The 144,179-nt window shown below is 41.0% G+C and overlaps 4 protein-coding genes across 8 annotated transcripts in view; 1 reads left to right on the plus strand and 3 right to left on the minus strand.

Moving 5' to 3' along the window:
* Positions 1-3,854: 3,854 nt before the first annotated feature.
* PLAG1 (PLAG1 zinc finger) lies at positions 3,855-54,706 on the minus strand. 5 transcript variants are annotated; one of them, XM_035317381.1, is made up of 6 exons: positions 54,515-54,706; positions 28,465-28,639; positions 26,187-26,408; positions 14,805-14,904; positions 10,783-11,141; positions 3,855-10,208 (listed from the first exon to the last, which is right to left on the minus strand). In XM_035317381.1, exons 5-6 carry the CDS (start codon positions 11,022-11,024, stop codon positions 8,945-8,947), a joined length of 1,506 nt encoding a protein of 501 aa, XP_035173272.1. In that variant the 5' UTR covers positions 11,025-11,141; positions 14,805-14,904; positions 26,187-26,408; positions 28,465-28,639; positions 54,515-54,706; the 3' UTR covers positions 3,855-8,944. The 5 variants fall into 5 exon arrangements, with proteins under 5 accessions (XP_035173272.1, XP_035173271.1, XP_035173270.1 ...); XM_035317380.1 differs by having other exon boundaries at positions 26,187-28,639; XM_035317379.1 differs by lacking the exons at positions 26,187-26,408; positions 28,465-28,639.
* A 214-nt stretch (positions 54,707-54,920) lies between these two features.
* Positions 54,921-59,448, plus strand: CHCHD7 (coiled-coil-helix-coiled-coil-helix domain containing 7). The gene is made up of 4 exons (XM_035317385.1): positions 54,921-55,053; positions 57,634-57,707; positions 58,289-58,387; positions 59,214-59,448. The coding sequence occupies exons 2-4, from the start codon at positions 57,654-57,656 to the stop codon at positions 59,313-59,315; spliced, it is 255 nt and encodes an 84-aa protein (XP_035173276.1). The 5' UTR covers positions 54,921-55,053; positions 57,634-57,653; the 3' UTR covers positions 59,316-59,448.
* A 20,702-nt stretch (positions 59,449-80,150) lies between these two features.
* On the minus strand, positions 80,151-93,295 carry LOC118161754 (epidermal retinol dehydrogenase 2-like). Its single transcript, XM_035317384.1, has 7 exons — positions 93,241-93,295; positions 89,992-90,335; positions 85,088-85,219; positions 83,991-84,090; positions 82,800-82,944; positions 82,405-82,530; positions 80,151-81,864 (listed from the first exon to the last, which is right to left on the minus strand). Exons 2-7 carry the CDS (start codon positions 90,310-90,312, stop codon positions 81,771-81,773), a joined length of 918 nt encoding a protein of 305 aa, XP_035173275.1. The 5' UTR covers positions 90,313-90,335; positions 93,241-93,295; the 3' UTR covers positions 80,151-81,770.
* Positions 93,296-133,269: 39,974 nt separating this feature from the next.
* Positions 133,270-144,179, minus strand: part of LOC118161659 (epidermal retinol dehydrogenase 2-like) — a 14,992-nt gene continuing 4,082 nt past the window's right edge. Inside the window, exons 3-6 of the mRNA XM_035317214.1 lie at positions 141,324-141,569; positions 136,195-136,288; positions 134,368-134,520; positions 133,270-133,394 (exon numbers count right to left, since the gene is read on the minus strand). Of these exons, the coding sequence (XP_035173105.1) occupies positions 133,270-133,394; positions 134,368-134,520; positions 136,195-136,288; positions 141,324-141,569 (618 nt within the window). The remainder of the gene's footprint in view (positions 133,395-134,367; positions 134,521-136,194; positions 136,289-141,323; positions 141,570-144,179) is intronic.

Raw genomic sequence — 144,179 nt, forward strand, 5'->3', positions numbered from 1 at the left:
TGACAAACTGCCTTCCCGGGTCATGGGGAGACAAGAAAGAGCAGTGGTGGTAATTGAGGCTTGTAGCTTAGGGACTAGCAAACAGCCTCAGTGCTCAATGAGCAAAATGAGTCACCCACAGCAAAGGGCCTAGGGGATAACGTTAGTGCTATTCACCCCTTGGTAATAGCTGCTTTCCCAGGCACAGCAGATTTAATGGTGGTGCTTAGGATCAGTGTCTTGAATTCAAGGGATGAACGCTGCTCATGTGCCGTATGAAAGGGTCAGTCTCCCCCAGCAGCTCACACAGCCCCCTGACCACAGGTAATGCCCAGCTCCATGGCTGGAATAAACACCCGGCCACAGCAAACACAGCGGCTCTGCAACCCCCACATCATCAGAGAGCTGCACAGAGGGGCAGAGGCAGGAGGAGCAGCTAAATCCAACGGCTCTGAATCGACGGGCTCCTACTCCGGTGGGCCACAGCGAATCGTCAGCGGCTGCCAGAAGTTAAAGGGCATAAAACTTGCCTGATTAAAAAGGTTCATACAGTTTAAGCAAGCACATATTCTGTGCTTCATGTTAGTGAATAAGCAGAAGCTTCTTGCAAAAATACTGCTGAATAGAAATATGCCTAAGCCGAACAAAGCACACAAGCTATCGGGCACCAATGTAGTACTTTACTGGCACAACACTCCAGGCACTGAAAAAGGAGACAATTCTTAGGTGAGGACAGACTTCAGTGAATTGAGGGGTTTAGTCTAGGCTTACTTGTCATTAGTGTTTGATATCCCTACATTAGAGCTTTAAATTGCTCATTTATGGCAAGCCCCCTTAACCATATAGAGCCTACATTTTTTCTTCTTTAGTGTAAGCACTTGTGAGGGAACTTACGGATTTGCCCATGACCATGTGTGTAACAATTTAATAAAAAGGCAAAAAGCCAGATGTGAGCTTAATTTCAAAGGCACAGCCTGCACAACTTTTCTACTGAAGTTGTATCTAATGCTACACAAGGATAGCTGACAAACACCTTCCTCACGAGAGTCTGTGTGCCCTGCAGATAAATTGCTGTCTCTCATAGATTAATCAAGTATTTGGTAGAAACTCTTCCAACTTGCCTGGGAAACCAAGTGCCGTGCTAACTAGGAGATACCTTTACAAACTGCACGATTCACTTTGGACTTGAAAAACAGAGAAGCTTAAACTTTTTGAAGCAAAACAGAACAAAATAAAACTAATTTCTCAACTTTTCCAGGTTTGATTGGCTACCCCCCCACACATGCATACACATACATACATACATGTACACACACACACACGTTTGTGTGCGTATACGTATAAATACAACAGTTTAAGCAATATGCTGATTTTCAGAAACTGTCACTATTCTGGTACTCTGCATTATTTTATACCCATCAAGCAGGGATCTGGCTGATTTATATGAAAATGACACTAAACCATTCTTCTTTGTACAGCGTAGTTCAGTGTGACAGAGAAAATCAGTGCCATGGGCAAAGCATCAATTCAAATGATTTTCAAACCAACCACAGCATGCGTTATAATCCTGTTTTCAGAGAGCTCAGCTGTTAGCTGATGTCTTTGCAATCCGCTGTGAGGCAAACAAGCATTGTAGCTGGTGATTTTATGACACAAACATCCCTGAAGGAGACAAAGCTGCGGAATGACAACGACAATGAAGAACACAACTGTTAATTATGTTTTTAAAATATTTATCAGAAAATGTTGATTTCTTGAAGACACGCAGGCCATTACAACAACAAAAAAAACATGTATACATATAAAATACTGCACAAGATGTTACACATTGTATTTATTATTAGCTGGAGAAGTTTGTAGTGAATTACCTGGGATAGAGCACGTGAGCAGGAACTTGTTACTTCATACTACTGTGGTCTGCCATTCTCAGCATCACTTATCTCCGCTGTTGTTCCAAAAATTGTAACAAAACATTGCTGTTTTTGTGCCAGAGGCCCTACCCAGTAACGATAAGCAGCAGCTAATCCCCTACTACACATCTCAAACTTTTAAGCACAGACTAAATTTTGTAATCAAGCTTATCTTGCTGACTGACTTGCTGCCTGTTTGCGATGGCAAACCCTTGCTGTGCCAACTACAGCAAGTGCCACTTTGGAAAACTTAATTTCTATCTGACTTAATACAATGCTTTGATTTGAAAAGCAGAGAAGCCAACAGCATGTGGCTGCTCAGTTCCTGCTAGGATTGAGAAAAAAAAAGAAAAAGAAAGAAAGAAACAAACAAACAAAAAAGTGAAGGGGGAGACTAGCACAGTCTTTCTCTTCCACTCCTGGAGGACAGAGAGACCAGACATACAGGGCGTACTGAAGGGCCATTTTTCTGTACGTGAGGCTTGGAAAAAGGTGGTTACAGGAGAGAAAGAAGGGATGGATGGCTGTGTCAGCTCTGGTGATCTTTCTGAATGTCCCTTTCAACAAAGCATAATTCTTTTTCTTGCCAAAGGAAGAAGCAGGGTAAGAAAATAACTCACAGAGCTTGAAAGCCCCTCAGCACTAACGTAAAATCCTTAACTTCCACCATTTTGTCTAGCACATCTCACTTATCAGTGTTTTTAGAGGGTGTCAGTTTGGAAGGAGGACATGTTAATCCAGGGGTGGTGGCTGACACCATCTACAACAGTGAGACAACTGGGTGGTTTTCTCTCTGGGGGAGTGGTGGGGTTTTGAAGAGTATTAAATGCTTCAGTGGCCTACTATGGATCACGTCTTCACCTTCTTTCTACACCTTTCTAACAAATCTGGATAATACACAGTTGAAGACAGGAGCCTCCTCATCCTGCAGCTGTACAGCTTTTGATTCTCAACATAACACAGCCAATCCTCCCAAGCAAGTTAGAAACCTGTGACACAGAAGTCATAAGTCAGTTCAGATGAAACAGGTAGGGATCACAAGGAAGAAGAAACGTCTGTGAAGGATAAAGCCAACGACTCTGTAAGGATCATTTCTCTCAGATGGGGGTGCAGGAGGAAATCTAAAAATTAAAGAATCGGAAGAGAGAGGAACCCAAGAGCAGGAAAACACAGACAATGCTGAGGATACTTCCGATAATACATTCTGAAAAGCAATGAAATGTGAATTTGAAACAGGCACATAGCAAATGCTAGTCGTTTACTTTCCTGGCAAACAGTCCATGCTAGGGAAACAGCTATATGGAAAAAGAACAGAGGCAACTTTCTGCAATTGTGGGTAGGCTGCTTGTCTGGTTTCATGGTACCTCTTCCCCCAGTGCATTAGTCAGGCTTCTCAGTGAGGCTTCCACAGCAAGGTCACGGGCAGACAGGAGGTCTGTGGGATCAAAACAATGAAGTTTCTCCTGGAAGCATTTCAGGGAGACAATATGTGGGAGACAACCCACATATTGTGCTGGTAATACATGCCACACCCTTACAGTTTACCGTATAAACTGTAACAATCAAAGCAAATTACTTGCATTAATCCAAAGTGATGGAGAATCACTTGCCTGCTTCTCCCACGAGCAGTCCCACCATGAAAACCCCAAACTCACCTTCTGGTTTCCGACAGCATTTCAAAGCGCAATTTGATGGCAAACAGTAGTTTCCTTCAAGTCAGATCTGCCTTGTCACAGACACAGTAGCATCATCCAGCCTGCTCCTTGGTGAAATCATGAAACGCAGATATTTATGCTTTAAGATTTTCTGAAAAACTGACATTTTACCAGTCATAAATCAGAAATAGTTATACCTTCGCTAGATCAGAATAAGTACACCCAGCAAAAATGGATGTATTTAAAATTACTTACTGTAATCCCAAACATGCAGACCGAGATTATCTATTGAAATGCCAGGCATAAGGTATTCATTAACTAAAACCATTCTGTAATTTTATTGATATATTTTGTGGAGTTCACATATTTTTGTACAGCAAACATAACACTGTAGGCCACAAGAAGCTGCAGCACTATTGTTTAATAGCAGCAAGGTATATTTTATAATCAGGGTATGTGGACAATAAATAGTCTGTTTCTTTGGATGTGAATGTTTAAAATGAAGTTCTGCTGCAGCTTCATAATGTGATTGCTATTTTACAGAGCTTATACACAAAAATATATATGCAATCTTTTTGTCTATATTTTATACAAATACAACAGTAGTTTGTGAATACATTTTAAAGTACATATACATGATAAGCAACTCGATTTCCCATATCACAGGATAGCAAATTTTAAATGCAAGAAACATATACAAATTCAGTCTGGAATGCAGGGTTTTCTGTGTTCTTTTTTTTCTATATTTTTTGACTCAAAACTTTTATCATTAAAACATTTTAGCATACAAGTCCAAACAATTTTTCCACTAGCTAAAAAATATAATTTCAGCAATCTGAGTCAGGTTTGGGTGTGCCATCATTCCCCAATATACTTTTTTTTCCCCAGTTTTTGTCTAAATTCAAAGGCTTTTAGTAATATACAGTGTGTTCTTCACTCCACACCATACAAAAAGCCCACATTTAATTTTAATTGTCATCTATTTTTGTGAACAAGAGCTGGGCTTGTCAGCGTTTAAATTTGCATGTCCAAAATTTTACTTTTGCAAGTGCATATGAATACATTGTGGTGTTGTACAAAGTTCATTAATGACAAATTAAGTCACAGTATAAAAATATATCATACAACTATAGGTCTAGTATAGTCCTTTTTTCTATGGGTAAAAATACATCTGAATGAGACAGGGAGGTTTGTAGCACCATGAGAGGAGTTGTATCCCAAGTTACATTAGCAGCATGATCCAATATAACAATATTGCAGGAGTGTTTCTGAGGAGATAAACATTCACTCTGGTTCAACTGTACCACTGAAGCTTATACTGAAAAGTGTTTACATATGATTAGCAATAGTTCTGTGTCGCTTCCAGGGCTAGATAACTGTTATCAAAAGACACTGCCTTCCAACAAAGTAAGACACCCTCATTACATAAAAAGCTTTGGGACTATCCAAACACATTTTGAGCTACTGTGGCGTTATCTGCATGTTGAGTGTCATGCTAAGTAGGCTAGGGTTTGAATTGTACACTGGGAAGATGCAGGATGGGCAGCTAAGTCTATACTGTTTACTACATAGCAGGTAAGTACATTTATTTCAGAGGCGTATCTAGAGACCGAGAAGAATACAGGGTAAGCTGCTAAACCAGTGTATGAGACAGACATAACGAAGGATGCAATCCTGCTCCCCTTGACGTTACGGACGCAGGATCAGGCCCTAAGTTAACTTCAGACAGCAGCATAGCGTTGATAGCATAGGATAAAAAAAATCTGCATCAAATACTGTGTGTTAAGTATTTCTGCAATAGTTTACCATCCAGGACTCCAGAGGACACAGTTTACAATTGGTGAGGACAAACTCCTAATTTTTTTTTTTTTGACTGGTATTCAAAATGGCAGTAGAAGACAGTGTAGTTTGAAACATGTAAACCTAGTAAAAACCATTGTAAAACCCTTAAGAAAGACACACTGGTTCTGTGCAATATAGCAAATTGATAAGAAAACACTGTAAAAATGTACCTGTTTAAAATTACAATGTCTACCATTTTGTACACAAAGCATTATACCAAAGGCCTACATATATGTAATCTAATGGCACTTGAAACAAATTATAATAAAAGGTTTTATAATAAAAAGCATAACCTGTAAGAAACTTTCTTAAAAGGTTTAGGTTTTTCTTTTGAAAGTGCTATATCTTGTAATATGTGTAACATAGAGGTTGACCAAGCTTTATTTTAAAAAATATTGGCCTATAATACATGTTTAGCTCACTAGGCAAATGATCCTGAAAATATGTACTCTTAACATTCATTATTAGCTTAATAAAGCAATCAGCTCTGGCTCATGTTTCAGTCAGTATATGGTTTTTAAAAACCGCTACTGCCAAATTAACAATAAATCACTCTATTCCACAATTTACTACTAAATAAAGCACAAGCAACAAGTACACAAAAATATATATATTAAAGAAAAAAAAAAAAAAGACCTTACTAGAAGTTTAGAAGTTGCACAAAGAGTGGTGCATGATCAGCCAGCCCTCCCCCCTCCCTCGAAGCATCAATTTGAAACCTAGAAAACAGGGTTTAAAAACTGACATTTTAGTAGTGGCCAATAACGACTCTGCCTAAACATTACTCGAAAGCACTAAGGTGTTAATATTGCTTACACTGTCAAACCTGCTTCCACGTAATCATACATCCTCGTTCAGCGGCACGCTAACTTGGCCGACTGAAGCCCTGACTGAATGAGGTTCAATATCTTGTCTGAGGTCCCTACTTCTCGAGTGAAATGTACGTCTACCTCTGAAGTGAAATGTCAACCCCTGCTCAGGAAATTAAGGCACTAACCAAGTGGTAAGGACTCCGGCTAAGTACTAAGAACTGGGTGTTGGCTGAGTGTTTGTTGTGATGTGTTTTTTTTTTTTTTTTTTTTTTTTTTTAATCAAGTCTATAATCAGAAACTGAGACTGATAAGCAGGTGGCACTGCCTCTTGTTGCATGTTAGATGTGCCACATCAAATCCCTTCCGCAACTAGTCTGGCAGAGCTTCTGGCAGCGGCAGGTGAGATTAAATTTACTGGCGACTCCTGAACGAGCAAATTCCTCCATGCCATACCCAAAACTCCAGCTTTGAAGCTCCTGGTGCCTGCACATTCCCTGCCCAGGAGGAAGAGCGCTGCCCATCAATTCTGCAGCCGCTGCCAGAGCTGCCTGTGAGATGCTGAGCGCTCGCAGGTTCCCTCTGCCAAGGGGAAGCTCCACGCAGGGCAGAACCACCAGAGGAATGAAGTCCATTGATCTTCACTCCTAATTGGTTTAAAAGACCGAGAGTAAAGCCAACGTCTCCCTATATGCATTGTGGTTGCTATTTTAAACCAGAATTACATTCTGTTGCATTCACCTTGTGCTCTGTTCACCTGTGTTTTTCTTTCCTTTATAAAGGTGACGAAAAAAAAAAAAAAGCAATATTGAACAAATCATTCAACTAAAGATGTAAGTAAGCAAGCGATCTGTTTCATAGAAACCAGAGGAAGCAGTCATGAAGCAGAGCTAAAAGCCCACTTTGAGATAACATGCTCCTAAACCCAAAATCTAGGAGTAGTTTGTAGAATTTCAAAAGGTATTTTCCTTATTAATACATCCTTATTTTAATGCCTTTGGAACACAAACACATTTATAAAAATGTTATCTTTCAGTAATAAAATTTAAATACACATATGTATAAAATAGTAAAACTACACCTGCATATTGCTCCTAGAATTAAAAAAAAAAGTAGGAGCTACTGATAAAACATCCGGAGCATGAGCTCCTTAAATGGGAGCAACTTTTGTTTCTGTGAAGTATATTTAGTTTAACCACTTAAAACCTTGTATGAATCCTCATTATTGTTTGAGAGATACTAATGTATTTTATTTCTATTTTTTAATTCCTTGTACAAAAATGACAAGGAAAAGCGAGTTATTGTTGAATTACAGCAAATCTAGTTTGCTTTCATGCATCACAGGTTTTTTTTTTTTTCTTTTTTTTTTTTTTTTCCTCTTTTGGTTATTAGGGGTTGGGGAATAGAATATATTGCATTAGGTAAAAGTGGTGTAAGCAATATGCTTTTACTTCACTCCTAAGAGTCCTGTCTTTAAATCTTGGCAGTGGGCAAAAAGTCCCTAACCAAGTACCCAGGTGTAGAAAGTATGATTAACATCTAACTTGTTGCTTAGGAGGACATAACACACCATGTAACACAACTGAAAAGTTCATTCCAATAAAAAAAAAAATTAAAAACTGGTATTTGCAAATTTACATTCACTCTCTGACTGCACACTAATATTGAACAGAAAATAGATACACACTTTCTGGCTGGACTCAATCCACCCTTTGGCGGTGGCGGCTGGGAGAAGACCGATGCCTACAAATGTGAATACGCTATTGGAAGATTCCTATGCAGTACTCTTTCTATGCTACTAAAGAGAAAAAACAGCAAGTTAAGAATTAAAACAAAAACTGCAACAAAATATTCTGCATTACTAAATTACAACACTTTTATATTTCAAGATCAGCCATTAATTTTGCCTGTTTTCCTCTACCAGAGTCATGAAAGCACAACACAGTTCCAAATTCAACTTGAAACTTTCGTCATTTAGGCAAGCAGAGATTCTCTGTTGAAATTCTGTTCAGCCATGATTTTACAAAATTAAACTATATTTTTTCTTCCAATATTCATAACAGGCCACCACAATTTAAGCCAGAAAATGGCAAAATTTGTAACACCTTTTATAATGACTTCAATACAAGTCAAAACGTTATATATATGTACATGTGTATATATGAACTTCTATATATACACATACAAGTTTTCATAAAAAATCTGAATTCTATATTTATTTAAAAATTTAGAATTGTCATTATAGAACAGATCAGATGTCACCATTTGGGAACAGTTTTTTTTTTTTTTTTTTTGGAAAGGGACTGAGGATTTTTTTTTCCCAAATCTTTAGAAATCTTTGCAATACATGTTTGAACTAGATTCTTTGCAAATGCTGTAATATATAAAAGGTAAAAATGGTAGTTCCACCACTGACATCAATAAAACAGAGTGGCTGGTATGGTTGAAAAAGTTTTTAAAAAGGGATGCATGTTGAAAGGTTGCTTGGGATGACTTTCTAGTGAACATTTTAAATGTGTCAATTGGCAGTGAAAATGAAAACAATACAATGAGACTTAAAAAAAAAAAAAAAAGTAAACACAGCTGAGAATAAACACTTTCAAAACATTAAAAAATTTCTTACTGGCTTCATGAGATTGGTACTGTACAAAAGCAGAGAATTTATAATGTCTTATAGTAGGCACTAAGTTAAAAATGGTCACCTAAGGCATTTCTACAAATAGACAGTAACAAGCCAGCTTTGTACATCCTATTGGAAAGCTTGATGAAATCGTGGTAGGGTGGTGGTTGTGCTTAGACTGCTCGTGAAAGCTGCTGACAATGAGTGCAGAGACCCAAGGCCTATACTATTGCTAGGATCTTGTGGATCCTGTGTTTGTGGTGGAAGTTGAGTCATAGAAGAATGTGCCTCCTCCTGCGTATAACTCATTCCGAGGTTTCCCACTGAAACAGAAGGATTATAGGGAGGGCCATTTACAGGTATGAAGTTGAACAGCTGAGAAAAGTCCAATGACGGGGTGTTTAGAGGTTCACTAATAGGAACAGAGCCCTTGGAAAGGGAAACCTCCCCAGACCCATCATCTAGTGGCCCTACTTGTGGATCCAGCCCTAGTTTTGATGAAGATGCTTGAGAATCCTGGGATGAAGAAGGCATACCACTTTGCAACTCCATTAAGTAACTTTCGATTTCCCCTTTCAATGGCTGTTCCTTTTCAGGCATAGAAACTGCGTATGAGGTAGAACTGAGCGGATATTTCAACGATAGCTGGTGAGAAGGGTGGACAGACTCCATATCTATTGGACAAGGCATTCCCAATGGTAATGATGTGGCAACCATTTGGTGTGCAGATGCAGAACTCTGCATGGACTGAATCTGAGTGTTGTAGAGATTTAATTGCAAAGTGTTTGTAAATGGCTTTGATGTCAGTTCACTGGAAGGTAAAGACATCACTGGAAGCAGCTCATCCTTAATAGGCACAGAAACGTTGCAGGTAAAGGGATCTAGAAGGTCCATTGGCTCTGTTTTGACCTTCAAAAGTTCTTGGTTGTGACTTTTCTTCATGTGGCGCGTTAGGTGATCCTTCCGCCCAAATCTCTGTGCACAGTACTGACAGAGGAAGTCCTTTCTTCCAGTGTGCACTACCATGTGTCTACGGACATCCTTCCGGGTGTAGAACCGACGATCACAGTGTTCACACTGGTGTTTTTTCTCCTTCACTCCACCCGATGACTTGCCTGCATGAGTTTTTAGGTGCTCCAGCAGCACTCCTGTGCTTTCAAAAGTCTGCAAACATACCTTACAGGTGAGGTCACCGCTTGTTGCTGCATGCAAAGCCAGGTGACGTTTGAACCCAAGCTTGGTATTGTAGTTCTTTCCACATTCTTCACACTTAAAGGCCTCTTTGTTGGGATTGTGTGTATGTAGGTGATTCTTTAGGTGATCTTTTCGGTGAAACATTTTCTCACAATAATTACACTTGTGGGTTTTCTCAGGAGAATGAGTAGCCATATGCCTTTAAACACAGATATATTCTGTAAGTAATTATTTTGATCAAAAAACACACGTGCTCATTTTTTAATGGCAGCTAAATACTACACTAAGGTTGCTTTGCAACAGAACCTTTTAACTGAAAGCATGACACTACAAAGACAGTTTGACAAATTAAAATATAGCAAAACACGAGCCATTTCTCTTAAATTGACACTTTAGTTTTGGTGGGTTTTAGCTACTGTAACAGGGGTATAAGGGCAAGTATGAAAGTACTTGTGTAAAAGTCCATAGCCAAAAAATTTCAGTCCATACTCTTTTCTTGTGACAATTCCTTATACAAATGAAAATTCTATTCTCATTAAGAAAACAAACAAACATAAAACAAAAACAGAAAACAAATTAAGAAACAAAATCAAAGACATTAGCTTGCAAACTTATGTAATTTAGATTTCTAGAAACAATCCAATGGCTACTTTTAATTAACACATCCTCTCTGCAATCAGCTGAAGGCGTACACAAATATATACTTTTACACGGCTTAACACGGCCAACATAAAATAGATAATATAATCTGAAAGATAAATAGAGTTTAATACCTTAGTAATTTGTACTTAGAAACAAAGGCCTTGGTGCAGTCTTGTTGTGTGCACTTGTAGGGCCTCTCTCCTGTGTGAGAGTATGAGTGAACCTTTAATTTCTCAACACTGTTAAAGGCCTTGTCACACAGTTGGCAAGGAAAGTTTTTTCTTGGTTTGGTTTCACCACGCTTACGTTTCCCTGAAGGGACTTTCTGGGTATCTCTTACTTCTGACAAATCACCAGGAATGACAGTGGCCATCGCAGCCTAAACCAGGCCTTCTTGTTGGACACTTGGGAATTGCCCAACTCCACTAAATGATTTAGCTTTAGATGGCTTCTCAAGTTTCATGTGGTCGTAAAAGAAAGCAAAAGGGGACTGGAAAAAAAAAATAAGAAACAACTAGTTTGTAACTAAACTTAAATTTTGAAGTTTACTTGCTATGTGATGCTTCTGAATAAAACTTAAAAATAAAATTAGGTTCAGCTGGTCTAATGTAATACCTGCAGGTTTCTTTACACTATTTGCTGCAACTCTTAAAATGCATTGCTCAGGATGAACAGATCCACATATGCCCTGAAATTACACCTCACAACTTTCCCCTCAGGCATTGACGGAGAACAGCAAAGTTACTGTCAGGTTTCAGGAGGCATCAGACAAAGAACTCACTTCAGAACATATGAAGATGGCTTTTGGCAGCTTCAGGTTTCAAAGGAATTAAAGCTGTGCCTGTGGTGTTTGTACGGACATACACACACATGCACGCACACATGCACATACACAGTTATCAAAATGAAAATCTGCACGTCTTGAAATGCAACTGGGTGTTTGAAAATCGATGTGAAAAGCAGCGTTTTGACAGCCTGGGGTGGGGGGGTGGGGTGCAAAGCTCATATTCTCTGATATACCGGCTCATTTTGGTTACTGTCTGTGCGCTTATTCCAGCAAAACACACATTTCCAATAATTTGTAATGCCAAGTGAAGTTCTCCTCTGCTAAGGGAGGCTCAATGTGTTAATAACAGAAACCTCACAGATTAGGCTTTTTATCAGCCCGGCACGGGAAACCCACTTCCTCCTCACACCACCCTGCAAGGCACGAGGGTTTTAAGCATTGAGGTTAGCTTGGGATGAAGGCTCCTGGTCCTCCGAGAGGACCCCAGCCCTTGTTGGGGTACTGCACACTGTGAACTAAACCGGCAGCCTTCAGCTCCAGGAGGTGGGTGATGCTCACATCTGAGTCGTTGCCAAGAGTGGCTTTAAACTTGCAGTCTGGTAACATATAGTAGCAACTGGGCGCCTGTGATTACAGGGTACTCAACAATCCTCCATTGTCAGAAGCCGCTGACAGCTTTTATTTGATCGCTGGAGCACAATTGCTACTTTAGATACCCAAACCGGTGCTATCCATGATGGAAAGGGTCAAACACAAGGTCGGCAGGGGCAGAGAGGAGGATGGCGGAAGGGCAGGACCCAATGCAAGCAGCGGGCAGGGCCGAAAAGCCCCCAGCTTTGGCCTTTCTCTGACAGAAGCAGCAATCCCCCCCCACCCTGGTGTCACAGCCCTGCAGCTGCCACCCGCCACGGCCTCCGCTGGCACAGCTGTGCGAGAGGAGGCCGGGCCGGGCCCGATGGCACCAAGGCCAGGGGCAGAGGCAGGGCTGGGGGCTCGGTGGCCGGCCACCCCCCTGTCCCCTGGCAGCAGGGCTGGGGAAGCCGGCAGCTGCTGGGACAGGTGGAGCAGGGCGGCCAGGAGTCAGGCAGGGAGCACCAGGCAGCAGCTGCTCCGGCCTCGTGCCACCTCCCCAGTAAGCAAAACAAACACATCCCAGCTGGCAGCCAGGGGAGGCTCGGTAGCTCGGAGGTCCCTGCCACAGCCCCAGCGTGGCGCTGGAAGAAAGCGGGGAGGAAGGAAAGCCTGTGTTTATGTCAGGACGCGGCAGGACAGGACATGAGGGGTGGGGTGACAGGAGGGGATGTGCCTCTTTAATATCTGCATGTGCATTTTTACGAATGCTTCAGATTCGAGATTTCCATTTGAAACGCATATACAGAGTATGTCTTTGTCTATGCCTCTTCCTCCCTCCTCCCCGTAACTCCTCTCTTGTCTTTGTAAGAGGAGAGAAACACTGGCAGAGCAAGATGGAAACCTGCTACCTTTCAACCCTATAGTCTTTGAATAGCAGATTAAGCTATACTATACTCTTAAAGCAAGAAGTTTCGTAAGACCACCTTTCCTCCCCCAAATTTTACACGGAACCACTAGCCTCTTTCAAGATACCCAGCAACAGAAAAGGTGTTTCTTTAAGGACTCTTATTATTTCAGATTTGTCTCTGGCCTATTCCCACTCACGGGACAAAGCTTGGGGACAACAATTCCGTGAGTGGGAATGTGCACAGGTCTTCAAAGAATCAGCTTAATTTCAGTTTCTGTCTCATAAGTGATATTCTAGTTTATAAGTGAAAAAAGTTAGTTGTTTGGAGACTTGAGACCAAAGTACTTCTGCAACAAAAGTATATGAAGACCAATTCCAAAGACTTCAGTGGAGCTGCCAATGTAACCAAGAGGAAAATCTCATTCACATCAAAGTTGTGATAAGTTTATAGGTTGAAAGATTTTTCAATACACATTTTAATGAGGAACTGGTAATAAAATTTATTGTGCCTTCCATAAACAAATACACCAGTCTTCTATGCACATTGGCCTGAAGATAGAATGAAATCTCGTTTTAGCCTGTTCTTTCCGGACAACTCAAGTTCTGAGGGATAAAAAAAAAAATCCAGCCGCCTCTATGTTTACATACAGCATACCCATGCCTTGTGGGCACCTACGAGACTTGGTTCCCAGAGTGTCCTGAAACACCTACTGCCTCAGTGTGGGGAGGCACTGCTACCACCCGCCCTGCCTCCAGCCAAATCCCCACCCAGGCTGAGGTACAGGCAGTGTTAGTGGCAAAAAGCGAAGGAACTACCTCTACTGCTTGCTGTATGAGAGCGTGATTAATTTGACCATGCTGCGTCACAGCAGCAAGTGGCTTCCATGCCAAGCAGATGACAAGAGGAGAAGCAGGCACAGCTGGTGGGATGCAGGGAAGGCGAGATACTGGGTTGAGACAGGACAGTGGACAACCGTACGGGGGTGGGCAGACAGTTGTGGAGAGCACTGCATGGGGGTAGGAACATCTAAGGACAAGAGGACAGGGTAGTCTGGTAACACTGAGGGGCAGGTGGGGAGCTGAACATGCGTCACGCTGGAGAGACACAGCATACCAGGCCATGCAGAAGGGTGATGCGCAGGGTCTGATGCGAAGGCAAAAGCAGTGTTTGTTGTGGAACAGCATACGGAGTTTAATTGTTAATTTAAACAACACTCCTGTTCTAAATGCGAGGATCACATCTCAGGCTTGAGGCCATCCTATATTCAGGCCAATATTACGTTACTTTCATCTTCTCCAAAATTTCAGGTGATCTAGTTGCTGTACCAGGTGCAACTCAGCACATTCATATGGATGACGAATTCAAGTTTTGTTTCTTTATGATCAAAACTAATTAAGCTGACTTTGAACTGTGTTTAAGTGTCCTTAAAATGCATTACTAGAACAAATATAGTATGGATTCAATCTTTGGCAATGACTGTTTTATTAAAAAAAACATGTAAGTACTATTATAATTTCTCAACAGATGAGGCAAGTAAGAACTTCACTATTGATTTCTGAATAGCAAATAACCACTTTTTTTTTTTTTTTCTTGTGGATATATAGACTGAGCAATGGAGATAAAACTTAAAAAAACACTGATCCTCAAATATTACACTTTCCAAAGACCAGCTGAAAGAATTTTATGAGTAATATTGCCTGTCTGTGTCTCAACATAATATCACTTAAAATCCTCATTCTTATTGGTGCTTTCACAACTGCAGGATGAGTGATTATATGCAGTATCAAATATAACAAACACATTACACAAAAGCTCATATATAATACTATTTTTAAAGAAGCATATACTTAAAACAGGAATAAAGCAGCCTCTGTTCAATGCACACCTGATGTTTGCCCACTAAAGTCCTCAGATTTTGGTCTTAACCAGTTCCGCTGACTCTTCTTGGAGGAAACCAGAATCCAGTACTTCCCATTTTTACTGGTCTGAAAAACAAAAGGAAGAACGGACTAGACTCTAGTGAAACCAGTATATTCAGAAAGTCTGGGATGTGGTAAGACCGGGGGTTGAAAAGGATCAGAAAGGAAAAGTTAAAAGGGATAGAGCCAACCCATGCACAGAACAATAAGAACTGTTAATTATAAACTTTATGAATCAATTGATCTTGCATTATCAGTAGCAATTAATGCACTTCAATTTCCAGTATACTTACATCATTTCAACTAACTCTACACTGGACAGTAAAAAAATAAAAAATAAAATTAGACAAAAGCAGAGGAGTTTTCAATAAAGTTAAAACAAACCAAGAAATCCACAGACCACAAATAATTTAGAAATAGCAGTGAAACATGTAAAACGCTGGGCCCAGACTTGAGTTTCTTACTCAGAAAGGACTGAATAAGAGAAGATTTCTGGATTAGGCCCAACTTTACTAGAACCTAATGCCTTCATTCTGCTTAATTATACAGGAAATAGCAGCTTAAAAGGTGACCTGCAAAGGAAAATAAAATTAATTTTAAAAAATAATAAAGCATCCTAATGATGTACGCGCTACAGGTAAATCCCACTAGAGGGCAAGTCTAGGTGTGCCTGAGCAAATCCAGAGGGCCTTTCTGGAATTTCCCTTACATCTCCCTTTTCCCTGCCACCATCCTTTTTAAAATTGCAGTACATCTTCCTTTTCTTGCCAGAAGGCCTCCTGGATGACACAGGTATATACTGAAAATGTGCTCAATGCCTAATTTTAGCGGAGATGTTTATTCCCTCCAACTCTTCCAGGTATGCAAGGGCAAAGCCCTGTATAGTGCACGTACCCTATGTGACCTATTCGGCTGAAGATATCCGGTAGGAGCCCTGGAATAACACAACATTGCCCCCCACACAGTTTCCCCATCTCATTTTCCATTCTCTCTGTTCAAGTTTTCTTTATTTTGATACCAAATTCAGCTTTGCACAGCCCCAGCTTCCTCTGCTGTTAAGCACAAATGTAAGCAAACTGGCATGCTCGAACACCTATCAAAGGCAGAACTGCTTCACAGCAACCCACTGAAGCTTTCTGGCAGCTGTGCAGCATTAACGGGGGGCTTTTTACATACAGGCAGGTGGTAGAAACTGCTCCAGTACCCGAACCAAAACTGGAAGCTTTGTTTTCAACTAATGAGAAAGGGGAGACGCATTTCTCACCGCCTCTTTCAGAGGTCCCTGGATCACTCTGTTTTGGGGAGAAAATGCTGATGACTCCTTGCTCCCTCTCCTAGCAAGACCATTATAGATTAGTTACCCTGTGATGCCTATCTCAACATATCCCACTGCCACAGCAGAAAGGAAGTGCTTTGTTATCCAAATGTTTCTCCTAAAGTAGATCACAATAAGCAGACAGCATTTCAGACAGCCACAAAAATTTAATGAATTAAGTCCTAAGGGACTTAGTCCCTTCACTATTGGTATTTACAGACTATTTCCAGTTAAAAGAAAAAAAAAAAAAGTAAAATAATATAATGCTCTCTCAACTGTATTCAACATTTTTCGCTTAAATGCTTGTGGTACTGAATTCTTACATTGAAGGAGCTATAGCAAAAAGTAGATGGCCTTAGGGACAAGCCATCAGAGGCATGAGAAGACTATCCTATCAAGGGAAACTGGAGCAATGGGAGCAAGTAAATAAGGAAGGTAAATGCCAGACGTACTTAAAATACTGAACGGAATGAAGGAGTAAAGTCAGGTACTCATTCATTACCTCACAAATATAGTCAAATTGCAATGCAGTGGATCCAGATGAGGGCAATGCAGGATCTCAACTTCTACAAGACCATTATTAAGTCAAGGTGTTCAACAAAATACATACAAAATAGGAGACATTTGAATGAATGGCAAGAAGATCTGCCACATTTGATGAGATTAAATGAAAACACGAGATAAAAAAACTATGCTTCATGGCAGCAAGTCAGTTACTGGATAAAGGACTTTCTCTTACACACAGAATACCACAGTTGTCCATTATAATGCTGATTTTTAGGACTACCTTCTTCAGAAGCTTTTGATGCTAGAAAATCTCTGAGGCGGAATACTGGACAAAGACGTATCATTCTTCTTGTAACTGCTTATAGTGTTACTAAGTTTTCCTCTCAACCAGCTGAGTTAGGAACAATTTTTAATGAACATTAAAGCTCAAATTATTCTTCACGTGAAGCAGAGAAGCATCACAATGCAAAATGTATTGTTACATGAACAAACATACCAGAAACCCACATGGGAATTTGTACCAAAATAGACTTCTATAATTTATCAGATTATAATTCTTAGAAATTATCAGATTTCTAGTATCCATGAGACGTTAATTTTGCCAACCCTACAAACATTCAGATAGTTGCCAGTTAGACAGTATTTGAATTTACCAGCTCTAAGGAGTCAAGGGGAAAAAAAAGCCCCCAAACACTAAACTAAATCACTTATTCCTGCTTTTGATAATAAGAAGAGGGACATTTGTTTTTCCAAAATTCACAGGTCATCTTTAAGAATCTGAAAAAATAGCTGCACTTGGAAATGTTTTAAAACATGATTTGTATATGTAAACTAAAAGGATAATGAAGACATTAAACAAACACAACCAATAATCCTCCCCCAGCTTGCATTTCTTACATTTGTTGAGAGCGTCCAAACACAATAAAGGAAAATGTCAGTGTCGTGGTTATTTTCTTTCAAAATAAGGGAGTTATAATGAGAGCACAGTATTGAGAACACAGTATCTGTCAGCAAGTGTCATTGCGTTTTGAATACAGAGCAGTGCATCAAGTTTCGATTCTTGAAATTCACCAGTTTATAAAGCAGAACAAAGGTCTCAGAAACATTAGTCGTAATAATGACAGAATTAAATATTCAACAGCATTACAGAGTCATCCTGGGTTTTAAATATTTATTTAAGGAAACAAAATGAAAAGTGGTTACTTACCCTATGGAAACTGTGATTCTTTAAGAAGTGCTGTCCGCACAGATCCCAGGTGAGCAAGTACTCACGTGAACAGGACCAAGTTCTCTGAAGACAATAATGTCCATCCAGGCTGTGCCTGTGAACCCTCATGACTGCTACCGTCAGTGGTGTAAGGCAAGGGACTCCCAAACTGTGCTGTGCACATCCTTACAACACCCAAAGTGGTGTGCAGCCAAGAGCATCTCCACACTCTGCTTTCCACTCACGCTGTGGGCTAAGAGCCGTTTTGTACACACTGCCACCAACATGCTCCTTTGAAAAGTGGCCACCTCCAGCTTCAGCATCTGCTCCTGGGTGGAAAGAGTGTCTGCTGCAGCCCTGCCAGCCCCAGTCTTGTGCGCCTGTCTCAGGAGTTTGAATGCTGGATGAGAGGGGGCTGGCAAGGTTGGCGGTGGCTGATGAAGGAGTCAGGCCCTAGGCTTGGCAGGGAGAGGGAAATACCTGGGCGGAGGTCGGTGGCCTGGCTGGGAGTGTGGCATGAGGGCAAGAAAGCTGAAACACAGACAGACATCCCAGTTTGGGAAGATGGAAGATGAATACAAGTAGCCAAGACAGGTGATGCTGCTGCTAAGGATGGTAATGGAGAAAACCATTACCAAGTTTGGGATGATCCAGTCTGACCTCCCTCAGATTTGTTAATAAGGAGTAAAAAGATTCCTTCAGAGTGAAGGAGAGATCGCTTGTGGTGCCTCTGTGGAGAACATGTCTGGAAGAACTGCAATTACTGTAGCATAAGAAGCCACTTTTCTTTATCAATAAGTACTGGAAGAGGAGCAAAAATACTGACTGAGGAAATCTGCTCTGGCACACAGAGCAGTCAGGTGATGCCAGTGGCAAGGGATAGCAGGGGGAGCAGAGCTGAGGAAGCATCCAGCAGTTGATGCAGCCGCTTCCTTTAGTGCAGAAGAGCCAAGACAGCAGTCAGACAGCACCTCCACTACCGAGCAGCAGAACTGAACTACAGAACTCCTCGCTAGGTCTGCCTGTCTCAGCCAGGGCCATCAAAACCATGCAAATGTTGTTAGAGCTCCTGAAGATGAAGGAATCTACTGCTGGGTTAAGGCAACTGAAGAAGGATCACCACTTAGCCTCCTCACGCTTTTCTTGTTCTGTGGGCTTGCACACATGCCTGTCATTAGGCAGTTCAGCTTGTGGAGGTGTGGATTTAACCCTCCTTCCATCAAACTCCTCTGCTAGGCCACAGAAGGGGCTGTGGGCACCAGTGGCAAAGTGCTCCAGGACAGCACGCTGGGACCAGCAGGCCTGCAAGGCTCCGCCATCCTTCCTGGATCAAGGGTCACCATGCCTACTGCACACTTGCGCTGACCTCAGGCCAAGCGGTAGGTCTCAGTCTATCTGACCTGGTAGAAAAATGCTTGACTTTTGCAGCAGGAGAGCCATCATAAAGCAGATGGAGCTTGCAGGTCAGCTTCCAGCCTGGGTCTTCCAGGGGGTACCTCTTACTGAGAATGATCTTTTGGTAAGGGAGGGTCTCAGCTGGAAAGTTGATCCCACCAACAGGAACAGTCAGGCACATATGAAAAATCCACGCTTAACTGGCAAAGATGCTGAAGTATTGATGACTTCAGGGGTGCCTTTCTCAGTACTGAATTAAAGTCAGTCTTCTGACAGATGCAAGGGTCTATGACACTCTTTGTTCTTGGCAGGTGATCTGATACACATTCATTTGAACAGTATGTCACTTTTTAAAGGAAACAGTCAGTAAAGGTGAACAGCCTGTTCACCTTTGACACCCATGTTTAGAAGGACAATCCTGTCATTGGTAGTAAGATTCTCCACAGTTTGCTCTAGTGAGACTGATAACCAAAAAGTGCTTTAACCAGGGAGCTTACCGAGGCCAGGAGAGGCTCACTTCTGCATTTCCACAAAATGATACTTCATTTAATTTTCTGCTTGCTTTATTGTGTAATTTGGAAGAGATTCGAAGAGCAAACAACATGTACGCACATGCTTCACCCCTAAGCAAAGAAGACACCTGGCACGACCGTCAATAAACACGGCACTGCCAAATGGCAGGAGGGACAGCTTTCAAACCCCCAGAGCCCTGCCTTCAGCCGTCATGGCCTTTTGTACGGGAGGCAGCGAGAGGAAGAGAGCCAACAGGTACATTACCTTGTAGTAACAGAGAACTGGTTGAGGTTTTTACAGCTGCTGTTCTTTCACAAGCCTACGGAAAGAAGTGAAAAGTCCAAGGGATCCAAACAGAGGCCCTCAGGGTTGGCGAGATGGCATTGACAGGTGGGTCTTGATGCCATCAAACTTGGCATTTTACAGTTCTGGACAACAGATATCTTAAATAATTGTTCAAAGACGTAGACACTGGCCCTATTGTACAACAGCATTTCATGTACAAGGTGCATGCACACATACGCGAACTAATCACAAAAGAACTGATAAGTCTGTTTTTTAATATATATATACAAGTCCATATTTATCTTATCTTGAACTTCTCCTTACAGCAGGAAGCCAAATTCAGAAGAACCCTTTTCCACAGATTCAAATTCTAGTCTACCGTACGCATGGTCCTTCGTGGTGGGACAGCAGTGAGAGCAGGCACGGGCTGCGGTAAGACAAAACAAAACCCAAGCATGCACCAGGAGAATTGATCATTAAAGCTACTGCAGGAAAATGAAATGATGTGGGCAAAATAACGAAAATATCTATTCAAGTGAACTTGCGTATAAGCATGAGAATGACTTAGAGATAACAACACAGAAAACTTCACCCCCAGGGAAACAGCCTAACAGCTAAAACTTATTAACATGAGCACTGAATTAACATGAGCACTGAAACTAACACCAGGCAACCATCGCAGTCTATTGTTAGTGACAGCACACTGCTAATACCTAGTATGTGTGCAACAAAGATCATGCTGCAAAGTGTACTATGCACAAGGCAGAAAAATACAATAATTAAGATACTTCATCAAATTCAAAACTTTAACAAAGTCTTTTTTTTTTCCCCTTGAAACATATCCACAAAACAGAGAAACTTGCTGACACTGCATAAAATTGAGTGGGGATAAACAACCATATCCTTTCAAACTAGTGTGAAAGATGGGTAGGCAAGAGGAACAAATGTGCTCACTAAGATGCCCAGACCCACTTCGTGTTTCTGTGAATAAACAAACAGATCCCACTAGTAAACATTTGTTAAATATACATTTTTTTTTAAAACTTAATAAAGGAAACATCTGGGGGAAAAAATCTAAATTGCTGTGGAACAATGGCCACTATATATAGATAGCATTCATCTAGATTTGACTACTCCATACAACACTTTTTTCATGATCATGAAACAATCTGCAACTCTTAAAAAGCAGTATTACAGTCACGAAATATGGACAATCAGTTTTTTAATTTTAGAAAATAACTCATAACATGCTAGAAAGAGTATTATATAACTTTTTTTCAGAATACATAAAAAATCCTATCATGCCTTTTTTTTTTTTTCTTCTTAAGTTTCTGGAAAAGTAGAAAACAAATTCACCAAAGTTTATTTTATCATGACTTAATAGTCTGTAATTTAAAAACAAAACAAAACAGAATTTCAGAATGCTAACCAGCATCTCTTTGTGGGCTTTCCATATTTTAAATTACTTAGGTCCACTTTAAATCTTGAGAGCTCAGTTTTGGTTACTAAATGTTCCAAAGGATTCCAAAGAGCTGCCTAGAGTTTAACCCATCTGATGCTTGTGGTTTTATGGGCTTTTTAAGAATCTCCATGGCACTGCACAGAAGTTTCTCTAAAAAATTTGGAAAGACTGTGATACAAACAATGTTGATGCTGTAATTATTTTTAGAATGTTTAAAACCTGCAAAAGTACATTTATGTGTTTTGGAGTTAAAACACACACACACAAAAAAACACACACCAAAAACTACCAGAAAGGATCTACATTCATGATGCTGATGATGCTTATGTGAAAGCAAACATTGATTACTACATAATCTGCATATAGGAATATGGCGTTATTACAATAAACCCTAACCCAATGCAAATCCTGCATACGTACAAGCAAACACAGATAGGAAATGTGCCTATGAGATCCTACACTAATACGATTAAGAATTAACCGATGCCCATAAGAAACATTATTTTCCTTTGTCTCAAGAGTAAAACAAGACATTCTTAGATATAAGAAGATGAGAGTAAGTGTGTGGGACAGATTAACGGTACATCTAGCCCAGTATTCTGTCTCCAGTAATAGCCAAAAGAACAGAACAGGTCACAACTGTGTGACAATTCTTACCAATACTCTTCTGACCTGCAACTATTTTCATGTCAGGGGCCTCCTGAACCATTATATAGTTTCTGTTCATTTAGCAACTTTCAGCACATCATTCTTCCAAGCAACAGGTCAGGCTCCCCTTAGAAACCACATCCCTTTCTAATATCCACAGCATACTCTGGAAAAGTCGTCCCACAGGTCTCTCCGCTACCAGTTTTATGGAGAACCTTTTGAAGGCTTGGAAGCAGCCTTATCCCTTAGCTTTGTATGCTCTTTTTCTTGTCCTACTGTTCTTCACAGCTGGCTGCCTTCTTCATAGTAAACTTGCTCACCCACTTGCTCATCCCCTAACTTACACCATTTACGAATGTGATGAACAGCACAGATCTCTGCGACATCTAAGTGGGACGCTCCTTTAATTGAGAATTGACTTTTTACTTCTACCCTTTGATCCTACCTTTAATACGTCATTTATCTGTGCAAACACCTAAAGACACTCCCTCTTGCATTATAGCTCCTTAGTTGCCTTAAAAAGCCTTTGATATAGTTTACTTGGGAGTTTTGAACCAGAACATCTTTAATTCTCGATGACACCTCCAAAGAACTCCAAGAGGACCCTAAAACAGGGCTCTCTTGACTCTTCCCAAATGATCACACCTACCCAGGTGGCCACCAATTCTATGCTTTATTGTAGCTTCTATCAGAATTGACTGATGGAAATTTCAGATTAACCTGCCGCAGGCCTGCCTGTCTCGGACCATCGCCCAAACTCTTTTACCTCCTTACGTTTCATAACTTTTTCTAAACCTGCATACTTTAGGATATACCATTTAAACAACATAATTAGGCTGCAGAGCACAACTAGATAGACAGAAATTCAAAAGCTTTACTTTTCTGAGAGTCATCTGCCCTGAATCATAATACAAGGTGTTTTTAACAGTTTCAATAATCTGTCAAGTAAAAGGGTTCCTGGTACTGTGGTCTGCCAGGTGGAATTCACAATGACATTGGTGAACTGAAAATAAACTCCACTCACATCTATTACCATACAGCATAATCTTGTGCAGCTAGTGATCCCGGCTCAGCCAGAGAGAGACAGACCAAACTGGAACAGCACAGAAAAAAGCAGCCACCAGTCACGCTTCTTTGTGCTGTGCTCATCATTTAAGCTGAAAATGTAGAACTTACCAAAGAGCTCAGCAATTTCACTTGAAGGTCTGCTATGCAGACAGCACAAAGGAACTGGCTGTACTGGAGAAATTAACAGGGTGCCAGAAGGCAGGGACAGGTTTTAAATAGCAAAGTCTGTAAAATAAGCATGGGCTAGAAAGTCAGAAAACATTGGACTACAACAATCCAACCAGTGATTCATCGTTTGAGCTTGGAGAAATCCTCTACCCCACCACATTTTTTGCCTGCTGAGGGAAAAAACACCCATCTCACTAACACAAGCTCAAGAGGGGCAAGGTGGTGGGAGGAAGTGTTTGAAAAATTGCAATACCAGAAGCTGAACACAGAAGTTGAAGTGACTGCAACAGGGAAAGACCATGCACAGGAGAGTTAGATTTGCCTCACAAGATTAGATTAGGTGGTTGGGAAGCTCACACATGGGACAGACAACAACTGACAGAGAAATAAAGTGACTGAGAGAAAGGGTAGTCTCCCCCCAGTACCTATGCCAGATCCTGAATTTATGTGGTGTCTTATGCACCAGCCCAAAGAACACAGCAGAAACCCAGTCCTGTCCTTACTCACACAGCCTGAACAACACTGGCTGGGGCTCAAACAGGGCCTAGCACTGCCTTTTTTTTTGTTTGTTTGTTTTTAATAACCTCAGATTTCTGTATGATTTATTGGTGCTATTTCAATTAAAACAAAATCTCCTCTGCTTCTTATCCCAGCCCCCAAAGTAAAGGAGTGCAAAAAAGAGTGCCCAATTCCTAAGCAGCTGCTAATCCTCCAATACACCCGACAGTCAAAGAACTGCTGCTCTGAAAAGATCTGGAAAGAAAGTACCTTCGCAGATCACCATATCCTTACATTAAACAACAAGCATCACATATAGGCAAGATGGCCTTTGCTACTATTGCTATAACTCTGATGCACGGTGACTGTATCATACAACCTTATGAGCTAAAACACAAAAGCCTGAGGAAAGAATAAGTAAAGATGCAGAATACTTAAGGTAGAAACAAGACATACATTGAGAGATTCGATAGGTTCTGCTGCTTGACATCTCAGGTGATGGTCTATTGCCACACGTACATGAATGACTTAAAAGAGCACGGAGCAAGGGACAATATGCAGCAACAAAGCAAATCCCTCTTCAAACTGGTCAGTTGTCTGCATCAAAGCTGTTGTCAGTGAGCCTTTTGCAACCTGTGCAGCACAGGCACTGCGGGTATTTTTGATTCAGTTCATACATACCAGCTTCATCTACGCAATGCTGTTAGCATACACATAACCAGCCTGTTCTGCTTATGCAGAACCCACAGAGGGCTTGTACGCTGCTGTGTTAATAGAGCATCCTTGCTAATGAGGTAAGAACATAGCCCTGCATTTCTTCCCATTTCCCATTCAGCGTGCTGAGCAGTTCGTTCTCAGTGCTCTGCTGCAGTTGGTCATGCAACATACTTTGGGGTGCATACCTGAATCTCTAAGAATTGAGATGTGACACCAGATTGCTGAACAATTAAAAGCACTCATGCATCATTTAGACCTAGATGACTGAGCACAGCAGAGGGAGATGAAGCCAGGCAGTTAGTATCTGGAGCAGCCACCTGGAGAGCAAATTTTGGAATCAGGAGACTGGCAGCAACTGCTAGTTTCAGGCAGCAAAGGCAGAACTTCCCAAAAAGTCCATACAGAGCCTGCCCTGGAGCTACAAAACTAATCTGGGAGCTCCTATCAGTCTGATGAAATGTCATCAGCATGTAGTCACCAAACAGTTTTACCATTAATCATCAGATAATCAGCTCGTTACTGGCAGGGCAACCAAGCCAGGAAGGCTCACAGCAGCGTGAGGAGGTTGCTCCTCGGCACGTCAATGCGCAGGAGGTCACGTACAGCTCTGAAGGGATAGGGCTCCTCGCTGGCGCAGAAGCAGGTGGCGAAAGACAGACCTCTTCCCTACTCTGTCCCCATCTCTGCCTCCCAAACACACAGACTTAGGACTTCATCAAGACTGCGTATTCCCTCACAGTCCTGCCAGACACAGTTTATCGCACTAAGCATTCACCAGTACTAATATTAGGTGGTCTATGATGAAAAATCTGCATCCTGCAAAGTAATTTTTGCTCTCCACAATCCAAGACACCGGTGTAGTCGAGTTCTCTATTTTTTTAAAGCAACTTAGTTCAGGTTCCCTGGTTTCTGAGCCTACGTGAAGTGACAGTAGAAATGCACACACATGACTTTGCCTTGAACAGCTGCAGACTGCCAGCAGGGCAGGCTTCCAGAAAGGTGGAAGGAAGACGGTGACAAAAAGGATGGAATAAAAACAGTCTTATGACTGTATGGTATGCAGCAATGTTTCATGCACGTTATGGGAAAAAATCCCGGAGGGCAGATGGAAACATGAAGTGGAGATGCTTTCGTGAGTCCCAGAGTACATTCCTCTAACGAGCTGTCCAACAAGCCGCCTGAGCTCCTTTCCTGCTGGGGGAAAGTAGCCGTAAACTAGTGAAAAATTTGCAATCAAAAAAGTATGTTTTACTTTAATTTTATTTTTAATATGTTGTGAGGGGATGAACTTTACATTAGTCGTGTATTCAATTCATGTTTCAGACAGGTGTTCAGAAAAGGGATTTATTTACTGATTTAGCTGATGGTACTTTTTGAATAATAAAGACCTTATAAACAGTAGGTTGTGCAAGGAGTGAGATCCCAAATACTGTCAGGAAACATTTCTAATTAACTCAGCTAGCATAGTGGTCTCATTATGGAACATCACCTATGTTTTGCTGGGTGCTGGAGGTAGATGTGAAATGCTTGACCAGTGTTTTGCTGCAACTGTTTAGGTTTAGCACCTTTGTATTGCCTGTTTCTTGTCCCCTTCCAGAACTGCACAATCCATTTCAATCTTCAGGGAGTTCTCCAGGAAACCCTCCTTCCACCATTCTGCCTTTGCAACCTCCTGCTGAGCTGACAATTTCAAGGTTCAGATCCACCTTTCATTTATCTTCTGAAATCTGATGGCTATCTTTTAGCTAATAATTCCCCTCTTCATGCGGGCTGCAGCTTTTTATGTGCTAAGAGAAATCAGAAAAAAAATAAAGATGTTACCACTCACTTACTACAAGCTACATCAATAATGCTAACTAGTTTCTTCCCTCTCGACCACATCCAAACTCTTTTCCCCCAGCTTTTCTTTTCACCGTGTTCCCTTCAAAACTGCAGGATGCTTTCCAAATTACTTCCACATACTACACACGCTGTTGTAGGTTTTTCTGGGGCATATGGAATGGGGTAAGTTGGTTGCTATTGTTTCAAAACTTGAAACGTTCAGGCACTGCTGGATAGGCATTTGAATATAAAGTTTTTGTCTGTTTGTTTTGTTTTGGAAAAAAGACAGTATGCATTATACTTGTAACTGTACAAATGTGCAACTAACTGTCCTCATGTTGACGTGTATTACTCCCTGGCAAATTCCTGGGAGGTGCAAGGGCTTCATTTATAAAGACAACAGGCAAAGAGGGATAATGCACTACAAGGTTACCTGCTAACAAGATAAATGAACATTTCCTAGAAGGAAAAAGAAAAGGAACTCCTTTACCTTGCAATATTTGTGTCAAACCTCCCTCCCACACACTCTTTTTGTGGCTCCTAGAAGTTACTGTAAAGCACACTGCAAAATTAAGAAAAATCCGTACTAGTTGTTACGTTTACACAAGCCCACTATGCTAAATAAAGTGTTAGAAAAGCAAACCAGTTTGAAATTCCTCGGGCGCTTCACCCTCAGCACGCTAATGAAACTCAGCGACAGCGTAGCTTTAGATTTGAGGCTGCATTAAGATTTATAAACACTCTGAGCATGACTAAGGTCTGGAGCAGGGGGGCAGCATAACCAAAGCTGGGGAAGGCTGTGATTAGTGAGGAGGAAATGAGAGGAGATCAAATCAGCTGAGGAAGGAGGCAGAGAAGTGCAACTCGTGTTTGGGACTTGGCATAGCAAAGAAAAGAATTGTTAAAGCTTTACCATCGGCCTGAGGAGGAGGATGCCATTTCAACAGACTGGGGGGAAGGAGCAAGAGAAAGAAAACCACATGATATGAAAAATGCACAAGCATCAAAAAGCGTGATCAAGAGCTTTTGTATTTGTGAGGTCTCGTACCGAAGAGAGAAAACTAATAATCCCCATGTCACCAGCACAGATTGTCACGGATGACACTGAATAGGAGGAGGTCAAACCCACCCTTAACACTGAAGGGCAGCTCGCATAGGCAGGGGCGAGGGGCGCAGACAGGAGGAGGCAACACGAGTCCCATGTAACACCATCCATCCTCTGCGTCTGTGCCCCCCCAAACACACGCTCCCCTCCAGCCCCCCACTCCTCTCTCATTCCACCCACACGAGGGGTCAGGATGCTGGGGGACACCGAGGCAAGCTGTGCCGTGACTCAGCTGGCATGGCTTTGCTCCTCGCCACGTCTAACTTTGTGCCTTACCCACACAGCCAGGCTCCCCAGGGAAAGCAGGGAGAGGGCAGCGTGCTCCTGGCTATGTCAGCACTGACTGCAGGGTCACCCCTCTGGTCCTTCTACACCCCTCCAGGCTACAACCAGGGCAAGGTAGCTACAGGACGGAGACCTGGGCAAGAGAGACCTTCATGCCACTCCTCCTGGGATGGGGCTCTTACGCAGAAGGTTGAGAGCGTAGGTAACGGGGGAAGGAGGAGATTGGAGGTACAAGGAAGCTGAGACAGCAAAGCTTCCAACGAGTCCTTCAGCAAACCAGGACTCACAACTAGGCAAGGTTAGCTGAGGGAATGAGCTGAATTTACTGGGTTTGACGTGCAAGAATTTGGGGGATGGCGTGGATCTGTTATTCTCTGGCTGAGGTGGTAAGAGCAAAGAAGACACGCAGGGATCAGAGCTGCAGCACAGAAGTTCGGAGGTGGCCGGTGAGAGCACATACGTGTGGATGAGGAGCCCGCAGCTTATAAACACACATGCCTGATCCGAGCTGGAGAACCGCCAAGCTGAACGGCAAGGGGAAGGCCGCTACCTGCGCCAGGACGCTCCAACCCAGAAAAAGCAGTTTAAACCCTGCTGCGAAATTATTGTGCAATTGGGCATGCAATACTTACTGGATCGGTTTCCTCCTCCAGCCTCTGCAGGATCCTGTAGCTGTTTCTGGAGTATTGTTCGCATCTGATGAGTCACAGTGCTTCCAGCAGGCCCAGGCCGGGCCGGACAGTGTGGCATAGGTGAGGCTACTGACCTTTATTTGCTGGGCTTTTACCTGGTTGCCTCGGGCCTCTGCTGTGGCACTGTGCACCATCCGGGGAAAAAAATAAATAAATCACTCCTGGACTTGGTGGCAACATCGCCGGCAAAACCCCAGCCTGGGGAATTTCAGAGGGCACTCATCCTTTGTCTTCTGATGCATCCTTTGTGGTCTTTTGCATTGAAGCATCCCTGAGGCCAGATCCAGGTGTGCCCTCTGGCTTTCACTTACATGGGCAGTGACCTGTACCTGTCCATCCTGCAATGATTCTCCTCTGAGTAAGGTCAGACACGCAGGGACGGGAAGCCACACAATTCCAGAGCCTTTGCAGACCCTTTGTAACCAGTAACTCACCACAAGCAACCTGTTTACAACCATTATCATAGAGAAGAGCCAACAACACGTATGGAGCATTTACATCCAGTCTGGATGATGCTGGAGTGACGGAGGACAGGGAGCCAGGTGGGAAGAAATAGAGTGCAGAGAACGAACTGGTTCATTATAAGCCAGTAACTCGAAGAAACCTCAGAGAGGAAACTCACTCACTGCTACGTGCATTTACTGCGCTAGTAGGCCTTTTTGATACAACTTTGAGAATAAGTTCAGCACACACACGACACTGACAGGAACTACTGTGGTCAAGGTAACATCCTACTGCAGACAAAACCACAGTAAATTGTTAATTATTTCCCAGTGATCAGGAGTCCAGACATTCTTTCTCACTACCTCTGTTTTAAGGTTTACAAAGGGACGGTTCTGCATTTTATTTGCTTGACTGAATCCTGTTTCCATACTTCAGAAAGCAAAACAGAAGGAAAAAGAAAAAACAGTAAATTTTTCATGCAGTTTCTGTTTGTTAGGTCAAATCTTTATTGAACATACAGAAGAATATCATGCAGAAGGGAAAGCAAAACAAAAACAGCAATGAAAACCCACCCCCCTCCCCCAGATCATTCCTCTTCCTCTGACTTTAACAGCCTACTCTAATAGGTAACAGAAACGGGTTCAGGCACCTGCACTAACTGTTTTCAAGTGGGTCTTCTCAAGCCACCGAGATGCCAAAAGAACAGGTCAGGTGGACACACATTTCAGATCTGGTAAGCCCTGGTCCCATTTCTCTGATACCCCTCTGCATCTTTGAGCAAAGGGAGCTCAGATGTACTGCTTATCAGCTGGTGCATTTTTATTAGCCTCCAATCCTTGCTTAAATAAAGAAACATAACCACTTGATCATCTACCTCTGACGAGTATTCCCTTCCCATGCAACCTGACCTGCCAATTCCTACCCACAGGGCTCCTGCAGCTTCCCCACCACAGCTCTACCATCCTCCTGCAAGGATTTCACCTCGAAAATGGCAAAACCTGAGCTTCATCTCCAGGCTGCAAAAGCCTGTAGGCCACCAAGCGTTCAAGTTTTCTATTAGATATACAGGCTGCTTTTTTGTTTACAAAGGCTTGGATGTTGAGACGACACCACCACAAACAAAATGGGTATTTATTTACAGATATCACTAGCGATTTACAAGAAAATGTAATAAATGGGTCGCACACGAATCTGAAGATGTCTGAGCAGCTGAAGTGCTAGGTGGCTAACTGGGTATTTCAGCCATCTCAGTTAACTTCAGTATTGCATCAAATGCTCTACGAGAGCAACAGATCACTAATGCCAAGTTAGTCATTTTCAGTAACAGTTCTCATGGAATTTTTTCCTTCTAAATAATCAAAACAATTGGTCATTGGACCTTATAAGGAAGAGTGCCATACCAAACAGAATTTCATAAAATACAGCTCGTTTAACTTCGTGGTTCCCCCTCCAGCACATCTGCAGCACCTGAATTTTGGGACTGTATTTTATGTTTTAAACAAGAAGATAATACTATTAAAATAATTAACAGTAGACTAACTTGGTCACATAGTTTCAACTGTTCTTATGACAATATGAAACATCCAATAACACCACAGCATAGCAATTTTCAAACTTGTAAATACAAATACTTTATTTTTAACAGCAAAGTATTAGCCTGCGAGACGCACTGCCAGAAGGCAACAGTCAGGCAGACAACACTTATCTCTAACTGGATCATCCAGAATTGTAACACGATTTTAAGAGGGCTTCAGAAAAAATAATAGCAACCCTCTTTTTCCAGGACGGGATCCAAACCAGCAGAGAGTTAAGAGAGGATTTGCTCCTCTGTATCTTATGGTTATACCACCCCCTGAAGCATCTGATAGCTGCTAATATCAAGACAAAACACAGGACTAGACAGAACAGTAGTCAGAATTCCTGTTGTGTCAGATCTAGAGAGGATAACACCTTTGTGAACTCCAAGCAGCAGCCTCCCATCGCTCCAGAGCGTCTCTTGAAGCATGCAGTTGAGCTCGCCTCGAGTCTAGCAAAGTATATGTTTTAAGACCTCGGGCACTGGGACACCTGCCAAGTCACAACAAATATGTATACACAATCTAATCTACTTAAATTTTGAGTGGAAACTCTGTGCCCTTTAGATATATCCCTCAAGGCTACGAATAGCTTACTTGTTGGACAGGATGAAGTTTCCCTGTGTAAGTAATAAACGAGCTCGTCTGGCATCTAACCACGCCTCCCGGCTCCTTCCAAAATCAAAGATCGAGGAAGGAGGAGGGATGGGGATGAAGGTGAGGAGATAGATGAGGAGATAGGGGCGAAAGCAGAGTAAGGAAGAGGAAACAGACAAATTATAGGTGGATTAAGAACAACAAGGCTCCCTTAACAGAACAATTATAAGGAAGCAATCGCTTCCCTCCCCTTTATTTGGCAGATGACAAGTTGGTTAAAAAACAAAACAAAAACGAAACAGGGAATACTGCGAACGGGGGGAGGAGGCGGGAAGGGGGGGACTAAAGAGTGAAGTGAAGCAAAGCAGAGGCAAGGCAGCAAGGTTTAACTGCAAGGCAATGCTCACTGTCCAACAGATCTGAACACAGAGAGGATTATTCACAGCCTTGGTATGGTCACCTTTTCTCAGGAAAAAGTGTCCAGAAAGCAAGCCAATGAAATCCTCGGGAGCCTGTGCTGGCTTCTGCAGCTAAAAATAAAATTAACAAGAGAATAATCAAAAGAGTTTAGTGTACAGATGGATGCAAATGAGCAGGGGCACATCGCGCCAGCACAAAGCGGTAGTTAAGTAACTGTGGTGCTTTCTAAAATGAGCTAATACTACTGTTTTTCTTTAGAAGCAGGTGACCATTGTGTTTGAAATTTCATACAGCACTTGTTTTTATGACCTATGAACCCTCTGCTAAGAAAAGCTAAACAACTGGATAAATTTTAAATAAGGGATCTTTGCATTTGGACGCTCCAAGAAAATTTTCACCGGCAGCCTCGCTTCCTACCACTGACCAATCTCTTATATAATAACTATTAATCCTTTAAAAACCTCGGTCTAATTGCACACAACAGTGGAAGGGCTTATCTGAAGTAAACCCGGTGCGATACACACTACTTGTTTTAGCAGGATTTCTTCTACTCTTGACAGATAACGTCACAACTCCGCGTTTCCCAGTGCAACCGCCCTGCTTACACAAATCCGAGTAGCAGAGGGCAGGTGAGGGAGATGTGGAGGCTCACGCCCATGTCACTGATGTTTGTAAATGCACAAAACCACAATCTTTAGGAAAAAAGAAGTGGTGCACTCGTGAACATGAGGCGTGGGTTCGTGACAGCAAGCGCTGGGTAATCCAGTCTGACAGCACGGCACCCACTCAAGCTTTTCGTCAGCGGCAACACACGAGAAAGCAACACACAGAGACTTGGCTGTAGAAATTGAGTTTCTTTCCTGCCTCCTATCAGATCGCAGAAATCTGCCGGAGTAATGAAAGGTATGCATCCCCTTCTCCTGCACAGAGAGCTGGAAGCTCGTCTGACTAAACCACGCGTGCTACGTATCATCGACCACACACAAGATGCTCGTTCCAGACCCGTGGTGATGGCAATCGTCCTCCTCACCACCAGCTGCTGAAGGGATGGGTACGCAGCGGCCAAAGGGAGGAAGGGTTGTGTGAAGGAATGGCTAAGGAAAGCAGCTCAACGCTGGAGAAAAAAAAAAAAAAAAAAGGTAGAAAGGCCTGATGATCTCTGTGTGTCCCTTTCTGGGATCAGCTGTGTCCTTACAGCAGGGAGGTGCTTTTGGAGGGGCCTGTATCCCAAACGGGAGCTAAGAACATCAGACGTTTGTGTTTCAGCTGCACTGTTGCATCAGTTGTCACCAGAACTTTGGGGTTTGTACCCAAAAGGCTGTGCTTGCATGGATGAGGGCTGCTACTTCACTTCAAGCGCAGGGCTGTGGGAACCAGCACTGAGACACCTCACTTTTTTTTTTTTTTCCTTTCTTTTTAATTTTCTAAAAACAGAACAGCGAAGAATCACTCAGCGTGGGTATAGATACAGTACAGATAATTGCTGGCAGTTAACCTCAAGGCCTGATTCCTCATCAGATTTGATATCTGACTTGGCAAGCAGCTTCAGCAGTTACGTTCTCCTCTCTGGAGCGGTCCCAGAAGCCAAGCAGCTCTCTCCAGAATTAGGTAACTGCGCGCAACGAGCGCCCTGTTTACCGGGCCAGCCGCAGGCAGAGGACACGGTGCCCAGCCCCTGCCCCAGGCCGGCCAGACACAAGCCACCTCCTGGCTGCGGGCCGGGGCAAGGCAGCGCCCGGCCGGAGGGACCGCGCGTGGATCCGAGCGCAGGGGGATGGCGGAGCAGCACGGTGCCTGCAGCTCGGCGGGGAGGACGAGTGGCACTGGATGGCTAAACCCATGTCACCAGGGACACGAGCACTTCCCTGAATGAACCCGGCCTGCCAAATACCCACAGCAACTTCTAACTACAAGAAGCAGCAATGGCAACTGTTTCAACTGGCTACTCCCACGACAGAGAAAATAAGATAGAGGTTCACAGCCCACAGCTCACAACCAGAGGCTGCTGCCAACATCTGAGAGCAACACTGGGCCTCCTGGAAGGTGAGTCAATGAAACTAATCCAAGTATCTGGTACACAGACGTAGCACCACCTCTGATACTTCAGCACTATCTTCTGATTTAACAGGAAGCAACATTTCCACGTGATGAGATGGGAGAGTCTCAGAACTGCGTCGAGTCCAGAAAGACTTTATTTTTTTGGCCTCAATTCAATATTGAGGAAAGGTGGAAAAAAGTTATCAGGCCATACTATACCTGACGATAGCGTGGCCTCCTGCTCGGAGCATGTTTTGAAAGAAAGAATGAAAACACGAAGGTAAAGAGAAAATAGAATAAAAGGTAACATGATTTTTAAAAGCTGAACAATGTCAAACATCCAACTTTCCTTCAACATGACAAAACACTCGTTATACAAAGGAAGCACAACAGTTGTAGTCTAACTCAGTCAGTCAGCTGATATACCACCACCTGAGCAGCGGTTTGCTGAGCTGAGAAGAGAGGGGTTAGTTCCAGGATCGCGAGGCAGGAAAAGCAGCAGATCAAGAGGAGACGACAACAGATTTCTCTCTGAAAAGTAGAAGGATGTTATTTATGGAGTCCTGCCAAGACTGGTTGTCAGTCTTTTTTGATTCAACATTTTCATTTCTATACGTACTTTTTTATGCCTGTATGTGAGCACTACCAACATTAGTGGAAAATGCAAACTGAGGTACCAGAAATTTAGTACAGACTGAAACAACCCATAAGAAAAAGTGCGACAAATCTTAAGGACAGCTGCGACAGAAAGGGGATGAAAAGTTGCAACAAAGGAGAACTTTATGCACTTAGAGACTAGTGACTTCTGCTGAAAAGTGAGGAATCATTACTTGGAAGTAGCAGAGAAGGATAATGTCTGTGTATGACCATCCTATAAGCAGCTACTAAAAGTCACTAAAGAGAGCTGTTGCAGAAGTAAGAAAATAAAATGATTCAAAAAGCACCTGTATTTCCAGTGCAGAAGGGGACATACAGACATTATCATCAAAATCTTGTTAGGAACACGATGTACAAATCTGGTAATACAGATTCACAAAAGATTTATTTGGAGTAGCACCACAAAACATCTGACAAAAAAAAAAAAAAATCACAAAAGGTCTTAATAATTACACCAAAGACAATCAGAAGGGTTGGCATAAAAAATAAATATAAACTTATCATAAGTTTAGGCTGGAAATTGCAAGGGTTCCTAGCCAACAAAACACTGCTTCTCAGTTTACTTGTCAAAAGATGGAGGAAGACATAACTAGTTTGCAGGTGGACCAACACAGGGTCACAGACAGACATGGTTCCTGGGACAGCCAGCCGCTCACCCCAGCCAGGGCGACTTGGTCCAGTCCCGCATCCCTGAACTCCCAGCAGAGCACAATGACAGACCCCACGGGCCAGGCCACGGGCCCAGCACCAGCCAACAGCAGACCATGAGAAAAGGCAAGCACATGGTATTTTGGGGAAGTATCACCATTTGTGATTTAGGGAATTCCTGAGCTAGGTATATTTAATAGCTCCCCGAGCACTTCTTTCCCACTCTTTTGGCAGTCCCTTTTTTGTGCCCACATGAACTTTTTTACTCACAACATCCCATGGCAAGGATCTCCACAGCTTCATTTCACATTTTATTAAAAACTGCTTTCTTTTAGCTTGTTCTGAACCAACCTCCCACTATTTTTCTTACTTCTCAATAATTTTGCTCCTCCTTCATCTCATCTACGTCATTCATGATTCCCTTATGGTCTGTGATTTGAAACCTCTACTGCATTCTCCCTTTTGTAGTCTCTTACCAGGCTGAAAAAGTCCAAGTCTCCTTAGATCTTTCTTGTGTGGAAGCTGTTTCACTACTTTGTTCATATTTAACACCTTTTCCTGTATTTTCTCCATTATACATCTACCTCCTGTATGGTATTCAAGAGGGACACACTGTGGATTGCTGCCTGTTTTATGGTACATGGTCTTCACATGCTTCTGCCATGGAATGTCTTGCAGCAGGGTGTTCAGACACTTGAGAGGCTCAAAAGGTCACAGGAAAAAGTTAATGGAAAAAGTCTAATAAGGGTTAGTAAATATAAAAAAAAAAAACACGCCACATCTGGCCTTTGACCAGCAAATTACTGGAGACCAGAATACTCTGGGAAAGCTACAGTGACATGCTTGTTCCTGTGCCTGTCACTACACGCTTGGTTTTGCCACTGTCAGATACAAAATGCTGGGTTTGATACACACACCGGCATAATCATTCTTACTAAACAGAATTGATCAGCATTTACTGAGCTGATTAAAAGCAGGATTTTTCATCTCAGGTCTGCCTTAACCGGGCTGGTAAGATCTGAGATAACGGTTCTCTGTCAAGCCCTGATTTGAAAGCACGACAATTCCTCTGTTAATTCACACAAGAATTGACAGTGCTGTCAGTAGGTGCACGCACTAACTCCAATCCAGCATATTTTACTATTGGCAGAATTAGGAGTATCACATTTCACTATGCTGCCAAACACTTGCCATCATAACACAAACTTCTCTACGTAAGACAACAGACTGCTTTGCCAAACTGCCATTGTTTGGGCTGAAGTTTTACAAGTTAGTGTCTGCTTCAGTATTTTGTTTCTTTACATTTTATTCATTCAAAACAGTACAGATGTTTAAAAAAAAATCTAAGGAAAAAAAGTTTTGCCTTCAGCAAAAAGTTCTGGCAGATTTTTCCTACTTATCCTTCTAGAGTTTTGAACCCCTGTCCTTTCAGATGGAGACTTGAAATCTAACATGAATAGTGGTCAAGCTGTCATTCCTGTGACTTCTGCCCAAAACTGGCCAGATGGATTACTTTTTTTTTTCTTGATTACTTTTTCCACAACCTCTTTAGTCATTCAGAAACCAACCTTTTGAGTCAGATAACTGAACACTGTCCTAGAGAACTCAGAACCTACCAGAGATCTCTGTCATTTAAATTTAACACTCCAGAAGAGGTCATTAATTTTCCAGGTCCTTGGCATGGGTCTCCAAGGAGTGATTTGCAGAAATATTTAATGTCTGCAGTTGCAGTGGAAGGCAGCGAAAGCTGTGTTCTCAAAAGTTTATGAAGACAATAGTTTTGAAAAACTAGGCCTAGTAATCTCAAAACAGGTTCTTCTGAAAAATGCCACAGAAACTTGATTCTTAATAAACAACCCTCAGGAAAACCACAAGAGCCGTTTACTTTATTTTCATGCTGGATTTTACCCTGGCCACGCACTGCAGGCTGCCTTGTTTTGGTATCGAAGTGCCTAAGGTGCAGGTCCCACGGTGTAACACCTCTCTCCATCATGAGAGCCAGAAACGATGTACCCCCGCGTAGGTACGTCACAAGGGTACGGGCTGGGGCTGCAGGGCAGGGTTTCTCCAAGTATCCAGGGCCTGCGGCAAAACATCAAATGTGCTAGGGAGCATACCAGAACTCTGCATAAATATGTTCCATTGTCAAGATCCATGTATAAGTTTCCAGCCAGCAAACTGGCTTGTGAACTCCCATCTGCGGGATATATACAGCTCTGAGAACGAGCATCCCGCTGGGTACGTGCCTTCAGTGATCCAGGGCCTGAAACGCAGGGCAGCCCCGGAGCGCACATGGCAGTGACTGAGAGGAACATAACTTGGCCTTGTGTAAACGGGGGGCAGAAGATTTTACTGCTTGATTTAAAAACAGGAGTGTCACCCACCATCGCTAAAGTGACACACAAACTTAAACAGTGTGCATATATGCAACTGCCAGTACTTTAACTGCTTCCCCCCCGCTTTCCTTTCCACACTTCTCAGCTCAGCTCTGTAAGCCTGACAGGGGAAGGACAGATGCCTGCTGTGTTTTCCTTTTCAGCCTCTAGTACACTGAATCCTAAAAATGGATGCTATTTTTTTTTTTTTAAGCACGAGAACAAAGCAACACAACTCCTAAAGCCTCCTTTAGTTCTATTTATTCGTGCACGGTCATCGGTGCTTAGAAACAAACATTCTTCCTGTCCACCGCTCTCCTGTGAAAGCCCACAGTATCTATAGTTACTGGAGAAGAGTGCTTCAGTTATCTAGGCTCCGCTCCTTCCCATGCTTTACTTTCAAGCTTGTCCCAGAAGGCTTCCTTTCTCAGAGGATACCAGAACCACAGTTTCGCTCTTTCTAAAGGCAGCAACTGAAATTCTCTCTCGTCACTGGGAAGCTCATCGCTTCTTAAAAGAATCAGATACTGCGATCACATCTGAGACCAAAGATCTAGAGCCGCTTCTGATCGATTTAACAGCTTTCAGCCAACCCAGTGCCAGGAACCCAGTGGTGCAAGAAAAGTTGAGAGACTGCAACTCTGCCCCTAAGAAATGCTGCTGCAGAGCACAGGCTGAGAACAAAACAACAAACCAAAACGAAACGACAGCTACCAACTTCCCCCAGACCATTTTTTCCTACTTAGTTGTAGGTCTTCCTGTCAAAGGAAAGCATATAGGGTAGGTGGCACACACCACCACAGTAACTCTGCAAAATTCTCACCAGGACAGAAATAGCATCAGGAAGAGCACCTCAACTTCCTTCAGAGTGTCCATGGTTTTCTAACAGCCCTAAAAAGCCAACACCACAACAACTCCCCTCTAGAGCATGGAGTGACATGAGGGTGCAAGGGGAGAAGGACTGTACCAAGCAAGATGCTTTCCTACCCTTCTTAAGCCACACCTGCTAACAAAAGGCAATCTCACACAAATATGAGACACTATGGGCTGATTTTGCTGGGCTGTTCCCCCTTGGCCACTCGAAAATCAAATTTTCTAAAGAAGATTCTGTATTTTTAGACAGAGGTAGCTTAAAACCATTCCTCCTTATGAGAGAGGGTGCTTCCCCCTCGTTAATGGGGCAGCGGAAATTTGTGCCCCAGAAATTTGGGCATAATTCTGAAAGGAGCAAACAAACAAGCCTAAATCCAGTTCACGCAAATATCCTCCCAGAAGCACCGTTTATATGATTCTTCCAGCGGTGCACAAGGTGCTCTGAACAAACAGAGCACACTGCAGGACACAGGGAAGCAGCCCAGTGCAAGCCGTGCACTGCAGCGGAGTCCTTCCGCTGCGGGCGAGGTCAGAGCCCAGGGAACTGCTGTTGTACACGACACAGGACAGCAGAACCCATGGCCTGAAACTCTGCTGGGAGATGGGCACTGCTGGGGGCTCATCAAGGAGAACAGACAAGAATCCTCTGACGCACACACGTCATGGGATGCATTTCAGAGGACTGATGCGTATTGCAGGTACATCCTTGGTCACAATCTGCTAGTGTTTTATCTATGAGCTCCTCACCATTAGACAAATATCCTTCGGTTTCCTAGTGCTCCTCTGTCACAGAGCACCATCCAACTAAGCAGGGAAGAAATAAGAACACAAACATTTTTCTTTTGCAAAGACTGAGTAACATGTGACAGAAAAATGATGAAAGCAGAGTAGAAAAGCAATTTGGTACAGAAAAGTACTACATTAAAAATAGCAAGGAAAGATTCAGAAGAGTCTGAATCAAAACAAGTTAAAAAACAACAATTGAAGAATGCCTATAAATCAAGGATTTCAAAATACTAAACAATATGAGACTTCATTATGAAGAAAAATAAACAGAGAGAGACAAAAGAACCAGATCAGTAAGATGTTTTGTAGTGCTATTAAAACAACAGTCCACCTTGAGAAGGTAGTTTTCAGATGCATTGACAACTTCAAACAATTTTTGCTCTACATTTTTTATCACAAATATAAATCAAAACTGTTGTTCAGGAACACTCACGCAAACTTGAGACAAATGTGAAATAAGAGTAACAATAGAGGAAACAAGTCACTTCTAGACAGGCAAAGAGAGAAAGCAGAAACCCCGAAAACCTGAAGCAGGCAAAGAAACAATCAGTTTGCTCCTTTTGAAGGCAGTGGGATGCAGTGATGATGGCTAGGAACACACCCTGGTACTCCTTTACTATAAGGAATTTACCATTAAGGCTTGACCTCTTGCCTGCCTCATTGTTTCAAATACAAAAACTCCTCTTTGGTAAATACATTCTCGTCTGTAAAACATAATTATGGTCTGAAAGTTGATGCTAAAAATAACTCTAAGGAGCTTCGCATTCATGTCTTCTTGATTTCTGTATCAATTTACTTGATTGCAACAGTCAAGTGTACGCCCTCTGGTCCTCAAGACTGAAATGAGTTCTTAGGAGGTTCAGTCCTTCAGAGGTGTTTGACAGGGTGACAGTTTTGCATTTACATCTGTAAATAATAGTTTAAACATTTATATGTGACTGTAAGCACATATCTATAAAGGACAAAGCATTCACAAATGTTTAGTAACTTTCTTATGAAAAGCAAGCATCTGAGTTAAAAAAATTAGATTAGGGAAATTTGAAAAAAATAAAAAAGAATACATGTTCCACTAATCCATACTGGCATGCCAGGAAAACTTAAAGACAATTTGGAACGAACTTCACAAATTCTTACAATTAGGAAATACATGAGGAATAACATCATGAATAAGTCTTCAAATTAGCAAGTGACCAAGAAGTATACAGTTTGCCAATTTCAGTTCAAATCAAAATACTTCATGATACAAGCATATTTTTAGTACTTTTACAAATAAATGATTTCTTTGGAATAAGATTCTTCACTCACTAACATTTTCGTTTTTTCCTGCAGTGTCAGAAACAGCCATTTCAAGATGACTTTCATGAATCTGCAGATTTAAAGGGACAATAGATAGGCAACCTCACACAAAGTCGGTGCCTCAGGAAAAAAAAAAAAAAAAAAAAAAAGGACAAAATTCTTTTAAACAGGAATCTTGAAAAAGGCATTTTTCTTCAGTCTAAAGACTGCCTGAAATGACCACGGGGCTAACCTGATGACACATCTATTTACTATATTTTCTTATGCCCGTTATTCAGTTGTTGGCAGTAAGACAACTTTCATTTAGCAATAGCTTGGACCCCTCGTAAGGGAATGTGTACATAGTAGCTCTCTAATCTTGCTGCCCAGCTGCTAAGACAGTCACATGAGTCACTTGCTGCCTTTAGAGCAACACACACCACTTGCTGAATTTAGAGACAGTCTCTGTTTCTGCACTGGCCATACATATAAACGGAGCAATACCTATCCTAATCACACACCGAGATATCTAGGTGTTGGCTTTTCTTTTTTGTTTGTTTTGGTTTTAAATGTGAAAGTGGCGAGCCAAAGCACAGTTTTTACTAATGCAGTTAACAACCCAGCTCGACGAAACGATTTGGGAGCTGCTTTTGCAGCAATCGTTTCCACACAAGTTAGGCGAACTCCAGGAATCGGTTCGAAGGTAGGCAACTTCATCTAATTGCTGAGCGAAAATACAGCCGTAGTGGAATGAGGGACTATCTGCCAGGATGATTAAGTATACAGCTGCAGAACAAAACAATTTACAACAATTCCTTCCTTATCAGTTTTTCAAACTGTGGCTGTTTGGAACACCATCTTATTCAACAGTGTACTTAAAAACACTTTACAAAAAGACAGGCATAGCAACTTCCATGCAGCAACACCAACCTCCTCGTTGCAAACACTATAATCGCCAAGATAATCTGCACACACTGCATAGGAAGTATTTTCACGTACAAATAGCAGACAGCCCAACAACAAAGCACAGTTAGTTCCTTGGGCTGTCATTGCTTTCTCAGTGTAGGCCCTATAATGTTTCATTTACCCCGTACCACCTACTACCTTCCTTCCCATATTCTCCCCATCTCTCATCCTGGCACTGCAGTTTGCAGGTGGCTGTGTACGAAGCGATCAGCAACACGAGGCATTATGCTATGGCTGTATGTGTTCGCACACCACTCGTGTAACAAGCACAGAACCGTACTGCAAGTTACAGAGCTCATCTCAGCAAACAAGGACTCTCTTAAATTACATAAGATTACCCCCATCTCTGGTGCAAAATGTAACGGCCCTACTTGCAAAAGGTGTTTCAGTGTGCCTAAAGAAGCGGCACGTCAAACCCTACCTAACTCTATTAGTTTCAAGCATGGCCAGGCTCATCTCAAAACATTCTTTACAGACATCTTGCCACTAGGAAATCACAGTAGGTAACGTCCCAGCTCACCAGTCAAGCAGCAGCACATTTTCAAGTTAAATAATCTGACAGATAACATCAAATTGAGCTCCATAACTAGCCAGAACAGAGTATCAAGTAGTAATAACTAAATATTTCTCTCATGTTGTACCATTCTGAATTAGCATTAGCAAAAAGAAAATGAAAATGGTTATTACTAAGCTGTTTCAGCAAATTATGCACTGTAATTTATCTAAGCACAAGCAAATTCCTCGTCTTAATATCTAGTAACTAAAAAAATCCTGGTCACTGATGCGCACACAGTGGCAGTCAACCTACAGTCAAATTTCAGTCTCACACACTTATCTACTGTTCTTCCCAGTAACATCGAGCAGCTCTGAAGTGAAAAGATAAGACAGAACTTACTTTTCAGATGTACTTTGTGTGCTTTACAGACCCTTCTGCAAAGTCAGTATTGCTGTCTCCCACCTTTGTGAGACTCTCTACACAGAGACAGTATAGACTTATAAAAACTGAATGAGGAAAATGCCGCTTCAGGAAACAAAGTGTCAGAGGAACATGGAGCAAGATTAGCAACAGAAACGGGTAATTCCAATGAATTTCCCAGTCTCCAGTCCATCTAGTATAAATTCTCATGAGTCTTTAACTTCCATGTAATCAGTAGAGCATTCCTTTCAGGTATTTCGCTACCACAATCTAATATTCTACATTAAAACTAGGAATTGTTAATGCCCCTACACTGAGAAAAGGGGTTTGCATTCACCATTTTTAATCATCAATTTGTCTCAAACAGCCAGAATGCTTTAAAACAGGCCAAAGCACACTGACATGTAAAACAATTCTTGGAAAAAAGGCTCCAGTTTGATAACACGCTTTGCACATACTATTAAAGAAGTCTCTCTCCTGAAGAATTCGAGTTTATGGGTATATTTCTGTGATAACCTGAAACCTCTCAGACTGGCTCTACTAAGAGACAGCTGCCTGGTATAAAAACATTCCCTACCGAATGATGTATGATGGCTTACTGGATTAGCATGTTAAAAGCATAATCTCTTTTGACACAGCTATTTTTAAGCTGTTAAAAAAAAAAAAAAAAAAAAAAAAAAAAAGATAAAATATTAATTCTGTTTTCCAGCAAACATAACTTTTGATCTGCTGTGTCAGAGGTGTTATGCATAATAATCACAGCAGGAGTACAAGGCTATTTGTGTTCGCTTGGAGGAAAAAAGACGAGCACAATTCTGTGCAAATAATAATAATAAAATCACAGAGCAGAATTCAATTAAAAGCAAATACACCAGAGGGAAACAGTAATTCTGACAAAGCAAAATACTTTTATTCTTAGGAACACTCCACAGCACTAGAAAGTGAAGTCCAAAGCCACGTAACATTTACATTCAAGTTTTGTAATACACACTCTCAACACTGGACTAAAATGCCAGGTGTTACCAAAGTCAGTACCATATCATTATATTTCACATTTAATTCTGAACTCTAAGACACAAACCCAATAAGCTCACTAACCTTAGAAAGCACATCATCATACCCTGTCTGAACGTAGTAGAAGAGCTCTGTGCTTGTACAGCTCCCAGAAATAGTCATGGCAGGGTTCTGAGTACCTCTGCCTGTGTAGGTGTCTAACCTTTTTACCTCAAAAAAGGTTATGGATGTATACAACTTGTTTTCATCAAGTTCTGATGGTTTTGTTACAGACAACTACATTCCTCTAAATGAATATGTTATTTTTATTAATTTACTACTATAATATACATTTCCTTTCTGAGGGTTTCAAACTATTGATAAATGAATCCCAACATCTAAATGTTACTTTCTTGGTTGAAAAACATCATCAGATTAGTATAGCAGTTATTTTCCTTTGCTTTCAAGACAGTTCAATGCTTTTCCAATGTTTTTATTGAAAGGATTTTTGTCCTTTTCAAAGCACTCTAACTTCACATGTGGTTACATTTAATTGACCTTTCAAGTCAACAGAGTTGTAAAAATTATCCCGAAGTGTCCAATTTTGATACTGCAGGAAAAAGATACTGAAAATGCTAGTGAGTGAAGGATCTTATTCCAGAGAATTCATTTATCTGTAAAAGCAGTTCTCTGTTCATACTACAGAAAGAGACCATTCCTTCACTGCAGGTCTGCTCCTCCCCAGCTCAGGACATTGCAGTGCCATCATTAGGCAGCGTCCCCTGCTGAGAAGCACATGACTCCACTGTTCTACAATATACCCTGAATGACCACCAGTTGCTGAATGATGCTAAAAAAAATACTGACTTTAACCTATAAAACACTGAACAGTTTGATACTTGGCAACCTGAAAGATCACCCCCTTTCACAAAGGCCATCTGAAACAGTCTCAAATGCATGTTGTAATACAACAACAATAATAATAAAAAAAAGTGGGGAAATAACATTTGCTCCCCAAGAAGCATTTCAACTTCATCATAAATCTCTTGCTCTGAGACAGGCTTACACAGACTATGCAGTTACCACTGTACTTTTACAAATGACATAGCTAGTATTTGACAGATGGAAATCTGAGATATTTGGAGATAATGAACTGGAGGCTGAATAGCTTGGAGGTAGTAGTGAAGAAGTACTGCTAGCATTCAACCGGATTTTAAGCTTTGCCAGAGGAACCTGGGACATGCGTTTTTATGGACTTTTTGTTCAACTTCATTTGTTTTGATTTATAGCAAAGCACTGCTGAGGAGGCCAAGGAACCATGCAAATAAATGTGGTCAGAATCGGAAGGAAAAAAGTCTACCTCTTCCATCTTCAAGTTTCGTAGTTCAGAACTTGTCACTTAATAACTTTGCCAGCTGCTGTAATATACTTCTCAAAAAAGTATCCAGAAACAAACTTCTTAAACAACTGAAGAATGCAACAGGTGAAGGAAAAAAAATAAGAACAAATTTCTGTCTCCACGGAACCAGTCGAAATACCCACGGCAAGGAGGCAGAATACCTGTTCTTACGTTTTGACTACATATTCTCTCAGATGTACCCTCACCATGAAATCCTATCCTGAATTTATAAAGTTGTTAAATAACACATTATCTCCATCCCCTAGACCTCTTAGATCTCCTCCAAAGGCCTAAGTTACGAGAAGTTTGGACATATGCACGTACAGATGCCATTCGGAGCACTGTCAGCATCAGAAATGGCCAACTTTATTTGTATTTGGGGAAGAATTAATGCATCAGTTAAGCCCCATCTTCTCCAAGCTGCAGGTCTTACTAACTCAATGAAACAAGTATGACTTAAATACCAATACACGTAACAGCTACAGAGCACTTGCAACTTGGTAGCAGATTTCTGCCTACCTTTACACTTTTTTTCTTAAGCTATTTACATAAAGCCTTGATGATAAAACCACCACCACCAAATATCAAATTGCTGCCTTCATGATGAAGGACAGAAGCTTAGCAGAAAGGGTTATTTTAGCTTCAAGCTCAGTTTAGCAACTAAAACTATAACAGGAAGAGCCTCCAAGGTTTAGGACGTCCCCAAAGTCTTGGAGGGTTTGCTCAGAGAAGAGACATTCTACGGCTTGATTCCTGATGAAAACATTGCCCACATTTGAAAAAAAAAAAAAAAATCACTGTACGCAAGTATTTATTCAGACAAAACCTTTAGGGTCCACCTAAGGAAGGACTGTGGAGTTCGTCTCATGATAACAGAATGTATCACGAGTTTCAAGGTTGCAATGGAACTGCGTAAGTGAAACCAGGAATTCTCACGATCCATATTTAAAGAGACTGAGGGCCAGTGAGTGGTTTAAGTCATCAGAGCCCTTCCGTGACCACACCTCCCTTCTCACTCAAGGCTGGAGGAAAGATTTGGTCTCCTACATTCAGAGCTTTTATGAGGCTACCTACAGAAGAAATAGAGAACAACAACACATTCAACCTCCCCAGATGGAAGCACCTTTCTGCCTCAATCAACTGGACCAGTGATCAGTGCAGTTAAAAGCTTCTTAAATGCACTCTCCTTTCAGTACAAATATTTAAGTGTAATGAAGAGTATGAAGTTTGTTCTACATGAGGCACAGATAAAAACTGTACTAGAAACAAAAATTAATACTCCAGATGGACTTAAGTTACTTGTTCTCAAATATTCTGAAGTGGCCATGTTCTCAAAGGTAAAATGATGTTATACTACAGGGGATACCTCTAAACCCAGTATTTTTTGAGCAAACTGATTCCACAGTTTACCATTTCTGAAACTACAGTCTACATTTCTGTTTGCCCTCTGTGACTGATGCTAAGAGTGTGTTTGATACTGTTCACCACTTATTTGATCAGTGCTACAAGGCTGCAAAACCTGACATCTTTTCCTCATGGCTTAGTTTAACCTTCATCCGGTCTGGGGCTATTCCCACCCCCCAAATACCACTACCACTGCGTTTTCCACGTTACTCTACACCCTGCTTTTTACACTTGTAGCATCACCAGCACAAGTCAGTTCCCAGCACTCCTCAGCACAATTTCTGCAGTACAAAAATGATCAGTATCAACCCTTAATGGGACACAGATTCAATCTGAAAGAATGAAAGAGATTAAAACAAGTTGAAGAAGTGCTGGGTTTTGAAACCAAAAGGAGAGGGAACACTTGTGTAGGTAAGACAAAATCTCTTTAAAAAATTACAACTGGGAAAACATTACATTTTACAAGTAATGAGAAATTAAACTATTTTGATATAAATATTTCATATATGCTTTTTAAAGCAATTTCAACACATATTAAAACCAGCCTGAATAATTAGGATAATTAATATATTATGATTCTCAGTAACTTTTTAAGTAACAAATAATGTAACTGTTGTTTAGGAATAGAGCTGATTTCATTGTACTGGTATGCTTATAACCATACTTAAACACCATTTAAAATAGCATGTAGCAACACCATCCTTTGACATATGCAATAATATTTTTATTACTTTTTCTGAAACTGATTAAAATATAGCCATAAGCTATATGTTTGTGCTGGGGTATAATTAGAAGTGGTTTAGTCTAAACACAATCCCAGTATTCAGAAGAATTAAAGAAAACTGTCAAGTCACAGAGAAAAAAAAAAAAAAAAAAAAAAAAAAAGTCTGCAGATCCCCATTAACTGGCATCTATTGTGATCAGCTATGTCCAGGCTCTTCCCTAAGCTACGTGGTTGACAGTTTCTTAGTGTCCTAGATGAAACAAATTATGCTTGCATTGACCACAATAACTTCCAGAGAACAAAATAAGCTTGAACAATGCCTACGTTCAGCTTTTAAGCAAAGTACAAAACCCCACAGGAATTTTACATTGGTTTTATTTCAGCTGAATCCTCATTCTGCTTAAAATACTTGCGAGGGCAAGAGCACCAGTAACTGATAACAGGTAGTTAACACCATAAATTTACACCTCTGCAGTGTATCATCGTATGAAAAACATAAGGATAGCTGTAGGCAATTTCTACTTTTACATATTTATTATCTATGCCTCCACGTGATAGATACTGTATTCTTGTTCCGCCTTGAACGTAGGCAGCTGGACTAAATGCACAATTAGTATACATGAGAATTCCACACGTGACAGTAAGAGTTTGAAGAAACTTAACGTTTACAAACTTGTAAATGTTTTATTACTAACTATACAGGCTTGATTGAAATTTAATAGTAAGCTGCCAGAATTTTTCCTTCTGCCTTTTCTTTTTTGTAATAAGATCACTGGTTTCTTTTCAAAAATGTCTCTTTTCAAAAAAAATCCTATATTACAACTGATTCGAAAGACATGACATTCTTCCTAACCAGCCAGATGTTTCCTTCAAATATGTATATATATATTACATATATGTAACATTCGTGATAAATACATATACCACACAATAAACAGTTTTATTAGAAGTGACAAGCACTTGGTACAGTAAAATCTAATTTGCATACACAGGGTTTTTCTCCTGTTCAAACATTTAGTGTAATGAGATCTCATTAATTCAGAATCAGATGGCTTGCAGGGCTTTTTAAAGTACTCATGCCCTGGTAAATCTGATACCCTGTAGTATACAAATACATACTCAATAAGTGAAGAGGGAAGATAAGCTTTCTGACTTTTTCCTTGCTGTTTGATTACTTGGCAATTCACAGTGACTGTGCACAAGACAAAAACCAACCCTCTACATCTCATTTCATGAGGAATACTTTAGATTTGGCAGTCTCAGAAGTGTAATGTGACCACGACCATAAACAGAAGCTTTCAGGGTGAAAGTCAGCAATACACAGTGCTGGGCTACCAGGTAAATTACCTGTACGATAAGAGTAAGGTACAGTCTCTGTGCAAGCTGCACAGCTAAATGGCATGAAATAAAAGTATTCTTTACAGAAGTATGGAGGAGATTATTATAAGTTATCCTAACTTTGGTAAAAAACAACTTTGACAAATAATTCCCTTTAAACACTTTCTAATCTGATTTCTAGGGATATTCTCCTCTGAGAGGGGAATTTAGCACATTAAGTGCAAAAGAAGCTTACAGCAATACAGTTTACTGTAACAGACACTTTTTTGCATTTTTCCAAGTTTCATTACATAATTATTTCTTAATTGCATTTGATGGAATTCCAGATTTTACTTTCCTGATTCCCAGTTGACTTCTCAAAACTGATTTGAGCTGTTTTACTTTGGAGTTTTGAGTTACTGTTCTGTGCATTATAGCCACACTTGTCTATATTGATTTGTTTTATCTGTCTCATTTTTTGGTTTTATACTAGTTTGGTCCTGGATTTTTTAGCTTTATTTTTCCATTTTCTTTCCTTTAAACAAATAAAATAAAATTATGCACATCAGGGCACATTCTACTCTCTTCATGCCCTTGCAAGTCTATCAGAACTGTCAGGGTTGGGCATGTGTAAATTTGTCCATCATTTTGGCCATGCATTTGGATGTATTTGACAAGGTACCTACGCACTGAACAGACAGGGAGGTAGGAAAGGAACAGAAGTTATTACAAAGAAGGCTGTAATAGAAATCGATTTATTCCTTCAACATAAGAATAACTGCATAAGCTTTCCCACTCTTAACTGTCAGCTATGTACATATGCTGTCATCTCAAATCACTGCTATGCACTGTGGTTAACTTTAATGCCATGATCCTACAATAACTGTTTACAAGACACACAGGGTCCATTTAAATACTAACAATTTTTATATATTCTATGAGAAGGCCCCATCATTTATAACTACTTTTAAAAGCATGTAGTATCTCGTTAATTTTTTAAAAAATGTAATTCTCTTAATTTCTGCTAATTCAGCCCTATGAGATAAGACAGTAACAAGTGAACAGTGATGCTGAAGTAGACAAGAAATACTTTAACAAGCCTGTCCAAATAAAACTCAGCTTGCAGTAATGGTGATCAGCTTTATTCAGTATTAGGTTTTCATAACCTGCATACAATTAGAATTTTTCACATCTCATGTTTGGTGGGCAACTTTTCCCTGAAAATTCATTAGTATTGCAGTCTGCTCAATTTCAGGCAACGGGCCACTATGTCCCTTGAAAAATTCAAAATAAAATATAGGAAGCTGCATAAGTGATTCTGCTGAGAGATAATCAATATGTTTTACATTCCAGTTACAAGTTTGTGCAATTTAAAAAAATCAATATAAATTTAATTAAATTCTAGATGCGATTTTTTGATTAGCAAGAAAGATACACAATTCCTTATGATCAAAATGCTCAGAAAAAAAAATGTAAAAAATCCCTGATACCTCAGAAACTTAAACATTTTACATTTGATCAATACAAAATGTTACTGTGCTTTCTTACTTGAATTATTTTTAAATAGTTTTTTAAGGCTACCTAAACATTTGGTAATTGGATAAAGATGCTCAGCAGTTCAGTGGATAGATGCTGCACCTTTCTTTCAAAAGCACTGCAAGCTAAATCCTCCCTAGCTGCAGATATTTGGAGTACCTCTCCTTGAAAGCAAGTGCTCTGTCCCTTCGGTGGAGGTGGCTGCTAGCTCCTTTTAACTCTACACTGCCTTTGAGAATGGCCTCAGTGCTGTAACATACTTCACATTTTCCAGAATATTTTCCCTTGGTAAACAGATAAACTTGTTGAAGAACCTCCCCAAAGGTATTTGCCTGCTCACAAAAACTAGTTTTAAATACACAAAATGTAAAAACTTTGTTTTAGACTCTGAAACAAAACCTCCCTTTTAACAAAACAACCTCAAACAGTTACAAACAGTGGTTTATTTAGTGCATGAGTAGTGCCCTCTTTAACCCATTAATTTTAAAACATATGCACTGCCCTGAAAGGAGGAGACTTAAGGGCACCATTTTGACTGACTAACTGCAGAGATGGACGACCATTAGAAGTGGCTGTGCTTTGGATGCAGTGGCTTTTTGAATGTAAGAAACTCCTGCAAAGTTTCTTAATTTAAATCTCAAAGTTCTACATTGGAAAAGTCACTTTTCAGGATTACTAACTGAAATGTACACACGAAGAAACACACTTGAACTAAGCATTCAAGAACAGTTTAATGCAGGTCAATTTAAATTCCTCTATTTGCTGTACTGTTGTAGAACACTGCAATTATTAACTTTTAAACATTATTGAATAGGATTGAGAAATATCTAAAAAGGATTTTAATACATTTAGAACTCCACAGTTTACCTGCAAGAACTAGGGTAACTTTACCAACAACAGCCCATAGTATTTGTTTCTTTAGGTGTTTTAATTTTAGAAAATATTGAAAAATTTTACTAAATCATGTATAGAACCAAAACAACATATAATAGAGAAGATTATCTTAACTCTTAGAAGTAAGGAAGCTTTGAAAGTTACTTCTATTTTTATTAAACACCACATCATCCCTGTAAGAAGAATTCAGTTTTCTTCAAAAATAAAGTGATTAAGTTTGTAAAAAACAATCCTAAACAACATTTAGCTTCTGCTATTGTCATCATCATCTGGATTATACCTTAAAATTAAGCCCATTTAGAAGAGTATCAAGTTCTGTGAGAACACCCTTCCTCCTCCCTATGTCCTGAGTTTTGCACCATGGCTGGACATACTGGATTTACTTTGTAATGCATAGCTCTAAGTCAAGAGAGAGACTCCACAACATGTGTCTTTCATATTGTTATGATCAGTGCCTATACCTTTTTTTCAGCACTACTAAATTAATGATTTAGAAGCTCTTAGGCAGGTAAAAAGGTTGTAACATATTAAATATTTTGTACTGATTGTCACAGATGCAGTATTTGAAGAGTTCTTACACACAGTTCTCAGCACCACTAACTAGTTTAATAAAGTCAGTTCTGTAAATCTACCCATCTACCTACCTACCCTGGTACATTAAGGAGGAAAAAAAAAAAAAAAAAGAAAAAAAGAAAAACAAAGAACCACACAACAACAGATGATGTACTGTTATTAATTTATTAACTTTCTATCAATTTTAGAATACTGTTCCTTCGGTCAATAAAAAGAAGAGACCAGTATAAGAAATATTTGGAAAGGAACTTTGAAGTAGGAATTCTCACTAACTGTAAAAAAGATCTCCAAACCATGAAAGACAGCTCTAGAAAAATGCTCAATTTCATTTCTTTATACAAACTGATTAATCTTTCCTCCTTAATGAACTTCTTTTCTAGCCTAAGAGTAGCTGATGTGATTTAATTTTCACAACTGTGACTCAGTGGAAAACTTTGAGATTTCTTCCAAAATCTCTAACCACAAGACTATCCTAGTCAACAACTACTGTACTACAGCTTCTTTGGCCACACTTGCAGAAAAGGTAGAGATCATTTGTGAACAGACACTATTAAACACAGAGAGCTACCACAACTGATACTCAAATTCCAGAAGTTCAAAGAAAGCACTTGCTGGAGTAGCCTCCCTGCAAGTTTAGTGCTCCATCTTCCCTCTCTAGAACCCCATACCTGCATTCAGCTCTTCATCTAGAAGTAAATACAAAGACTGCAAAAACAAAGGGTGTGTAAGGGAAGCATTGAAACTCCTCATAAAGCTATCAAATTGCCAAGTTAAGAGGCGATGTTAATTTTTTAATAGGATATTTTACTGAAAATTGAAATCCATAGGAGGTAATTTGAACAAGCAGAGCATTTCACATCACTACAGTTAAACACTTCCAAGTTAAAAATTCAGCAAAAAACTGTACCAGGCAAAACCCATGCTAAAAGCACGCATGCACACACACATGCACACGCATACCATGAAACTAGACCTCAGTTAGGATGAGATTTCTCTTTTTTAAACAAAGCCAGAGGCACTTCTTCCGAGTGATGTTATAATTACACAGGTAAGGTGTACTTGTAAAAAGCTCCTAGTTCGGCCAATTAAAACTTACAGTTATTTTCACTACTTTCAAAACCTTTTGGAACTGCTCAGAAGAGTTAGGTGTAGAACAAGCTCTACAACACATTTCAACAAACTCAGGTGTCCCCAGCAAAACTGCATTTATTTGCAGTAGAAATAATGCACCCCACAACTTTTACAAAATGCCTGTGACATCGCACTGTACACATAGGTCTCCTCCCAGGGAAGTCATAGCTAGCAGAACAGCACTAGGTTTTAACATAACAACCTGAGACCATTTCATTTCTGCAACACCCTTTCCAAAAAAACGCTCTCCAAAACACAGCATTTTAATTAACACACCAAGAAAACTCCCCTGAAGACTTGCTACGCACAAAAGAATTTCTGCAATCCAAACGAATCTGCACATTTCCCCCTGTTATCTATGATTAATTTCTCAGACCAGGGCTGATTTGAGACCTTTGCATTAAAAAAAAAATAAAAACAACGAACCACCCCTCTGCTAGAGGCAGAGGTACTGCAGAGGTGATGATAACCATAGGAAAAGAGAAGCTGTCTCTTTAAAATGCCCTGATCCCACGTGGAACCAACATCAGCAGCACTTTCGCATTAACTTCAATGTGAGGCAAGATGAGGCATCATTATTTTATATAAATAAAACGAGGAGACTGCAGAATACATTCTTTGTAGGACACAAACAGGTGAACTGGACATGCCAGGGAAATCAGCAGCCACCCGCAGAAGAGGTGCCCTGCCTCTGAGCCCTCTGAGCTTTCCCTATGGAGCATTACCTCAACCCCATACTACTCTGAAGAATCCAGTTTAAAGAGAGGAGGGAGCCACCACGAAAACTGGAAATTCAAAGGCAACGAAAATGCACTTTATAAACCGGAAAGGTTTACTCTTTGCCTCACACATCCTAATTAGATCAGGAAAGTGACACTACAAAGGCTTTACATTCCGGTCCGAAAAAAAAAAAAAAAAAAAAAAAAAAGGAAAGGAAAAAAAAAAAGAAAAAAGACAGAGGAAAAGAAAGGAGCCCCCATCTCCAAAACTCCCCCAAACACACAAAAAGCATTAAAAAAGGAAGTTATAAAGCAGCATATAGAGCATTTATCTTATCTAGGATCACTGCACATTACCCCAAAGTTATGCACTTTCTGCACTATCATCTCCCCCTACCTCTCTCTCCTGAAAGGGATTTTCACGTTTTCTCATTGTCGGTGGCGAGTTATAAGAGGCTTTTGCCTTCCCAAAGAATTCATCAACAAAAAAAAAATAATAAATATTAACTCCTTGCTCCCTGAAACCTTAAAACGGTCTCGGGAAGGCAGGGGTTTTATTCTGTTCCCTTGAGGAAGAAAAGGGGGAGCAGCCCCGATTTTTAGGTATTTTTTGGCATTTTTTTATGATTTTTATTTTGTTATATGCCTCAGTTCTCCCTCCATTTTGGTTGTTTATGATACTGACAACAAGCTGTCCCTGCTCTCTCTCTCTCTCTCTCCGGATCTCTCCTGCTTTCAGTTAGCAAACCCCCCTCCCCAATGCAACGCGACTCAGCACTTACTTGGGTTCACACTTTTCTCTAAACACACACCGATGGGGAAGGGGAAGGCTTCTGGGCCACTCGGAGGGGGAGAGCAGGCAAATTCGTTTCTTTATTACGAGAAAAAAAACTTTTGTCCAAAAAACGACGGGGAAGGGGGGTCGAGCGCCCCAAAGTCCCTCCGGATCCCCCCCAAAGCCGCGGCCGCCGGGTCCGGGGGACACCCTCCGGGTAGCCGGGTCCGCGGGGGAAATTTCTGTGCGAAATTCGGCCGGTTTGAGGCGGGGGGCGAATTTATATTAATTTTTTCCCTCATTTTTCGGCACCGCGGGCTCTTAATGTCTTCCGCTCCCTCTTCGCCGCTGTCACTGCCTTCGCGGCACAGGCTGCGGAGAGCCCGGGAGGGGAAAGGGGGGCGGCCGCGCAGCTCCTGCCCCTGTCCCCCCCCCGCCCCTGCCCCCTGCCCCGGCCCCGGGGGTCGGCGGCGGGCACCCCGCGCCCTCCTTGCCCGTCCCCCGGGCAGCCCGCCGCCTCGCCCCGCTCCCTCGCCGAGCAACAGAGCGCCGCGGGGAGGGAGGGAGGGGAGGGAGGGGAGGAGTGGAGGAAAAAAGTCCGGAGAGAGGTTTTCGCTGAAAATCATCTCTTTCTCCCGGCCCGGGGAGGAGGCAGGGAAGGAGGGAGGGAGGCAGGGAGGGAAGGAGGGAGGGAGAGAGAGAGGGGGGCAGCGCTCGCCTCCCCTGCCCCTGCTCCCCGCTCCGCCGGGGGGGTCCGGCGCGGGCCGCCGGGGGCTGCGGGGGCCGGGGGGCGCGGGATGGAAGGGAGGGATGGGCAGCACCAACTTTTCCTCGCCGCTCGCCGCTCCTCTCTCCTCTCCCCCCCTCCCGCTCCTCCTCCCCCTTCATAATTTAAATAACCCTGATATTTCCCTGCTAAACCCCGGCGCCTGCCCCCCAAACCCGCAGCAGACTCACCGCGGGAGCCTCAGCATCCCCTCTGCGCCCCGTTTCCACCCTTTACAGTGTTCTCCGATTTTTCTGAAATTTTTTCCCCATATTTCGGGCTGGACGCGGCGGGCCTGGAAATTGTTTGCTTTCCCGTCCTTCCAGCAGCCATTGTAGTGTATGCGCTGCGGTGCAGCCCAGCCTGCCGCACACGCCGCGCCCACACCGCCCGCCGCCCACACGCACCGCGGGTTGGACGCCTCCCCCCGTCACTCAGCGCCGCGGCCGCGCCCCGCCGCCGGCGCCTGCGGCCCGCGCCGCCCGCCCCGTTGGTGGAAGGAGGCGCCGCTCAAGGCCGGGGCGGGCCCGTCGCCGCCGCCATTGGCCGCCCGGCCCTGCCGCTCAGCGCCGCCGGGGCGTGGGCGGCGGCGGCGCTGGGCCGGGGGGAGCCGCGAGGCCGGGAGCGGGGTAGGCTGCGCCCGTACTTAAGCGGGCTGCCCGAGCCGCTGACGTCTTTCGAATTGGAGAGGGGGCTGCCCCCCTCCCGCCGCGGGCTCCCGCGGAGCGAGGTGAGTGCCGAGCCGCGCTCCTGCGCCGCGTCCTTCCCGTCCCCTCCGTCCCTTCTCCCCGTGCCCGGCGGCGGCGGCAGGTGGGGCTGAGGGGAGCCCGCGCGCCCGGCCGTGGGGCGACGGCCGTTAGCCGCGCGAGGCGGCCGTTGGCGGGCCGGGGGGGGCTCCCCCTCAGCGCCCGAGGGGGGACGGGGCGCCGCTGCCCCCCGCACCCGGCCTGCTGACGGGGACCGTGTGGGGCACCCGGACCTGCCCCCCTCGTCCCGTCCCGGTGTGGCAGCCGGGAGAGCCGGGGGGGGGGGGGGTTCGTGCGGGCCGCTCTCTGGGGCTTGGGGGTTAATAAAGCGTCGCGACGTGGTCGGTGACCCTCTGTGTGCATCTGTTATTAAACCTACGAAACGCGCACGCACACGCACAATAAGTCACTTTTCGGCGGGGGGAGCCCGTGGAAAAAAACATATCCCGGTGGTTTATGAACTGAAAAAGCCCCCCGGGGAAAGCAGTGCTAGCAGCAAGCGTGTTTCTCTCCGCACGGTTTGTAACCGCTAACGTGCTAAATAAAGCGTGTTTAGGGGCTGCGGCTGCCGGCGAGCCCCCGGTTGTGGCCGGGTTCGGACCCGTGAGCCGAAAGCAGGCACACGGTACGGGTAAGAACCGGGGGAAGGGCTGCTTCCTGCCGACCTGCTGCTCGGCCCGCCGGCTGCGCTCACGGGGACCGCCTGCCCTTCCCGGCTGATAGAGCTCCAAGCCCTGAAGCTCTGCGGAGAGAGGGACTGTCAGACCCTCTCGTAGTACTGTCCTTTTCCAGGCGTTATTTGTCCGCTCACGGCCAGGCAGCTTTGTGGCAGCCTGAGCTGCCTGCCCGTGAAGGCTGTGTGTAACGTGCAGTGTGCATCGCGCCTTAGTCTGGGGGTGTCTGTGGGCTCCGGCACTGTGATCCAAGTGGAGATACTAACAGCTGTTTGTACGATGAACAGTGGTGATGGTATGTCCTGTGGTGGCTGTTCTTTCAAGAGGGGGAATCTGAAGTTTGTCTGATACCGTACACCTTAAGACATGCTTGCTTTTGTAGTACTTGCACTTCTATTATCAATGTAACGCAGAGTTGTGACTTAGACACATGCAAACATCTAAAAACTTTGTCTGTAGTACTGACTTGGGTGAAGTATCGTGGTGTGCTTCTCTTCTGCTCTTCCTTATCCTTCTCAAAAACTGGTATTTTGCTATTGTTCTGCATGTGTGTGTTTCCATTTTAGAAGCTCCTTGTCAGAATCCTCTTGCACCCACAAAAAAGCAAACTAGCCTAGCCTGTAAACTTAACTTGTCCAGTGGATAGTTCTTTAAGGAAAGCAGAAGGTTTTCCTGATGCTGTTTTTTTTAAAAGGCCTGTGTGCAGAAAGCTCTCATGCGGCATGTAGAAAATAATGCAAGCGCCTGGTGAGTATAGCTTCACAAGAGGTGACATCTAAGGCTTATTTACTTGGAATAGCTTACTCTTAGCCAAGAACAACCTTCATCTAAAATACTCTGAGCTACTGAGAGCAATATTTAACTTTTTGGATGCTGATACCAAGTAGTACTGGCTTTTTTTACTGCAGACCTGCAGGTATCAGTTTCCAGTGTGAACAGCAAGAAGTTTAAGTTCGGACTTTGCAGCAGTGTCTTTAGGCAAATTAAACCAAGGTCAAGTGAGGATGCTGTTCCAGAGTCTCTCTAATCAACTGTACTTCAGTTTCCTGTAAAGATTTCTTCTTGAGTCCTGCATTTCTGCTTCCATCGTCTTAAATAGTCATCTGGTCAAGGTTAATTCATATTTTTGGCCAGAACTAGTCTGTTTTGAAGAAAAAACCACACAACTGCATCTGTGCCAGAGGCAATGTATGTGAAGCAGTCAAGGGGGTGTGAGGGTCTGCTGCTCTATATGATGTCCTCATCATGGATAAGTGTAGATTATTGGCATTGAAATTTCTCAAGCTTAAAATTCTTAGGGCCAGTGTCAAACTAGGTGAAAAATGTGATAGAATCTGTCACGCACGGTGTAAGGGGATTTGGTCTCCTTGTGGTGAAACATGTCTGTTTTAAGTGTCTGATATAGCAACACAGCAGAAGGCTGGGTGCTTCTGTAGACCTGGGTACAGGTGATGTGATCCAGCTAAGGAGGAGACACAAATCTGAGAAGGCTTATTAGTACTTTGTTCACCAGCCCTATTAACTGAAGTATCTGAAGTGCGTTGGGTGTGAATGGTTTCTGTGTAGCTGTCTCTCCCAGATGTGGTTGCTTCCTCAACAATTCCTCACCCGCTGTGAAGATGGTGTAAGCCACCTCAGTGGCTCCATTCTCTGTAGGAATCTATCCAGGAGTAAGGAGTCCTGATGATAAGCTAAACTTGCCTGAGCTGTCTTGCTGCTAGTGTTTGTAAAATTTTGCAAAAAAAAAAAAAATTTTACATGTAAAAAGGAGGAAAAAATAAAAACACTGCTCTGTGTGCATTAAAGTCCTTCATTAGATGCTGAAGTGAAAGCCTAATACACGGTCACTATTAAAAGCAGATGTTTAACCTGTTTCTTTTCTGTTTCTAGCCAGGGTCCGACTGCCTATAATGTCCAGGCACGCACAACAGCTTAGAGACCATGACAGAAATCCTTGCATAGCGGTAAGATGATCAATTTGGGATTTCTGTTTCTATGCTTCTAGGTTAAAATGCAAAAATAATTCCTCTAGAAATTGCATTATGGATAGCGTTCTTGCATTGTCATTTTGCATTACAAATTCCTTAGAGTCTAAAGAGGGGAAAAGCTCAAAACCACATACTAGAGTATATGTGAAATAGCAACCTGTAATTCCATATGAATGGGAGTAATACAACTGATAGTAACTTTGTTTTTCTGTCCTTAGAATCAGAGTCTGAAATCCTGGTTGGGCAAGCCTAATGTTTTGTTTTTTTTTTTTTTAGTAGTCCTTTTTGTGTTATACCACGAATCTTTGTAAACAATTATTTTGCAGGCTCTCTTCTCTCTACTTGAAGAGTATAATGTTTGTTACAATTTTCAAATTAAGTCACTGCCTGGGGATTACTGATTATCTGCTGGGATAGATGTTCCTTTGCTCCGTTTGATACTATGCTCATCTGAGGAACTGCCTCCTATCTTCATAGATATTCTGGGACTTGTTAGAATACTTAGACACTGATGCAGTGACTTCACTCAGCTCTGAAGTTTCTTTTTCCTATTAAAGGAAACAGATGCCTCTAGAAAATGTATGGATGACAACAACTATAAAAAGGATATGTGTACTGATTATTTTCTGAAGTACAAAAACTGCAGAAAATTCTGGGTAAGCAGGTTTTCATAAGCATCATGGATTTTGTCAGTTTTATTCCACACATTGCTTTACATGTGATACAGTGCTTTCTGAACTCTTTGAACTTAACTAGTGCTGGCTGCTGCTGCTGTTCTTAGTGTGACTTACAGACATTGGTAGAATTCCTAGGTAGTCTCAGTATGTGTTGCTGGAAGACTTGAGGAGATGCACATCAAAATACTTCACTTTGTTTTCCAAAGTTTACCCTCTTAAATTGTGAGTCAGTGTTCTTGTGGTATGTTTCTCTCTAAATTAGTCAGATATTTCTGGCAATAAGTTCTGTTTTGCAACGTGTGCAAGGCTTGTGTTCAGAGATGTAAGACAAGTTCATCTATTTTTCTGTTCTCATGGGTCATACTTGCTTTAACCTAAGATAAAGCTCAGGAAGAGTTCATTATTTGGTGATTATTTCTTATTTCTTTCTGCATTGTGGCAGGAAAGCATCATTAGGAACTACATGCAGTTAAACTGTTCTGTTATTTCTCATGCTATTATATTATATTCTCAGGCTTTTAGCTTATGCCTTTAAGTACTTGTGTAAGCCACCAAAAAACCTGTTTACAGACAATTGCACGTTAGTCTGCCGTGTCATGGGAATACTGTAATCTGAAGCAGCAAGGTGAACTGTCAGATAGCTTCAGTTAAATACCAGCACATTTACTTGTCAGCTAATCAGATCTAGAATATCTGGCTCCTCATATATAAAGAGCACTTGTGTTGAAGAATCTCATTCAGTAGGAGCTCAGAGGCAGAGACGTCTGAGAAATGTGTTCTCATGCTTGCTTTCTTCTATTTTCAGCATGACATAATGATGCAGAGGAAAAGAAACGGTGTGAAACCAGAGATGCCCCCAGCAGAAGAGAGAAGGAAAATCTTGGAATCAATAGAGAAGCCATACTGACTACAAACTTGCACTGTTTTACTGTTCTCACTGTACATCTGGAGACCGGTCAGCAGCAAGTTGGCCTGTTATAAACTGGACATCACTGTTGCCATTTCTTGGATTAAAATCCGCTCCTAAATTTTGAAATGTGTGAGCTTTCTGGGATAGGACTGGTTCTGTTTGTACTATTCCTCATGGGAACTTGGCCTCTCACTGGAAGACATGGGTACCAACACAGTTTGTCTAGACACCTTGGAAGCAGAATCTAACTTGCTGTGAAGTGCTAAATATTAAACCAGTGGGACTCCCAAAAAGTCTGTTTGAAGGAAGGCGGGTGGGAGGGGGAAGGCATGCAACATAGTCCTAAGGGTAGGGGAGGTTTAGAAAGTTTAATGTGTGCAACATCTCTTGTATCCAGCTGTTCTGATTTACATTCAGAATTTATCATGTATGGTCCCATCACTGTTCTCACATGAGTTGTATTCTGTGTCCCTAGTTTAAATAAGACTGTTCAACTAAAATCCCAAATCCAACAAGCTGTCATGCGGCTTGCAGCTGCGCTCCTAAGTGAAATTGGTTGCTATACATCAGCTGTGCAAGCTTCACTTGCTGCAAGGTTAGAAGTTGGTGAAGATGGGCGTGAACTCTCAGGTCTGAACTGAGTAGTGCCTTCTACAGATAGTAAACAGACACTGGGGGGGCTGTGTTAGGGGTGGGACTTGTAGGCATGTAAACATACACTTGGAGTGACATAGCAGGTTTAACTATAGTACATCTAAGACTCTGGACAGCTGAAGCTCTGCATTTGGAAATGCTTACTCATATGAGACTACAAAGCTCAGGCTCCTCAGGCACTCTAGTCTTAAAACTGATTCCTTATCTAAACTGGATAGCTCAGTTGCTGCCTGAGAACACTTGTTTTCTCTACCTTGAGTACTTCTTGGTGTCCTGCCTTAAAAAAATCACACCCTGTGGTAAAAGAGGAAAAAAGCCACTGTGATGAGCTCAAGTTCCATGTGAAAACCTTTAAGACTTGCTGCGATTAAGTTGGCAGAACTCTGGCTGACCTCCTGGAGGATGGTGTAAAAGTGTTGTCTCTATTTAGACTGTTTTGGAAAGACTTCATGGCTTCCTGTTTCTCCTTCTGTCTGGCTTGTCTCATCTCTTTCCACTGGAGGCCTATTTCCTTAGTGGGATTTTATGCTGTTTTCACCTTTCCTCTTGTCATTTGACCTGACTAGTAACTAATAGAGATCTACTTTTCCTCTTTTTTTTTCTTTCTGGCTGCTCTCCTTTTACACCTGAGTGTTGAAGTGGATCGATCATGCCATTTCTGTTACTGGAAAGTGTGTGTAACTCTATGCCTCCGGAGTGCACAGTGCTCTGAGCATAGCTGTCCAGCCTCCAAACCATGTCACAAGTTTTCTAGTGAGTTCCTGGCAAGGGAAATAGACCTTCTTCAATAAAGATCATGAGATTCTTTATTTTGAAATGTTTTCTCTCTACTTAACATTTAAACTTTGCTGTTGCTGTTCATTGTGGTTTTTGTTTGGAGCAGAGGAGAAACTTTCAGAGCAGACCCAAAGGTTCTACCTTGCCCACCGCTTCTAAATTTGTTCAATATCCTCTTATTTACCAGGCTTTTCTTCTGAATTGGCACCAATTCTTCCTTTTACTGGTTTGAGCATTTTGGCCTATGTTCCAGTTCCAGCATTTTTCTTGTAGCTCCGTTCTTTCTCTGCCCTAATGTAGTCCTGCAACGGCTTTCTAGTACAGATCTACTTCGTGAGGATCCTGTGCTCTCCTGAAAGGAGGATCTCTTGCTTTCATTAGTCGAGCTTAGTTGTACTTCCTCATTGGCTGTGCCTCTTGTTAACTTTCGTGTTCATCTGCAGTTTTGGAGGAGCTGGCTGTCCACTTTTCCTTAGGGTTGTATCTCTCTGGACTCTTCCGGCATTGCTGCTTTGCTCATTTAAGGGCACCTTCTCTCCCACTTGGCACAGGCTCGTCATTTGGCACCTCAGCTAAATCTTTGGGCATGGTCTCCTTGCTCCTATGGCTTTAGTTGCTATTCTAGTGCTTGCTGTTTTCCTGTTGCTGCACTCAAGTTTTGGGATTATGCTTAAATCTGCCCTATGCTTTAATTCTTTGCATCAAAAACAGCATTTCCTCTTCGGGATTATGCTGATGCTTTTCTGCATGAGCTCGAGTTTCTTGAAGCCATCTCGTTTATTCTAGGTTATTTCTTTCAGATTTTTGACTGTAGAAATGCCCCTTCTAGTTTGTGCATTTACTTCTTGTTTTTCTTTTCCCTGCTAGTATTTGCTTGGCAAGTTTCCACTATTTGTTTTCCCTTGGAAGATGATTGACTTACAAAACTGTGCAGGGTGCCTGTGATACTGCAAGGACTGGATTTCAGAAAGCCAGAAGAGGAGATACTTCCAAGCAGGGAATGTATTTCACAATGCAGAAGTGGAATTGTAGGACAGGCTAAGGCATATATAATACAAGGATGGTTTTCTAACATTAGACCGCCTGATCATCCGTGGACACACATGGTAAGCTCCTTCTGGGTGTTAGGGCATACCTGATTTTAGTGAAGATCTGAGGGCACTGTAAGCAGTGACCTTGTGCATTTCGTTCAGGTAATCAGTTGTGTTTTTCTTCCATTCATTGGAGGTTGCTGCTCCTACTTCTGAAGCTGACGAGCGATAAATTAATAGCCAAAACATAGGCTCTTATGTGTTAAATGGTTGATTTGTTTTCATTATTTTTTTGTCGTGTGTTTAACTGTCTTTGGTTGTGAGCCAAAGACAGCAGTCTTTTCCTCATATCTGGGTTTATATTCATCACTTCACTGAGACACTGAGGTAAGCTGTGGACTGCCAGCCTTACTGGGCAGAAATAAACTGGGTTGGGCTCCTCATTTCACTGAAGCGAACACATTCCTGTGCACTAACCTGGGAATGCATCATAAAGGACCAACGTGATTCCTGGAGAAGAAGGGAAAATGCCCCCTGTGGGTTTTGTTTAGCAGCAATTCTTAATTTTGTTTGTAGTACGAGGGCCAAATCTGGACAGTGGTGGTAAGATGTTTCATTTTTTGTTTGACAGCTGGATGGTGCTGTTGCACAACCAAGACTATGAAAACAAAATCACTACACCTACTACTGGCTCGCTTTAGTTTTTTTTAGTGTCTTCCCACGGAGATAAAAATTTATGCAGGAGAAAGGGAGTCTTGGTGTCGTCTCTACACTATAGACAGAAGGGAGGCTGGAGTCTCGGCTGCTGGAGAACGGGGTTTATGTGCAGCCGGAGAAGTCCTGGAGTACGGTCCTCAAAAGAGTGCTTTTTCCACTGTGGTCACTTGATCAGAGCTGAGCACTGAGCCAGCAGCAGCTGCAGGCTCGCTGCCAGGCCCAGGTAAACATCCAGACTCGCATCTGTGTGTTTTACCAGCTTGCATTTCCCATTATTCTTCAGCACAAGGCTCATACGCTTGGCTCTGGAGCTTTCTGCTGCCGTGACTGGTATGAGTTTGTGCTCCTGGAGGTGTCCATCATCTAGCTCCAGAGTCCTGAAAACCTCTTTGGCTTTAAAAGGTGAAGCTTTGCAAGGCAGGGGGTCGCAGGTGCTGCAGCTCTGAGCCTAGTTCATGGTCTCCCCTGAACAAAACTGGGCCCCTGCACTCTTCTGTGTGACCGACGACATGCACATCTAGGGAGGCTTTGCTCAAACTTCTGCAGAGCAGGTAGGATGAATTGGGTATGCAATATTGCTCTGCTTTAATGCCTTCGGAGGCAGCCCTTAACTCGTGCTAAACGTGCCTGCATCTTTTAAGGCAGTCTTCCAAAGGAGCTATGAAAAAAGTAATCACAGCATGAGAAAAGCTTGCAGGAAGTGTATAGTATTAGCTGATTTATTTTCTTTCAAGAACTTGAGGCAACTGGAGTAATTCTGTGAGTATGGAAAGTAATAGAGAAAAACATGCAGACTTTTTTAAAAAACAAAAATTGTTGCAGCCTGTTTGATAGAAAAATGTGAAAGAGATATACTACATTTATACCTACTTAATGCAGTGGGTTATCAAAATAAAGCTTTAGTAAGTCTATATATATGATGTTGTGTACTTAACTAAGACTTGTCAGATTTTGCATAAATAAAATCCTGAAAGATGGAGAAACTGTCGTGATGCCTTCTATCTGCAAATCCTTTTCTGACTGACTGCAGTTCTAATGCCTTCAACACAATGATTTTTAAGTCACACGCCTACTTCCATTTTCACACTTGAGCTGCTAAACCGAATGCAGCTGACTTGTAATTCCTGTGCACCTTACCTGTCTCCCCTTCAGCATTTCCTTCACTAATTTCAACCCCTTACCTTGCACTAAGACTAAATTCTGCCCCACGGACTCTCTTCTCCTTATTCTGGTTTTGTGGATTCACCCCACCCCCCAGGTACAATGCTATTTCATCTCCTGATTTCTCTATCACTTTCTTCCTTTTTCCTAATTGCTTTCTTTCCTCACTTGTCTCGTAACTTCATGATCGCCATCTATGTACAAGGTGCACGGTTTGCTGAAACCTCCAGGTCTCATTCTGCAGCTTTATCTTCCCTAAGTGTCTTTTGCCCAGTCTTTTTTCTCAAGCTATAGTTTCTGTTAGCTCTGGCTGTGATATCTTCCTTGCTGATGTTATAGAACTTCTTTTCTTAGCATTACATTTTTTTAACTTTTTTTTTTTTTTTTGTAAGTGTTTCTTACAACATTAGCTTCCCCTTCAGCCCCAAAATGCACTTTTATAGCTCACTCCTGGTGATTAAAAAGAACAGGTTACTCTAGCTTATATGTGGGAATGTCCACATCTATATGTGTATCTTTATAAAGCGTTAATTAGGTTGCTAGTGAAAGCATCTCACTATTTCTTAGAAGTTCTGGTAGCCCTTTCTCAAGATAATAATAATAATAAAAGGTTTCAAGTCTCACTTGTGTGGTGGTGCCTTGTGCTCAGTGCAGGCTGTCAGCTCCTTCAGCAGCAGCCTGCTCTTCTGTGTTAGTCTGTGCAATGCTCTACACAGCCGTGGCACTGTAGGAGCGGTAAAAGTAATACCAGAGTTTGTTAGACCAAGAACTACAACCGTTTTTCATATCTTTGCAATCCTGAAATACTACAGTGATGGACTGATTATTGTTAATTGTGCCTTCTCTGGATAATCTCTTCTAAGGAGACGTGAAGGCTATTGAATCATGGAACTGGAAGGGACCTACAAGGGTCGTGGAGTCCAAACACTTTCTACTGATGTTGTCTGTGGGAGTAATTGCTAATGTATTGTATATTATTTAACAAAATCAGACAAGTTGGAGAGGCATGGCTTTTCCATGGAAGGAAGGAGAGAGGTTTCTTTTGGTGGTGGTTTTCAAAGCTAATAAAATCTTAATTGCCAATGAAGTCAAGCATACACCTACTGTTTTCTAAACACATCGTTTTAAAAATAGTTTTTAGAATTGCTTTTTTGTTTAGCTATATATATGTATATATATTTCTCATTTACTGAGGTAATTGAAAGATTGGCATGTCCAGGTCCTTTATAAACTCCAAAATAATATTTGGATTCACAGTCCCCTTATTTCAGGGGCTAAGCATTCAATGTGAGCAGATTCTGTCTGCTGCTCCACTCCTAATCTATTTAACTCTGTCTGCAATTACTCCACAACCTGCTACTGTTTCATACTGTTGTGTTTGTTTTAAAACTTGAACATCGCTGGTGAATTGTATTTTGTACTGTTCTCCCAATCATTGATTGCTCTTTCTTTAAAAGCCCTGGTACCCTTGAGCTGCTACTTTACTTTTTTTCCTTCGATAAACAGATGCACTCTGCAAACATTTCCTGACAGTTAAGTGCCTTGGCAGAACGCAGACGTGAAACCGAAATGAGAATCTGTAATTGCTCAATCTCTGCTATTTTTCTAACAAGCAGTTTTCAGTTTCAGTTTCAAAAAGCACCTTACCTCCTCTTATTTCATATTTCCCTGGATTACATCAGTGTTTACGAGCTATGCTCCACCTTTTGAAGCTGCTAAATAACAAATGCTTTCTGTTAATGCCAAATTTGTATTTTACCTGGAAAATGTTTTTACCCTTTTACAGTAAACACCACCACAAACACCTCCTCCTGTTTTGGCTTTTTCTCTGACCTACACTTTTCATTCCCTTTTAGTGAAGATGTCTTGTTTCTAACACCCTCAATGGCACCGTAATGTGTGCATCTTTGACTACCTGTATATCTCAATGTTTTTGATTAAACTTTCTCCAATAGACTTCGTATTTTTTTTTTCCTCAAAGGTTTTTAAATTCAGCCTTTGCTTTTGGAAAGATGCTGTTAAATTCTTGCCTTTCTTTTTTTTTTTCTCCTTCTTTTTTTCTTTCTTGTTGTCGTTGCTTTGTTTTAACACTTAATGTGACACTTTCCTGGCACAATACCCATCCTGTGTGCCAGGGAATATTAATGCCATCCATTGTCCCGTAAAATAAGAGTAATGGCCCTCAGATATTGCAAAACACCATTTCAGGCATGCTATGGATCAGTAATTTGAAATAAAGTAACCAAGCAATAACAACAGCAAAAAGCCACTCTCTTTATAAATTTATTACTACTGGAAGGGATGAAAATGAAACATTTTAGCTTTTTTTTTTTTTTTTTTTTTTTTTTTCCTTCCATTAAAGCAGTTGTATATGAATGTTGGGTGATGTTAATTATAATACTTCAAATTGTGCAATTTGGGAACTTTGTAGTCAGGTATCAGATTTTTGTTGTACGTGCATGCAACAAAATTGATTTAGGGTCTATCAAATATGAGTATTGCCTGTGTAGATAACACTATACCATGTTATATCAGTGGGTTAAAAATTCTAAGCAGCAAAGATACTTACACTTAAAAGTTATTCCACAATTGAAAGCGACTGTAAAATAAAAAAGAAAATGTACAATGACAGGCAAAAACAAACAAACAAACAAACAAAAAAACAACTAGTTTATGCTAATAGTAGAAATAGGGCTCAGCTCGAGCTCAATAACAATTCAAGCTTGAGAACAGTTATAAGACAGTGAAGAATTTGAACTTTTTTTTGATGACAAAAGACTGCAACTGTTTTGTCAAAGAGGATTTTGCATTATTTTCACAAATAATAGCCTGTTGGCAATAGTGTTTATTATGGCACATGAATCTCAAAATTTGTCTTGCCTTTAAATGTGTGGACCCCTAAGCAATCCTGAGTGCTTGCTTCAGTGCATAGGTAAGGAGGAGGGGATAAAGGGACAGATCCGAAGGCAGGGTGTGCACTATGAATTTGCCTATCCTGTAGTGTCAGCCTTCAGTACTTTGGCTCTAAATTTCCCAGTGGCTGGAGGATTCAAACAGACTTTATTGATGGCCTAAGAAATGCTGTGTTTTAGTATTCTACTTGACAAGTTAAGCAATTCCTTAAATAAAAGATGGCAGCTTAAGATTCTGGGCTAGTCCAGTTCAGAATGGAAGAACTGCTTTGACTCTTAAATTCAACACATAGATCCCTAAGGGCCTGTTTGCTTGTTAGCTATCTGTGTAGATGGTGAGAGCCTGGGGAATGCAAGCAGCCACAAAGCAGCATAGAAAAAATGGGAAGAAAGGGAGGACCATTGCTTTTCAGCATTTTTTTTCAATAACTGGTTACTCCACCATGCAGCTTCAGCTGTGCCCCCAGGCTGGGAGGGATGATGCAAGGTGTCAAAGTGAGCAGGGAGCAAATGCTGAAGCCACTGCTACTACCCCAGGTCAAGCAAGGCTTTTTGTGCTTGCTAAAGTAGGGTTTTGGTGTCTATACCCATCAGTACACAAGGGCTGTTCTTCTGGGGGTGGCAGGCAGGTAAAAACAGATAAAACCTAGAAGGAGCAAAGAGCTCCCAGTTTCACCAGCTGGGCATTTTAAATAGTCTTTGTGACAGTGTGCCAGTCTTTGTAGTCCTGGATGTGGTCACGTTGCAATTAAATGGTGGAAACCTACATACGTGAGGAGCAGAAAAGCACTGGAAAGGCTTAGTGGTAGGTCTTAACCTACCCACGTGTTAAAAGCAATTTTCAGGTTACTGCCCTTTAAATTTTAATGCTCAAAACCCCAAGAATCAATTATGCTAATAAATACTTTAACACCTCAGCTCTTTTAGGGTTGCTGAGGGACAAGAAGAGTTCACAACAGGCTTCGGTTTTCTGTGGTGTAGAGAAATTGCCAGCCAGGGGTTGGCAGAGATCACCACTATCTCTCTTGGCAGCCACAGAATATTGGGCTCCCAAAAAAGCCACCTGCAGACACCTGCAAAGAGCCAGACGGTCCTTGTGGTGGGGTAAAAAAACAATTCTCAGTTTGACTCAAATGGGTACAGATCTGCCTAGTTTTGTGCTGGTCCAGAAATGCAAGTTTCTGAGTGTGCTGGTGAGGTCTCAACAATTTGGCGTGTGAAACAGTGACCAGTTAATGATGTTGTCTCTGAAATCACAGAATCTGATGTTTTAAAATGTGAATGGCTTCACCTATGCTTTGGTTTGCAGTCTTTGATTAAGTAAAGAATTGCTGTTGACTTGTAGTGAATGACATTATGTGTGTGTTTTTCCTCTGATTTATCTCCAGGTCCATATTCACACTGCTAGGTTCTGTGCAAACCCATGAGAAATCGAATTCCCCATTCACTAGGGGATTAATACTTCTCCGGAGACGTTTCTGAGGCAGGAGGCTTGCAGATGTTCTTATATAAGCCTTTAAATGGACATTCAACATGTGGCACTGCAAGAACAGATTCAGCAAACTTTAGGTAAGCAAATTGGCTTAATTTAACGAGCCACTTTTCATCACGCTAGATGGGGCCAGATCAAGTGCTTTGCCAAGAAACTTACTTTTATTGGTGCAGCGCAATTCGGTACTTATTAAACTATCAGTTTTATGCAGTATTTTTGGTGGAGAAAGAGCGGAGCTGTTGCGGTGGGGAGATTTCCCACCGAGAGAGGGCGTGATGGGGATGGCGCGGCTGAGCAGGGCTTGTGGCGAGCTGGTGGGTCAGGTCTTCAAAGCAGAGGTTGTGACAGTGCTCCACAACCAGCCCGTGGAGCTCCAAAATCATCATCTGAAACTGAGCCCAAAGCAACGTGAGCTATTTCACGTGCCCGCCTCTCTGCTTTCTGTTTCAGCGCAGGTAAAATCTTAACCCGAAAACAGGCTGGAGCAGGAAATCATCACAAAACCGGAAAGCATCCTGGCACTTCTCACCCCACACATTCTGGGGGTTTCTAACAGGGCAAACCATCCACTGTGTTAAATTCACGTGCATAAACCCTTTTGTGGGTAGTGAATATTTTTGGCAAACTCTGAGTTGCTCTATTGCAATCTGTGTGGAATAGGGGTTTTTGACATCTCTGGCCAGAAGGTCAGTTCTCTGCATCCTGAAAGACTGAGAACCACAGAAGTTAGGCATTTCTTTTAATTAAAAGTGTGAGTACTCCAGCGAGAGATGCTTGCGCCATCAGAAAGGATTTTATTCTATTTTTTCCTCCTAGAAACTGCCTCCCTGTATCACTTTCTCTGCTGGGGGATGTGTGTGGGCTTCAGTCTGCTCTGTCTTCTCGGTGGGTCTTTGGAGGAGACCTTACTGACCCCCTGCTTTGGATTTAGTCTGAAACAGCCTGTCAGGCAGCTCGCAGATAATATTGACTCCCACAGTATTTAACCAAATGGCCTTAAAATGACTAAATAAAGTGTGTGTGTCCCTTCTGCACCTCAAGCCCCTGAAGAATAGCATAAAGATCAGGATTTTTTGAGAGAGAAGACGACTTTGTTAATATTTCCCTTGCTTATGTTACAGCAATTGATAAATTTGTCCTGCTGTCTCTGGGCATACAGCACTCCTGGAGCATAAAACAATTTATTACACTATTTCATACACTATTATGAAGACAGGTCCCTTACAATTGTTTTTCTTGGGTCAGATATCGATAGACCCCTTGTTTCACTGCCTGATTCCATTTCAATACATCGCTTGTGCCTTCATCACCCAGCATATGCTGACTGCTCTGTTTTCTTAGGTAGGGTAATAAGTCTTCCCTGACTCTGTGAAATAATCAGGCCAGCCATTATTAGATGTCACTTCTTCAGCCACTGGAGTAAAAAGCTTTGTTAGCAAAGTGAAATAGAAGTTAATTTTACTTTGAAATATTAGCATTTGGTTGCAAGGGCATCTGTTTGCCAAGTTATTTTATTTTTCTTCCTATACATGTTCCTTAGACTGTACTGTCGTTTCCTGGTTTCTGAAGTTGAAACAATATTGTTTTTATCAGTCACATGGTTTTTGTTAAAAGGGAACTTTGATTTAGTCCTCTTAAAATTAGAAGCATATTTGGATACTGTTTGATTATTTTTAATGTTAAGCAACCAAAAAAATAGAGAAATTTCTAAAAGCAATTTCTTAAAAGGTTCTGGACATTTCCAAATAAATATAGCAACATTAACTAGTTGTCTTTAAATTATCTCATTGTATTTTAATTTCTCTTCTATTTCTTTCACTGTATTACCCCCTAATATATCCCAATGAAGACATTTCAATCATCATGTCCATAAAGCACTCAATTTATTAAAGCACATCCATATTCATCCAATCTATCCTGAAGAACAGCCAGCAGCTTACTCCTGTGAAGGCTCTTTACTTTCACTGACGGATCAGAGGGAAGCTGTTTGTTAGCAGTCAGTAAGGGCTGAGCTGCAGTGCTGAGCCCTGCTGGGTGGTAGGAGAAGGAGCTTAATTTGTGTGAGGTGGACAAGAAACACTTAGACCATCAATACCAGTACCATGTAAGAAAACGTGCTGCTTGTGTCAGGGAGTTCAGAGGTTATTCTGCTTTGAAATGAACCTCAGAATGTCCCAAGACATGATGATAGCAGCCTTTTGAAATGTTGTCTCTGCTAAACAGAATGAAAGCTGTTTGAGAGCGATGCAAATCCATCAACCTGCTTATTAGCAGGTGTGTCATCTGCTCCTAACAAGTTACCTGGGTGTAGAGCAAACAGCATCCCTAACGATCAGCTTCACCTACGGACATTAAAAGAAAGCATCCAATTAACTCTCACCCAGCAGAGTTAAAGTACATTTTGATTCAGCAAAGATGCCAATAGGAAACCAAAGTAATGTCTTCTATTCCCAAGAAGCCAGACTGCGTAACTGGTACTCTCCTTCCTCAGGAACTCCAAAGACCTAATCCTCAGAGAAAAAATAAAAAAGGGAAAAAAAAGAAAAAGAACAAGAAAAAAAAAAGATGTCCGCCAAGATTTTATTAACTTAGAGGAGAAAAACAACTTCCAAATTCCTCAACACAGACCATGTTCTACCAGCTGTGCTGAAAAAATGATCCGGGGAATGCCAGTTAGTGGCACCACTGAAGAGGCCATCTCACCCTATTATGAAGACAGGTAATTTCCCAGGTAACTTATCCTAAGTAATTTTTTACTTCATTTTTCAAACTTCTAAGCTGTCTTCATACTCCATGTGCAGGTTTTCGAGTCTCTGTTGAGGCAATCACATTTTAGCTCTCAAAACCAGAGGCATATTTTCCCCTCTTCTTTGAGAACTGTTTAAACTATTTGGATGTTATTAAGCTAAGTATCATTTATAAGGCTAATTCAAGCAACAGGAGACAGAATGGAAAAATAGAATAGTTGAGAGTATTTGCAGACTTTAAGAAATATATCTTGCTTTAGTATTTAATAATAAAATTATGTTTTTATCTTTAAAAAATCCCCTGGAAGAGGATTTTTATTGCCAATATAAAAGATCTAGGCCTTAGGTACTTCATTGTCATGAATAACAATTAGAAGTTCACACACCCCTGTAGCATCAAAGCTCCCAGGTTAGCAAGTGAGATCTGGCACCTTGGTCATGGCTGATGCATGTGGGCAGGAGCACTGTAGTCTGTGCCCTGTTCTTTGTAGGCCTGTGGCATCCCCACTGATGCCAAGGACTCTTGTATTTCTAGACCCAAGCCCAAAGACTGAGTTTCAGACAAGGTTTTCAGAAAGGAAAGCTGTGATTTCAGGCAGTTTCTTTCCTCTAAGTGTTGGGCCCTCTGCCTATGTCTCAGGCTATGCTCATAGAATGGAAATGTTCGGACACTTGATGTGCCTCAGATCCTGATGTTTAACTGTTGATAGCACACTCCTGCTTTTACACCTTCATTGAGCTTCCTCAAGAACCTGCACCACATGCTAAATTCCCAGCTCCTCCTCCTGTCTGGGGAAGCAGGGGCAAAAAGGAAGAGGCGTATCTGGGAATATCTTGGCTCCACTCATGATCTCTTACAGAAACTGAGCTGATTTGGGAACCTGGAGCCTACTTCTCGTCCAATTTTCTTGTCCTGAGGGTAACCCAAACTTAGTCTTCCCTTTGAGAAGACAACTGTGTCCACTCCACTCACCCCAGCCCTTGATGGTAGAAATTCACTCCAGGCCACGCGGTCAGAGTGGAAGTGCAGCGGATGGTCCTTTGCCATGGAAATGACCGATCAAAGTGATCTTCAAAAACATATTTTGACTGCAAGCAAGTGTGCTGGAGTGTTACATCATCTGTGAATTTGGCTTTTCTGCACTGTGGGTTAATGAATAATCCACCGTGTACCTTTAGCTTGCAGAGTTTTGTGTTTAATTGTTGGTGCACCAGAAGGAAATGAACTTATTTTTATACTAATTAATACTGATTTTTGTTTAATGTGGCAGCTGAGATCAAGAAACAAACTGCTCTAAAGTGAGTTAAATTGGAGGGCTGAGTTATCTAACAGCTTCCTGTTGTCGAAATGTGGAGATCCTGCCTGCTTTCCCAACCCTTCTTCCCCTTGCCCAGGGACAGGCTCACCTTCAACCCTCTGCCAGTTCTCACACGTGGGGGATCCCTCACTGAGCTGATCAAATTTGCTAACCCAGCAGGTTAAAGGGAGAAGCTTCTGTGGGGTTAATGGCTGGCTTTATGTAATTTCACGCTTAAACAAAGTGATTGTGCAAGCACTGGGACACGTGAGCCGCAGGCATGACACGGCATCATCTGCTCACAGATGATCATTTGCGATTGCTTCCCCTCTCTTCAATTATTAACATTTGGGCCAAGAGACCTCCCGTTTAAGCCTGGGTTACCACAGACAAAATTGATGAGTCAAGACTCCACAACAGCTCATATCCTCTGTGGCTCACCACCGAGACCTCTAACACCAAAAGACTCCAGTTGCATGACACGAGGTTCACTTCCAATTTTCCCATCTAATTGTTTGACTTCTTACCAACAATAGTCTGGGAAAAAAAAAAAAAAAAGGGGGCAAGAAACCAATTTATGAGTATTTCTTCCTGTTTTCTGAAGCTGACTCCAGAACAACAGTTTGTGTAATGATGATGAACTGTTAAATATAATTAGGTCTTTTTCCCTATGGACTTTGTAATAAAAATTGTAAACAATATTTTGCAAATAAAGCTGCAGGCCTACAGGCTGTCACTCCCAGATGGCATGAATTAGCAGAGGAAGATTTGTTGTGCTTCCTTTCCCCGGCAATCCACCCCTCCCTTGGTTCTGGATGTGCTAGCCCTGGACAGGGATGACTCAGCTGCTGGTTAATCACCTGCTGAAGTGCTAAAAGTGATAGCTTGGCTCCGATATGAACAGCTCACCCACTGGAGAAGCACTGGGCCAGGATGTTTCACTGTCTTACAGCTGGCAACACGGAAAGTGACAAAGGATTTCCAACCAGAGAGACTGTCCCCCAAAAGAGATCAGGTCTAGAACCACATTCCAAAATCTTGCAATTTTAAATTATTGCTTTCTGGATTGGTGATGATAAAGAAAGACAGGGGAAAAACTACAAACCACATGGGAAACTTTACCAGCCCCTACATCCCCAAGGGGCTGTATGTGTCCAACAGCTGCTAGGGAGAAAAACAGAGAGCACCTATGGTTGGGTTGTGACAGGTCTCAGTGTCCAAAATATTGTTTACAAACAAACTGGGACAGTGTGAGAGATACAAAACAAGCCCAGTTTACCATAGTTAGTTTTAACTAATGCGATCCAAGGTCCTCATGGACTCTTTCTTTCGGTGTCAGTACCTTCTTCCCCTAAATATTAGAAGAAACATAGCGTGTGAGCCAGCTGCCTGCTCTCAGCACTACTAACACCAGCCACCCCTGCTGACAGGCAAGCAAATATTGTGAGAAGATCATCTCCAAGTCTCTGCTGTGAACCTTGGCAAGAGTCAGCATGCGCTTTGTTCTCCACCTGATGTGGTGTAGATTTGTACTGCTTAACCTAACCAGCAATAGTTCCTCAAGTGGCTGGAGTTTGAGGAAAATACAAGCACAGATAGAGTTACCTTAGCTGCCCACCATCTAAAGGACAGAACCTATTAAGTGCAAAGGAAAAGAAATCTAAGCTTTATTTACAATGGCAAATATTTTGCTGGATGTATTTTACTTTGGCTTCTGTTGTACGACTGAATATATTCGGGAGAATGGGCTCCATCCTCAAGAGAAGAGCATCTTCAGCTCTCCTCCCTCCTACAGGGGTGGTGGCAGCAGCATCACGGCCCCTCTTCAGCTGGTTGGCCAGATCACCCATTCCCAACAAATATTTCCCATCCTCTTTGTCAGGGTCCTCTGAGCCAAAATTCTCCTGCAAGCCCATGGTTGCACAACGCTGAGTAAATTTCAGTCCTGGAGGGCAGAGAAATCAGTGCCAAAAAATATTATTCAAAGTTATGGGTCTGTGTAACTTCTCATTGTAGCGTTGCCATCGTAGAAAAAGTTCACCACCTGGCAGGGTCAAGCTAAATGAACACGTGTAATTCCTGTTCTCTATTCTTGTTTTTGGAATAAGTCTGATTGTTATTAACATTTTTGTGTGGGAAGGTCCAAGGACATGGCAGAATCCCAAAGCCAGGTTTACTCACTTGCTGTCTCTCAGCAAGTTTTCAAATTAGTCGTGTGATAAGCATGTTGTTTGAGAAACAGATCTGAGATTTATTCAAAGACATTCTTTCACATATTTTTCCATGAACATCCCACATCTGTAATATTAATGTTATATTTAATTTATTCCTTATATTTGTCTGGGATAGTAAATGTTGGACTTGATACTATTTGGGGTTCTTACCTGCAGAGGTAATATTCCAAAACATCACCACGTACAAAATGTAGATATCCAAATAATCCGCAGAAAAACAAAAGCAAGGGCACGCATACATCTCTAAATAAGCGTCACGTAATACTGTATACTCCAGCCTCAGCGGAATGCCACTGCTGAGCTGTGTTCTTTGATGGATGACAGCACATGCAAACCTTATGAGCCAAACAAACATTATCAACATTGTACTGACTCTTTTTTTGGTCTTCCTCAATTCATTTTCAAACCATCAGTCACGAGTGCTGGAAGTCTTCATACTGGTGAAGCTATTTACAATTCTTTTAACTTCATCTTAAAATTAAGCAGAATGTATGTGTATGTAGGGTTACAGGTGGTTTTTTTTTCTGATTTATTTTTTAAGGGTGATCTTATTCCTTAAAGGATTATACTCCACTTGCAATCAATCTATTTTGCTAATCTTCTATAAAATATCCAATATAACAGCAATCAATTTATAGCAATTATTTTCTCTATGCAGACGAAATACAAAGGTTCTTAATATTTTCAGCCAAGTTTCCTTATATTCCAACTTGGGAGTGGCAATAGGATGAGAGCCAAGGAATTTCCAGAAATCTTGAAATGCTAGTAAGTCATTACTGACATGGTGCCATGAATATTTAGTTGAAAAAAGTTATATGTAGGCTAATGCTGACCCTGATTAGCACTTATTATAAATGCACCCCACCAAATGTCCAAGCTTGCTTTCACAATGGGGAAAGAAGAAAAGTAGCTACTTCCATAACTACGGAATAAACTTAGTGTTTCAGCATTTTCTGACCTCAATAGTCTCTGCAAGAAACCATTTTAGCTACTGTCTTTTCTAAATCTTCATCACCACATGTTATTAATGATTTAGGTTACATTTCTTTTATAATTTAATGATTTATTGGTCTGAAAATGTTACTTGAAAATAGTAGTAGGTGTATAAAATCTGGAGAATAGTCCTGTGGCAGAGGGTATCTTCCAAAGCAGATTTCAGGGAAGAAAGGGGTATGAAGCCATAATGAATGCAGAACTTCAGAAGCTCTAATGGCTCACCCTTAGGAGCGTAAGCACAGACAGCGTACATTTCTTCAGAGTGTTTTCCTGGATTTCAAAGTGGCTGACCTAGACTCTTCAAAATAATTAGAGAGAACTCATACTTGGTTTGTAAAGGCCTAATTTGTTGTTTTATTAAATTGCCTCCCAAATCCTCAGCCAAGGAATGATCTCTCTCCTAGCTTTTTCCTTAGATCCATGGGTATTTTTAGTGCTCCTTATCACTGTTAAGAGAACACTATGAAAAGGAAAGAAAATACATAAATCCATATAACTCAGGTGGATAACATGTATGGATATTCATGGTAAGGCTCTGTGATTTTGTCTTCTGGAATATGATAAAATGCAGTTAAACAAAAAGAACCTGTACAAGAAAACACAGGACAGGCCTCCACAGCAGAAATAACACAATGCTTTCTTTGGACGTGAAAATCCATTATTTCTGTGGCATTATTCTAAAAAAATAAAAATTAAAAAATAGCAAAAAAGGCTAGCCTTGTGGCTGAGTTAATATATGACTATGTGAATATGAAAGATATTCATATGTCAGTGCCTCCTTAACACAGGTTCTTAGCAGTCAGGGTGCTACCCCACAAAATGCCTGCTGTTTTTAATGAGCACAAAGGCTACTAATCCAAGAAGGAAAGCATTACATAGGTAAGTCTCCATGACCTCAGATGTAAAGCACTAGCCTGCTAGGGAATAGCAAATTGCAAAGACTAGTTTAAAAGACTTTGAATAAAGCCAAGCAATAGCTCCCCCAGATTCTCTTAAGCTAGTTGTTCAAGGCCTAGAGGAATCTCTGTTCTTCCGTGACTTGAAGATGATTGTGTTTTGGCCTCCAATTGCCTTTGACTACCCAATTATATCACTGTTTTGTCCACTGGTCTACAGAGACATCACTTGTGGAATTGGTAGCAGTTCTTGTAAGGGCATCACACAGCTTACAACATGGTCAGATCATTTTTGCCCACAGGCGACTGAAAACATTGTACTTTTAACAGCACAGGAAAAAAAAAGTCTTTAAAGGAGTAGAGTGATGTACCTATATTTTCTGAAAAGAGTTAAAATTCAGCCAAATAAATCGATACAGCAATGCTTCTAACACTCACTGGGTAACCTGAAAACCTAACCCACTTTAGATGGACAGAGTTATCATCACTTGCAAATTAAAAGCAAAGATATTTTTGTCTTATATTATCTGAATACTAAGGACCAATCTACAACCTTTAAAACATTAATAGCAATATTTTTGCAGATAAAATCTGCTGTATTGAACAGTATGATGGAAGGTTGTTCGCCATTTCATTGCATATATACGTATAAGTTGTAGAAACTAGCTTTGTAGGTGTCTTCCAAGTCCTTAGCTCGGAAGCAAGGTTGGACACAAATTTCAGCCTGTTACTGCAGGTGGTGATCACTTCTACAAGCAAGCTCTGCCTGCTTCAAGTATTCCCTTCATATTTCCACTTGCATTACCCTCTACAAGTATTACACTACACTGTAATACTTGTATCACATTCCCACTTGGTATTACAGAGCAGGGTACTCACGTGGTGACTGTTTCTCCTTGTCCACAGGCTCAGAGATGTAAGCCATACTGAAAAATATGGAAGCTCACCATTTTCAGTCAGCTATCTTAATTGTGCCCTCTTGCATTCAAACAAGTTTATGCTCTCAGTTGCTTGAGAAGCAATTTACATCGACATCTACATGTCAAAGACGCTTGAGGATGAATTAGCCCTAAAGCACATTATACAGTCTATTTTTTGTCACGAGTAGCAGTTGCTATTCTTGTCACTATAGAGTCACATGAGTTGTCTACAGCAGATGTTAACGTTAGCCCTAAATTCAGGTGAAAGAATATGTAGAGCAAATCCTTAACTATACAGTGTGATCTATACCAAAGAAATATAGCTTAGAAAAACGTCAGGCTCAGAAATGGTGTTACCTCAAGCTCATCACGTATTTTACTATTTTATGAGCATGCATATGTAAGATTAACTCGGCATTAATTTTCAGGGAGCTGTAACACAGGAGATTCAACTACATACCTTGTCATTTTACTCTCATCTGCTGTTGCAGACTGACTTGCTGCCAGAGCAGAGAAACTGTGTACTTCCTGAAGGAAAGACTTCAAACAAGCACCTCACCTGGCTCTTCTGCTGGGATTTGTTCCTTCTGCAATTTGCAAGTCTTCTGAGATTTGTTCCTTACACAACCTTTACCCACGTGATTTCTTGGAACTGACAGCTCTTGAACTGTTAAAGGCTTCCCAAAACACAGGTATGCTGTTTTGCAGTAACTGCAGCATGTCTGGAGCCAGATTTAAAATTCAGTTAACCATACATGGTGCATTGTATGAATTTGCCTCAAGGACAACCATTAACATATCAGAAACATGTAAGTAATTCAAAGTGGATTTTTTTAAGTTAATATAGAGAAGCCCACAATACCTGCTCCCCGTTTATTGATGATGCTCATTGAAGCTTTCATATAAAACAGATGCCTCAACTATCACATCTCTCCATTAGTCTCTCAGTAAGCTTCTTTTATACTGACATCCTTAACACAGCTGATGCAGAACGCCCCCCCCCCCGGCTGCACCATCACCAAGGTTTCATAGCCAATATCACGGCACAGAGGCTTACAATGCCAACAGACAAAACTTACTCTGCACAAAATCTTCATTGTTGCTGCTGCCTGCAACTGCTGACAGTGCCATTGCCGCTGCTCCTCTCCTGCCTTGCAGTCCACATAGCTGTCTTCAGACAATCAACTGCCAAAAGTTACCAGAAGAGAGGTATCTGCTCAGTTCCTTCCTAAAATGAGATCAGACCATGACGAAGACCAGCTACCAAACAGATCTGTGCAGCTCTGAGTATGATTACCAAGTTCATTAAACTATATACCCTGCATCTCAGCTGCTAGCTTTTTGCTTTCCTCCTCAGTCTTATTCAGAGGATCAAGTCAGTGCCAAGAAAAATCATATTCTCTATGCTTTGAAGCATTAGGGAATAGTAAGATGTTTGCTACCACAAGAATATGAACTCATGTGGAAAAGAAACACAGCAGGCAACAAAACACCATGTCCTGAATTGTCTTTGAATCACTGTATCAATGCTGTCAAGCCAACCTTGCCGTCCCAGTCAACTTTGGGACCCGGTTATTTTGTTAGAGACTATTCAGTGTTCTAAGCAATGGTCATGAAACCAGTAAATCTGGTAGGAGCTGCCTGATGTGAAAGCAACTCTGCTGTTGTCAGCCATCGCCCTGTCATAACTGAGATACTCTTTTGTGTTCTACCTTCTTGTCTAGGTCTCACGGAGATCCTTCTTTGAGAAGTTTTCTTGCTAGGTGCAGGAGGAAAGAGTACTTCTGGGCATCAGGAAATAATCAGAACCACTGTCATGCTGGAAGTCAGCCATCTGTGACCCTGAGAAGTTCATATGGTAGCAGATGATCTCCACACTTGCCTCATATCTCCTCCTGAACCCATGGGAGGAACCTGTGTTTCTTAACTTCCAGGGCACATCTCTACACATCTGTCATTCAGTGTCAGTTGATGTGCTCAGTATTTACAGGAGATCAAACCACCAGCAGGATACAGTATTACCTTCCAGTCACAAAGTAATCAACACACATGCTAGTACTCATAATCCAAGAGAGATAAAGCTCCTGCTATATTTTGCAATATAGCTCTGTTTACTTCTTGCTACTATTCAAGCCTGTATCTGGATTGTCTCTTTCCAGAAAGAGAGCACACACGCAAGCTGTATCCACCTGGATCACTATCACACAACATTCATCTCTTCCAGTTGCACAGTAGATAACAGGGCCATTATGTTCTACTCCAGGACAAGCAGGGACAAGATCTTTCTTTTATGTCATCAAGCAGATTGAACTGATGAATCAGATTGCCCTTCTCTAAAATGCAGACCTGGACTATGGCATGGCTTGGGAAGCAATTCACACCTACATCTACAGATCAGAGACACTGATCCTCAGTCTATTTTTTCTCAGGAACAATACTGCCTGAAGAAGTTGCTTGTTAAGGAGATCAAGAGGAAAAAACAAATACTTTTTTTTTTGCTAGACACATAAATCTTAATGGCTATCATGCAGCTGAAATAGGTTCAGTTTCTGGACATTAAACTTGCTCCATTTGACCAATAAAGTTTTACCACTGCCTCATTCTAGATGGGTCTTCCCCTGCAGAACTTTTAAATACCTATATCAGACTCTTCTTAGTGGTATCCAGTCAAAGGACAAGATGCAATGGGCACAAACTGGAAAAAAAACACATTCCATATAAGCATAACTTAATTAAAAAAAAAATGAGTCAAACACTAGAACAGGTTGCCTGGAGAGGTTGTAGAACCTCCAGCCTTGGATATACTCAAAACCTGGCAGTACTGAGCAACCTGCTCGAGCCAGCCTTGCTGAGTCAAGGTCCCTTCCAAGCCCAATGATTCTCTGAAGCAGTAAGAGCTCTATGGAGATACACTTCTCATGCACATTACTAGGAAAGATCCTCCATATTTTTAGGAGGTGATGAGCCTGTAAGATACACACACACACACACCAGTTATATTAGTGGTTGACTTTATTACCAGCAAACAGTGTATGGACATACATATGGGCACAATATAAGACATATCTGTTTATTAGTAACTTTAATTTCCTGCAGTGTACTGCAAAATGAGCAGAATTTCAGAGACAGGAAAGACACAGATCTGAAAGGACAGTTAAGACAAATCTTTTCTTCATCAGTCTGAATTCTACCTCACAATCTGTCATAACCGTAAGGCTATTTTTAACATGCTTGTTTGACCCCTTCTTTCTTGCTCATCATTAGCAAAGTAGTTCTATGTGAACATTTCTCAAATCAGTAAACCACTAAGTGTATAGACAAGGGAAATGAAAGTAGCTTCTAGGCCATCATGGGACTTTTTTTTTTTAATAACAATCACCCTTAGTTTGCAGGTGTTGCCAATTGCCAATGGACTACTGTGACATGAGATGGGTTTAACCAGCATATGCAGAAATGGCATACATTTAAGGTATAATCTTTTTTCTTGTTTGGGATTTACCTGAAGTCATTGTGGTGTTCTCAGTTTTCTGATCGTCACTGTCAGAAAGTGCAAGGCTTCCTCAACCTACCAGAGGACAGTCCAAAGAGAAAGGGAAAGTAAAAGAAGTCACTGTAGGCACAAGGCAACCTACTGCCCAATCCAGAGGAATAAAACATGCTGTTACTCAAGCTGGAGCTGTAGAGATCACATTGACTCCAGTTCTATCAGCATCATTCCCTTCTGAAATAATCCCAGCAGAAGCCCTGATTATACCATGCAATAGCTTTGGTTTTAGTAGCTTGATGTCCTTCTTGGCCAGATGTTTGATAGCCCACCTGGACTGTGGGCTATCTTATAACTACAAGTGTATTCCACTTAGGAGGCAAAAAATGGAAGTTGTTTCTAAAATATTGCACTTAAAAGGTATGCAGAATTCTACTATGAAGTTGCAGGCATAGTATTAGCTTTTAAAATAAATTAGACAAGAAGTCAATTAGCAGCATAAATGTCATTTACATTCATTCCTTCCCCTCCCCCCAAGACATGCATAGTCATCTGTGAACCCTGAGATCACCAACCTCCCCCCCCCCCCCAAACTAATACATTACATTTGTTCTGCACCAACAGAGCACATGTTTTAATTGCATAAAACTTCCATTTGCAAAAACTTGAATCTGTTGGTTCAGGAAACTCTTGAGTTCCTCAGTTTACCAAGGAATGGTAATGGCACTGGCAGTACAGCCCCTCCTTGTGGTCCAGTGAATGACAGTGAGAGGTCAGGTCCATTAGAGACTTTCCTGGCTCCCAGCCAATCACAAGCAGTTTCTTGGTCCCATCTCCCCAAAAAACTGCCAATTATTAGTTTGAAGAGAATGGTATTTAAGGCATTATAACAGACATCACCAAGGGAGCCCATTTCAGTTAATCTATTTCCATAATGAGACAAAAAGAAAACAGTTCATTGGATAAAAAGTTCAGATGAAAATGGTTAAAAGCTAATTAAAAAGCAATTTTCTTAAAAATTGTTACTAACTGGAAGTGAGGCACCTTAAGTTCACAGCTGCTACAGAAGCAGACCTTTCCTACCACCACCTTTAACAAGCTCTGCTTTTGCATTGCTGAATTTTGAGATATTTTCAGTCCTTCTTCCCTCGACCTTTGAAGTTATCCATTAATTTGTAGGCCCCAGCAAATTCCGCAAGGATAACTGAGATTTTCACTGGCAGGATGCTGTAAGGCAGAGGAGGAGAAGAGGAGACAAAACCAAAACAGTTCAGAGGAGTTGTGCAGTTTTATCACAGAAATCATTTCATTTCACCTGGCTAATACTAGCCAAGAAAGCTATTATAGTCTCCAGAATACAATAAATACCATTGGTCCTCTCAAAATACTGATTAGTCCTCTCAAAATACTGATCACACATTTGGCTGCCTTCACTGTTACCACAGATCAATTTCCTGGCTCTTGCAAGACAGGCTGGAAGTGCTCTATTGCTGGGGCAAGAAATGCCAGAAGGGCACTTCCTGAGGGGCAGGCCCAGCCTCTACAGCCTGCAGTGACACCACACCCCAGTGGAGTTAGACATTTGACATTTTTCTGTGGTCCAAGGGTAGAACAAATCCCTAGAAACTAAATTTAAAAAAATCCAGAAGTGTGGAGAACTTAATGAGAATTCATATCTGCAAGTAGAAGCCTAGTTTGCATTTTTAGTCAGAAGTTTTCATTCTGGCCAGAAAAAGGGAGAGGAAAATAAGGAAGGGTATGACTTACTTTTTCAAAGCAAAGAAAACATACAGACTGCGTGGTAGGAACAAGATTTCTTGGTCTTGTCGAATAGCAGTCATTATCTTTTCAGCCACATACTCTGGCTCTAAAACAGGAAGCAGACGTGACCACCTGAAAGAGAAGGTGTTTTCTTATAACAAGTTTCTTTGGATTCACAAAGACGACAATAACATTTCATAATGTTAGCTAAAACGAATAGTAAAGTACCAAGGGCTTTGTCACTTAGGTTGCCCAGTCACTGAACAGCATTTTAGCCATGTGAGGCCCTAAAGATAATAAAAGCAGAGCAAAGTCTAGCTTGTAAGAACCATAAAGGAAACATGAGCACACAGCATGCATAATGTGGAAGTTGCATAAAGACATCACAACAGCTTACTCACTTGGTCTCAGCGCCATCAAACATTCCTGTGCTTATGAAATAAGGACACACAGTCGTAGTTTTAATACCAGTCTTTCCCAGACTTCTCATCTCTACATCAACAGACTCTGCAAAACCAACTGCTGCAAATTTACTTGCACAGTAATCTGTAAAATAAAACAGTAATTGCAATTAAACATTTTAACTTCTTAATTAAACCTTACTAAACAGGTTCAGTGAGTCCTACTGCTGAACGTGGTCACAGGAACAGTAACAGTATTTGACAGAATGAGGACAAAACTGTCCAGCATTTATGGTGTGCAACACCAGCACTACATTATAGAAGTTATATACACATTACCTGCAGAAAATTACTGTCTGATAATACCTTGCAATGGAGTAGGAAGCATTTCCATAGGTTACTAATAAAACTTGTGTTTGATGTGATTCACTCTTACTTTCCTTCTCCTAAGTTAACTGTTGTAGATTGGCAGACAGTTTCCCATCACCTTTCTATCACCTTCCTGCTTGCTAATAAACAACAGCAGATTAAGTTATCTTTTTGTACCAGGCCTTATCATTGAATCCATGAACTAGCTTTTTAAGCAAACTCAGGCTTTCAAAACTCTCTAATGTGGTTTCAGCTTGCATCTCAATTTGTCTTCATTATCACTGCCTTGAAGCTAGATTTCTTTTACTGCTATGCCACTTATTTCATCTTCCTCCCCACTTTGCAGACACTTTCCAGGAATTCCTTCTGAATTTGCCCTGATCTCAACACTTTCACTGCACAGGTTCTCTTGAATGAATGGCAGAGAGAATGCAAAATGAGATATCACATCTACCACTGTACCACATCTGGATTTAGTAGGTTTGAGATAGGTCCTATACAGGACCCTGCTTAGCTTGAGAACACATCTGCAAAAAAGTGACCTCCTCCCTACAAAATACCTGCAGGTTAGCTTTGGAAACGGAGAACCACAGTGTTTGTTGTTAAAGTTCTATATGAAGCTTCTAGATCCTCTTAGTGCCTTGACAACGTTCACAGCACTGCTGAGCATCTTGAAAACTTTCTGAAGGAATGCTCTATTTAAGGTCAGCTGATTTGCAAGTACCGCTATTTGCTTTATCTATACATGAAGACTCAGGAATTCAGAATTAGGACTTTAAACCACACTAACTGTCTAAACAAACATTAGCTTCAATACACTACCTGCAAGACGATTGACTCCAATCAGTCCTGCTGAGCTCGCGATGCTAACCAAGTGTCCATGGTTAGAGGCTATCATTGCGGGCAGGAAGGCTTTGCAAGTCTGTAATGTAAGTCAGAGTTCCAATGAAACATTTTAGCAAGTAAGCTACCTGCTAGAATATTTTGAGGATTTTATTTATAGGGAAATTCTGCCTGTACTTTAAGTAAGGTATCTCCTACCTGCCCTCCATTATATAAGTGGGGAAAAAAAAAACAGGAATTTTTTGTTTGTACTCTAACCTTAGCTGGGACCTTGCAGGTCCTACCAGCACTGTTTTCTCCTCAACAGCAAAGACAGATGGTGACTTGCTGACATGTAAAAACACAGCTTCAGCTAGCTGTTAATTTTTTTTTTTTTACTGCATAACTCAGCACTGCATTGTTTCAAATGGACATTAAGCCTTCGCTACAGATTTTGTAAACCAGCAAAAGTTTAAATTTCATGTCTTCCTTCAATTACATTTACTTAATCTTTGTGATTAAGTTTATTTATGAAGAAACTGAAGCATGTTTTAATATCCTGTTTGCAATTCTTTAATGGTAAAAACACTATATAGTGATCATTCTTCCCTGAAAGGAAGAAAATTAAGTTATTCATTTTGGACAAAAGCCCCACTTACGAGCATCTTCTGAACATGTGGTATTTCTTACTAAAACTATCATAACCACAAAGTAACTAGAACAATAACAGAATTGAACACTTCTGTTACTAGAGCAGCAACCTCTAGGCAGGGCCTGCTTCACATCAATGAGTATTGAGGGATATAGCATCTGACTAGCCTCAGAATTTAGCAGATGGCAACCTTCAGTTCATAAGAGCATTTGTAAATGCTAAGCAGTTTTGCTTCCACCTCCCTACCCAGAAGTTCCCAAAGGATTTATTCTCTTTTTAAAAAAAATCTCACAGACTGCAAGGTATAGAAAATAATTTCTTGCATTATTTTTTTTACTGAATTGATGGGATCTGTCTTCGCATGTTTTACTCAATTCCAAAAGGCAAAATGAGAACTGTAAACATGTTAAGATATCTTAATATGTATTTAAAAGGAGAGCATTACCCAAAAGTGTGCCATTATGTTCACTTGCATAGTTTTTTCCACAAGCGAATCTGGAGACTCGATAAACCTCTTCCCAGTTACAATACCAGCATTGTTGACTAGGATGCTAACATCGCCAACTTCTTTTTTAACCTAAAACAAAAGCCTTAAGATTATTATGCAACAAATAAAGCATAAAAAATATTTAATATATAAAAATAAGGAATAGAAGTGTTGTACATCTCAACCAAGGTGAACATATTACACTTACTACAGATCCAAATGCCTTGTGTTCTCGCATGTTCTACCCTGTTTGGAGCTGATCTCACCACTGGACTTTCCTTGGAGCCCAGCAGTCCCACAGCTCTAAGCATGCCTCTGCCTTCAGTACCTACAGTTCTTGCTATGACTGTTCCAGCAAGCCCCTACTGCAGAGACCTTTACTAATACAAGTATTTTGCTGCATTAATCCAGTCTTAAAACCAATGGATGATTCTGTATTCAGGGCCATTTCCATGCCATGCTGTGAGGCACAGTACATAAATTCTCACACTAGGTGAGCTAGCAACTACTTAATAGCACCTTTGTATTTTGGATATTTCAAGATTCCCAAGGTTCCACTTCTTCTGACTGCAATTGTTAGACACTAGCAAGCATTACATAGCAGCTTCTCCACTAGTGGTAGCTTCACATGTATGCCACAAGAGTTATCCTATGAAACCAGACCTCCCAGCACCATTCTGGAGGGGCAGAGGGAGTTCTCTACCTCCCTACATTAGGGTTAGAATAGCAGTCACTTTTGATCATAAATATTCCACATATGTATAAGCAGTGAGAAAAACAGCTTAGAAAATTAATTTCTACCTTACAACCATCTCCTTTATTCAAATATCTTGATTACTTCAAGCAACTTTATGGGTCAGGAATTTAAAACATTGTTCTTGTTTTTTCTTTTTATAAAAAAGTTTATTTTCCATGAAAGCAGCCTGAAAGAACACCATAGTTGCAATGATATTAGCTCTCAGGATAACACAAGAAGGGAGACAGTCCTTGGAAGGACATGAGTTTACTACAGAAATTCAACAAAAGCTTTAGGGATCTTTTATTTTATCTTCCTTATAAAAGAAAGCTTTTATTCAGGCATCTGCAGTTTAGGTGATGGAGTGAAAAAACACATGCATTCACAGAATGCAAAAGCCTTAGGAGCCTTCCAGGGCAGGGCATGGTGCAGAGGCTTTGTTTCTAATGTATCTGCTTTGATTCTTACACTGAGCCAGAATCCTTTTGAAATGGTTCCAGAAAATAAGTTGGCTAAACAGTAACCTCTGTGCGTGTTCAGTAAGAGGAAGCACAGTTCTCGTTTTAGCTCCAGAATGAGAGCTTCCAAGAATAGACTCACCTGACAGGACAACTATAGGCAGCTGATAAAATCAAGGTATTGTACTGATTTTCACAAAAGGAGAATTGAAGTATTTAATGCAGTATTTCAGTACAGTTCATTAATCCAAGCTATCCAGGAAATAGGAAGTGAGTTCACTACTTTGGTTGAATTTACAACTTCAAGTGCTAAAACAGGTGCTGATGAGTAGCTTTGGGAAACTATGTTCTTATGCCCTCTAGCCACCCAGTTCCAGATCACAGGAAATTCATTTCTTAATGGTATCTCATATCGTAAATACAGTGACTGAGCAGACCAGAGAGTAGGGTAGCCTGTATAACAGTAAAGAATTGAGTTCACCATTTATTCTCTTAAATTTTCCTGTCTTCCTTAAACTTGTTCCAACTTCTCCATGTTTGTTAAACCAGTAAGTGTTATAAAAAAAAGTAAGTAGCCTTGGTAGGATTACACAGAACAGCTTAGATATAGCTCCCTAAGCCAGAGCCCCTCTCCACCTTGGTCATTCCCACTCAGAGTGCTGTCATATAACAATTAAAATATTTCTGAAGGGGTGCCACACGATCTTTGCAGTCAGCCTTAGACAAGTTGATCCAGTCACCAATGTATGCACTCCTCATTACAAGTAAAAAATGAGTCTGAGTTCAGAGACAGACAGTAGTCATTAGTAAATGATGCTGCGGTACTGCCTCAGGTCAGAGGATCTTACCAAACCTGGAAGCATGGACCCATACCCTAGGGTCTACCCTTTAGGGAAAATAAATAGCTGAATAGACAGTCATGCTGTTTTTGTGCACAGGCACAGACAGAGGTGATGGATGTGGTGCATACAGTTTACAACTTGGCACTTGAGGCATTCAGGTTAGAGGGAGATGAAAACATTGTCAGGAGGCAGCAAGTAAGAACAGCCTTGATCACCCAATTCTAGCTAGGGGGCAAAGCCTGTTCAGCTTCTTCCTTTACTCATGTTTAGAGATCGCGGTCTCTACCAAGCTTTCCAAAAATCTATTCACACTCTGGAGAGAACTCAAAGCAGACCCGAGTGCCTTCATGCAACCAGACAAACGCTTCCAGCTTCACAACACCTTTGGTCATGCAGCTTCCCTGATAACCAGATGTGGCAGCTCCTTGCTCAAACTGGCTGTTTTAATCCCCTTCCCCTCTCAGCTATCCCCATGCACAACAGGGAGCCAAGGCACTCACACCAGGCTTCCTCATTCTGCTTTCAGGCTGGAACAGAAGACCTTCACTGACTGTTTTAGTGGGGCAGGGAACATCAGCCTTCCAGAACTGTAAAACTCTCCATTATGCAGAGCAGGAAAGTATGTTCTGGGTGTTTGTTTTAAGCCTAGGTAAGCTAAGCATTATGCAAACAGCTGAGCTGGTTAAGCATCTTTTCCAAGCATAAGCGCTATTTCCTGTTTGTTTCTGCATTTACATTTACTCTTTATGTGTGGAAATTTGGTAGTGACTAATTCCCCTGAATCACATACAGCATCCCAAAGTATCTGCTTTCTATGAAGGGAGGCTCCCCTTCAGCCCCCTAGCTGCCTCCAAGTTTGCACATGAGCAAACCAATAACATAAGAGACCCTGGAAATGAATGTGACCCCAGATGCAATTTTGCAATATGATACCAAAAAGGCTTCTGCCTCCTCATAAACTCAAAGCCCCCTATGCTTAAAGGCTAGCTAAACTCTAGGGAAGGAGGAGTAAATCAGGGAAGGCCACGTTCCTTTTAGGGCTGATAGTTCTTCTGCAAAAGGGACATCATGAATACATCTTAAGGCATAGCTCCTGATAGCCAAAAGCTGCCCTTCATGCTGTTGGTACAGGACAGCAGCAAGGACACCCCCATACCCAGCATTTTTGGTTTTCCTACTGAAGTGACTGGTCTTTTTGGTCTCTGCGTGACTGATGAAGTACCCAAAGCAGGTAGTTCAGGATCATTTACATTTCATTTTGGCTTCAAAATAACTGAAGCTGTGCCATGCAAAGCAATAACCCATCATATCTGTGTGAATTTAATTCACTATGGTCTTACACAGCTCCAAGTCATTGTGTATAGCTGAATCACAGGAGAAGCAGCCCTGGAGCAGTCCTGCCTCATTTTGCAAAGAGGGAGGCAGCACTCTGAGCCAAGACCTACTACACAGCAGTAAATAAGCAGTATTAATCAGTGTTTGATGCTGCTATGGTCTTATTGTTGCTAATAAGACAAGAAAGCTTTCAGTGTGGTTCTGTAACAGCTGTTGGCAAAACATGATGCATCTGAAATAACAGTAGTAGTGTATTTTCTTCTCTGTGGATCAGCTGTTAGTGAACTGCTGACATATTGTAAAGAGAAGAATCATACACTGACCACTTACAGACCCTTTAATCACCTCCTCACTCCTGTCTCCCTCTGTTTTTATCATCCTTAACCCATGCCACATGCACAGCCAAATCCCCTATACTTGGCCAGAAAGGTTCTGCTGCTGCTCATCTCCAAAAGATGGAAGTGTCAGATCAGGTCTCTTCTTCATTCCAGTACTCTGCAAACTACAATACTCCTTCCTCCTCCCCCAGCTCAGCCAGAAACAGTTACAGGCATGTGGTGAAACGTGCAACCACTCTGCAGGGATGGAAGATGTGCACCTCAGCCAGCAGAACAAGCCTGCAAGGGCAACTGTGGGCAATTGGCATTGCCACAATCTAAGAACAATGGTATGAGCCTCTAATAAGCTGCAAGTCAATTTACAAGCTTTATGTTCTACGGTCATTTCCAGATATAAGAAAAACAGAAGGCTAGAGCTTCTTAAGCAGTAGTTTAGGGGACAAAATAGGAACGTTATTTCAGCCAACAGATGTTCCTGAGGACAGCTGAACTTTTTTTTTTGTTAAATAATTCATCCTCAGGCAAACACTCACTGTGGAAATTTTCTAGTCCAACAGTTAAGTTTAGCAACATCTTAAGCAAATGAGAACAGGTTGTTATAATGGAAACTGTTAAGCAATTTTAGCTTTTGGCATTTCTGCTAGTCCTGCCCAAGATATCTAACCACATGCTATATTTACAAAGCTCTTTAGAAAGGAAAATAATATTGAAGCCTTCAAGATATATTTATTAAATCTGTTCAAGTGCATTTGCAAAAATCTACTCACAGCCAGGAAGTTTGTCTGAATTTGCTTAAGTCGTTAATCCCTCATACAAGGTGCGGTCTTGAGGGTTAACTTTTTGGAAGAGATTTCCAGAACATAAAATACTGCTTTAGCTTCAATAAGCTGACTTTCTGTCTTTGCCAGTAACTGCTTGCTAAGTATCTGCATGAAAGTGAAGCCACCCAGCTGAAGTTAGTTATTGAAAGAACCAGATTTTTTTATTTTTAATGGAAAAAAGGTATACAACTCTAAAAAAACCTGTTTTCTTAGAATACATAGCACATGCAATAAATCAAATGAATTCACTTTAATCTCTTGCTTTGAAATGGCTAAAACTTCTATCACAAACACCTTGGAATAATGTCAAAGCCACAAATGAGATACTTTACCTGATCTGCAACTCGGTAGACTTCCTGCCTTTTGCTGCAGTCACAGATGTAAGCATGTACTTTCACTGCTCCATTTTCTCCAGCCAGTCTGCTCGTCTCATGGAGCCCCTCTTGATTAATGTCCCAAAGAACCAGCGTGGCTCCAAGTTTGGCAAATTTTACGGATAAGAGTCTTCCAATTCCACTTCCTGCTCCTGTTATTAATACTATTTCACCACTAACACTCTTCTTACGTTTTGGCACAAACAAGAACACCAGTGACTCCAACATATAGTAAGTCGTAAGTCCAAGGACTTTGAGCATCTCCAGGAATAAATTCATCTTGAGGCTATTTCTTCAGATATCTGCTAAAAGACATGGTTTAGTAGATAAATCAGACATAAAGAGAGCATGTAAACATTAATATTGCAGAACTGAAAAGCATTTTCCAATCCATTCTTTTTTGAAACAGCACTCAGAAGCAGGCTAGTAAGTACATAGGCTTACAGCTGCATGTCTGACCCATTTATCCTGTTCTCATTTTATTTCCAGAACATTTGTACTCCGCTAGAACGCAAGACAAAATTGATTTACCCTTTGGAAGGGACAGGGAATACCTGACTTAGAAATAACCCATCCCTCACAACACGAGTTCCAGCTCTGTTCCCAAAGACTATAGACATCTTTATAAAATAGCAACAGTTGCCCCTTGAGCATCTGAAGCAGAAATGCATGGTGATTACAAATCAAATCTTGTAGCTTGATCAAATTGCTTGAGTGCTGAAAGCCTGCTATTTCAGGTCAGGATTCTTTTTTTTTTTTAGGGACCATGGCTTTTTGGTACCCCTTCTTGTCAAGCAGCCGTGCAGATGGAGGTACAGTCTCAACTGTGTTGAGGAACTGCCAGCATAGGAAGCTTCAGAATACAGAAAATTTGTAAGTCTTCTTGCCAGTACTATTATTTAATAGTACTATAATTACCAGTACTATCATTATGGTTCAAGTGCAAGAAGCTGGCTCTCCTCAGAGTTTTACTTAGGAATGCACTCTACATCTGTTGACTATCTTCCCCTCACATGAAGCAAGATGTCACGGGCTTGAATCACATTATCTCAGGTATGTGTTTACCTGCACACACTCCATACTCATCACAGCAACTCTCACAATGAGCAGGCATTTAAGTCCCTGTAATAACACTAACCATTCCCAGCATAGAAATGCTATGCAAGAAAAACACCCTTGGTCTAGGCAGGTTTTTATCTCTAGTTAGAGCACAAAGGATTAATATCTTCCTTCTGAGCCAAAGGTAGAGCATGCTGGTGCTTATACTTCAACCTTTAGCACTACATACCAGTGTTAACTAAGATGTGAACAAATCAGGTATCTATGTACATAGCTTGTCATGTTTGACAATTGCCAAAAGACAAGGTACTTAAGTCTCGGCTACATTTAATGAACTTTGCTCAGAGTATCATTTGGATGTACATGTTGTCATAAGTCTCAATTTTTGGTGCATGGGAAACGGCTCCGTTCCTGCAAAGGGACAGACAACTCCAAGGACAGAGCAAGTTAGTTTAGAAAACTTTATAGCACAAGCATTAGGACATCTTAAACTATTTCAGTAACAGAAGAAAAAATGCCAGAACCATAGTGGGTAGGGAAATTAGTTCCTCTTTCTGCAGATTAGTTACAGGGTAGGTGTTTCCTATTCCCTTTAAAAGGGTACAGGGCACTTGCAGGAGTTCTAGCACAGGGAAAAAAAGGCAGTAAAACTGATTCTGGTATTTCTTAACACACACTAATATTTTTCTAGAGACAATAGTGACATTTCCAGAAGTAGACTCTCACAACTGTAGAACTACAACAGATAAATGCAAAGCTAGGGTTATATGGAAGAAGTGTTATTAACCTTCATATGCATAAAAAATAAAAAAACATCAAGTTTCTAGAAACCTGAGTTCTTTGCTGAGCCTAAAACAGAAGCAGTAAGTCTTCACAGTAGAGACAGTTGCTGAATTTAACTTCACTGCACTAACTTAAAGCAATGAACATAACATGCTGCATTTGCATGAAAGGAGATTGGCATCTCTGGAACAGATATCAGTGTTACAGGGACCACGATACAGTCCTTAATCCCTACGGAAGCAGCTGCCTTCAGAGCAAAATATACAGTTTGATCTCAAACCAGTTTGCAACATGTATAAGAAGTTTATTACAATAATCAGGTATTAGGCCTGCCTGGGGCAGAGGCACACCAGAGCTCAGGGAAGTGCTTCCTTTCTCAGACCAGTGGACCTGTTTAAGCATACAGGCTGTTACACTGCCCACTCCAGACCCCTCAGGAGATGCTAAATTCCCACAGAAGTGCCTCCCCTAGCCAAGCTCTGGCTGGACCGGGAGCGCCCTGTTCTTGCTGGCTCACTGCAGGGTGCTGCCCATTTCCCCAGTACCTAACTGGGAGTCCCCGGGGGCACAGCCAGCCTCACCAGCACGCTTGGCTGATGGGGGCTCCCCAGCTGAGGTGAACAGGGAGCGGCTCACAGGTGAGTGAGCCAAGGGTACCTTTGGCACACATGCGAAGTTTGACTTACAGTTCTTTGGCACATCATCAAACCCCTGGATCCATGCCGCAGCCCTTCTGACACCACGCATTGCCTTTAGCATGTCACTGAGATAAGCACAGAGGGCTTTTGCATTGTGGCAGAGACCAAAGGTCCCCCAGCAGCAGCTTATCAGTGTGGTTTCTTTCCAGGTGAGCACAGTTTCACCAGCACAGGCTTGGTGCTGATGCTCCCCGCTGAGCAGCTCCCACAGACCACCAGGACTGACCCAAGGCCCCTGTACGAGGCCACAACACCCCTCTGCTAGGGCAAGGGCTCAAAAGCCAAGCCTTTAACCCCACGGACAGCGGGTGGCAAGCACAAATCCACCCCCTGCCCCCAGAGGGCTGCAGCCCCCTGCACGCAGCAGCCCTATAAACCAAGGCAGGCCGAAGACCCTTAGCACATCGCCACACAGACACCACACCGTCCTGCAGACACCATACCTCCCTACAGACACTATCCGTCCTACAGACACCATCCCACCCCACAGACACCACACCGACCCGACCCACCCCGGCGCCCCCTCCCCGTGTGGCAGCGCACCCCCAGCCCCGGGGGCAGCGCATGGCACAGCCCCCCCGTGCTGGTGCTGGTCCCGGTGCCCCCGTCCCGCAGCACCCCGGTACCTGGCCGGCCGGGCTGGCAGGGGAGGAAGGCCGGGACCCGCCGGGGAGCAGAAGGGAGCAGAACGGGGCGGCCCCGCCTTTATGCCGCCCGCCCGCCCCGGCGCGGGGCTCACCGGATGCCCGGGGGCGGAGCGGGGCGGGCCCCGGCCTTCCCCGGCCGGGCTTTGGGTTTGGTTTGTGCTCGCCAGCAGACACAAGGGCTGTGATACTGGGAAGCACTGGGCAGCCACGGCTTCGGAGAGAGTCCGTGCGAGCAGAGGATACTCAGTACCCCAGACAAGATACGACTGGCGGCGTTTCTGTGGCGCTTAGGTCCTTTACATCCCCCCCCTTTCCAAACTGGCGTGTTTGTGTTGCTGCTGCCCTTTGTAGAGGGCTTAAATACCGAATACTTTTCTTCCTTCCACAACACGTTCTCCACAAAGTATTGCAGAAAGCAGGCAGAAGTTCTTTTCCTTCGTGCATACGGTGTGGGGTCCGTCTAGGCTCTACACAGAACCCGCTGCACCCTCCAGAGCTGCTCGCAGAGGAGAAACTAACTGCTGAACGAGGATACCTTAGTGGGACTTAAGGTCTTCTTGTGATCATATAGCACATCCAGGGGGCTGATGATAGCCAAGCAGTAACATCGATGAAACCTGGTTTTGGCTTCTGCTTTCCTTTGTGGATTGTATTGTTTGCAGTGGTTTGTTTAAACCAAGGAAGTGTGAAAAGCCATTCGTATCCAAAAAGGTTTAAATAAAATACGTGTTTTGTAGTTATACTTGCAAATTAATAATGTTTAACGCAGCGACTGGTCTTACGATCAGAGTAGGAGGCTAGAAATTGGGATCCTTGTCTCCTTTACCCCTCTTCCACAAATATTTCCTATAAATAATGTCACTGAAATAAAATGTCTGAATGTCTCCAGTTTGCTTATCTGCATGATGAAATGCTAAATTTAGCCTTTAGAATACTCTTTTTAGGACTGTCAAGTTACTGTCTGCCATGCTTTGGGGACAGAGCAGACCCAAGCAGAAACATTACTCTCGATTCAAGTCCAGACGTGACACCACCCTCGTCTGTGTTAGATGAAGATGTCTCCCACATGCCACATATTATCTTTGGACCAATTTGTGAGTGCTGGCAAAACTCCAGCAGTGCAGAACTGGGCCTGGCGTTCTTTGTGTGTGTGTGTGCCATCACACGGTATGTGTCCAAAGGAACCCGAGGTCAATCCGATCCTAGGAATGAGTTTGAGCAACTTTGTAAGAGTCTCTTTTGCTTGCCTATAGTGCCTATAGTACTTGTGCTACTTGAGTGTACTGCAACTCTAGCAGGTTTGTATTGAGGGCTGGACTTTATCTTGGCCTAGCTTAATTTCCAAAAAGCTCCTGAGCTGCTTTTCGTGCCTTACATGAAACTATGGTAGATTCTTTATGGCATTGATCATGACTTCATCACCATTTAATCTTGACTGTCACAATGAATGAGTAAATGAAGTAAGCGGGGTAAGGGTTGGTCTAAGCTAGATAGATGCAACAGCATGGTGACTAGGACACTCATCCTCACCTCAGCATAAAGCAACAATGTGACTTGCTCAGAGCCATGTTTTGAAATTGTGCTCTTCACCCAGGCAAGAATGCCTTCCGTGTGAAGCCTGTAACACCTACGTTTGCTGTGAAAGTAGGTGACTAAATCAGCTCTTATGAGTAACCAATGTTTATTGATGGTACAAGTGGTATATGCCCTTTGGCCATGGAAAAGTGTGCCATTCTCTGCTATGGGAGGATTTTGACAATGATGGTGCGAAGAATGTAAAACCACATTTTCCACTTCCCAGGAGAAGTGTTGTAAATCAAACCCTCATCTAGCAGCTTCATGTTTTCTGATCCCTCCACTGGGATTTTGTTAGCTTATACACAAGCTATAACTTTGATGAACAATGAACACAGATAATCAATAGCCTGCCGTGGTAAGGTGCAAAGAGGTGGCTGCTGTGTAGCTCTATGCTCACTGCTTTTTCATGCTGCTTTATGTGCCTCTGGTACATATTCCTCATGGTACCTCTAGCTTTAAGAGAACCTGCTGTGCTGTAGGTGGAAGTGTCTCACGAGAGATTTCTCCCTCTTCTCTGTGCAAATAAAAAATTGTAAGTCATTAGTTAAGGACTTTGGGCTGAAACAGCACTTATAAAAAAGATGTGTACAAGGCGTCAAGATGATTTAAAGGGAGAAATTGGCAAAAAGAAAAAAAAAATAAAGCTAATTTATAATAATGTAATTCTGAATAGTAAACAGTAAGGCATCTTCCTACTATTTGTGACTTTTAAAACTTTCTTCCTAATAAAATGTAATGCAAGGTTCCTGACATGGAAAAACTAGAGACTCAGCAGGGAAGCAGAATTAGCAAAAGAGCTCAGGGGTCTGTAGCAGTGTTTGGGAAACGAGGCAGCACTGTTGATGGCCAGTTAACAGAAAGAAAAGTTAGCATGGTTTTAATTAATTGAGTGTATGTGAAAGCAGTGGGTGGGAGAGTGTGTTCTAATAAGGGAATAAGCAGGGACTGGGGGAGAACTGGGATGGGAACAGCAGGGCCTAACAAAACTAGGGGCTAATTTAAAGATCCATATACTGGAGGGAAGGCTCCAGGTGAGGCTGTGGTGAGTACCTCATCTGGGCTTTCAGATCTATGATGGAAAGTCAGGGCAGTAGGGTCTGTGTGTGGAGATAAGTGATAGGGAAGAAGAAAACATATGAAAGAGAAAACATAAAAACATAATGACTCTTTCTAAGACCTTGTCTTTGCTCCTCTGCTTTTCCTTTTTTTTTTTTTTTTTTTTTTTTTCTCATCTTGTTTTAGATGGTAAAGAGTCTGGAGGCAGTGAAGGGCAGAAGGTTTAGCATGCTCTAATGTACTCTACAACACATGTCCACAAATTCTCTGAGTATTCAGCCTTGTTCCATACTTGTGGCACTGTAAGCTACTGTAAAAAGGGGGAACTTGTCCTTTTGCTCCCTCGTTCTTTCATTACTTCATTTTTTATTGGCCTCGAGGAGATAGTTTCCACCTTTGTGCACACTGATCTCTTACACACCAGCTGATGTGATTACTAAGCATCAGGTTTTTGGCTGTTCTGAAGTGCCTCTCAGCAAGAAGTACCCTCTCTCCCTCTCAAACTTTGTGAAAGCCAGAACATGCTCGTAAGTCTTATGATGGTTAAGTTTGGCGTGTTGTGCTTATCTCAGAGATTTAGGCAATGCTGCAAATTGCTGTGGGAGGAGTAAAGGGTGCTACATTTCTCTGCATTAACAGGTGGTCTGTAAATTGAAGAAAAAGGTTACAAAGGGAAAAACTGCTGATAAAAGATAAAACTACATTTTAGGTCCATGATTTTATACTTAGTTACCACTTGCAGCAACATTCATCCCTGAGTTTCTGCTATTTGCAGAATCCCAGGATTGGTGCTTTTGGATATTAACTTACCCTTTTCTCTCTCATTTCAATATTACTAGGGTCTTCAGCTGCACAGAAAATCCACATGTAGAAACTGTGGTGAAACCACTGTATTAGAAAACATGTCAGTTTGTGGATATTGACTATGATATGTTCACAGGAGTGTACTGCCTTGGATGAGGTTTCACTGCATCCCCCTGGTTCCCTGAGAAGAGCCCCAACCCTGCTACTTCCAGAGTCTCACAACTGCTATCTGAGGATCCAGATTTTAACTCACCCTTGCATTTGCCAGTTTTGGTTTAAACTTAAGTGCCACTCCCCTGCATCTCCAGATTCAGAATTTTTTAGTCCACTTAGTAGTTTATTTAAGTGGAGCAGCTGCCCAGAAGAAGGTGTGGGTGTACAGGCCTGACTTCCCCCAGGTGGCTTAGGCATGCAGGGTGTGCCTTGGTAGTACACACTTATGTTACGTGGCACACACGATGCTACGTGCAGTGCAAGTGCTGTTTTCATGATGTAAAATTCAGAAAGATGATTTGTATTCAGGATTTTGATGTCTTGAGTGCGGTACTAACCAGGCTGCTGGCCTATGGAGTGCTGCTATGTGGCTTAGAAAATCAGAGAGTATAAGGAAAAGGAATGTAAAATATAAAACCGGGGAGGCTGTCCAGCTCTTTTAGATGCATATCCCAATGCTTTTGTAAGTGGTGCTACTTTTCAGTGTGTATTACTTATAATAGTTGCACCTTGATGATTTTGTTATATTTGCCTGCATTTGTTTGAAGTGCATCCAGTGCATTTGTTAATACATTTTTTTTTTTTTTTTTCTGCAATAAACTGTTGTATTCATATGCATTATATATAGATTTAATATTTTAAATATTCACTGTTGGCACATACCAATTCTGGTTTTAATGCCCATACCGAGCTTTTGATACGTGAAACTGAACGTCCTGTTGTTAGATGACAAAGGGCTAATGCATGTGGTATCACAGCAACACAAAGTGGTATTATACAAAATCTCACATTTTATAATATACCTACACCAATGAAGTTTGTGAAGAGAGGAAGTCTGTCCAGGAGATCTTTACTACCAGTTAGCTCTAAGGAAAAAATAATATTGCTGCTTTTGTAGTCTTTATCTTTCATTGTATTTTATACTAGAAAACCTTGAAAAACAGTGTTAAATTAAAAGAGTTTTCTACATCTGACTTGGAATAGCCATGGGAGATTTTGACATTTGTGATCTATTTTTTTTTATTTTTTCAGACATCACCTGTCTAAGTGTTAAGCTTTACCCACAGAGAATCCTATCAAATCTGCTCAATGCTGGAGGCAGAAATTTTTGCCCTTTTCTTTTTGTTACTTTAGAATTCAGGATACAATCTTAGCACTCACTGTGGCATTTCTCATCTATCCGAATATGAAGTAGGTTCTTTATATTTCCAAAATGGCTGTATTTCATATTGCTCATTTAATTTCTGAAATATTTTTCTGTGCTACAGTTGAAATCTATAATGTGTTAATTCCATACCTCAAAGCCAAACTAAACCATTTTTAAAAAGCTTTACTGTTGCCCATTTAACTTCCTGCAGTTGAAGGATAGTTCCACTAACGTTATTTTCCTCAGCCTCCTTCCCTTTCCTTAAAAATTATGCTTGGACAAAACATGACCACTGAGCCTGCTTTTAGACCGCTTCTAAAATGTAAGGATTTGGGTTAGTGCAGTTGGTTTACAGCATATTTCTGGACTTTGTTTCACAATCTGTCAGGCTGATATAATTGCTTACTCTTGAAACCCAAAACAAGGGTCTCTGTACTGGGGAAAGAGTTCTGGGAGCACTGTGAAGAATTTAAGAAAAAAAAAAAAAAAAAAAAGAAACTGAAATGAAGTGATAGTTTTTAGGAGAAGAAACAGAAATAGAAAGCAATAATCAGGCCATGGTTTAAAACCATAGTGCACCCCTGTCTTCAACACTGAGTGAATACTAATCCCCCTGCACCTTCCCCCCATTACAGAAAGGATCTAGTAGAACTCAAAAGGTATGCAGAAGACTGATAAGGATGGTTAAAGTACACAATAGCTTTTGCTTAAGAGACTTTTCAATCATTTGGAAGAGAGTTGAGAGGTGATGGGTATGATAGAGGAACAGAAAATCTCTAATGATGTGGACGACATAAATTCAGTTTCTTATAATAAATAAGTAGGTCATAACAGGTGAACATCGTCCTCAAATTCCAAATGAAACAAACAAACAAACAAAAAATGCCCTTCCACTCAGCACCCTTAGTCCTAGAAAGCTCTTTACAGAAATTCAGCAATCAGTTCATTTATAGATATGTATTGGACATTTTGTAAAGTGATCATGGAGAATATTCTTATTCTTCAAAGCAGCAGTTTAAAGAAAGAAGTATTTCATTTCAGAAAGCTAAGTTACATGGTCAATCTGACATGACTGATTCATGTGTCTGTACAGTGCTGGCTGTAAAATAGTTCTTTACAGAAGAACAGCCATACTGTATTAAACAAAACATCTATTTAACCCAGTATTTTACTTCTCATGTAACCAGCAGCACATACTTAGGAAAACAGTATAAGAACAGGGAAAGCATACAAGTGATATTTCCCCAGTGCATACAGACACACTCAGTTCAGGGACTTCTGAAGCCACAGAAAATAGTTTTGTGTTTAATGGTCCTGATGGATAAATGGAGCAAAGGCAGGTGACGTGCTCGCACATTACAGCAACTTCTGAATAACTATGGAAATGTTGCTTTTCTGCCTTTTGAGCTCTGGATTATCTGTGTGAATTTTGGGGGGCAAGGGGAAGGGGGGGGGAAGGAGAAAATAACTTTTGAATGCAAAATGCATGATTTCAATTTATCCATATTTTTATGTTACCCATGTACAATAAAAAGTCTCATGTTTTATTTTATTTACCACCTTTATAGGCATGAGAATGTAGGTTCATATTATTTATACTGTAGCAGTCAAGGGAAATTAATAATTATTGAAGGATCCAGGTACCTCTGAAGTGGAAAATCTACCCCATCTGTTGCATTTCAAACTGTGATCCATGTGTAATCTGTTGATTATGTGTAACAGTGTGACAAGGGTAACTAAAAAAGTAAATGTCTTCTCATTGGGCTTAAATTTACCATATGGGGACATGTAGCTTCACTGGAAAATGTCTAGGCATCTGCAAACTGAGGTGGAATAAAATATATTCAGAAGGGAAGTTCAGCAAGGAAGGTGGGAAAAAGCTTCCCATTGTTTTCAGTTTTTTTTTTTTTTTTTTTTTTTTTTTTTTTAAATCCAAAGGGCCATCCAAACTTCTTGAAGGAAAACAACGATCTAGTAACTTTTTGAGTAAAGAAGAATCACAGGGCAGCTTGTGCAGTTTTGTTCCAATGGTTTTCAGTTAGAAGCAACCAAAACTGAACCTAGGATTTGAAGATTCGGTCCTTATTTTCATGTTGCCTGCATTTGTTTATTTGCACTCCCAAATACTTGTGGGTGTGGTTTTGGCTTGCTGGTTTACAGGATTCGGCTAGCCTGCCTTTTTGTGTTTGGCGTAACACAGAGAGAGAAAACAGTGGTCAGGAAGGTATGGCCAAAGTGATGGCCCAGCTACCGTTCTCATGCTCCCTGTCTTTTCTAGAGAAGACCAAAAAGCCCCAAGAAACTAAAAGCCGTGTGATGAGCCTGCAAATTTCAGGTAATGTTAACAAGTGGGCTACACAAGCCTTTAGGGTGAGAACAGTGCACAGCCATAGCCCCTGCCTCCCCAGGGCTGAGCTTTGAGTCTGGTTTGAACAAACGCTCATAAACGTCGTAGATAGGCATGGTAATTCTCTAGCAGCCGTTACTCTCCAGGATGTGTGTGGTTACACATATCATAAATTTAATAAATTATTTTCGAAATTGATCTGTTTAGTACCGAGCCCTCAGAAGGCAGGGCCACTTTCCCCCATGTAACCACCTGGGAGCCAGCTGAGAACCTCCTCATTATCACCATCTCTTGGCGCTACCACCACTGGGCTCAGCAGGAATTGGGACTGAGTAAGCAGTCTTGCTTTTTCCTTAAGTTATATGCTTACAAAACCCAATCCCCTCCTTTCATATGGTGCATCAAGCCGCTAATACTCCACTAAAACTGGGAAGCAGAGGCAAGGGACTGAACTCCAGACACCGCTGCTGTCACGCACCGGCTCCTCTAAATCCCCATGCAAACACTTATGCGATAAGCATTTACACGGCTTGCCGGCAGCGGAGCTTTAATTGCAGCTCTAGGTGCCTGTTGGCTTTTTTTCAGCGTGAACCGTGCCCTCCCAAACCCGGGGAGAAGAGGCCGCCGCGCCCCCCTCACTGGCAGCCGTTGGGGTTCGCCCCGCTAACGGCTCTCCCAGCGGCCCCCGCAGCGGCCATGGCGCCTGTCGCCCCCAGGGCTGCTGGGAAATGTAGTGCCGGGGGGGGGGGGGCAGGACATGGCGGGTTATCGCCGAGCTCTCTCCTGCCTTCATGAGGCACCAGGGCGGCTGCTGGCATAGGCCAAGCTGGGGGCAGCAGGGACATGGCTGACGGGGCTGTCACCTGCAGCCTGCCCTGAGCAGCTGGTGGTGGCAGCGAGGGAGGGGAGCAGCTCTCCTGAGGGAGGAGGGGGGCATTGGGGCGGTTGTTCAACAAAATGGTACCTGTGGGCTGTGCAGGCAGCAGGGAGGGAGCCCTGGCACAAGCAGTGTGCCCTTCTGCTGCTGAACTTAGCAGAGGAAGGCAGCTGATAGTGGTAATCACGTATCTGAGAAGAGACTGGTTTTGTCTCATTAATAATGGCAAGCGAGTAATGCTACCTGATAAACTGGTACCTATCAGATGCACCAACACCACTCCTGGAAGTGCTCTGTGTACCTAGGGCTTAGCCATGCCACTGTGATGAAATCTCCCTGAGTGGAAAAAACACCTGGATGTTTATTTCCACTCCCGTTTTCGCAGTGTCAGGGCTCAGCACTGCAGGCCACGTTAAAACCAGACCTGCTTCTCCGTGCTGCCAGGGTGGTATCTCTTTTTCCACATTTGTGATGTTTGTGTCTTAAGTCATCCACAGTTCTGCAGCTTGCCATGTGTTCCCACAGCATTTGCTTTGGCATCTTACTTGCATCAGAAACAGAGCACAACTCCCTCCTCCTTTAGGAGAATCCTATGTACTCCCAGTGAAATAGTTTCAAGATCCATATCCAACCTGTATTTACTCCGTGTTGTAATTCTTGCAGTCTTCCAAACATCATTCATGGATATTAGGTTGTATCTCATACACACCTCTTTGAGGAAGGAGAGTCTCAGCTCTTCTCACCATTCCCTTTTTGAGAATTACTAGCTCTTGTGCTCCCAAAACTCATCAGTCCTTCCTACTCAGCAAACTCACTGTTTTATTCTTCCCCCCCTTACGTACCATTTTCTCTTCATTTTATTTGCTTTCAACCCTTTAAATATCAAAATGAATCCTTTCCTTGCTGGTTACATTGCTGAAATGGTTATCTGCATCTCAGACGTTCCCCATTGACTTCAGAAGTCTAGGGAAGGGCTTTTAAGAGAGAAAGTTGCCCAGACACTTTAATATCGGGACAGGGAAATGAGTAGGATGTTATGAGAGGCTGGTGGCAGATCAGTTCCCAATACAGCAAAGCCAGAGAACCTCTTAAGCGTCAGGGATTTTAAATGTGCCAGAATCCATTGTTAATGTCAATTAACAAAGTTGTTACCCACTATAATCACTGGAAGTTTACTGTAAAGCGCAGAGCTCTCCTAACAAGAAATTATTGGAGTACCTTGCTCACAGGCTGAGTTCTTTGCAAACTTCTACAGTTAATGGCTCATATTACTCTTCCCACATCTTGCTAAATATTCAAATATTGAGGCCTGCCCCCATAATTTGCTAATGATTTTTGTCCAACTCTTCATTATTTCTGTTTCTGGTGTATTTCACTTCCATAGCATTGTTTCTGTGTGTAACGAAATGTGAATGAAATTTGGGTAGGAGGCAAAGTGCTGCAGAACAATTCACTCAGAGGCTTGCTTGCTTTGTGTTTTTAGAGAAACAAACCTGTGTTTCTTTATCAAATATTTATCCTGGTATCATGGAGTTCATGTGATAGGAAAGGAAATCCATTAGGTTTTATTTCATGTGCTTCCCTGTAAACCTCCTTCACGTTTGGCAAATTTGCTTTGCTGTGTGGAAAATTGAACTGTAAACACTTTGAAACCAGCTCTTGTCTTTTTAACTGTTCCTCTGAAGCATTCTCTAGTGAAGCTTATAATACTGAACACTATTTCCTAATGGCCCTATAGTGGAAAAAAAAAATTTAAGCTTTCTGAGTGCTGTGACTCAGAAATAGTGGCTGTTTGAAGGGGATGTAGTCATTAGGTGTTGCTGGAAATCATGTATGCTTGTCTTTTAACAGCATCTTTTAACTAGATGGAGACACAGAAAGCCACAAATGAATCACAGCATGCAAATCAACAACACTTCATTAAGTAATGAAAGTCAGGGAATGAAGAATTATGTTGAGAATGAAGAATTATGTTGAAAAGTCTAGTTTTCATCTCATCCCTATATGTTTATACTTATTTTCTTGTTATATGAACTGTCAATAAGATGTCTAAACCTGGGGACAAATGAATGTATGAAGGTCAATGCAGTACACGGGATTCAGATTTCATAGGTTAATATGATTCACAAAACAATCTAATTTTAAATATTTATTTGTACTAGCATGGAGGAATTTCCTCCCTAATTTAAACAGTATACTGAAACCTCTTATCACTGTGAAAACCTAAGTGAAAATCCTCCATGTTGAAGGGCATAGAGCTCCTTGAACAGTTGAGCCAGCAGTTGAGCAGTTGCCTGTCCTGAACAGCTGAATGAGTGTTATCTAGTTTTCAGATCTAAAGCCAAGACTACTAATTAGTCTTTCCAGTGGAGCCATTACTCGTCTATATGTTCTCAGCATTTTATCACTGTTCCTCCTTTGTAGTAAGTCCCTCTGCCAAATTTCTACTTCAATTTGATTTCTCCTGTTTCTTCTTTATCGATGTACCCCATGAGCTTCATCTTGTGTGCTCTGCCACCTCCTGCATAGACATAGTGATGCATTCCTTCATTTGTTTAGGAGCTGTAGCAACCAGGGTACAAAACAAGGGTGAGGTGGAGCAGGCACCGTGTTATACACAGTACCAGGTGTTCTTTGTGAAGATTTGATACCCTTTTACAAGTCCTGAGCACAAGCATATTACAGGTTCATAAACTGAATAATAAAGGTATTCATTAAATCTTCTCCCATTCATGTGTGTCTGTTCAGGTTTCACTTTGTCTGATTCACAACACTTAGGATAGTTGCAGGTAGAAACCGAAGGTGGCTGCAGTCTTTGCAGGAGGTTATTTTCCAATATTCCACATCAGTACTAATACATTCATACTGCTCTTTAGGGAAAAATGTACGTACTTTACACTCTACAGAATAGTTCACATAGATAAAATACTAACTTGTTTGGCTTATGACTACGTAAATAGCCAACAAGTGTACCATACATAAGCTCTTAAACCAGAAAAACTGGGCCAACAGTGCATTAAAGACTTACGAGAGATAAATCATGTCATTTTATTTCTGAATGTAATGGCCACACAAAGGAAGAGAGGCTTGCATGCAGAAGGGTGAGGAGGAAGCGGGTGAGCTTGTGATTAAAAAAGCTTATCATTAATTCAATAATCCTGCCAGATTCACTGCAGAAAAATGTGTTAACACATTGTTAAAATTGCTTTGTAATGTGTCATGCTCTTTCAGGACATGCAATTCAGTAACACTCTGATCTCTGAAAACTGGAGAGTAAGGAATTAAGATACTTTCTAATGCAACCTTAGCTCTGCTTCATGAAACTGGCAATAATCACTTGGAATTATCTGCTGGTATCCAGCTGTCTCCCTAGTCTTAGGTAATGCTGAATTGAGGGGTCAGGGGATTAGCTGGAACAGCCTGAGAGAGCTGTTATTGAGATATCAATAACATTTGTGAGATTGGCATGAGATGATTCACCCCGTGTACATGATCAAAAGAAGAGAGATTCCCTAAGGAATCCAGAATGGCCACAGCCAAGTTGTATACAGTGTGTCAGTGTGGACTCCTGTGGTCTTGTAGGAGATGTTGATGTACAGCACAGAGTGGGTTGTGGGGGGTTCATGGCAGGCCTCTGAAAGTATAGCTTTGTGTAAGAGTCATGTGGCTCAGAATAAAATAAATGGTTGTAAAATTTAGCAGAAGCAGGGTTAATTCTGGATACCAGACTAAATGTTTTGAGTACACAGCTGTGGGGGACACTTTGGTTTAATATGTCTCACTTAAATATGTGTTTAGATGTAGCAACGAGAGTCAGAGCCTTAATTTTAGAACAGTATGCACAATCTTTAAAGGCAAAATATATTTATGTGAATAAAACTACAGTCGTTCAGAGAGAGAAGAGCTAAGGTGATCTGGGAGTTTGCTCTCGCTTCTGCAGTTACTATTGCCTGACTGCAGAAGTGTGAGCGATGCTGAACACAGTGCATGGTGGTGTGTGATCCTGGTCTGATCCCTTTATGCTTGGCTATAGTGGAATGAGGCCAATGGTCATGCTTTGAAATAGCTAGAATATTTTAGAGCCAGTGAGAGAAATTAAAAATTTGGTCTATCTCTGCCAAATCCTGACAGCATATTGGGTACATCCTTCTCCTTTTCACTTGCCTTCTCACCTTTCCCTGAGATTTGTTGACCAATGGCAGCATTCCCGGCTCACCCTCTTTAATGCCCACTGAACTGTTCCCATTGAACATCGATTCCCACTGAACAAGCGGTGAAGCTGTAACTGTGTAAAAACCTGGTGTTTTCCACCTTACCTTTCTGGACACATGCCATAGACATCAGTTTGATTTTGAGTTCAGTCATTACAGGCTACCTGAGGTACCCAATGTATTGTAGTTGGGTGCAGCTGCCCTCAGGCATTTCCCAGGCACACTTCTTTTTTATGAAGGGATAATTAGCTTGTTTGTTTGTCTTTGAATAGTAAAGACGAGGCTCTTCTTGTGTTAAGCCTATTGCATTTGTACCAAGATCTGACTGAAGAAACAGAGTATGCATTGCAGTAGTTAAACCACTTCCTCAATCCGTTTAGATCCTTGCGTTGGGTGGAAGATGAGCTCAGGCCAATGACTTAAGTAATTTATGGATGGCAGAGGTGTGTTAGCAAAGAGATCGTGATCGCTATAGTCACCCAAATTATTTATAACCATGTGGTTGTAAAGTGCTCCAGGAAAGTAAGAAAGTAAGAGGTCAAGATTTTCTGGCAGCAGCTTCTGGAAGGAACAGAGCCAAGATCTGCAATGGCTTGTGAGCTCTCTGTCTACTCATCTGTGGTGAGGAGGAGACTTTTTAAATCTCATGGAAGTGGAATGTGCTGTAGTTCTGTCCTTCCCAGTCTGAGGGTTAAATTTGCATTTCCTTCAATGTCTCTCCAGCTAACATGCAAATAACTTCCATGTGTCACTTCTTTTCTCTTTAAAAATAGTTTGAGTTCCTTCTAAACTATGTTCAGTATTCTGAATATACCCCCAAAATACAAATGTCCCGATGCGCTTGAATGTAGTTTGAATTTCTTCATTTCAATATATCCTAGAGTTAGAAGACCTACTCTGACCTCTCTTCAGTGCTAAAGAACAGTAGTTTCCCAAGATACCTTTCTGTGCACTAGTTTAGATAAGTTACTTCACATTTCTGTTACACAAAGAAAGTGGGAGTGAGATGAAGTCGTTTTGTGGGGAGCACAGGGAAAGCCACTTCTCAGTTTGGGTTAGATCCCCAGTGCTCTCATCTTACAGGCCTGGTTTTTGATCACGCGGAACCATTACAAACCAGGCTGTCTTTTTGGCTGCCCTGCCCGTAATCCGTTGGGTGATCTCAGGAATATTTGGCAGAAGGACACAGAGGTTACATTTCCATATTTTTGTAGACGCTTGTAGAGAGACGAGAGTTGAGCTGAGGGAAACACAGGAAGAATTGAGTCACTATCTGCTCCGAGAGGCAGCTGAAGCTTGGCCAGTCCTCCAGTGCTATCCGGAGAGGGCGCTGCCAGTCCCCAGCCAAACAGGCAGGAGGTATGGAGGGGAGACAGCCTCAGGCAATGAGACTAGGAACTAAGCATCCTGAACTAGGAATACAACTGTGGGCTGAAGGTTTTGCAGGGTCCTGTTGGTGGGGAGGAGTTGGGACAGCTGTGCTGTGGAGCAGAAGGGACGTGGGAGAGAGAATAGAGGGTGCAGTGGTGGTGCAGCTGGGGAGACAGATGCAGGGCACTGTGCAGGACGCATTAGTTTTGTTTTCCTTTATGATAAAATGGGATTTCAATGAAAGGCACAAGATCACATCTAGGGCCAATAATAGTTTTGCAGGCACTTTCACCAAGAATGTTTTTGTTTCTTTGAAGATGAGATTACTAGATTCTGTCAGAGCTGTTTGTCTCCATGGTAGCAGAGCAGGCTATGAAGGGAACAAATGCAAACCCAAGTTTTCACTTCATCTGATGTTGTTTTCTTAGGACTTGTCTACACTTGGGTGCTTAGGAATGTCAAAACGAAATGAACTAATGCACATGTACTAAGTTGCATTAAATCTCTGTGTGGACACTGTCAGTCACTGTAACTTAGGTCACTATGTCTTGGCCTACTGTGCAATAAAACTGCCTTTCTTCTGGATGTAATAAAGCCTCACTTATGTACATTGACTAGTTAATTTGTCTTGACTAGACATTTTCCTTAGTGTCCCCGTGTAAACGAAGCCTAAAGTGAAGACAGTACTGAGGCCACATTGTTGGGCAATGAAGATCCCAAACTTAGCTGAGAATGTTGTAAGGATAGGACAGGACCAGACACCAGCTTCTCCTTAGGAAGGCCTTGTTAACACAAATCTAAAAATATCTTCTTCTTGATGCAGACAGTCACATCTATTATAAGACATTTCAATCTGCCTTTTTGAAAAAGTTTATAGTGAGGCAATTCCAGAAATATTTGGAGGCTTCATATTTCCTTGATTCCAGCCAAATTGGTTTCAGGCCTCATTATGGTACGGAAACTATAAGACTGTCTTATTAGCCTACTGCCAATAGCCAAAGACTGAGTTTACACATCAATTATCTCCAAAAAATGGGGCCATGAAGTTTGGGGACATCCACAGTAGACAAATATACTTCACTGGTACATATGCTTCAACAAATATACGGGCACTTCTTTCAGTGTAAAAGGTCACAGTGAAAATGACAGTTGGTCTTGTGTTACAGGATTTCTTGTATGATGAATGACGAGGTAGGGTGAATATGGGGTCTCATCAAGACAAAATATTGTAGAAATGGCTCCACTAATTAGTGAAGCTCACAATTTCTTATCTTGTTAAGATGGGTATACTACATGACTTGAATCACTTAAATACTTGCATTTAAATCTTTTATATTTGAAAAGACAAAAAGCTGCAAATATGTTTTGTCAGTGGTCACAGCTGTAGGTACTCTTGCTTTCTTAGAAAATAAATAGAAATGTGTTTGCCACAAGAACTAGAAACAGGGCAATTAAGATCTTCAGTCAGCTAAGAATGCATTTCACACTGTTCATGTCAAAAGAACTTACCTCGCTGTATTGAAAAGGGCATTTCCACAGGATGACAAATGTAGGTAACACCCTTGTTCATAAGCAGGGGCTGATTGTATCCCAAAAACGAATTGAATTCTGAAAATAGAGATGTGGGAGAACCACGAGAGTTAGCAAAAGCCCATTGAAAGATTTAGACCTGAAGATTCCAGGAGTTGGTGAAGTTTATCAGCCCATATGAGCATGTCTGTCTGGACTTGGATAAAATATCATGTTCTTTAAAGAAAATAATTCTCTAAGCCCTGAAGAAACTAACATGAGTGGTAGAGGGGGAATCAAGATGTATATGGTTGATATCTCTAACCAGAGCAGAACTATATGGATGTTGTTTGTTCTTTTTCCAAATTGTTAGTTGCACTGTAGCAATTGAATTAATTGTTTTTCACCAACAGCAAAATAATAATACTTAAAGGAATAGGTCCTTAACAAATAGCTGATGCTGAAGTATCGAAAGTAAATTATCGAATCTAAGAGATTCCAACTAAAATAAAATTGTTATGTTGGAAAAAGTAAAGCAGAATTAATAAAAAAGAGTGAAGAAATGCATTATACGCTGAGGCCACCTACTGGGTATTGTTGAATTAGCAGAGAAAATGTAATCGGGAAGAATGTTAAACAAAACAAGAGCGCTATCTTGCTCTCAAAAGAAGGGGGGGAGAGATATTAAATTTATGTTATGGAAACTCAGAATTTTCTGACTGCACTAATCAAGAGAAACAGACTTTGTTATGCAGCTTTTTTTTTTTTTTTCCCTGTGGCTATGTCCTCTGAAGGGACATTTTCATTTTTTCCAGTGATAACATTGTCCCTTGTACTCTTTAATAAAACTGATATGGCTGAGCTTGTGCTTAGGGTAGTGAGACTCCTTGCATCTGGATTTGCTATCCTAACTGAAAAGCCTGTCTTCATCTTTCTCTTTTGTAAATCAAAGTAGGTTGTGCTAAAGGAATCTTGAAAACAACGTTAAAATAGTTTATTCAGATGTTTTAAACTAGTCCTAATCAAACCAACTAGTAGAGTTTATTCATGATGGCATGGCAGGAAAAGTGCATTTTTATTTCTTGGAGCCTAATCAAGGTATTAGAAATAATGACTTAATCATTAAAATGAATTTACTATCTGGGTTTGCTAATGGCAATTTAAGATAAAGCTTCTATGAGAAGAACCTAGCAGTAAAATCGGTATGTGTCTTAGATTTCATAAAAAGGCCTTGGTATTTGATCTGTCAAAATTCAGTTTGTTTTCCAATCTGTCAAATTTAGTGTTTATTTTTCAGCCTAAAAGTACATCTTTTTCTGGGTGAGTTTGTCAGCCCAGGAAAGTCTTTGAGTCTTATAAGTGTTGGTGAAGAGTCAGGAGATTATGGCTGAGTGTAATACAATTTCAGCACCATCTTCCGGGGAAATCTGTGTGAGTACAGCCTGACTGTAAAACTGAAAGATTTACAAATCAGTTTTAAAACAGCTGAAAGTTCATTGTGTACGATCTTTTCTACCATTTGACTTGCAAAAAAAAGTGTCTAAAAAGTAGAAAAGTTTGGGAAGGTGGAATGCCATCAATAGAAGATACCTGCCTTTTAGGCACTTCTCCATTCCTTTTACTTTCCACAGTTCTTCCCTTTGTTATTATGGGAATATGGGAATTACTAAAGGATGTGTAGAAATTTGACCATTTGATGCAGATTTCACAGAGAAACATAATCTAAACAGAAATCACCTGTATCAATGCAGTCTGTGGCAATGAATTATCCTAAATGAAACACCAGATTTTAAAGAAATCGGGCAAAATATCAAGAATTTGGCAGAGGAAGTGTGGAAGGTGGTGCTGAGCTAATGCATGCACTAGCATGTTGTGGACAGTGCCATAGGCTGCACTTAGAACCAGGCTTAATGGTTAACCAGCTAATTGTTAACCTGCTAATGGTTCCCCGCTATTGGCAAAAGCAGTGCTGTGGTCCCACTTCTGCTCTACCAGTCCTAGTGTGGCAGGTTGCCAGGATGAGGATGTTGCATGACATGGGAGTTGATGGCATAGCAGAGATGCTGTGGTGTGTTGCTGTAAATGCACGAGAAATGGGCTTTGGTATGTCAGAGGGTAAAGCAGGCAATGCCTTATGAGGTTTGGCAGGTCTGAGAGAAATGTATTTGAGTAGGATGAAAAGACAGCTTCATGGCTGGCCCTTTTAGGGACTGTGTAAAGAGCATTAAGTCATTGTGGAATGCATTAAAACAGATTGGGCTATGAAATTTAGGAAATAAATAAAGCTGAGCTAAGTGGAAACAAAGAACTTGCAGCTTTACTGACATCTGATGCTTACTTTTGTGATTGCCCCAGGTGATGGGGTTGGAGGGAGCACAGTGCATTGCTTCCTTTCAGCCTGTATGCATGGCTCAGTCTGATTCTGAAAATCTGGGAGTGGGGAGGCCACTGAATTCACGGGGAGTTCACCTACCAGCTTTTCATCTGATGTTATGACAGGGCAAGAGCCTGCCCTGCAAAACCTTGGATGGTTTTGGCCTCAGCTGTCATGATTTCTGTTTCTGTCAGTAAATAGAAATGGAAAATACTGAGCTAAGGAACTTATTCCACAATTAAAAATCACAATTAAGCATGGGATAGATGTGGCTACACTGATGGGGAGAAGCCTGAGTGAAACACATACTGTATGTACAAATGATAGGGGAGAGGCATGATCTGTCACTCAGAGCATTTGAGCAATGCCCTGTGCTTCCTGATGCTGAAACATCAGAAGGGGGGAAATGTGCTGTCAAGGCTGAAAGTCTGCTGTATGGTTTTCCAGGCTTTTCACAGTAGATTTATAGTCAGTAAACTTGGCTTCAAAATTATAGGGATGTATTCAATTTTTTTGCTGGCTTCAGTATGTTGACGATCTTCTGTGTATATATATATTTTTTTTTTCTTCAGAAAAGTTTCCAGGGAATGGATTGTAGATTTAATTTTTTTCTAGTATACTAGTCTTTGACTGGTCTGCAAGAGCAAATCTAACTTTCAATGTATTTTTTCTACTTGGTATTTACTGAAACCAACTATAAAAGAGATTATGTATCACAGCCTCATAAAGCATTAACCAAATATACTCACGGTCTCATTCATAAGCTTTTCATAGAATCATAGAATCATAGAATCACAGAATACCCCAGGTTGGAAGGGACCCACAAGGATCATCAAGTCCAACCCTTGGCTTCACAAAGGACCACCCAAAAATCAGACCATGTGTCTGAGCGCATTGTCCACAGGCTTGGTGCCATGACCAGTGCCCTGGGGAGCCTGTCCCAGTGCCCAAGCACGCTCTGCATGCAGAACCTTTTCCTAACACCCAGCCGGACCCTCCCCTGTCCCAGCTCCATGCCGTTCCCTCGGGTCCTGTCGCTGTCCCCAGAGAGCAGAGCTCAGCGCCTGCCCCTCTGCTCCCCTCGTGAAGGAGCTGCAGGCCGCCATGAGGCCTCCCCTCAGCCTGCTCTGCTCGGGGCTGAACAAACCAAGGGACTTCAGTCACTCCTCATACGTCCTGCCCTCTAGACCTTTAACCATTTCCATAGCCCGCCTTTGGACACTCTCTAATAGTTTTATGTCCTTTTTATGCTGTGGTGCCCCAAACTGCACACAGTGCTCAAGGTGAGGCCGCACCAGTGCAGAACAGAGCAGGACAATCACGTCCCTTAACCGACTAGCAATGCTGTGCCTGATGCATCCCAGGGTATGGTTAGCCCTTTTGGCTGCCAGGGCACACTGCTGGATCTTATTCAACTTGCCATTGACCAAAACCCCCAGATCCTTTTCTACGGGGCTGTTCTCCAGCTTCTTATCCCCAGTCTGTACATATATCCAAGGTTGCCTCATCCCAGGTGCAGAATCCGGCACTTGCTGTTGTTAAATTTCAAGTGGTGATTGCCCAGCTCTCTAACTTGTCAAGCTCTCTCTGAAAGGCCTCTCTACTCTCGACAGAGTCAAAAGCTCCTCCCATTTTAGCGTCATCTGCAAACCTTCTCAGTATACCTTCAAGTCCTGCACCCAAGTAACTTATGAAAACATTAAAAAGCACTGGCCCTAAAATAAAGTTCTGTAGTGACTGGCCGCCAGCCTGATGTAATCCCATTTACTAGAGACCTTTGAACCCAACCTATCAGCCAATTGTTCACCCGTAGTATTATGTATTTATCTAGCTGAATGCTGAACATTTTGTCTAGAAGTATAGTGTGAGAAACGGTTTTGAAAGCTTTACTGAAATCCAAAAAGATTACATCAACTGGCTTCCCTTGGTCACCGAGATGGGTGACCTTGTCATAAAAGGAAATTAAGTTTCTTAAGCAGGACTATCCCATCATGAACCCGTGTTGGCTGTGACCAATGACAGCACTGTCCTTCAGGTGTTTTTCAATAACTCCCAGGATAATTTTCCCCATAATTTTACCAGGCACTGAAGTGAGACTGACAGGCCTGTAATTACCAGGCTATTCTCATTCTGAATCAGATAAAGAACAGACTAGTGACAGTGAACAACCGTTATCTTGTCATCAGACTGGCAATTTTTTACAATGCTTGAACACTAGTGAACACCTCACTCACACATTTTATGGGGTAAATCCATTCTCTATTTAAAAAGGTGAAAAAGATGGTAGTAGAGAAGATTAATATATTTTAGTTGTTAGGAACCTTATTTTTCAGAAAGCCACAGTTTTGCACAGCAGATGTTAAAAAAAAAAACAACAGAATTTTGCTTCTTATTCTGAGCCATTTTCTGTGCAGTCGGTTAAAAGCAGCGACAGATGAGGTCTGCAATAAGTCGTCCCAGATTGGGTTCCTGATGTATGTCCTATCTAAATGAAATCATAATTGCTGACCCATCTGTTAATTCACATTACTTTCATCTCAATTTTGTCATTAACTATGTCACAAAAAGTCTTAATTCCATTCAGTGTTCGATTTTATGGTGGAAAAAATAATTTGTCCATTTTATGGACTCAAAGACATGCTTCTGTATCATCAGATGGGTTCTTACTTACAGGCTGAGCAGCAGCCCTGATGGATAACACCTGGTTTATTGGAGTGGGAAGATAGGAGTCAAATATGAGCCAAGACTGTGTGCTGGCTGTCAGTAAGGCAAACTGCATAGTGGGCTACAACAGGATGAATGTGGCCGGCAGATTGTAGGAAATCGTTGTTCTCATCTAATCATCTACTAACAAGGTGAAGTAACCATGGACTGTGGCCTGGGGTGTTCAGGGTAGACATTAGGAAAAACTTCTTTATTAGGCTTGATAGTGCAGCAATGGAGATTGAGTCCAGGAAGGTTGTGTTACCTCATGATTTTCAAAGCTCAGATAGCCAAAGCCCTGGCTGACCAAGTAGTGTTGAACAGAGCTCCAATTTGAGCAGGAAGTTGGGTTACAGACCTCCAGAGATCATAGAACCATCATAAAATGGTTTGGGTTGGAAGGGACCTTAAGACCATCTAGTTCCAACCCTGCTGCCATGGGCAGGGATGCCACGCACTAGATCAGATTGCCTGGGGCCTTAGCCAACCTGGTCTTGAACACCTCCAGGGATGGGGTTTCCACAGCTTCTCTGGCCAAGTTGTTCCAGTGCCTCCCAACCCTCTGAGTCAACAATTTATTCCTTATATCTAATCTAAATCTCCCCTCTTTAAGTTTAAAACAATTCCCCTTTGTCCTGGCATTATCTGAATGAGCAAAAAGTTGTTCTCCATCTTTTTTACAAGCCCCCTTATATATATTGAAAAGATACCTTTGGCCAACATGTCTATGAGTTTGTGATAAGTCCTGTGAAAAAAGATAAAGATAATTCTGCCTGCATGAAATGAAAGGTGGCAAAGTTTGGCTTCACTTAGTACAGGCCATGAATATTTTTCATGTGCTTCAGGAATTATTCCAAATCCAGTGACATCATTCACACAACTCTGGACTTCACAATGGCTGCAAAAAATGACTGCTATCATTTTGGCTGTTGGTAGGTATCTATAGGGGCACATATTTAAATAAGAAATTTCTATGAAGCCCCTACAATCTTAATCCGAGGTTACTTGCTGATACATGCTCCATAAACAGGATTAGAAAACTCTTCTGTTCTGTGAGTTTATTAAATGGTTCTACAGCAAGTAGCCCATGAGTCACAAGAAGGAAGTGATCAGTCACCACAGCCTTCTCTTGCTCTCCTGGCACTGTGCAAAGATGCATCATACCCTTGGTTTTCCTCTTCTTCTATCAGTGCCTGCATCTGTACTTGTAAAGAAAACAATGTCAGAGCCTGAACGCTCTCCCATAGTCATCAGTGCTGTGGAATTATTAGTGTCATGCCTGATGTGGTTTTTGTCTTTACCAGTCAGTGTTCTCCCAAGTGTGGCTGTGGTTTTGAGGACAGTACAGGTCTTGGATGGTTCCTTGAGGTCACCCCATTATTGAGGAAAAGATACTTTAAGTTTATAGACTTTAGGCACTAGACACATTTTTTATTAGTATGCTTTTTGCAATGCAAAATGTCCAGAGTTGTGTGTGTGAAGTAAGAGAATCTGGTTTCTCAGGTTACTCACTAAACATAAAGAAGATTCGGTCAGTGGCAAACATTGAAATATTGTTAATAGATTCAAGTACCATAAAAACTGCTCATTTAGTGTCTGAGATTAAAGAGCTTGCACATGTCCTTCTGATTAAAACCAAAGTGTAATGATACATGTTTGTATCTACAGTGCATTTTGTTTCTAGCACCCTTTGATGTCTCCCAGATGCTTTATTTGGTGAAAGAACAGAGATTCTCTATTTACCTTCTTCATGCCACCCTTGATTTCTATATCTCTTACCCTTTTCCCAACTGTCTCCTCACCAGGTTTTGTCATCCTAAACTATTCTACTTCTTCTTTTTAGAAGGGTCACTGATGTAAAATCATCCTTGCTAGGTTACTATGTACCTTCTCACTCCTGCTGTACCCTTTCAGTCATGCTCTTGCTATTTATAATATACATATAGATATTACACAGTGGCATAGTGACATTTTTTTTGGTCTTGTTCAGTATTAATTTCCTCATCATTCATAGCATTTCTTTTCATTTTTTTTTTTTTTGATAATTTTTCAACACTGAGTTGATATTTTCATGTAACCACCTATTATTTCTCTAAAGCCTCATTCCCTAGTAGTAATAGCCAATTTGGGGCCATCATTAAAATTGCATGCAAAGTTAGGATTGTTTTTTAATGTATTATTTTACAGTTGTTTACATAAATGTAATTTCCTCTGCTATTTTAGTGCTTAGTCACTCGGTCTCCTGAGGCTCTTCTGTGGTTCATTTTCAGCCCTCATTCTTACTTGTATGGAAGCATCAGCAGCAAACCATGTTACTTTCTGAGTCACACCCTTGTGGTCATTTTGGATATGATGAACACCTTGGATGTAAGCACAGGTCCTAGAGATGTTCCTGGTTGTCCGTGACAGCTGGCATTTATTCTTATGCCTCCTATTTATTTATTTTTTAATCAATTGCTAATGACACTCAGCCCTTGTCAGTATACTTTTAAAAATCTTTTCAAATGTCTTTTTTGAATCTGGATAGACTACGTTAACGTCTTTTTTTTTATTTTCTTTGCCCATATGATTCTTGATTCTGTCAAAGAAAAACAACAGATCTGTGAGGCAATGTAGTAGTTTTCTTAAAGTATAAGAATTTCTATCTTTATTCTGTATTGCTGTTGTCAGTCATTTACAGGAAACAGATATTGTCTATGCTTATTATATATAGAGATATATTAAATTATATTAATGGAAATGAACTCCTGGAAACATGTAGAAAAAATATTTCTGGAATATATAATGGTTTTGCTTTGTTTGCTTTAATAATCCCGTGATAGAATTGCAACAACATATACATTGGATATCTGCCATTCACAGTTTCCTCTGTCAGGAAATATTGCTGTTGTGAGTTATATTTTCTCATCAAAAAAAAATCCTGAGCAGTTACACAGAGGTAATTACTCACTAGTAAACAGATATTATTACTTTTTCCTATTCCATTGCAACGAAGATATGCAAAATATAAAGCAATGCCACAGAATATCTGTTTTGACTGAGCAGTAGCTTGTTCTGTGAAGTGAATAAGAAAGTAAAGGACTCTCATGGCTGCAAAAGAATTAGAAAAATAAATCCTCTCAGGCTCATTGTGTTTGAGTCATTGAATCTTCAGTCTTTATTATGATGAATTAACTGTAGAAAATGAAATGGCAGACATTACAGAGCTCAGGTGTGGAATGCAGAGCAGCCCCCTGTGTGTTCCAGCAAGCAAGCACCTACTCTACAGAAGAAATTACTTGACCTCAGGCCTGGCCATTGACCTACAGAGCTATTTATCTTGAATGGCTAAATGCCCCTACCATTAATGGAAATGAGTACATAGAGAGAACTAGAACTCTCCCACATCTTGCCACAGCACTTGTGATGGTGCACCATGAAAACATGTTGTTTATTTCCTCTGAAAGAGGTGGGAAGGAAGCTGGAGAATGTACTAAGCTGCTCTGAGTCTATTTTGCAGGACTTTGGTGACGATGAATAATTGCAAGATACTATCAGACTGCTCACACGTGGAGTTCAAGAACAATCTCTCTCTGATGTTTTTTATCATCAGCCTAAACCAACCTGGTGGCATAGACTCAAGTACTAGAAAAAGGTAGATGATGCAGTGCTCTATCTATTAGTTAATCCATACGACAATGCTGCTGTTTCTGTCCTGTTGGCTCTGTGCTTGGACAAGGTTAGCCCAAGGATGAAAAACAGCTGTGTGAAACAGAACCCCTGCAAGAATCATGAAGTGAAGAAAGGCTTTCTGAAGAGTGTAAAATGCAGTCTACTTTGGAGTTAGTCAATCCACATCTGTAATTGATCAACTGAATCTATAATTTAGAAGTCCTTTTGCATTCCTTGATTGTGCATTCCTTGATTGTGCTAAGTTCGGACATAGCATTACCCATGAGTAATGCTTTCTATGAGCTTTGATTGGCTAGAAGACCCCATCCCATGCTGGCAGACAGTGACACGTTACTCAGTTATTCATGCTTCACTTGCTTCCTGGCTGGACTACAAGAGTCTGATGTATTTGGTCACCAGGCTTTTCAGCACTTAGAACAATTCACCTAGAATAAAAAGCCCTCAGCCATGCTGTTTATTTTGAGAATATCAGACCTGTCCTCAGCTGTCTACAATCTCTTCCAGCAAAGAAATAAAAGGCAAGATTTGGTCCTTCTCATCACAGCAGGGTTTCCCACAGTGGCCAAAAAGCATCTAGAGCTTCGTGTTGACATCTACACTCATCCGTCCTTGTAAACCATTCCCTTTGCTCCCAATCTCCACCGCAGTAGGGGTAAATGCTGTCATAAAAGTTGTCTGTCCAGGAGACAGAATGTTCTTGGAGACCACTCTGGGATTGTGAAATAAATATCCTGGGATATAAGGACAGTCACAAATTTGACCTTCCGTGCAAAGAACAAGACACGTTTATTTGACTTTCCTAGCAAAAAACACTGGGACAACATAAATATTTATAATCAAACCATCTCTACCAAAAGGTGACACTTCACTGCCCAAGTATCTTCCCTGGGGAAGAAGATGAGAGAACAAACAGCATGTGCAACAAGCAAGAAGTCATGCTTTTTAACGTATTTTGGAATGACTCTCTAATGCCATGCTAACGAAAAAGGCATAAAGAATTCTTGCAAAGCTGAGCAGAAAGGCACTTAGAGCCTAGTTCCCATGCTGGAAGCTGGTGCTGATGCAACCTTGACACCTGTGTCTTTGAACGATATGTAAATGGCTTCAAGAAGGTAAATGCCAGATTAAAACACATTGGGTTCTGTCATTTGAACATTTGCAATACTGTCACAGGGCATGACATACAAAATCATCATTTTTCTCTCGTTAAAGTTTTTATGGTTGAGGCCCAAAGCCTGCAAATAACACCCCCAGCTTTTCTCTGTCCTCAGCCCCCAAATCCGTACTCAATGAATTCCAGTCTCCACTCCCTCTTCCAGATGCCAAATTTTCTGTCAAGCTAACAGCTTTCTTATCCATGACAAGAGCTCTTAGGCAGACTTAACAAACACATCAACACACAAACTAAAAAAATGATTGTCATATTGACTGCAAAACATAGTAGTAATAACAAAACCAAAAGAAGATAGTGCCTGATTTTTTTTCTACCTTTTACAAGATTTCATCTGCTTTCATCTTCTACTTCTTGAAAATTCAACAGAAGATTAATAATATTTAACATTTAAATTGTAAGACATTTTAGTGATAGAGTTGTGTGCACTTAAAAGGAAAATGTGCAGTGGAACCAGTCTTGGAAACCTGGTGACAGAGATTCCTGTCACAGTTTCATAAAGGATTTGTGAGAGTACATTAATTTCCATATCTCATTTTCCCTCATGTATAAATAATTAGGAACTCTATCTCTCTACCGGAACATTTTTTTTTTGTGGTCATTTTTACCACTGCAGACAGTGCCAGGCAAACACAATTTATAATTGACAATTTATAATTGACTCTTTCTCTGCAAAAATGTAATTGCACTCTCCCCACAAAACATTCATAGTTTAGCTGATAGTTTCACAGCTTCATATGCTTAATTAACTTAACTCATATGGAGTTTCACTGAGCAATAAGGCCAGACTGAAGATCACACAACTGAAGCCTTACATAATACAGAAGGTATTAAGTCTAGCCACCATTAATTTAAGCTTATTTTCTTTTAGACTTTATAAGTAAATTCCAGAGTCACCACTGCATCTTTCCTGGCACTCTTCTTGTTCTTTGTATGTTCTTACCCTTTCCCAGATGATCTTCCTATGAAGCCTACAGTTTCCTGATGTTTTAGGAGGTACCAGCTCTCTCCATCACCTTTGCATGCCATCTTGACTTTCCAGCTTTTTAAGGTGTGCGACAGTTTGAGATGGTAAAGCCAAGGGGAATGCTGGCAGAAGGCAAATCCAGCTGATCATCTGTCTGCAGCCCTTCACTGAGGCAAGATCTTGCTTTTGCAAGAGGCAGTTTCTCCAGTTTTCAAAGATCAAGAAAAGACCAAGACACTGGAAATTAATTCCAGAAGTTGGTCAGGATGCTGTTTCTGTAATCAATACAATTGGTTAGTTAATTTTATGCATCCAGAATAGTATGTGACAAGAACTAACATTCTCTGTATTTAAATGTGAAATTAGTGTGCACGTTATTTGACCCTTTGCATAACTGTGTGCATATCTGTGCAGACTGATATGGAATTTACAGCTGAATGCCATAACCTGAGGAATTCTTTTTGTAATTTCTTTTCATCACATTATAATTTGAGAAGTTACAAGTAACTGGAAAAACACAAAGAAATTTTTAGAATGCTCATTTAAAAAACAACAACAACAACAAAAAAAGATAATTGATTAAAGGGGGAAAATTGCAAGGTTACAGAATCATTTTGAATATGTGTTTTTATTTGTTTTATACTTAAATCAAATGAGAAAACTAGCTTCAAGAGAGGACATAAATTATACTCACTCCACAAGAGCATATTGTCTCTTTCTTAGTTCATTCTTTAATTACATTAAAATCTTTTAATATTTTCATTGTTTGAAGGTAGTTATCTAACACCCTACATAGACACATACATCATTGAACAGAAGGCAAGAAATTAGGAACAGGAAAAATTCTAAATTATTTACCGACAAATAGAGTACACGGTTTACATAGGTTACACAGAGATTAATTAAAAATAACCCTGTCTGAAAGTACCTTTTTTACTTTTTTATATACAATGTGTAAATGTATACTAAATTAACTTTTGTTCTTTTATTGTTTTATAAGGAAGAGCTAGGATTGCATCTAGGTTTAATGCTAGACACAATGAAAGATATGTGCTTTTTGAGACCTGCATGTGTGAAAGAATGAGGAGAAATTTCCACAGCAACACTTTTTTTAACAGACAAAAATAACATGTTAAGAATAAGATCCTTAAAAATTCTTGAATATCATACTCAGAATGTTACCTAAAGAAGGACCAAACGTAAATAACCAATGAATTCTGCTAATGACTAGGAAGTTCAAATTCCTAGCGTTAAGGTTCCTAAAGCTGTGTAGTTTTTGTCCTTCTTTCCTGAACAATGACGTTATCTAGGTGGTTGAAAATCCCAGTATAATTCACAATAAGCATTATTGTTTTCCTAAGTGCAAAACAAAAATGGCAAATTTAAAACTTCTGTTAGCTCATAAAATTATGGGAGTCACTTTCTCCTTCCTTATCCTCAGCAGTTCAATTTAAAATCAAAATACTTTTCATACTTCACAAGTGTTTCTTTAAGTCTCTGTGTTTTGTTTTCATTTTTTGCCTGCAAGTTTGCACGGGAAACAACCAAAGTAGATGAATTCATATGGCCAAGAACACAAGTTGATGCAGTCACAGAACTTGATAAATCGCTGGCACTGAAGATCTTCAGAGCCGTTTGCTTTCAGTCTTTTCTTGTCATTGAGTGAGTCTTCAAAAAAATGAGTAAATTCACTCAATGACAAATTGCAAGGTAAATGAAAGATTAGCACTGCTTCTGAAGGTGCCAAACCAAGGAGTAATTTTTAGCTAGTCCTGAATATATTATATATTCCCTTCACAGTATCGAAAAAAAACCCACACCTTAATTATGTGTGTGTGTTTTAAACTGTTAAATTCACCATATCTTCATTAATATGGTTACTGCAATATGCTATTTAGATATTTCTACAATACTCTCTTATTTAGTAATAAGTGTAATGATGATTGCATTTACATTTTTGACAACGTTCTTCACGATGCATTTGACTTTTTCAGGTCGCAAATGAAGAAGCCCTGCGCTTAAATTGAGGCATTTACTCGACAGAGCAGGCAGTAATAGAGGCTTCAGAAACTGGGAATTGTTGATTTCTCACTCTGAGGGCATTTTGCCAAAGAATTCTGCTTGAGACTCATGGAAATTCTTGGACTAAATATATGCATACATGGGACTGGAAAAATATATATGAAGCATGTGTTTCTATAGGAATCCTATTCACCTAAAACATAACAAGATTTGAAAACGCTTTTTCTTTGTGAATCATATTGAAAATGACTGTGAGCTTGACAGTCTGTCTTACTGCACATTTTTACAAGGCTTGTAGTAATCAATATTTGCTGATCAATATTTGGCAGAGAGAAGAAAGAGACCATGAAAAGAAAAGCCACATTCTTAAGTGTTTAAGTAAAAATGTGCATGCGTTTTTCCACTTAAACTTCAACTGTGATCCTTTTGATGGTGTGCTCTATGTCTGAAATAGAAAATGAAAATGAGCACCTGATACAACAAGAAATGTGGATCTCAAAAAAAAAGGGTAGATTCACATTTGAGTTCCTTTTTTTTTTTTTTTTTAAAAAAAAAAAGAAAGATACTTCCGTATAGATTCTCCAGTCTTACAGAGTTTCCTCTCAATAAAATATGTAAGAACAGCTGCAGACATTGTGAGATTTTAACAATGAATAAATTACACTTCCTGCAGCACTACTTCCAGAGCCTGATGAAATTTATAGGACTTTTTCCCACAGTAACTGACTTGTTCAAGAGTTTACTAATTCATGCTATATATAAATATTCAGACCTGCTTTTGTAAATGCATGCCTAATGTGCGCCAGCTGAAGGCGACTCTCCATGCTGTCTCCCGTGGCGATAAGGACACTTTTCTGGGAAGGCAGACTCCATTGGTACTCACATGTACAAAGAAAGCTCTAAATCTCAGCAGAACTTCAGACTAGTTGCCTTCTTTCAGTTGTCTTTTCTTCAGTCTTTTCACTGGCTGTGTGGGGAATATGTTCCTGGAATTATGATTGACAGTTGTGAGCAAATTCATTAAATATAATATCTTATAGCAGCTCATGGCTGATAAGCGGTACTGTTGGGACAACCTGATAATACCTGGAACATATCAGCATTACCTAGGTATCTAGGTAATGCTAGGTATCAGCATTACCTAGGTATCAGCATTGCCTAGGTATCTAAAAAGTATGCCAGAGTTCCTGGGAAAGCCCTCTTTCTTTCTTGTCCTACATGATGCATATCGGGAGCTATAACGTGCTGTGAAATCTGTGCGCCTTCAACTGGAAATTGCAGGAAAAGCATGAAGAATTGCAATGCCATTTGATGGGGTGTTCAAACTTGATCTAAATTCGTTTGGGAGAAAATGTTTATTCTTTGAGACTGAAACGTATAGGTAGTGTACAAAGATTTCATTACAAATGGACATAGCCACACAGTGCGTGTCTCTCTACACATTAGTTGCAGGCTATCTGTATGGTTGTTGTGGCTTGGACGTGACTGTAAACTATATCCACACACTGTGCAGGCTTTGCAGAGCCAGAGAGTGTCTGTCAGAGCCTGCGGACACCTGTAAACTGGGCATCCTCATCTGCTCCTGTTATTTCATGTTAGCAAGGACTTCCAAGTCTGGCTCTGAGCCATGTCTGTTCTTGCACATCCAGCAGTCTTCTGGGCATCTCCTTTTAAGTAGCTTGCTGCCCTTCAAATGTGACATTAACAATTTGTCCTTCTGATTCCACTCTTGTGCTCAGTCTTTTTTTGCCAGGCTTGCAATTATTTAGGGCATTATTTAAGGCTGCCCTCAAGCACATTAAAGAAGGCAAACACGAGCAGTCCTAGGAATATGAGTAACTATGGGTCACTTTATAAGGTGCGCATGATTTTTCTGATACACGAGGCAATTTTCTAAAGAAAGCCCCCCAAATGCTTTCAGCCCACAAGCATGAAAACCACACTGAAATTTTGAAATGTGCATGAAAAGGCATTGCTTTCAATACACAGATGTTTTCATTCAGCAGAGGGCATCTCCCGCGTGCACAATGTTTGTGTGGCACTGAAGGGACACAGGCAAGACCTTAGAAGCAACAGCTGGATCTAGGATCGCACAGCTTTATAGCAGCGTTATGGAAATCTGTTTCTTTTAAAATGCTTTATTTCCTCATGAATCTATCCTGCCTTTGAAAGGTACACTGCTCACCTTGGGGCTTGTGTAGGCAGCAGGTAGAAAGCGACAGCAAAAAGAGAACTTGGTCTCTTCTAAAGTGGTGAACGGTCTCACTATAAAAGTGTGTACCTTAGTTGGGAGGGGAAACAGAAACCACTGGCAGCTTGGAAAAAGAGGAAAAGGAAAAGAGGAAGGGGAAGGGAAGGGAAAAGTGAGCCTTTCAGGTTTCACGCCAAGCGTTGCGGAGGCCGCAGCCTGGCCGCTGCAGGTGCAGCCCGGCGCTGCCCCCGGTCCCTTCCCCCGGGGGCCGGGAGCCTCCGGGCCGCAGCCGGCCCCGCTCCCCGGGGCCCTGGCGGCTGGGGCTGCCCGGGGCCGCGCTGCGCTCGGGAGCGGGACCGGAGCCAAGGCCCGAGGCAGGGCCGGGCCGGGGCCGCCACCTGCAGGCCGCAGCGGGCTGAGCAGGGGAACGGCGGCGGCGAGGCTCGGCCCGGCCCCTCTGCGCCGCCCGGTCAGAAAAAGGCCCCGGGGATTTGAGGGGGGTCGGTGTCAGGACGGGGGGGAGCTGGTCACGGCTCCCGGGGAGCCCCGCTTGCCGGGGAGCTGGGTCCCGGCCCTCTGCGGTTGGTTTCCAGCTGCTGTTCCTTCTTGCAAATAGTCCTACCTTGTAGGTAGTTATGTGTGTGAGGACCATGATCATTTTGTCCTGTGGCAGCTTAGTTTTTGTAAAAGAAAAACACTTCTAGTTAACATATAAAGCACTCTTTATAAAGTACTCCAGCAATTCCATGTGATAAGAAAGAGATTAAAAAAAAAATCCAGAATTTGAACCCACGCTTCATGTCGTCATCAGTGTTTTCCATGACAGGTTTGCCTTTCCAGAGATGTGGATGAGAAATGGGAAGCAATCCATCTAGCTAGGAACACGTTTGCTATGGCTCGTTCAGAAGTACTCATTCCCAGCCCCGAGAGGATAACGTCCTGTAATGCATAAACATCTTTCCCTTGGCATTTATCTCTGCAGAGACGGCAATGTGAGGCAGATTTTACCAGGCGAAGGCTGCTTACCTAAAATAACTGCGTTTGAACACCTGCAGCTAATTCAATAATCATCAGATTGCTCACACTGGCTGCAGGACTTACCTCTGAATCTACTGTTTCCAGTTTGACCAATTATTACAAGTGTATTAACTCTAAATAAATGTTAATCAATGAAGTGAAGAAAGAAGGAAAAATTAATCACATCAACACCATTGTGATGTTTTGGTGCTATATACTTAATTTTTAAGACCACATTGAACTTGCATATAAATTGTTATGTAATGATCCTTCCTGTCTGTTTCTTCATGAATAGTGAAAGCCCAAATATTTGAACTCGTAACCCTAAGAACATAGAGGGGAATTCCTCCACCCCATTTTTAGCCATTGAATCAGACACCTCAGAATAGGAAATTCATCCAAAACTCTTCATTGGCTGGTAGAAATAAATTGCTGCAGAAGGATTTGTGCTGCCATAAAACCATCAGACAATGAAGCGAGTAGCTTGGGTCTGCCACCTGTCCTTCAGCTAGCCAAAATCAAGTGAGACAAATTGCATACTTACTTCATATGGGAGAATACAGATTAGTATAAATAAGTGCTGCACAGTTAGATCTTCAGTTCAGAATGTGCTGTAATTCTGTGTAATATGCTTTGAATTTAAACAAGTGTCATCAGCAAATGTTCCTTCTGCTATTTAAGCTCAGGAGAGTGCTTTGGTGGTTTCTGGTGATGAAAAGGAAGACATTCATGTGCGAACAAAGCAAACAACCTCATAATATTTAGAAGGGAAAATCAGGAAAGACTCTAATTCATTTAACTTGTTTTCTTCATTCTGTGTTTTTGTGAGAGAAATAGGACATCTGAGAATAGATGTCATAGACTTACAGACATTTATTTATTAAATCCTTGAGTGGTTGAAAAAAGAGTGTCTAAAAAAGCACCAGAACCCCCTGTATTTCTCCCACTTTGGGTCCAGTTGGGGAATTTTACTGACAGTGATGACATCTTTGCTGCCTCTCAGTGTGGTGCAGCAGCTTGCAAAGTAGCAGTTTTCAGAGAAGGCGTCCTTGCTTCCAAAGACAACTGTTTTAACTGTTTGTTTTAGTTTGTGCTAAGAATGGCAGGAGCCAGCTTCAGACTGACTTCCTTTTTCTGAGTCACCTACTCCTCCCTTGGTCCCTTTTCTGCAGAATCATGATGGGAAAAGTACACTGGGGACCAGCAGAATGCTAGGGATATATCAGTCTTGTGGAAACACTTTTAGTTTGCATGGAAATGTGTATGACCACTGAATTAGCCATTTTAATGGTTATTTCTGTCAACTATTAAGTTTGGGGCTATGTCATGCACCTACCTGGTAGCTCCATCTCCTGAGAGAAGTGAAAAGTGGGAGGGCAGTCGTCTGTTATTTGAAGTAACATAAATTATAGGTATCTTTTCTTATGACTGGGGAATTCTGAGCAGATTTACACTCTCTAACACGAAGGGCTGAAAGAGTGGTTGTGTGTCTGCATTTGTCTGTGAACGCTGACAGAAAATGTTCCCATTGGTGAGGGGCAGGATGGAGTTACCTGGTCAACCTCGAGTTCTCCAGCAGTCTCCACTGTGCTCTGGATCTCACCATACTTCAGTAGGGGTCCAAATCCTCTGAACCTATACAGAGTTTTGGTGGGAAAAGAGGTATTTAAGGTTAAGTGTCTTTCTATAGCTTTTTCTTACTTTCCTTCCTGAGATGTCTGTCTGTAATACAGAGGCAGTAATTCATTCTACTGTCATTTGCTCAGGAAAAATCCCCTTTCTGCCAAATTGTTAGCACTTTCTCCCCAAATTTTGTTGTGTGGCTGCATTTCCTTGCTGTCTTTTGATAAAAGTAATGTCTCATGAAGGAAACAAAAATGTTCTCCCACACCTTATAGTTTGCAGACTGGTTTAGCACAGATGATAAAAACAGTTTTCCATATAGCTTTCTATTTTGTTGGTTTTCGTTACTCTTGTCGTGATTTATAGATTTAGGAAAAGTGGTTAGTTCTTTCTGACTATGACAGGCTGAAAGAAATATATCTGGAGACAAGTATTCCTTATAAGAAAGAGTTTTTGAAGTCTTTGCCTCTAATAAATGGGTTTGATTTAATAGTCAGGAGGATATAAAAATGGATTTTGTCATGTTTGCAATCACTGGAATGTTATTTTATTGTTACATTTTAGCAATATTTGGGACCCCGCCAGCAAAGCTGAGGAGAAAGTGCACTTAAAGAGCAAAGCAGGGGCTAGCCTGTGGTGTGTGCCTGTGATGTACTGCCTAGCGAACACCACAAGCAGAGTTTTACATTACTGTGACAGCCAGGCATAAGCCATCGACTCAGTGGAGAAACTAACACTATGCTTGTTTCTAGTCATCCCCAAAAGCACTGCACTGCTGATATACATTTCACTAGGCATAGAGGATTAAAGCAGAAACAAGTTTCCTGCTTTTCATTCTTCCTCGGTACCGTTAAAAAATTTGAGTCTCAGGAAGCCAAAAAAAAGCATAAAACTTCAATTGTTACATGTAATTCTGATCTTTGACCAGAGCAGCTTATTTATTTTACAGGAAAACTTAGGTGGAACAGCTTCCAAGGCACGTTAGGCTATTCATCACAGACACAGCTTAAATACTGTCTACAGCTTCTTTCCAGAATTAGAAAAATATCCTAGTTCTATGTGTTTAATCACCTTTTCCAAGTGTCACAGCTTAACAAAACATAATCTTAAAAGATTTACTCTTCTGCAGAGAAACAACATATAAGCAAGAAGTCCTATTTTACCCTTCTCCTGCACTCATGCCAGTGAGCAAGCATTTGTTTTGCCTTATTTTATTTTATTTTATTTTATTTTATTTTATTTTATTTTATTTTATTTTATTTATTTTTTTTTTTTTTTCTGAGTCAACAAAGTGTCTCTGTGTTGCTTGCCTTGTCAATGACCTAGAGCACTACGGTCGCTTCAACCATATCCCGGTTTAAGGCATACTGCCTTTTAATCCCATCTGCAGCTGAACTTTCTCAGCAGTGCTCTTTTTGTGTGGAGGAAATATGGATAATATGAAAGCCTCAGAGAAGAATCTCATGGACTGAAGTGTCTCTGAGGTAGTTTTTGAGTTGAATATGAAGAACACAAAGGATAATTCTCTAATAAGAAAGCAAAGAAACTATCAGCAAAAATATTTAATTGAAGCAAAATGGTAGGACAAAAAAGGATTTATGTTTACTGAAGAGCTTAAAATGTCACACCTCTCACTTTTGCATGTAATGCTATTTAATGCTAAATATTTCTTCCTTGTATTTTCCCAGAAAGTTGTCAATTCCCATTAATAATACAAGATAAACATAGTGTTACAAGTCTAGTATTCTCAAATTCTCCTAGTGTTCATAATCTGCACTTTCTACTTAGATTTTTAATAGGTTATACTGGTAAGTATCTGAATGCATCTATGTTGCAATAATATTAAGGAGCTATTTTTAAAGTATTTTGCATTTGGTGGAATAGAAACCACTAAATCTAATCAATCAGCATTAGCATCATTAGGTATGATGCCATCACCAAGCTGGAAACATGTCTTTCATTTACAAAGTGCATGTGATGTGAATATATTCAAACAATGCATCAGTTGCAGGTATGTGTGGTTGAAATCACATCTGTTTTAAATTGTGCGAAATGTACCATTATTCCAAAATTATGTAGGTTGTTAGCTAGTAATTCTGTTTAATGCTTCTGTTGATAAACAAATAACGTTGTTTCTTATATACAAAAAATGGCACTTCTCTTCTTGATTCTTAATTAGTTATTGCAGTGGTTACTAACTCTCTAAACTAACTCTAAAGTTGGGTGTTCTTTGGAAAGGTAACCATAAAAAATGAAAACTGAAAGAAATCATTAATTAGAAAGCCACTGTAAATTCTGCATAGAAAGCAATCAGATATAATGAAATTAATGTCACATATATATTAAATAATAATTTATGTATTATGTATTAAGTATTATGCATTATTTATTAGGTAACATAGATATAAAGAATATATTTATGTATTAAAGAATTATGTATCTTAAGGTAACATCACCAGTTTATGAGGTGGCAGGCATAAGGAAATATATATAAGGAAAGCATGGTCCTATGTAACAGGGCTTAAATGTTAAACGGAAACATTTTTTTTTCTAATTTCCACTTCCATGTGGGATTACAGTGTTGGAGCTCACCTCCTGAGTGTGAAGGAGGCATAATTAGTGACACGGTTCTGCTCTTAATTTAAGGTAGTTGATTAATTTTGGGACTCTCAAATTTACCACTTTAGCAGTAAAGGCACCACTGTTCCTTCAATGTGCAGGAAAATTTAAGCTAGGTATTGAAGGACTTCAGATAATGAAGGAGCCATTGGGTCTAACCCGATTTCCTACTTTACGCTTATTTGCTGTCAGGATCTCAGTATCTTTCAAAGATTTTTTTTCAGGACTGCCACTCTGGCTCCTTTCAAATTTGTTTCCTATTCTGAAGCAGGATGCATCCTCTTTATTTTCTGTTGTTTCCTAGCGTATTATCCAACAGAAGGCACTGCTTACACTTTAGCCTACTCTATCTAACACCCTCTATTGCAGAAAGGAAAGCATGTGTGTAAGTATAAAATAAGAATATATACACTTGCATCTGCATTGAATTTGTATTTATTTTAATTACATGAAAAAACAAACAAAAGTGAGAAAAGAAGCGTTATGTCATGTTTTTTAAAAATACATTTTTTTTTTTTTTTTTTTTTTCTTCTGTAAAAGTCAGTATGTGAAATTTCTCCTCAACAGGAGAAATTTCGAGAATTAAAAACTTCTGGAGATCCACTTTCAGATATACATAGGTCAACTGCTCCAGCTACACCATTTAATATATTTACACATACACACACACATACCCTTTCATATTTTGGTACTTTGTGTTAATTATATGTGCACTCTCCTTCTACTGTACGAGACCAAAATCACTGTATAGGTCAACTGAACTTTGTGTATATTCTCTAATGTCAAAAACTCAAGAAGGACATTGAAATATATTATAATAGAGCTGAAAATTATATCATGTCTTTCTTGATAAAATGAAAACCAAGGGGATTTAGAACCAAATTCATTAAGTCTATTTTGGATATGTTCTTCTGGTGATAAAGTACTGCTAAAGTTTAACTTTAGCAAGGCGCATCAGAGCAACTTGGCTGACTATAAGGTCCAAAGGAAGAGTAAAATTCCCCCCAGAAGTGTGGGACACTGGTCCCCCAAAACACTGGGAAATGGCTGGAACTAAAGCACGGGCAACGTAGACAGGTGCTACAGAGCTCTTAGTGTCTTACAGCATGGAAGTATTTCACAACAGTTGTTTAGTTCTTAATTACCAGGTGGGGTGGTTTAGGTAACGGAGCATTATTGTGTGTCAACATCTCTGTTATTTGTACTGGGCCTATCATTGCTGCTACCTTAACAACACACTTTCTAGAAGGAGCTGAGTTTGCCAAAAGATAAATCATTTAACGCTTATTTATTGAATAATTTCTTGATTTGGAACTAATGACTTGCCTGACTTGCCTGTACTTCCAAAAATGTATTTGTAATGCTATAATTTTATAATTAAAATGCTAAGGGTTTTAAAATGTTAACAGTGAAAAAATAATTTTCACTAATTATCAAAAATGTTCAGTTTTTAAGATTTGTGTGTCTTTGTTTTGACTGAGGAATTGAGAAACAGGAGAAAGAAATTAGGAATAAAGCAACAGTTTCTGTCCCTATATCATCTCTTTATCTCTCACAAGTGAAAAATAGAAGCAATAACTTTACACATATGTTATGTCACTTACTCTATTTTCTGTGCTTTCCAAATTAAAAGTGTGGATATCAGGACAGCAACCATGTTTTCCCTGAATGTCTGAACTACTAGCAGCATTGAACAATTTTATGAAGAAATACTTCTGATCATCAGCCTGTGGCTTGGAGGAATGACAAGCAATGCTTCCAGCAACTGCTACAACGTGCAGTGAAAAAAATACCACTTGAGTTTTCTGAGTCTTCCCTCTTTTAGATAGGAAGGCCACCCTGCTATATGGGGAAATCATTTAACACAAAGGAAGTATCTACGATGTTTGTAACTGTGCCTGCACAATCTGTCTCGGCTCCCTTGCAGGCAGTGGAACAGAGGAGGCGTTGCTGGGTAGGATTCATCTCATCCTAAACCTGACAGCAATATGAAATCAGGAGAATGATGAAATAAAGGGCACTCAAAATGCATACTGGAAATACTAACATGTTCATTTGTTAACAACATTTCTGTGAAGGATGCAATGGACTAAGTGACAGAGGAGCTGCTAGAGTGGCACTTCCACCAACACGATGTATTTGATCAATGAACATATGGGAAGCATGGAGTTTATGAAATCATTGAGCAGTGCCTTCTGACTGTTTAAATCACTGCTCTCTCAGGCAGTACTGTCAGCTGAGGTTAGTTAATGAAATGGATAGCCACCTGATCATCTACGTGGCTTCAGCAACATTTCTGCGCATTTGTTAAATGGCAATTAGATATGTATTCATTATTTTTTTAAACTAAAACAATAATTTGTTATTAGCAGTCTGTGGCATCCTGAAATATCTGAAGTATTGAACACAGGCACTTTATTGACTGAAGAAAGGAACTAGAAAAATCTATAGCAGTAATCAAGGTAGAATTTTGATCTGTTAATAACTGAGCAATTTGGATTGATTTCGGCCTTTTCTACCTCATGAAATTATATAAAAGTATTGAAACATAGAGATCAATAAATTTTTTTCTCTGTATAAAGAGATGAAGCTTCTACTTTTGGTTACTCTCAAAAATTGTATATGCACAAAGCTTCCTGGTCCACAGCCTCTAAGAGTGAAAAACAGAGATAATACATTTGTACTTTATGTCATTTTCACCATTTTTTGTGCTTCACATGTTAGAGATGAGGATCGAACAGTGGGATTAAACCATTTGATCAAATATAAAGGCTACATCCGCACCTCCACACAATGTCTGTCTTCACTAGAGCTGTGTATTTCAGATGGTTATCCTGAGCTGGCTATGACTGTGTATCGCATACCCAAGAACTACATGCAGACATTTTAGGTCTGTGTCTAGAAGGGTACCGCCTATCAATATCTATGGTATACATTATCTCACATCAAACAATATACACTGGTTTCTGCAGATATTTTTAAAAAAACTCTTCCTCCAGAAGGAGCTTTGATGTGGGACAGGAACTAAGCTGCCCTGAGCCATCCAGCCTGTAGACGTAATAAGACAAGCTGCTGCAATGAGCCTCTCTCTGCTCATTTGGGAATCGAGAGTCAAAGTGTACTGTGTATGGCCAAGATCACCCGAGCTCTATCTGAGGTGCTCAGGTAGTGTCACAGAGTGGCACTGAAATGTCCAAGATACTATAGGAATTGCTGGGAAATTAGGGTTGTGTGTGGTTGAAACTAGTTTATTTAAAGATTTTTGTTATGTTACAAAGGGACCTAGTATTATTCAAATTTTCCTTTCCTCAGAAAGTTTGTAATTTGATTTTGGCTGATGTTCTTTATAAGATACTTGATTCTACGGCTTCCTGTATAGCAAAATATGCTCTCAGAAGGTATGTTTTACTGATGGGTACCAGCACATACTTCTGTTTATCTAATCCTAGAACTTATTTTTGGATTTTTTTTTTTTTTTTTTTCCCTAGGTCTGTTTTTTACTAGCTTCATTTTCATTGAGAGACAGTTGAATTCTTGATGGCTTGTTTCTTTACTGTAAGTGGTCTAAATCTTGAGAGAGGGGTTATTTACACTTTCTAAAATTTTTAAAATGCGAAAGATTTTAAACTTTTTATGGCTTTTCTTTCTGCGTTCATTCTCACAGTTCGAGAGTTTGCTCAGAAATTGAGAATTCAAAGAGTAGGAGATGAAATCAAACATCCCTGCCTGGCTTTACTGCCTTTTACTGAGAGCTCAGATAAATATATAAGTAGAATGCTGTCACAAAATGAGACAGCAGGTTGTGGCTGAGAATCAGTATTAAAAGACAGTTATTTAGCATTATATTGCATGCTGACCAATGTCAAATATTATACAACAAGCAAATTTTCTGTCGAAGAATGAACATTTTTTTTCCCCCTTTTCACTGAAAATAAACAGTTAGATGGCACTTGAGGTCCTGAGAATAATTTGCTTTCAATCCTTTTTCTTTTGACCAACAACTTTATCCTAGTTGCTGGGGATCTCCGGGTAAGATTGGATGGATAACCGGTACTATTTTTCAAGGAATGAAACCAATGAAACAAAGGCTGAGCTAGTCTCATTTTTTATTTGTATTTTTAAATTAGAAAAATGTACTTTACTAAATAAATGCTTATAAATTCATAATGTGCACAATGCTTCTAAGGCAATAATATATTTGTCACTCCTATGCTACAAATGGGAAAATTAATACAGACTGAACAATTTTGTAAAAAGCCCAGCCATTAGTGGACGTGGTTATGGGAAGCACACAGCTTCTAGTCCACAGTGTTTCCAGTGTACCCTCCCATGAAAATTTGTGATTTCTATACCCAACTATAGCTTAAGAAGTATATTATGGACAGAAGCTGCCAGAGGAATGCTAGTCACCTAAATTATTAAAAATTAAAAACACCGTTTCTTCATAACTGAATTCATACAGCTGATTTGACTGCAGGGATGCTAACAAAAGGAACATTTTAACTAAACCTCCCTGCTGATTTTGGAGGCATATGGAAAATGAAAGAATGAAATGATAAAAGACAGAAGACACAATTTTATATTTTAAAAGCCAAAAAGCGTAATATCAAAGGCATAAATAGATACAGCTTTTCCTTTTGAATTGCATCCATGATTTTGCTGGCTACATACTCTGCATCATAAGCAGGAAGTAAAGGTTGGTTTGTGGTGAAACAAGAAATAAAGCATTATGGAATTATAAATCTTTAGAGTTGTATTCTAGCACAGAAATCATTTAATACAAGAATTTCCCTCCTTCCCCTCATGAGCTCCTGGACAGGAGTCTCCAATCCAATTTGTTCTTTCTATGATCAAAATAAATTGAGAAGTTTTGTGATGTTGTGAATTTTAATTACTAATACCTAACTTTTATGCAAGCCCTGCTCAGACCCTAATGAAGTTTGTGCCTGCATTGACTGTGGTGTTGAAAACTTCCCAGCTCCTACGTGGTATATGATGTTCTATGCTTAAGAGTTCAGTCCTCTCCACATCTTCTTTTCTTCTGTAGAGGTTGGGTTGATAACTAAATAGACAAGAACTGGGCCTCTTTACAGCCAGGAGCTCTGTATAAAATATGCTATTTCAGGATGATGAGCAGTGGAAGCAGGAACAGCGCACTGAAGAAACAAGACTGCTGATACTCCACTGTTGCAATGGCTAAATCAGTGTCTGCAACCTCTCCTGTCACCACAACACGGCAACACACCAGATAATATCACCAGAACTATTCTCACTCAGGAAAGTACAGTACCTGCTAATACTGGGGCATTGTTAATAATCATAGGTGACAGGTATCCTGGCAGCCCTAACTGTAATGATGGTGCCAAAAGTACTTGGAGCAAAGACCCACAGCAGTCCCCATTCTACTGACAAATGAGCTTGCCTTAAAAACTGCCAGGCACCCCTAACCATTCCTTCATTGCAAGGTTATTGCGCGGTCTCTGATGCATGCAAATTATTAATTGTATGCAAACCTTGGATTTCTTAACCAAGGGATCAAGTTGTGTGTGCCAATGGGGCAAAAATACTGAACTGAAAAGCAAATCAACGTTATAATAGCTAGAGACTATATATGGCATATTTAGTGACTGGTGATTACTTTTTACTTGAGATAAAACACAATGCAAATTTCACTAACTGGGTTTGAAAACCTCTAGCTAATTTAGTATTAATAAAAGAAGGGCAAATGACTGTGTTTTTAAAGCTGTGTTTTCTTGCATGATATAATTCTGAATCTAAGGCTTCCATCATTGTGATGACTGCATGTTTACTTCCAGAATAATTTGAAAAGTAGAGAAAGAAAGGAAGATTAAAACTACCTTAAAAGCACCATAGTATTATATATAGAAATTAATGTTTTGTAATACTATTTAAGTCCTAATACTAATTAGTTATATATTAGCAGACTTGATTTAATATTGTAAGGATGCTATGCATATTGGTAATAATAACCTTGAAGGTTAGTGGCCCCTACCATGATTGATGCACATGTATCTAAGGTTAAGATTCATAATTTCCAGAGGATTTTCCAGTGAACTATATAAAAAGATGGGCTTATTTAACATTTTATATACATTTCCAGACAGTTGTTTACAAACCAGTCATTTTTTCAAGGTCTTCACCCTTTGATATCACAGGTTACATGTCAGTAAGAACTACTTATAGTCGTAAAATCTAAACACCCTACTTGTAAATACTGCTTCAACCCATTATTTCTCCTTCTGATATTGCCTTGCACTTATAATACCATTTTGTTTGCTTGGGAAGACTGAGTCTCATCTAATTTGTATTGCTTGATGAACGTATGTAATCTCCTTTATCAAAACTTGATAATCAAAAAAATCAAAAAACTTGATAATCAAAACTTAACTGCACAAGGTCCTGTGCAACCTGATCCAAATTGGGCCTGCTTTTATTTGGAGGGTTGAACCAAATGAACTCCAAAGATTTTCCCCAACCTAAATTATACTACAATTTTGCAACTGTAAAAACTTTATTTTAAGATAGGAATTTACATGTAGTTTACTAAGGCTTTTCAAATGTGCGTGAGAACACATATTAGGTACAATTAAACCTACTTCTGCTAACAGTTCAAAAGCTGTCTTCAAACAGTTTGTTATTCTTCAGGAACTTACCCACAATGGATGGAATGATATGACCTAAAAGTGCACAGCTAATGTGTAAAAAGTTATAATGCCTGGATTGAAAGGTCCACTCTTTTAGGCGTTATGGTTAAATGAAGAAAGCTGAATGTGATCTTTTTATCAATATTGAATCTGACCCAATAGTAATAGGTGGCAAATGTACACCCAAGTAACACTATCAATTGGCAGAAGAAACAAAATACACTTATTAATATGCAGTTCACATTCTCATAGGGCAATTTGAGAGCTCTAGTCAGAAAGAATTAAGAGAGTTTGGGTAGCACACACAGGCTGATGAAATGGGCAGGACTGTAGCAGCCAGCTCTCCTGAGTGAAACAGCTGAGAATATGGAGTTGTTACATAGCTTAAAACACAGTTCATTTGAATGAATTTTGATGAAAATTTTGCCAAAAAGCCTCTTGAACCTGAAAAACATTTTCCAACCAAGTGTATAGTCTCAGGTCCCACTCAGGACTCTGAATATCCATCCGCAGAAAAACTGGCAACAGGAATTGTTAGACATCCTGTATGTGGGGCTCCTTTCCACTGCACACCTCCAAGATGTGTTGTCCTTCTTCTGCGGAGATGAGACAGGCTGCAGTCAGGCAGTAAAATCTGAAGTGATCTCCCTGTGCCACACAGGCAACCTGTTACCATCCTCCTCTTTGATACGCCACCACCTTTCATATCTGCAGGCGCTTTGCAAGTGTCAATGTGTCAGTACAAGCTGCTTAAGCCAAGCTTCTTTGAGATCTCCAGGGAATGATATTGGCAGGTAGGTCTAATTCATAATAGCACTTGGCAACACCAATCCAATGTTTTGTAGACTCCCAAGAATCCTGCTGCACTTGCCACGCTAACCAGGTGTCCATGATTACAGTTGATCATGGCTGGAAAAAAGGCCCTGTAAGTCTAAGAGACATATAAAAAATATTATTACAGCTACATGTTTCAAAAATGTTGCATTCCAAATTAGTTTTTACAACATGAATTACTTTCTGCAGCACCATTATAGAAGAAATCCAACTGATTTGCCATCTTTGAAAGAACTAATAAACAGGAGACATTTCTTTGAATGACAACCCTTCATCTGAAGATCTGTCAGCATTAAAGTCATGTTATCAAAAGTACTGAAGTTTTTATTTTCTCTGCCTGCTGGTTCCTTGTGTTTTGAGTAGTCTCTAGTCTGTTAGTAAAGATTTGGTACACAAGAGGGAGCTAGAAGTCAACACATCAAGGGAACGTCAGCTGGCTCCGGGCCCTATTTATTACAACTGTACTTCCTGACAACTCTGGGCCCTGAAACACCACTGTGATTGATAACAATTCTCTAAGGAGGACACTAGTGTTTTATGAGATGAAATAAGAAGAAAAAAGACAAGAATATTTATTTATTAATTAATTTATTTATTTTTCCCAATAGCTGAGATGTGCTGCAACGTACGTCACTCCAGATGTGGGCCTAGTTCATGCTGTTTTGGCTGGGGGACCACAGTCACTGTCCTCCTATCCTGTGGCTTCAGACCTGTCCAGAGGACCATCTCTCCCTGTACCTTTGCCTCACGTATGTGGAAGAATGATGCACTGTGGGCTGGGAAATGATTAGAAGACTTTGCCTGCGATGATTTTCCAGTGAGAAATGTCATTTAGCGAGGACCTTGTGATGCTACATTTTTCCTTGATGCAGGCTGCTCACTCAGGCATATAAACAACAAATATGAGAGGGGGTGAGGGTATTTAATGTACCTCATGATGACCCCCCCCCACCCCCCAAGAATTTGTCTAATTGCTTCCTGAACTCCAGAATACTTTGGGTTTCCACAGGAACCTGCGGGAATGAGGTGCAGTTTTATTGTGCACTGTGAGCATTCCTTAGCATTACAACCTGAATATTTCTTTTTGCCTATTTCTGGTATTGTGAGAATATGGGAGAATATGGGAGCCTTAGTGTTCATTGCGGAATGTTTTGATACTCCTCAAGCTGTGTCAGGCTTTCTCCTTACAGGCAGCAGTGCTCAGATACCAGCACTTTTCCATCTGCACAAGGGAGTGCAAATCTGTACACTGCTGAGTATAGCAGATGTCTATGCTTTCTCCCTTCTCATGTCTTTTAGCCACTGTGCTATCTATATGATAATACTCTTTATTCACATGAAATATAGCTTCACCAACAGCAGCAATTTATTAGATCTGGTTTCATTTGAGCTTTTTACTCATTACCACAAAAACTGTGGGAAGCCTGACTTTCATTTACAAAAACTTAAGCTGATTATTATATATTTCTCCAGGTGTCCATTAATTCATCCATTATTATTGTTGTTATTGTTTGTACCAATTTTCTGTCTGACAGGTTTGTAGTTTTATGGTATCTTCTCAAGTGCTTTTGAACATTGGCATATTTACTACTCTTTGTTCTTTGGACACTGAAGCCTGCCGTTAGCAATACATCACATATGCATTTATAGTTCATGAGATCCATATCTGATTTCCTTCAGAGTTCCCATGTGGAAACTTCTAATCCTGAAAATCTGTTACTATTGACTTCATCAGTTTATTCTTTAGAATAAACTTCAGCCTCTTCCTTCAGAGCTCAAAATTGCTTCCTAGAAAGAAAGCTTCAATTTTATGGGAAAATATGTACATTTTTCTGCAGTGAATATACCAAACAAAACCAAATAATTTAATGTAATTTTTCTGCTATTGCTTTATCTCCTGTGTCCAAGCTCAAGACTCTTCATAATACCAATAAACAGTTGAATGTATTTCCAATAGTAGAGAAAAGATCTTACGTTAAAGAATAAACTAAAATTCAGGCCCCTACATTACTGTTCAATTCATGAAAATACCCGGTAGAATTAACAATAATTTAACAACTTAACACCAGTTCATGAATATGAAAGACCTCTTTGAGCTTCTACTCGTAGGTATTTAAAATGTTTGCTGCTAATATGGGCATGGCAAATTCTGCAGGCTGGAGCCATGTGGCTGATTCAGTTAATGTGTTCAGAGACTGAGAATTATTTGAGTGCACAAAGCAAACAGTTTGAGCCTCTGTTAAAGTAAGAATAAAGATCATTTCAAAACATACACCATGAACAGAAAAGTTCGACAGAGATATTACTTACATTAGCTTAAATTAGTCATTTTGGTGTATGTCTTTTCAAGAAGCAGATAGCATTTATGGGAATGGGGATTAAATGATAATTTAAAATGTTATTTTTTAAAAGAGATTTGATCTTGGTAAATTCTACTTTATTATTATTATTATTATTTTTTTCCTCAAGAACAGCATTCTAGAAGAACGTGAGTTTGATTTACAGTATCATTTCAAATAAGGATCAAGTATCACATTTCAAGTACTGATCACAAGTTGTGCAGACTGATTCTTCATCTTGCTGGGATGTGACAGCATATTAAGATCTTGATAATAAGAACGATCAAATAACTGTAATTCTTTTACATGGAGTGAAATTGTAGGAGCAGGAATCAGAGACTTGGATGGTGAGGATCACGTTATCTGTACTACCCCAATAACTGACAAAGATCATCCTCCTAGAACACGGTGGCTAGAATGTGCTCATCTCTGCAGGCGTGCTGTTATGGGATGATACATCCTTGATCACACTGTTCAAGTAGTATTATGAAACCACTCACGGTTCTTAATATCTAACACCAGTGGCCCCAACAAGAATTCTTCTCCCAAGCACTGTTAGTTGGTTATGCCCCGAAGTGCTGCTAACAAGTGCAAGTAAAATAATACCTTTTTGACTGCAAGCATAGAGAACTGTGGTCCCATGTACATGCAGATACGGAATCCAACTTACTCTCTTGAAGCACTTTCTGTCAATAGCATTTCCTGATGAAAAATACTCGTTTCAAATGTTCATACCTGTGTTCTGAATGAGTTAACATATTTTGATTGAAATTAAAAGCAACAACCACAAAACAAAGAGCCTCCCTGACAACACAAAGAAAAATAATCATTCTTACATTTCAAGGCTATTCCAAAGCAATCTATCAACATTCATGTGTGTATTGGGTTTACATGGCAAGGCTTGGGTAGCAGGGGGGCTGCAGGAGTGGCCTCTGTGAGCAGAGCCCAGCAGCTGCCCCACGTCAGATCAGAGCCAGCTCCAGCCATCTCTGAAAGGGACCCACCGCTGGCCAGAGCTGAACCAGGGAGTGGTGCTGGTTGCGCCTCTGGGAGAGCAGATTTAAGAAAAGTAAAAAACCTGCTGTGCAACAGCAGCTGGGAGAGAGGAGTGAGAACCATCCCTGCAGCCCCCCAGGTCAGTGCAGGAGGGCAGGAGGTGCTCCAGGCAGGCAGCAGCAGTTCCCCTGCGGGCTGTGGAGAGGCCCCTGGTGGAGCAGGCTGTCCCCCTGCAGCCCATGGGTCCCCCATGGAGCAGATCTCCACGCTGCAGCCTGTGGAGGAGTCCCCGGTGGAGCAGGTGGATGTGGCCTGGAGGAGGCTGCGGCCCATGGGAGACCCGTGCTGGAGCAGTTCGCTCCTGGGGTATGGATGGACACCATGGTATGGAGCCATGCAGGAGCAGTTCTGGAAGAGCCGCTGCCTGTGGGCAGCCCCTGCAGGCTCAGTTGGGGAAAGACGGCATCCCGTGGGAGGGACCCCACGGGGAGAGGGTCAGAGAGGGACCGTGAGGGAGCGGCAAAGTGTTAGGGAGTGACCGCAGCCCCCATTTCCCCTTCCCCTGTGCCACTTGGGGGGAGAAGGTGGAGGAGGGTGGATAGGGGGAAGGTGTTTTGAGTTTGCTTTTAGTTTCTCAGTGCTCTATTCTGCTAGTGATTGGCAATAAATTATATTAACCTCCCTAGAGTAAGTCTGTTTGCCCATGACGATAATTGCTGAGTCATCTCCCTATCCTTATCTCAACCCATGATCCTTTTTTCAACATACTTTCTCCCCCTGTTCTTTTGAGGAGGTGGAGTGAGTGAGCGGTGTGGTGGAGCTTATTACCAAGCCAGCAGTGTGAAACTACCACATGAAAGACTCTTGCTCATTCCTCTGCTCTACACCTTCAGACAGAGAATGTCAAAAATGTGCCTTAAGAATGATATACATATACTGAAAATTAGGCAATAGAAGAATTTATCCTTGCACAAAATGTCAGAATGAGTAACTATGGATTATAAGTGAGGTTACAGTGGGAAATATTTTCGGGCAGTACATAGACAGTTTAAGGAGAAGTAAAAATAAATAGCAAAATAAATACAATAGAGTCCAGAAGTTGGACTCTGATGATAGAAAAAAAAAGTAACAGTTTGCAAAGCGTATGTCAGCAGAGCAGAAGCGTCTTGTTTAAAAAGGAGTTCTTGTCTAGCTTACTTTACCAGTGGATTGACTGAAAAATAAACTAAAGCTGAATCGTCAATTTGACTGGAAAGCTGCCATGTCCTGATCACAGAGTCACAGAATCATCTAGGTTGGAAGAGACCTCCAAGATCACCTTGTCCAACCTCAACACATTTCTGAAACCATTCCAATCTCACCCTTAGAGAGCTATAGTTTTCTAAACAAACGGGCACAGAAAAGGGATCTCCACCTCCTTATATTTTTCCACTTTTTTTTTTGTTGTTGTTGTTATTGCTTTGTTTTGTTCTTGATATCTTACAGAAATTTAAAAGTCTAGCAAGCTCATTCACAGGGTTAACCTCTGCTCTATACCATACTTTTAATATAACAGAAGATTCCACCTCACAATGAAGACTGGAAATTGGTAAGTCTTAATTAAACCCAGTTACTTTATGGCAAAAATAGTTAAGTTCCATCTAGAAGTTGTCAAGAAGAGAGAAGTATTCGCCCTACATTATTACTTCTGTTTATTGAAAGTGTATTTTCTAAGATTCTATGTCTGAAAAAAAAAATCAATAGTGCATATCATTATAAGAAAGCAGAAAATCACAAACGAGAAGCCTAATCAAAAGCCAGAAGCTGTATCTTGTCTTCCTGTTCATAGATCTGCTTCCTGTTGCTGCATTCACAATGGAAGGCCAACACTTCTTTAACCCCATTTTTTCTGGCTGGTCTACTTGTCTCTTTGTTACGTTCTTCATCAGTGTCCCAAAGAACCAAGGTTGCTCTAAAAAGAGCAAAATATAAGTCAATCTGCTTTCCAGTCCCATTTACAGGTCCAGTAGTAAGCACTGTTTCCCCAACAGAAGATTTTATTATCTATCTATTTATTTATTTATTTATCTTGTGGAGGAAATAGGAATAGGATGGAAGTCTTGAAGAGTGAAAAACATGGTAATCTCAGGAACCTCAGTGTATTCTGGATGCTTCTGAAGTTTAACATAATTTTTCAGGCACAAATATTGTTCTTCTCTTTTAAAAACCTGGAAATACAGCATCTTCCTGGCACTTCAAAACACTGAGATGTTGGCTAAAAAAAAAAAGAAATTGACTTTCAAACAGCTATTTCATTTACATTATTCTTTTGCATAAATAAAAAATATAACTGAAGACATGTTTTGTGAATGCTGGCAGCTGCTTGTGATATTAAAGATAGAGATCTGCTAGATCCTACACACCTGCTGTTTCATTCCAGAGACCTCAGATTCTATATGTATGCCTTTTAGAAGGTTTATTAACATACATTTTATATACGTATGTTGTGGCAATGTTTATAGAGTAGTTTGTTTTCATAGTAAGTTGGTATTAGCTGAAGAAAAACGTACTTGAAAACACTGGGGTGATATCAGCCTTAGAAGCACAGCATGCTGTTTAGTATAAAGCGTGATTTGCTGTTTCAGAAAGCAAGCAGCAAGAATGTATTTGAGCAATGTATATTTTCTGATGATGTGTGGCAGAAATCACATCACATATTTTAATTTGTGAGCTATACTGAACGTCATGGCCCTACAAGTTAGGATCCTTTTATCTTATCCTGCATTTCGACCAGATGGTTTCCTGTACATATAGCATCCTTTTAATGGTACGGTCTATGTTATTGAAACATTTCAGTGGCATTCTGTCAAATAGACAAAAAAGGTCAAAGCTCTGTGTTGAATATTGTATTTACACAAGTCTCAATCAAAATAACAAAAATGAAAATAGTTGCCAAACTGAAAAGTGCAATATCTAAGAAAAATGTATGCCCTTGTCTCCCTGCTAGGAAATCATATAGGATTACAAAGGGTGGATGGGTCGAGTCCTTGCCCAGCTGACGGGGCATGCACCATGCCATGTTCTGCAACCCCTGGGCTGCCAAATGACAAACTCTTGGTTATCATTGCTTCACACCTTTAAGATGACAGTTGCAGTTCCTCAGTTTTTCACACATACGTTATCCAGCTTTATGCTCACAATCCTGCATCACTGTTGTGTCATTTTTTGTTTTTATTTTTAATAAGAAATGGAAGACTGAATAGAAAGCCATGTTCCTACTGAGCCCTTCATACTCTTGCTTTTTACTGTTATGTTCTGAGTTTGTCGTGATCACTGTGACATTTTCTACATGCTGTTTATGTAAAAAGGCAAATAAAGAGGACAGCATTTATTTATTGCACTTTGCACTTTGAATAAGTGATGCTAAAGGTCTTGTCTTGCTTATAGGGAAGCCGTGGAAGGAATGAATCTGAAGTCACTTTGCAGTGAAGCTGGTCATTTCTGCCTCAAGATGCAGTTGATCAGGGTTAGGAGGGAGCAAAGGAGTTTTTTTTTTTTTTTTTTTTTTTTTTTTTTATTGTTTTCTTACAAGTTCAATAAACTTCATCACACAGTTAGCCAAACTAATTTAATTTCTAATCCATGTGTTGAAGTGAAAGCCATGAGTTGCTATAGGAGATTGATGTTGCAATGCTTTTGGGGCATGATCCGTAAGATAAGATAATTGTAGGCTACTGTTGTTATGGGAGGATTTGTATTTCTCATAGACAGTGAAGCAAGACTTTTACTATTGTAAAGATGAATTTCAACCCTCCTACTATGAGCCTACAGAGACGTTGTGGCTCAGATCTCTACAGCTGGGTAGGTAGGCCTGCCTTGGCAGGCCTGTGCATGCCACAGACATCTTCAAAGCTGCAGCTCATCTGCATCTACCATTAACCCTGCAGGTGCTTAATGTTCTGCCGATTGGTAATTACCACATTGATCAAAAGGTGGCTACCAAGCCATGGCTGTGATGCTTGGAGTAACCAGCACTGAGGTTCTGCTTATTGTGACCTGGTGGTGCACAGATGGGGTATCTATGGTGGTGTAATTGTATCTGGTTTACGTTACCCAGGGCACCAATGCAAGACAGGAAGAGGGGAAGAGGGCACAAAGCATAGAGCTTGGCATTGTTGTGCCTAAAGACATTTGTAGGATTTAAGCTACAGAACCCCCAGTCCTTAGAAATGTGTGTCATTTAGAGAAAGCTGCTGTTCACGGTGCTCTTTCCAAGAAAAAAAACAAAACAAAACAACAAAAAACAGAAACCTTGGAGTCAGGCAGGCTTAGGCAAATGAGCAGAGGACAAATTATGAAGTTTTCTCTTGTATATAGGCAGGTCTAAAACTGGTACTGCTTACCAGGGTGAAATGACCATGTTCCTCAGGAGGAGAAGCCGGGGAGGAGAATGATGTCTTTTGTAAGTTAGTCAGACACACAGAGTCTTTTCTTATGTAGTCTGGCTAGTTCTTTTTGTCAAATAGTATGCCCTGCCACCCGATTAAGTGAAAAGGCTGAAATTATTTATGACTGTGGAACTACATATTATTTTTTCTCTTTAATCCTTTGTAGCTCAAACAATAAGCAACTGGGCTATTTAATTTGCATTGGTTGTTTCTTCACATGTGGGTA

The sequence above is a fragment of the Oxyura jamaicensis genome, chromosome 2 (assembly GCF_011077185.1).
Source record: "Oxyura jamaicensis isolate SHBP4307 breed ruddy duck chromosome 2, BPBGC_Ojam_1.0, whole genome shotgun sequence".
NCBI lineage: Eukaryota > Metazoa > Chordata > Aves > Anseriformes > Anatidae > Oxyura > Oxyura jamaicensis.

What these genes read in the sequence shown, in the direction of transcription:
- LOC118161754 (XM_035317384.1), bottom strand. Translation starts at nt 90,312, where the DNA reads ATGAATTTATTCCTGGAGATGCTCAAAGTCCTTGGACTTACGACTTAC. An exon ending in TCTACCGAGTTGCAGATCAG is followed by an intron (nt 85,220 to 89,991) that starts GTAAAGTATCTC and finishes CTTTTGTTTTAG; the next exon opens with GTTAAAAAAGAAGTTGGCGA. An exon ending in TTTGATGGCGCTGAGACCAA is followed by an intron (nt 82,531 to 82,799) that starts GTGAGTAAGCTG and finishes CTTCTCTTTCAG; the next exon opens with GTGGTCACGTCTGCTTCCTG.
- PLAG1 (XM_035317379.1), bottom strand. Translation starts at nt 11,024, where the DNA reads ATGGCCACTGTCATTCCTGGTGATTTGTCAGAAGTAAGAGATACCCAG. An exon ending in TCTAAGTACAAATTACTAAG is followed by an intron (nt 10,209 to 10,782) that starts GTATTAAACTCT and finishes CTGTGTTTAAAG; the next exon opens with GCATATGGCTACTCATTCTC.
- CHCHD7 (XM_035317385.1), top strand. Translation starts at nt 57,654, where the DNA reads ATGTCCAGGCACGCACAACAGCTTAGAGACCATGACAGAAATCCTTGC. An exon ending in ACAGAAATCCTTGCATAGCG is followed by an intron (nt 57,708 to 58,288) that starts GTAAGATGATCA and finishes TTCCTATTAAAG; the next exon opens with GAAACAGATGCCTCTAGAAA. An exon ending in AAAACTGCAGAAAATTCTGG is followed by an intron (nt 58,388 to 59,213) that starts GTAAGCAGGTTT and finishes TTCTATTTTCAG; the next exon opens with CATGACATAATGATGCAGAG.